This window comes from Centroberyx affinis, unplaced genomic scaffold (genome assembly GCF_046629955.1).
Source record: "Centroberyx affinis isolate AG114_WGS23_722 - 3 ecotype Tasmania unplaced genomic scaffold, CSIRO-AGI_Caff_v1 ptg004147l_1, whole genome shotgun sequence".
NCBI lineage: Eukaryota > Metazoa > Chordata > Actinopteri > Beryciformes > Berycidae > Centroberyx > Centroberyx affinis.
In genome coordinates this window covers 1-118629 of record NW_027281914.1, presented here as the reverse complement: position 1 = coordinate 118629, position 118629 = coordinate 1, and the positions used below count along the sequence as shown (strand labels likewise).

Here is a 118629-nt window from a genome sequence, read left to right as displayed (position 1 = left end):
TTCACTTCCATTCCTTGTATGGCTTAACACAATGTATTTCAGCAGGGCAGAATTCAACTCCAGAGGGAATCGTATCCCCATTTAGAAAAAATCCCAAGCATTGTGTGACGGTGCCTATACTACAGACTACAGTGGACAAATAGAGTCAGGTTGGCACAGACTATACACTGAGGGCTATACTAGACACACTTCTCTAAATTATCTTTAATAAAGCCTGTGCGCACAGTTCTTCTCACTCAGTAAGACAGTTTGACATGAAAGACCAACCACACGCTCCCTTGCCACACGTCCCAGCCAACCACAACCCTCAGTCAGGAAAACAAATAGGAATACCAGCATTACCGCGGTTTTCCAAATCCGGGTGGGGGAGAAAAGGCACGGGGAAGCCAAGGCCAACAGAGACATGAACTCAGAAACCACAATGTGAGGGAGAGAGAGAGAGAGAGACAGAGAGAAAGAGACAGAAACACAGAGGGAGAGAGAACAGGGCCAGGAACAACACAATATCAAAACAAAAGATACATGACTCCAAACTGGGTCTCAATCTTTTATTAGGTTCCAGAGAAAAATGTTACAGTTTATACATAAACAACTAATATCACTTGAAGGTGGAATTTCCATTTTGATATATTAGTAAAAACCAGTGATTAAAGAGAAAAAAAAGAGAGAGAGCAATAGCATTAAGCCATACTGGAGGTGATCTAACAGGCTAAACATTTTAGGATCTTTCTTGATGCCGGGATCTACACCTCCCATGAGCCATCACTCAGCTAGTGTTCCCAACATAGGGCAGTTTCATTGACACAGCATTAATACCGACATGGTGGTGAAATTGATTAAGCAAAAACAAAAGGGGGTAACATTTCATTTAGATAGTGTCTTATAAATGCGTCTATAGATTCTCAGCAAACCCAACGTGGCTGGTTAGATGCTTCATGTATCAACCTGATCTCCGTTGACATGTATGATAGGAGATGCAGAATATGGATGCTGATTTCACTAGCAAAATGAAGCGTTAACATTAAAAGAACAATGAACAAGAGTTCGTGCAACAGCCTGTTTTGGTCTCCCAGGTGTGTGCATACAGACTGATTACATCTTCACAATGACATACACAAGAGGGCAGAGTGGACGGTGGTGGTGGAAGGAGAGGGGGGAAAAAAAAGTGATACACCAGGGCCAGAACAGAGTGGTGTTTTGGAGAGACAGCATACAAACATAGACCATCGGACTGGGGTGGTTGCTTGTTTCATATTTGGACTTGATATTTGTATGGGGGAGGGAGGGGGGCAGATTAGCACACCATGTTTACCGCACCCTCTCTAAACAAGAGCTGGAGCCACACAAGGGTAGGGTTTGGGTGTGTGTGAGGATTAGTAACATTCCGTATCCTCTTTTACCGGTATCCAGGGCCTGGCTGAGTGTAGCCCTGACCGTAAGGGGGACGGTTGCGGGCATACGGGTTAGCGGCCCCAGGTGGAGGGGTGACAGTGCTGCCTGGAGGCGGGGTGTATCCCGGGCGGGGCTGGTACCCTGGGCCGGGCTGGGAGCCGGGGGGCAGCTGTAGTTGGCAGGCTGGGAGGCCTGGGAGGTATAGTTTTGGGGAGGGAAGGCTCCCGGAGGATACTGCTGAGCTCCCTGAGGGGGCTGCTGCTGTCCACCCTGGAAGCCCGGGGCAGGGGCCGGACCCGGGGCGGGAGCCTGGGAGGAGGGGGGCGGGTAGTTCTGGAACTGCTGCTGTTGCTGCTGTGGCTGTGGGCCGGGCTGGGGGGCTCCGGGCTGGGGGCTGTATCCTGCTGAGAGACACACAGGAAAGGAGGGAGTTTCTTTAATTCACTTTAGGAAAAAAGAGGCAGTTGAATTCACTACACAGCAACTAGTTTTTTTTTTTTACTGTGACCATTCTTTATTCTTACCAGGGTACTGCATACCGTACTGCTGCTGTGGGGGGGCAGCTGGTTGCTGAGGGGGGTATCCTCCTGGAGCCTGGTACTGCTGGTACACCTGACCTGAAGAGGCACATGGACATGCAGTGTCAGTACACAAACACTCAGAAATATACAGTATGTATACTGCAAGACACACATAGGCATACAGTATTAGCCAAAAAAAAATAAAAATAAATGAAGACTAGTCTAGCATCATTAATATGAGCCACTCTCCACACATATATAACATGCCTTCACATAAACAGGCACCTGTGGATCTGGACAGAAAAAGACACAAATGCCTCAATAAAAACAGCTGCAACCACTTTCATAAAACCATTTGTTCCTAAAAGCCCTGTGCCCAGACAGAACTCTTAATGGCACATTACAGTCAGAAGTAGAGCTCCAAAAAGAGCAGCACACAGGTGCCAGAGCAGACATGAACACACACACCCAAAGAAAAATTAAAAAAAAGCACTCGAGCGTGCAATCATTCTTACTCTGTCGTAGAGAGACATCAATGTGATAGATATGCACACAGACCCTCATAACCCAGGCAAACGTGCCTGAATCAGGGCAGAGAAGCTGTCCTCTGCACAAACAGGCCTGTCTGTCTGCAGACAGCAACTTCCTTCTGTGCTTTTATTAACTATGACTTCACCAGTCCACACTGCCTATGTGCAGATGTGGAGGATGGTCCCCATCATCCATACAACTACAACTACAAATGCCTCTGAAAATTAAGGGACCCTAGTCTGGAACATTAGACGAGCACGAGCCACATTTGATTTGCGTCAGCACTAATCAATACTCTATTGCCTGACAGCGACACCATTGTGGCTCTTTCTTGTGTTCCAAAAACATGGAAACGTTTTTTGCTTTTTTAAACTGGCTGACAAAGTTTTCCAATGGATCTCTGCATGTTCAGCAAACATGCAAAGACTTGGCAAACCAGTGTTTTGCCTTAACAAGGCCCGAATCTCACTTCCAAATCTCCTGCCTGGCATGTAAAGTGGGGTGACGATACATAAAAAGCACCAAGAGTAAAGGCATAATGAAAGAAGGCCGCACCGGGGTTCACTGGTTTTTCAACTGCCAGTAAAACCAGAGTGTTGATTTTCCACTCTTTGAGAGGGCTGATAATGTGGCGCTTTACAACTCCTGAGAGTTTGAGCAGGGCAAGGCTAAGGCCTGCAGGGAGACAATGACCTCCTGTCTAATTCTTCTGTACTAATGTCAGAAAGCCTCAATTCAACAAAGTTTGGTTGCCCCAGGCTCTAAAGATCAGCAATGACTACATATTGTTGAGAAAATACTTATTTTGCATCTACTGGTTCAAAGTCACACATACATTAGAACAACATAATTGCTAGATATGTACAGCAGCAAGCAGTGCGATACCATTTAATGTCATGATGGAAATGTATTTTGCATTTACACATAAAAACACCTATAGTCTCGGCAGCTAAGGCACAACACAGTCAGAACAAACAAAAAGATAACAGAAAATGACATGAAATTGTACTACTGGCAGACTAATGAACATTTGTTAGATTACAGTGGGAGAATGTCTGGGGGACAGAAGTCGCAGAAACACTTGACAATTGAATACTTAGCTACAAACCGTGTAGCTTCACTGTGCATTGATATAAGTAATGATGTGGCAACCATCTGTTAGCCCGCTGACAACAGCTCTAACATGAGCACCACGGTCTTCATTGTGTGAGAAGGCATGTGTGTGAAATTGGCTGCTTCTCCTGTTCTCCCCGGTCTGCTATCCATCATGTGTGTTATGTAAGAGTGATGGAAGGATGCACTGCTGTCAGACCTCACTGGCCTGGGGAGTTCATTTCACTCCAGTGCAGCCAAGACGCCGGCCATCAGCCTGCTCAGGGGGACAGAGAAATGACCGGGGGCTCTACGGAGACACACGCAGTCGGCACATTGCTTCAGGAGCAGAGAAAACCAAGTGGGGGAAAGCGATGTTCATTGGAACAAAGCTTTTGACTGTAATTCCGCTGACCTCTAAGGATGCCATGAGAAGGGAGTCACGAGAACATGGGCTTTGTTTTTGAAGAAACAAACATTTCACACCAAGTACACATCTGCCCATCTGATAAAGAGCCTCACGCAACTGAGCCCTTGCTGCACATGTACATTTGTTTACCGTTTGTTTCTTTCTTGCACAGACAACCTACTGCTAGGGTCCATCAGCATCGGATAGACAACAGGGAAAAAATCTTTACCATCTGCTTATGGATCTTGTTAGCAGCATTCTTGAGGCAAATAGTAACCTACGTTGGCATTAAAGTGAGCTTAAGGCTGCCTTTAAAAGGCCACACATGCTCATTTGGCGTCTAACCTCATGTATTTACTTACATAAATTCTCATGCATCGTCTGCTCTGCTATTTTGATTTGCCTAAAGCCTGGCATAGTGACTAACAGTCTCTGCATGCACAGAGGAGGGAAGGGTCGAGCAGGAGAGGGGGGGGGGCTGGGCACACAATGGGAACAACTCTCTGGGAGTAACGTGTCCTTGCAGATACAGCCGTGTGCCAACCATCTGCAGCCTTGGAAGTCAGGAAAGAAATGAGGGAGGGAGTGAGGAAGGAATGGATGAGGGGTAGATGAACTGTTTGCGGACTTCCAGAAGACTCTGCCACGTTGGGCTTGGATATATCTAACAACCTGCCACAAGATGGTGAAACAGTATCTAGCCAGAGCTGCCAACGTGCGTAGTAATGTGATACTTTATTGATCCCTGTGGGGAAATTCTTCTCTTTTTACCTGCCTCCCTCCACACGAGGGTCAGAGCGCAGATGCAGCTACAGAACAATGTCCTGCGGCTTGACCTGTACCCTGCAATTATAGGGTGGTCTGCCTACTCACCACCCCATGCTGCTGCTCACAGTCAGTACTGGATCTAGTGGAAGTGTGATACTATCATCTTGCACGCAACCATCAGAGAGGAAAAGGGCTATAATCTAGACACAGCAGGGGGAACTTGAAACTCTTCCCCCAACTATAATTCCATAAAAACATGTCCCTCCCCAGTTGAGGAAACATGGCTTGGCTCCTGACTTCTGCACCCCTGGAAGGCTTGGACAGACTGTCGGACCTCCGTGATGTTATCTCCTTGGCTACACCAGCACACCTGGTGAAGCCTGGAAAAGCAGTCAGAATCAAACATCAAAGCAGCGAGAGCAACAACTAACTCATGGGACAACGGAGTGCGATGTTTCCCATAGTCCTCATGTTATGGAAGAAAAAAAAATCACAGGGTGCTTTCTGCTGAGCTGGCTGGTTTTATGAGACATGGTGTGCTGCCGTCTAAACCCCTGTCTGAATACGTGACTAAGTCGTCCCCCTGGACCAACTAAACTCAAACTAAACCCTATGGACAGGGCCTGCAACCTTGACCAAGCCAAACCACAAACCGCCAGTTTGAGGAAGGCAGTCATACCACAGCCAATGTGTGCTGGTTTTCAGCGTTGCAGGCGTTGTTAGGAGTCAGCGAAGCGGCTGCAGGTTACAGCTCTCACAGGGTGAAACCAGAGAGCTCTCCTACGCTCAAGTGGCCTCCGCATCCAGCTGGGCCAAACCACAACCTAGAGTCGATCCAACCCATCCAAAGCAAGGTGGTAAACAACAGGGGTGCTTCACCTCTGTGGCTGCACCTGTCTGGGCATCTCTTCATAGGAAACAAGCCTGGGAATTCACTGATGTTAAAATGAGAAACTTGGATAGAGAGGATGGACATGCAAGACTAACATGGAAACCTATTTCTCCCCCTCCCTGAACTGGATTCCAGATCTGTACTGAGAAAGTGAAGTGAAATAAGTCTGTTTGTTTTCATTCCTTCTCCAATACAGTATGCCTGAACCCTCGTTCATTTATCTCTCTCGCCTGGCCGAGCAGAGACAAGCTCTTTTCCATGAGGCCTTGGGTTTAACATATCCGTGTTAGAGATAACACACAGGGGAGTGCCACGATAACGCCTCTCCTGATTAAGATGAATGTGTAAACAAGAGTATCCATGGATTTAGCAGTGTTGGTTAAGATTCCTCAGTGGTGAGACTCGGGGCTCATTTCTCATTCAATGAAACCTGTTGAGTTGCTGTAACAGCAGGATGTATCCGGCCTTTGCCAAGACGACGGAACAGTATTTGCATGCTAGTATATGCTGTAAATTGTAAATCTGTAAACTGCAAACATCTGCCAACATGCAAATCTGTTAACGAAGACAGTATATCTTTATTAATTCGTTGCATTATCCTCAATATGTTCTTTTAATTCTAATTTTGTATTATTTCCATTCCTCTTTATTTTCTCTATTCATATCAATATACTTTATTCATATAAATATACAATTTTTTTGTTTCATCTAATCTAATATAAAACTATGGTTCCCTTGGCTGGATGAAAATGAGACAATTACCTGTAGCCCAGTGTGAGGTGAGTAGCAGTCAAGTTGAACGTAATCAAAATGCCACACTATATAACAGCACACAGTAGATCTGGTGTATTCCTTGATCCTAGCCTACAGTCAGTCAAGCTCTAAATCACACATGAAAATGTAATTGTTTCAAGAGTGGGCAAACTCAGAAGTGACAGGAAATTATATCTCACAGTGGAAGGCGGACAGACTGAGCAAGTGTGGCAAACTATTAGATTCAATAAAAGAGAACTGACTGCATGTGGCTGCATGTGTTCCTAGAGCAAATGCTTCAGTCATAGTCATGAAGAAAAGGAGAGGGCGTCTGTATGTGTAAAAGAGAGGGGTGTGTGTCTGACCACAGTAAGACTGGATTCAACTCATGTGTGAACAATATAATAAAAATAGCATTTTGTAGTGTCTATGATTCCGGACAAATCTTCAGATGAAAAGAAAAGACATTAAATTATTTTGACACTGACTAACTCTTATAAAGTGTAGTCAAAATACGAGAGGGGAATAGTGGAGAAAAACAAGTCTGGGTGGTGGACTGTGACATCTATTGCAAGAATAAATACTACTGGGACAGAATGCTCCGAAGACATGCCAGATTCACCAATCAAAACATTCCAGCAATAAAAGCTACCATGGGATACATTTCCAGTCAGATAATGGCACCTACCTTAGTATTATTAGATCCGAACCAGAACTACTCTTTGGGAAAAGAAAGACCTTGAATCAGTGTTTTAAGGGCAAATTATTCCTACTTCATCGCTCAATAGGGGGTGAAATTTTAGTGAGGCGCGTTTGGTAGCAATTTTAGAAGTACACCCCGCAAACACCACCAACACTGTAAAAGAAAAAGTGCTAAACCACCCACACTGCTGGGTCTCCGACTCCCTGTGGTCATAAAGACATTATGCCATTGTACACACTTTCTTATATGGATACGATCCCTGCCTCAGCATGTGTGTGTGTGTGTGTGTGTGTGTGTGCCCCCCATCATGCTATGTTAAATGTGGCGTGTGCATATCTGGGCATACTTGAGGATAGCTGTGTGTGTATGTCTCACCATCCATGGCCGCTGGGGGTCCCTGCTGTACTCCTGCATAGGGAGCCTGTGGTTGGGGGGGCACTCCTGGCTGGGGGGCTGCAGACGAGGAGGAGGCAATGCTGTCGGGGGTTCCTGAGCGCTCCTCAGCTGCAACCCCGGGGGGAGCTACTCAGACGGCACAGATGGAGACAGATATGTAGATATGAAAAAAACAGCCTATTCTATTTTTTGCTGTTATCTTCCCTTATGAGGCAGATAATAGCAAAAACTACTAAGATCAAAGTCTGATTAATGATGGTTATAGAGGGTAGGGTACAGGGTAGCGTGCAGTACCTGGGGCCTGGTCCTCGCTCAGGCCGAAAGCGGAGATGACATTCTTGTTGACCTCATCCTGGTTCTTCAGTGGGTCGAAGGCTGACATGCTGGCTGCGCTGACCGGGGTGGCCTGCTTCACCGCGGGGTCTGCTGCCATCGCCTTGCCCTCACGTCCATCCACTGCTTCTGGAGAGAGGGAGACGAAAGGAGAGAGACAGAAATCTTTAAACAGAGGCAACCAGACAAACTAAAAACACAGAAATAAATGTAAGCAGAGAACAAGTGAGTGGCAACATGGCAGTGTATGCATTCAACAATTGGCTCTAAATTGAAGGAGAGTTCATTATAAACAGATCCATTATCAAACAATGAAACCACAGCATGTGTTACAGGGGATTTGAGAGACTATTCTTTACAAACTATGGGTATTTCAACGTGAACACCGCAAAAGCCTTGTAAAAGAACTTGATTAGACTCTTCCACTTGACTCTTGAAAAACAAATGCACCTGTTTGCCTCAGCCTGGTGCCAGATCCCCCACTAAACATCACTATGTGGGAAACTGACCTAATGATTCTGGCTGTGGGTATCTGGAATATGAACAAGTGTTATTTGTTAAGGAGACCGTGTAATCTCCATCAGGGGTCTTTAGAGACATAACAGAGGTTTATGATCTAACAAAATAAGATAAATCAAGTCAACTGGATTGTGTCTATGAGTGCCTCATTATCTAATGAAGCAGAACCTTTGCTGTGGATCAAGCAAGTATACCTGTGTCTATGTATATATGTATGATAGAGTCTAGTAAAATCTCAATTGCATATATGTGGGGTGTTTTTCCTCATACGGCAGTAAAATCAACTGTACTCATGTTGAACTAATTTGATGACCAGTTTTGAAAACCAGACAAACTCAAATAAGGAATGCAAGTTTGTGTGTGTGTGTGAGAGTGTTTACCACTATCTGGTGCTGTAGCAGCCAGTCCAGGCTCTGTGGGGGGCTCCAGGCTATCCAGGAGGCTGTTTACTTTGTTCCTGAGCTCAATGAGCTCCCTGCGCAGGTACTTCACCTGACTGGACTCCAAGGGCCGCGGCTGACCATTCACTGGAGATGACAGAGATGGAGAAAGACGAAGAAAGAGAAAGAGAAATGTGAAAGTGAGCAAATCATCCTTGTTATTTGTTGGGAGAATGCGGCTGAGCCAAGACAAACATTTCTCCATCTCCACACAGCAGCCTCCCCCTGTGCGTTTGACCTCGAGGAAGGTGATGGATAGAACTTGAGCCCGATCGCTTTAACAGAAGACGCAGATCCCCCAGTCCTTACATTTATTAATGTCTTTGTATGTTTCTGAATCTGAATCTTATTAATTGTGATTACTTCCCATTTGGGACGATAGAGCCTTGAACCTGAACCTCTGGCTGTCATAGAGCATGGTCTAGGACTGAGATAAAGAAGTGAGCTCCTTGATGCACTGAGCATTTCTGGGTCTGATTGCACAGAAAATGTCAATAGCCAGCAGGTCCCAAACCAGACCAGTAGGGACAGTGTGTAGGGTAGGGTTTGAGTCAGATTAACACTCACTAGTGCTCAGATCTCAGGTCACCCACCATAAATATGGCAAACAAACCAAGCAGCATTAGCTCATCATTAGGTGAGGCAAAAATAGTTCTCTGTGACATACTGTATATGGCAGTTGCATAATGTAAAACAAATAAACTAAAATCTGTATTATATGCACAGTGGCTACCTACTGTAGGGTATGACTAGAATTTCTGCAGCTCATTAAACTAGCAAAAGCTACTAGTTCTGAAAACTGAATATCTGTGTGTCATGAATGAGGGATCTGTCCCCATTATCACCATTATGTTTCTTCATGGTATAGTTAAAAAAAAGAAAGATTTAATGCTGTCAAGCACAGAATTCATTGCACCTATGATGCCGTGCATGGTATTGGTCAGTTGGTGCTCCTTCAGGTCGGACTGTGACTGCGCTGATAGAAACTGAATAGAGAGGCAAAATTTGAAACAGAGCACACATATGTTGAGGAGGTAACTTATTTGTAATCAGCTGTATGTTATATTTGCCTCACAAAACAAGTAATTATCAAATGGCAGTATATTAGTGAGCCAACGGTGCAGTAACCATTGAGGCAACGTTAGCCTGATCAGTTACAGTTAATAGAGTGAGACCTTAGTGACTGTCCAAAGATAAGATACTGAACTCGCTAAATGGAATGTTTATAAAAATGAAAAGAAAAACAACAACATCAAGTCCATCATTACATTGCCAAACTGTGGGAAACACTGGGGGAAATTCTTCACTATGTACCTACACGGTCCATAAAGTACGCTGGCTTGGCATTGTGACCCTATGTGGCCTGCACTGCCCAGAATGCACATGCATATTTCCCCACTAGAACTGCAGGACTCAGGAGTCAAGTTTGCACTACACAAGACTGAATGTACGAAAATCCCTCAGCATTCTAATTGTCCTGTTGTACATTCCTTACTAGATTCTGGGTTCTTCTCTGTGAGTGTAAGACACTGAGCAGAGACGCATGGGGGTTAAGAGGCACTGGACTGAGACATGGGCTTCCATGACAATCCAGCTATTCTCACTCGCTCTGAATCTCAACACACAACTGAGAATATCAGATCCACGTGAGGTCATGACACGTGCTGGTGTTCCAGCGCTCAGCCCTAATTGGCAAGGAGTAAAATGTCTAAAAAAAAAAAGATTCTTACTGCTCCCTGGCTAATAATAGCAGGGATGGTGGACGCAACAGTGGACTAATTGGGAACAGAGTACAGGAAACTACATCATGTTATCATTACAGATTCAAGTGTAGTATGTGTGTGTGTATGCATAGAAAACACTACTCCATAGCTGACATGAAGACCCACTGACAGACACAAGTTGATCCAAAGCATATGGGAACTAAGGTATTGCACTACAATTACGACTGTAAGAAGCTTCGTCATCTTACAACACAACTTTATGCTACGCATATAGTGCTACTGACACATGCAGCCTCCAACTTCAGGGACAGTCCCTCCTTAGGGACTGAAAGATAGTTTTCAATGTAATGCACCTGAAATCAGATGACTAAAGCACTACTGGGTGACTATGAGCATTGCCCTAGGACTTGGCTAGGCCGGCACATATTCAAAACAGAGAACAGGAACCAGTATAACTGGCACAAATGATGCATCTATCTATTTGCCTGTCACACCATTTGTCTGCTGAACCAGCAGTACAAGAGGCACATAAATTCCATCCCGTATTAGTAAGGAGGGAGTGGAGACAACTGTCAGTTGGACAGAGAGGAGCTAAGAGTTGTTGTGTGAGGCACTGCCCTCCAGTGATAGGATGCTGTAAATGAATTCTCATTCATAACAGTGGATGAGAAACCTGTTACCCTACAGTTTATCATGATTAAATTATTATATTGTTTTAAAAAAAACCCATTATATAGGCTAAAATGTTAGATTTCTCATAGCACAATTCACTAGCCAGGTTATGTGTGTCTATAAAGTGGCTTACAGGAAGGAAATGCTTGAATGTCTTACCAAACAAAGTGAGTTTGAGTATTCTACTGCACTGGATGGCGAAGGAGAGGTCAGAGCTGTCGAAGATAGTGATGAGGTCATCATCTACAAAAAGGGAGTAGAGAGAACAGATGATACACTGTATAGCATATTATCTATGCTAAAGGAGAATGTTTAGATAATGAGGACAGGAGCTTATTGTCTCTTATTGGGATTACATGGCTTGATACATCTAGTGAACACTAGTTTATGATAACCAAATCACTTTGCCTGAGAAAAACTTATCCTAAAAACTGACCCTCAAAACTTATCCTAAACACCAACACTTACCCTCAAAACCCTCCCAAAACTTATCCTATACACTGACCATCAAAACCTATCCTAAACACCAACACTTACCCACAAAACTTATCCTAAACACCGACACTTACCCACAAAACTTATCCTAAACACTGACACTTTTACCCACAAAACCTCCTGACGACACGAGATCTGCCTTGGTCCTTGACCCAGGTCCTGTGTCCTGACTCACCTTCATCCTTGTATTTGATGGTGACCTCGTCGTTGCTCTGCAGCTTGCCCCGGAAGACACGCTGCATCATCAGCACCAGCTCGTCATAGGTGATGTCCTCATTATGGATGGGGATGCGTCTGATGTCGTCGCCCAACTGGGCTTTGATGATCAGCTTCCCGCTCAGGTCCAGCTGGCCGTTCATGGTGCCGCCCAACCTCTTCTGCTCCCACCGCTTAACGGTATCAGGGGAAAAACAACTTTAAAAACAACAAACTAAGCAACATGCTTTATGCAGGACTGTTTGGCTCAGATTCCCTTCTCTCTTTCTCAATATAAATTAATGGCTATTTCAATTTCATTCCTGAAGTATGACAAAAGAGCACTGGTAGGTTTTGACTACCTTTGACTGTATTCTGATTACACAAGAAACCGCTTCCCTGCATGACTGCTTTGCACGGTAAACTTTAAACTTTATTTAAGCAGGCAAGTTGGCTAAAGCCCCATTTCCACTGGACAAGTAGGCCTACAACCTGGAGACGTCCAGTCATTCATAATAATTGCTAAGGAAGTCAGTAGAACTCCCTAAAAGTCTGCATGAGAGCCCTTACAGACTTGATGAATTTTGGCAAGGGACAGTCCTAACCCCTCCTGGACTTCACAGGAGTGTGCTGTTAAGTAGGGCTGGGCGATAATTCAATATTATCACTTATCGTCTTTCAGTGGAATCATATCGTGATGTTATGAAGATATTTTAATATCGTGACACACATTTCTGCTGTCTAAATTGATGATAACAAGCAAATTTTACTTAACAACTCTCATAAAATGAGGTATGGTAGGAATATTATTTGAATATTTCTGTTTTGTTTGACATCACACCTAACATTACCATTCGGTTCAATGAGATGAACATTAATTTGATTATTTAACGTGATTTTGCATACATGAACCATATTGTGATATATACTGATAGAGAAAAATCCTTATGATTATCTTGATATTGATTTCAACCATATCGCCCAGCCCTACGTTAAGTCCGCAAGTCAGCAAGTTAGGGGAAGTCAAGACTTTTGGATTCAGCAAAAATCCCCCCCTCCTCTAAGGTATACAACCAGGAACTGAACCGGGAGTGGTTATTCACCTTGGGGTGGTCAAATGCAGATTTTGAGTGATGTCATTAAGGGCTCCAAGTCAAAACGACTTGAAGAATCACATGATTTATAAATAAGGACACTATGGCAAAACAAGAGGAGCTTCAGATTTCACATTTTCTCCTTTATCAGATACAATGACAAAGAGGTCTTAAAAACACATGTTTCTCTTTCCCTGGTTCTCTGGTTGAAATTTCCCTGGTTATGTAGATGTATAGTATACTTTACTGTTTTTTTTTGTTTGTTTGTTTTTTCAGGCTATTTGTTTTTTAGGCTATTTGGATATAAAATTGGTCTTACATTTTATTTGAACTGGCATTAAAAAGATCTTAACAAGTTTGAATCTAAAACTTGTTAAGATCTTTTTCATGCCAGTTCAAATAAAATTCCAGAAACTTGTAGTCACCCTGTTTATGATTTGCACCTTTGTTTTGTCAGAAATAAAAAGGGATATTTTCAGTCATAATTGTCTTCATTCAGATTGCTCAAAATATTGTGATAATACTGAACATGAACCTAGCATTGTGAACTGAACCAAACCGTAAGCTGAATGTATCGTTACATCCCTAGTACTCTGCCTTGGCAAAAGAGTACAGTGGATGGTAATATCAGATCCTTTATACTTGCTTTGACTATTGCTTGATGTAAAAAAAAAATGGTGCAGGTTGCACAGTAGCCTGTTTTACCTTGGCATCTCATCATAGAGATTTAATGTGCTATTGAAATTTTGTTTTTATACTATGTATCATTTCATTTTAGAGTTTGCCTCAGCTTGTTTTTATGAATAGGCAACAGCCTAGGGGAAGTGGCTACAGTGGAGAAATGTCACACACCTGATAGCTGGTATGATAATAATGTGGCTGTTACAATAACAACCACATTCTGTTATGGTGAAATGACTGTCTGAGGTTTAATGCCTTGCTCAAGGGCACCCTGATAGTTATAAAGGGAGGAGAGAGTGCTTCCCATTCACTTCCACAAGACAGATTTTTACAGCCTGGTAAAAGGATGTGAAGTAGCAGCGTTTTGGGTCACAAGCTCAGTCTATAACCATGGGCCTATGGCCCCAAGGGTACTGGAGTGTTGCCCCATTGATCAACTTAATAGTCTATCACCTTTGTCACAAAAACAAAACAATCCAATCAAGGCTGATTCACTGTAAAGAAAAGTTGGAAACTACCCGTATGCTATGTTACAATGCCATAGTTTCACTCTGCTCCCAAAGTCTAAGGTTCAAATATCACCCTGTGAGGTGGCAAAGGCTATTCTGACATTACAGATCTCCTTACAGACTTTGACCCAAAACACCAACCCATTTGATAAGACAATGAAAGCTCCCACATGCGCTGAGTGGACCTTTGAAAACAATGTAATGTGATCAGTGAAGGGACAATGGGTGAAACTACCGGATTTAGGCCATTTGGTATGCAATTTGAAATCTGCATACGTTATAAATTGTGCATCTGTATATAGCCAAGTTAGCCTTAACAGTCTGTGTTAAAAAAAAAATGGTCTCGCTTGGTCTTTTTCAGTCACCAGATTATATTGTCCAAGATAGCACATCACCTTATCAGGTGATATGCTAGCTTGGACAATATAATCTGAGTTGTGAATCCAATTCCAGGCAAACTGTAACGTTACCAATCCTTGCCAGATGAATAATTGGCTGGATGCTAGGGATTGTGTGGCTATAATTTAGCTAACGTTTAGCAAAACAGCTAAACGAGGACAGAAACAAACTGATTTCTATCGCAAAGACGATTCCCCCACATAAGATAACTTACATCAGAATCAAAGGTTGATAATATCAAAGAAGTAACGTTAGAATCATAAATGAGTTTAAATGCAGAGTCATCCGTCAGTGGCGCATAAAATTGCAATCTTGCAATCTAGCGATCGCTAACGTTAGCTAGGCCGTTTCATCACTCTCCAGTGTCACTGATACGACTGTAAATGATGCATGCCAAATAAAGACAACGGCAATAATGTGATATCCAATTGTATACTGGGCCATGAGTTTGTGCTAAATAATCAACACAATTTCACTTTTTTGCCACAAGCCGGCAAAACGGTTTAACGTTACTGTGTTGAAGCTTTGATGGGCATTCAGAGGCTAGGTAAGCTAAAGCCTTATTAATTTTGTAATGTATCAAATTCACTCCCCTTGGGATTTCAATAAAAGAACAATAAAGACTTTTTACTTCCTAGAAATCATCTCCGACACCTGTTTGGGCGAGCTAGCGTTAGCTGCCTGCGTAGCGAACGTAACGTTAGCTAGCTAAGGCTAACTATTAATTAGCTAGCTACATAACAGTCAAGCAGCGATACCACAAAGACTGCTGCGTAGTTAAAAACAAATTACACTTTTGTGAGGTTCCAAACCTCAGAAAATCCTCTCACCTGAATCAGACGACTTGACCACGCTGTGTTTTACAGGTTTTCCCGACACCGTGAAACGCAAATCTGTTAGCTAGCTAGACCTGATTGCCAGCATCAGGAAGTGTCCCGACTGTCAACGTCAACCAGTACGTGGCATTCATCGTGCGCAGTCGCAGACCATTTGGCACGAATTACTAGTGTTTTATGATGCACTCATCTTTATATATCAAAAGATAAACTTCAAATTCAAACATCTGGAGAACGAATAATGTATCTTTATTCTGTTTTGCATTTCCACTTTTACAGTGATCTATGGCAGCTACTAAGCTGGCTTTGTGATGCTGCATGAGTAGACCAGATAGAAACATAAAACTAGAGGCAAGTGCTGTGATGATCACCTTTCTCTTTTATTAATGATGCAAAAAACCAAAACTGAGATATAATGAGAGGTAGACTTAAGGACAGAGGAGACAACATCAGCACACAGAAAAGGCAAACCTACTTCCTTTAATACATAGCTATTGCTAGGCAAAATCTATATGCTGGAACATAGCTCACGCCTTTAGTGTTGTACTTGTTTAAGTGTGAACTTGCTTCACTCCATCTGTTCAAATCATTGCAACATTTTTAGAGTGATGACAATACTGCTCTGCCAAGAGACAGATGGCAACCTGGAGTCAGTAATGAAGAGGGTGGATCTGCTCTGACTGCAGCTCTCTTTGTGCTGAGTGATTGCAGGTCATGTTTGTGGATATTGCTTTACTGTGCCACTCCCCTCACTGAGTGAACTGGACACTCAGCATCGGACTGACACTGTTTGAATTCAAATTCTTTACCAATTAGTCATATTGATCTAGCTTAAATCAATGATGGGGCAACAAAACTTAAAAATGATCCATGCTAGAAATGTAAATCTCCTTGCTCTAATTTACATCTGCTTATATGAGAACTCTGGCTTGCTACAGTATGATAACAAATGATGACTGAATAAATAACACATAAATACATTTTATCACCAATATATAAATGAACATAAAAACACAGTTTTGCCCAGTCACAACATTCCTCATTCCATTATTTCTTCTTCTTCTCCTGAGTGGCATTGAACCATGAGTCCAACAGCTTTTTGCTGTAGTATATCTGCCAGGCGTGCACCTGGACAGCTACCACCATCACCAGGTACATAACAGTCACAGCAGAGAAGCCAAAAATGAAGCGGTAGGCCTTGCCATGGCGGTAGAGCAGCTGGGCCACAGGGAACATCTCCATACTGCCATAGATGAGGGGTGCCACAGAGAAAAGCCCTGAGCTGATCATGGATATGACCAGGTAGCTGATGTTGTTCTTTGGAAGTGACACACTGCTGGAGAACAGGGGCAGGAAGCTGAGTAGGTAGGGGTACTCCCATTGGTATGGCGCCGATACTGTGTCATGTGACACCAGGTTGAAGTGGCTCACGGTCACCTGGGCAGCCACCAGCAGCCAGATCAGAAGGTGGACAAAGTTTAACTTCCGGACCTCTGACTTCAGAGAAGCACTGCAATCAAGGAGACATTGGAGATATAGATATATATTGGCTGATATAGCTATCTTATATTTTATGACCAATGAGAGCTCATAAATGAGAAACAGTTGGCTACTTGCCTCATCTGGTAATGCGAGGCCACCTTCTCTCTGTGTTTAAAGTCACTTCCATCTGTACCAGCAGCTCTGGGGCCTCCGCGAGACGTCATGTTCAGAGCAACCTACTAACACATAAACCAAACCCCATTCCAGCAACCAAACATGACAGACCAGTTCACATTTTTATTTCAGTCTCAGATGAACATAATGAGACGATGAAAGGTGCAGTAAAATGGGAGAGAGTAAATCATTGAGACTGAAACTGAAATATGACATAATATAATAAGCCAGAAGCCAAACCGTTTGCTAATTCCAGCACAATTAAAACCGAATGTAAATGCACCGGCTTGGCAGCAGGCTAACGCGTTAGCTGATGTCGCTGGCTAACCTACTGTACCTTTTACACAAGCAGCTATTGGCTAGCGTTGGTCTGATTATCAGCACTCTATTTATCCGTGGCACTGGAAAATAACACTATGGATAGTTTAGCTAATGACAATGCTTACCGTTTTGTATTTACGTGAATCTGGCCTCGGTGTTAAAACTGCACACACAAAAGGGATGAATGATGTCGGAAACAGCTTCGCGCATGCGCACGGCCTGAGCCTTCAGCCTAAACACCTCCCACCGCAGCATCAGCATCTGTCCTCACAGCAGCCAGCTAGCATTAGCCTCGCTATGGGTAGTTAACGAGGGTAGGGATTCCCACACCATTTTAAATCAAAGACCCCCCAAAAAAATATTGTGTCCCAAGAAACGCCATCTGAGAGGATTTTCTGCGGTTAGATATCAGTATTACATAGGTTAACTGTCTACATTCTCTCATTGCACTAATTTCAATAAGTGAAAGAAACTTTAGGACCCCTGGTCATCCCAGGAACCCCAATGTATTAGGTGATTTAGCTTCTGTTGTCTTTGCCCTGTTTTATTAGGGTTAGACCAGTGCTTAATTCGCGGTTTTGGACTACCTGCATTCCGGTACTTATTTGCGTGGACCCAGCACTTCTGGTGGCATTAAAGTTTTTTTTTGTCTGCCATGTAATAATCCCAATAGTTGACTCTTCTCTTCCTTTCCCCTGCCTTCCAAAAAACAAATTGGCTCATTTCCATATGAAGACAGGTGATTAGAAAGTAGCAACAAGCGCATAGTAATCACGTCACATGAGTGAGCTGCTCTGCAGAGTATATAGCCAGAGGGACCATATTTCTCACATTGCTTGTCCTATAGTCCTGAAACTTGATAAGCGACCACGATGGCTTTCCAGGCATTTATAATTTTTGACAAACAGTTATCGCCCTAGGGATGAGCTGTCAACATCAAACTTGGGATATAACATTCATGAAGTGAGGTACACCACCAACTGAGAAAAAGATAAAGTTATGGCCCAAACAATTAGTCCAGTCATCATGAAGCTAACATTTTAAATGTGGCATTTTAAATAAATAAAAAAGGATAAGAAGGGATTCTGATTCTGGTTGATCAAATATTGACAAAATATTATGGAATTTGGCACATACTATTCAGCATAGGGTTTCAAATTTGGTTGTGAGATGGCTTATTATTCAGATAGGGTAGGTACGCATGATAATTGCTACAACTAGGCTACAATATCATTACCATAAGCATTACTGTGCATTACAAGCCTATCTATATTAGAATACTGCAGTAAGCTACTACCAGCTGCAGGATGCTTTTATTAGGCCTGTTCACACTTCCTGATGGTACAGCCCCTAAATTGTAGCCTGCAGTGAATGTAACCACCCATTTCTCTCCCAATAAGTTTCTGTCAACATGCCAGCCTTGCTAGCAGAATTGATTTGTTTGTATAAGCCTAGAAAAGAGGTCAGCAACAATAAATGTTTTTTTTTTTTTTTAATTAAATCATTTTTATTTAGAAAAACAACACAGACAATAATAACAAATGTAAAACATCAAGACCTCGGTTCTTTGGTTACACTGAACATTTTAGCACCATGGTTAAAAGGGGAAAATATATTTATTTTCCTGTAAAAGTTTTCATACTGAAGTCCTCTTCACTACAAGATGTAGGTGATCATCAGTCAAAATAATAAATTATCGACACAAATATTGTTGTGAATTATGACATTCCAATAACATATTCCAATAATATTATTTGGGCTTCATTCTGTGGGAAATGTACTTTTTATTCCCTTAGTTGTCTTGAGATGAGTAGGTATTTCATATATTTGCGATACTAGAGGTGTGCTTGATTTAGCTTTTCAGACACACTGGAACCAGTCAGCCCAAAAGTGCAAACTTGGCAGCAAGCCATGCTAAATCAAGCACACCAAGTATACTAAGTATGTTCTGAAACTCTCAACATATTATCTCAGCTCTGAACAAATCAAACCAGTGGGACTAGATAACCACCAAGCTAAATGAAGAGTTTCATTCCAAAACAATTCACAATTTTTAAAAACGTGATATGTATTTATACAAAATGTTTACTGGAATAAAAGTAAAATTCAAAAATTAATAATGAACGATGTCATTAGCTAACACCAGACCTTTGCTTACAAAACAATAACAGGATATAATCTATTTTTAGATAATCACCAGTAAGCATTAAGTGACAATTTATTTCCAAAATGAACATACTGTATATATATTGTTTTGAAATGAAACTATTCAAATGCTAACAGTTATGAGATTATCTTATTCAAATCTTCAGACAGATCTGTTTGACTCGTCTTCGAACAGTGTGGAACGCTGCTGGCTGACTGTAAAATGTGTAATATATTTTACTAACAACAGTAGACATGTCCTACAAGTTCAGTTTGTTCGAGCGCCATGCTTTTAAACCAAAGCGGACATTACAACACCATTAACCCATCAAACTACACATTTGCCCATTGCCTCTGAGATAATCCCTTGCATCAGAGCTGGTGCCAGTATGCAACCATTACAACATAGAGTTTAGATGTTACATTCTTACTCTTTGAATCTCACTCATAGGAGCAATTGTCAATCAGCAACACAACTGCTCAGATAATTTTCCATGCATGTGAGTATTTAATTTCGATAATCTGATTTTTAAAGCAATATTTCCCATTTGGGAGCACATATAACTTTCATATGCATACCCTCTTGAGTTCATTAACAGTCAACCACCAATATTGGTTGCCTCTGGTATACATAGTGCCTTCAAATACTTGCTTTCATTTTGTAAATGTAAATTGATAGTCATTTAGGCTGTTCTCTTACTGGATTTTGAAAGATTAAGACATTCCTGTATCACCTTCTCTAAAACAAAGCCACACTTCTTGAGCAAGCTGAAAGACTACAAGCTCCAGCCTCGCATACAACCTCATCATTCTCATGGCATCAAACTTTTACAATTTTATTGTATTTCTTACAATAAAAGTTTAGACATGGTGCACTTTGAGTTCTGAAATTGCAGTAAACAATGCCTATGTAATGGCAGTATTAACACAAAGCTGGCAGCTTATTTGACACCTTTTTAATTTCTTGTTGACCATCCATTGGGGAGCCAGCATCGATCCACTGAAAATAAATACCAACAATATCTACTCGACCAAGAATGATAATCTAAGCCTCCTCCCAAACTCAGTCATGTGCAAGCTAGACAACCAGAAATGCTCTTGTACTTCTAAAACATGTACAAACTACAGCAATGCAAACCCTTTTTTCAGTGGCCCATGTTGTAATTCTCAAGGTACTTTTACCTGTTTGCAATTATCAATAAAGAGAGTTGGACAAAAAATTTATTCATATCAAGATATGCATACTAAAAATATAAATGTCCTACCAAAATGAAATATATCTTTACGTTTTCTATTTCACATTCTTTGCCACATGGGGCAGCTGCCAGTTTTGCTAAGAACATAATACAGGGGCAGGGAGAAAACATGACACTGTGACAAAAGTGTTACTAGAATTATACCACACGTTTTATCTTCCCTTGCATAGACTTTCTGATTTTGTGTGTACCTAATTACAAATTGAACTCTTTTGAGCCATTTTCTGCCAAATGACAATCCATATGTAAGGTCTTCTTTGAATGTCAAGTTTTATAGATTCTTTTATATCTTCAGAGCTGTAAATACAGAAATCCTTGTATTCCCAAATACATGGCTATAAAAGCTGCTGCATATACAGACACACTCATACTTCAGATTTTCTTGGGGACAATCCATCTTGTCCTCTCATCTCTGCTGACCAGATCAAGAGATTGTTGATGTTACATTGAAAAAGACATATCACTTGAAGGTATTTTATAATCATGGTTTACATTACAAATCAATATGCACCCACTAATTCTCACTGAAACCTCTCTCTCCCTGCAGTTTGCGGTTTTACATTGGATACAACAAGTACCCAGAGAAGGAGGAGTGGACATACTGGCCAGCATAAAGTCCTGTGGCCTGATCTGATGGCAGCTGGATATACACAGTATCCCCAGGCTGTAGAGGTAATACTGCGCTCCCCGATGCTTGATCTAGGAAACCCTTCTTGTATTCGTCATATGTGTACATTACTGGCTCATTGTTCCTCATCAAAGACACCCACACATTGGCCCCCTTGCAGTGAATGTGGTACGCAAAGTAATAAATGCCGGGCATGTCACAGGTGAACACACCTGTCTGGGGGTTGTAGTTTTGGCGACCGTTGTACAGGAGCTTATCAAAGACCACCGGAGTGCCCACAGGTGGAAATGGAGTCGTCACTACAGCTGTGAATGCTGGCATTTCCAACCCACTGGCACCCATTACCTCTGCCCCATTGCCTCCATACTTGCCCTTCTTGCCATAACCACCAGCCTTAACACCATCTAATCCAGGACCCATCTCAGGGAGGACTCCAGCCATGTCGGGGGGCAGTGCGGGTGCTCCAGCTGGGCCAGGAGGTCCAGGGGGGCCAGGCTGACCTGGTTGTCCAGGTGGTCCTGCTGGGCCTTCCTTCCCTGGGGGTCCTAAGGGGCCAGTAAGACCTGGACTCCCCTCACCTGCAATGCCTGGAAGACCAGGTGAGCCACTATCTCCTTTTGGCCCAGGAGGACCAGGAGGCCCAAATGGTCCTGCTGCACCATCCAGACCTGGAATTCCTTTAGGACCTTGAGGCCCCACTTCACCGGGTAATCCACCTTGTCCCTTTGGCCCGGGAAGTCCTGGAGGACCAGGGGGACCTGGTAGACCTTTGTGCCCGCCCTCTCCTTTAGCGCCACCAGGTCCTGGTGGACCTCTTGGCCCTGGCTCTCCACCCTCTCCAGGCAGACCATCCTTACCAGGAAGCCCAGGAGGACCAGGCTCACCCTGGGCTCCATCAAGCCCCTTTGGCCCTCCCTCTCCACACTCTCCTTTTGGACCAGGAGCACCAACACCCCCAGGAGGTCCCATAGGGCCTAGGGGACCTGGTGGGCCATTTGGGCCAGGGGGTCCAAGCATACCAGGCAGTCCTCCATGGCCCTTATCTCCCTTTGGTCCTGGGGCTCCAGGTGGACCACCCATACCCTTATCACCCTTTGGTCCTGGGAATCCTGGTTTACCAAATCCAGGCAGTCCTGGCTTCCCTGGCAAACCCGGGGGCCCTGGATGACCTTTGCCACCTGGCATGCCTGGCTGTCCTGGCAAGCCATTTTGACCTGGTTTTCCGTGGCCAGGTAGACCTGGTGGGCCAGGCTCTCCTCCTTCACCCGGTGGCCCAGCTGGTCCTTGCTCTCCAGGGGGACCAGGCATCCCTGATGGTCCTTGTGGTCCTGGCATCCCATTCAGCCCTGGTTTTCCAATGCCAGGCAACCCTCCTGGGCCAGGAGGTCCTGGGGGTCCTGGGAGCCCTTTGTGACCAGGCTGTCCTGGCTGTCCCATTCCTTTGTCTCCTTTGGGTCCTGGTAACCCTGGTAGCCCTGGAAGGCCTTTGTGCCCTGGCTCTCCTCTGGGCCCTGGCTGGCCTGGTAGTCCCTGTCCTCCTGGTTTACCGATTCCTGGCAGCCCAGGTGGTCCCGGGGGACCCTGAGGCCCCGGCTGTCCGATCGGCCCCTCTCCACCACTAGGGCCCATTTCTCCCTGTGGTCCTGGCTCACCGTTTCCTCCTGGCTTGCCTGGCAATCCCGGCAAACCTGGTTTGCCCACACCAGGCAATCCTGGTGAACCTGGAGGGCCTGGTCGTCCCACTGGTCCTGGCTGTCCATTCCCTGGAGGTCCTGGAGGTCCTGGAGGTCCCTCTGGTCCAGCCGGCCCAGCCGGGCCTGGCTCCCCCTGGGGAATTCCCTCAGCACCACTGGGGATAGTCTGACCTGTGAGGAATGGGATAAATATTCAACCAGAAATGCATGAAAATATATAACGAAATTTTGGTTGCAAAGGTGCTATTTTGATTGAATCTTAAGATGACTTAGATAATACACCTAGTATAGTAAACTTTGAACGTTTAAAAAGAAGCAGAATTATTTTTTTTTACATAATATAAGATAATAGGATCATAAGTTTGTAAATTAGCAAATTTGTAAATTTGTAAATCTGACATTTAGTTACTGGCTTCCTTGGCATAAGTAGTTATGATATGGCAATTATGATTGGAATTTTCTACTGCACTATATACACTGAATGTATAAAATATTAGGGACGTCTTCCTGATATTGAGTTGTCCCTTTTGCAAAATCCACATCTCAGTTGTCTCAAAGCTTAAAAATCCTTCTTTAATTCATCTGCTTCTCTTTATCTACATCTCCTCCTTTGTAATTTGTATAGATTTAATAAGGAAAATCAGTATGGGATAATGGCTTTTACCTGGATTCACCTCATCACTATTTCATGAAAAGAGTAAAGAGTTGTACATACAGTGTAAATGGTGCATCAAACATTTAGTAGGCTCTGATGAGTCCAAGTGGAACTCTTTGAGGTTAAAGAACATTTTCTATAGGACAAGCTAGTCAGCAAATTAAATGAACAATTTGATCAGTTTAGATGATGTGGTTACACACGTCAATTCACAAACCATAGCACTATGTCAGCCACCATCTATAAGAAAGTACCATGAAACCCTACATCCTGTATTTAGAAAAACCAATGTGGCATATAGAGAAAGAACCGTTTTGTTGCAGCTGTCCTTTGATGTGAGATCCAAATGTCTCAGAACCAAGCAGGTTCTGTAGAGAACCATTTCTGAAGACCAGCAAAAAGTTTGGTTTTAAAGCTAAACATGGCACTGACTTGTGTATATATGCCTTAAAAGGAAATATATAGAGGTCAAAACTCATCAGTTCTTATGTGTTTTATTGATGCTTCCAAAGCTTTTGATCGTGTTAATCATAGAAAATTGTTTGTTAAATTCAGTCAAAGAGGGGTGCCCAAATACATTGTGAGAATTCTGGCTTACTGATATGCCCACCGGACTATGCAAGTAAAATGGGGCAATAGTGTCTCAGCCCCATTTGGGGTTAGCAATGGTGTCAGACAAGGGGGAATTTTGTCCCCAGTTCTTTTTAATCTATATATTGATGATCTGTCCAAGCAATTGAAAGCCTGTAATACTGGGTGCATGATTGGTAATACTTTAGTGAACCATATTATGTATGCAGATGATCTTGTGGTATTTAGTCCATGTAGCGCTGGTCTTCAGCAGCTCCTTACTATATGTACTGTGTATGGTGTGGAACATGATATCAAATACAATGCCAGTAAGAGTGTTGTCTTGATCTGTAGAACCAAAGAGGACAAATGTCTAAAATTTCCTGACTTCAAATTGTCTGATAATAATCTTGGGGTCTGTAATAATGTAAAATATCTTGGACATTTTATTACAGAACAAATGACAGATGATGATGATATATATAGGCAATACCGCAGGATGTATGCACAAGCAAACATTCTCTCACGCAAGTTCAGTATGTGTACAGATGGAGTGAAGGTGTCTCTGTTTAGAGCATATTGTACACCACTTTATACTGCACACTTGTGGTCAAACTACAAAAAAGCAAGCTTACAGAGACTTCAAGTAGTTTATAATGATGCCATGAGAATATTACTTAAAAAGACCTAGATGGTGCAGGAGTCAATACTTTCCAAGCTGTGTCATGAAATGTCATGTATAAATTTCTGCCGGCTTAATGACTCTGTAAATGAAATCATCTTGGCTTTATCAAACATAAGGTTTAGTACTATATGCTACCAATCCCAGCTGTGGAGACATTGGTACAGTTGTCTCTTTGTAAGACATTAATATATATTTTAAACCATGATCTTTTATTGATCATTGTATGTAATTAATTGTATGTTATGTCCTGTTTTTTTTTTGTTTTTTTTATCTGGACCCTGAGTGTGAAATAAAGTTTGAATGAATGAATGAATGAATGAAGAGATTTTTCAGAGACTGATTCTTGTTAATTTGTTATAACCATGTTATTTTTGTTCCATGTCAAGAGAGAATCTGATTCCTTTTTACCTCTGTAAAATATTCTTTCCAGAACCCACAAATAGGGCTGTCACGACCTCAGCCAGCACCTCTGCCAGAACCACCTGCTGACCTGCTGATCTCCACTGTGTGTGTGTGTGTGTCTCCCTCTCTCTCCCTCTCTCTCCCTTTCCCTGTTTCCTGCCTGTGACCAAGTGCTACTCATTCCCTAATCAGCCACTCCCTATATAAGTCTGTGGTTTTGCACTTTGCCTTTATCAGATTGTTCTAGTGGTTTCCCTAGTCTGTCTGCCTGTTAATTTGTTGTCCTGGTTTTATGACAGTTCTTGACCTTGTTTCTCTGCCTGTCGTTTTGGTACCTTTGCCTGAGTATTGCCTTTTCTGGTTTTGACCTCCTGCCTGTTTTGTACTAGGAGACTGCCTGCTGATTAAATCACCATTGAACTGTATTCCTGCCTCTACCTCCATGTCTGCGTTTGTGTCCTTTATCTTTTTGCAGGTCATGCCACATTTGTTTAAAATCTAAATGCTATTCAGTGACCTATTTCTTTAACAGATTTTTTCTTATGGATCCATGTCTCTTATATTTCATTTCCCACTGGCTAATCACCCTGTTTTTACTGGGTCTCCCTAACAGCAAGATACTTAGATGGAAGATGCAGACTAAAGTATGAAAAGAAGTATAGGCCAATCAAACACACTTTAATCTAAATCTTGACTAACACATTATTGATTTCTTGTAAATCGTTGTATGTATGGCTGTGAGACAGTGTGTCTGAAGGTTGGGTTAATTTAATCCATCCAGTGATTGTTGGTGAATGTCCGCTGAGCAGGTTGATTTTCTCACCTTTGTCCTGTCTGCCGTTATAGCCGCCGCCTTTACGAGCGTTCTCCTTGCCCATGTGCACGGGCATCTGGGGCAGCTCCTTCCTGTAGTGGGGGTACTGCATGTAGGGCACCTCTTTTCCCAGGTACTGTTGCTGGGGGAAGCCCTCTTTGCCCATGCCCATGTGTTGTTGGAGGTGCTGCATAGGCTGGTGATGCTGAGGGTGCTGCTTGTGTCCGTAGTACGCCCCACCGTGAACATGAGTAAGCACTCCAAGCTGTAGCAGCGTCAGGAGGAGGGGGGCAGGGAGGGGAGGCATGACCATGGCCTGCAGGGGGGGCAGAAAGGGCAATTAATCAGTCTAGAGCTGTAACTGGATTTAGAGCCTGGAAGTAGGTGAAAATTCAGTGTATGAACAGTCAGCCATTTCTTGAAGTGTAGTCGAGTATCTAAGTTTACAAACACAATTGCACAGGGACAACAGCAGGAGGCCGCTAACCCAAAGCAAACATTGACCATGGTCTGTCTCCATCTGCTGGAGATACATTGGACCTGCATAGCACAGGCCCTTCTGGCACCATTTGTTCCACTTACAGAGTACGGTATCACTGTGGTTAGTGTGATAAAAGAAATAAAAGTTTTACCTACGTAATGTTGGCAAACAAAACTCGAAAGTTTGGCTCCTATTTTGCTTCTCAACTGTTCAGCTTTGCAAATTCCAAAGAGAGTAGAATGAGAAAAGCAGTGATGCAGGAAATGGGGTGGCATATATCCCACTGACAATTGAAAGAGTGGAATTGGCAGGGACATTAGTGTTTCTGCCAATGTTAACTGTGAATAAGCCAATTATTCTGAGAATCCCACCATAAATATTATCACACACTGGAAATAAATCATGTTTTTTTCCTGAATTATTGGCATTACATAAATAATATCATTTGCAAAATTGCCATAGAAGGTACTATCAGGCTCATTAGTAGTGTTGCCTTTGTTTTAGAGCCTCCATGCCATTTATTCTGAGAGCATTCTGACTTCACTATTATTCCTTTTCACCCCCCTATAAAAACTATGGAAGAGGTTTTCAGTAAGCTTAAAAACACCCAATACACAATTAAACTGGCAAAAAATGTTAGGGTCCACAGTGTGATAAATATTCAATATTGGAATAGGCAGGACTGAAAAATATCTTTCAATTTCAGTTAGTTCTTTAGCTCTAAATAATGACAGATTGAACTATGCATACCGTCCTTGACTGTTTATTCTTTAACCAATTACTCATATTCAAGTTAAATTTATATTGGAAAATGGAATATCACATGGCCCTTAGACACTTGCTCAATGGCATTTTTTAGACTGCTAAAATGGACTATATTCCTCAAAGATCACTACAAAACAACATTCAGAATCTGATTATCAAAAGCTCTTTTTCTGGATTATTGCAATAACCTCTCAGCAGTCCAGTCAGTGGATCCTACTATCAAAAGAACAGGAAAATACCAGACTGACATCCTCAGAAAGAAAAATGCAACCAACTCAACTCTCCTCAGAATTGATTAGACAATATTTTGTCTCTGGGAAAGTGATTTGAAATGAGAGTCTTGCATGCAAAGTTAGCCTGGTCTCTTTTTTTCCTCCTCTCTCCCAAACGAGAAAATGAATCACCTGTGTTGGCCTGTTAACCAGACCTTTGATTTAAATTTAAGTTGTGAGGACACTCCATCAGACCTGTGATGCTTTTTGGCTTTCAATCTGGTGCTCTGCAATACTTTATTCTAAATCCCATACCAATAGCATGACTACAAAGCTGATTTGTATGAAATCCAAATATGCTGTCTCAGCAACAGATAATGCACTCAATTTCTTGATGTACAAATGTACTCAATTACTATATAATTGAGAATAGCTTGGTGCAGTTAATTTGACACATTGTTGATGGATCTGTTCTCTTTAGATTTTGTCTCTCTGGATGATAACACCTCCCTCTAAATTAAACATTCTACTGGCTCTGTAGTTTCATCAGTCATTTTGTTATTTTGTTAGTAATTTGCACATGTGTAAAATCCAATATGTCTGACTCACTGTTCTTCTATGTTGCCCCTTTGTATTAATCCTACTTGGCTGCATGTGATGATATATTTATCCCAAGCTGAAGCCTGTCTGGCATGAATAACACATTGTCCAAGCTGAGGTGAATGAGAATGTGTGAGTCAGCCTGGCCAGATCAAACTCCTGCACAGACTGCTTTTGGCCACAAGAGGGAGCCACATTAAAAATCACCAAGTTGATACTTTTAAATTTCCATCGCTGTCCATACAGTATGCTGGGCTGAAGCTGCTCCTGGCTGCTGACAAGTTACTTTCATTGCAAGCAGATACCACTTCTCTTTTAATCTGAACATTAAAAATATTACCAGTTTTCATGATCTTTGATGCATTTCAGGCCAATGGACAAAGATATTTTCTGTGATGCTTTTGGGGCACCTGACTAAAGATACTGAAATATCACTTTATCAATATTGAGTTCTTACATCTGAATAATCAACAACACATAAACAACACGGACTGACATATTCATAGCTTTTATGAACATGGTGAAGACATGAACACGATTGGCATTTATAGCTTGTATGATCAGTATGTGTGACAAGAGAATGAGAACGCTTGTATGAACATGCATTCATTGCCTGCCACTCAAAACTTATTTTACAAGTATGTGAAGTATTTCTGTCACCTCCTAGCTAACTCACTGCTGTGCCAGGTACTAGCACCACACTCCTACTGGTATTAATAGACCATTCTTGTCCTCCGTCAACTACTGCTGACAGCCGAATACATGAAATGCCCAGACAAACTGCCTCTGAATTAGACTAAACAGATTCTTACCCAACCAAATGTAAGAATTTGGTTGGATAAGAAATACGTTCAATGAATTTATTGGAGAGTTCTTTTTAGTTACTCCTTTCCAGTATTTTTATTGATATCCTAAGATACTAAGTACTGTAAATGGTGATATTTAACTAACTCTGACCAGCCAGACTCACAAGACAAAAATCCTCATTGATGATGTGAGAAGTCGGTGGAGCCAGGAATCCTGTGAGGAAGAGAAGAAGACGAGACGGGGAAGGCACTTTGAAGTGTGTAGACGCAGTGCAGGTGCCTGTCAGAAGCGCTGGCTATGCGCAGACCTTCACTAAACCACAGACCAGGAGCTGTCCTCCCAGCGTGCCACTGCTGTGGAACAATCCTAATGTCTTTTTCTTCCTTTCGGCCAGGACACAGAAGTCTGGTCCAACAAGCACAGTTCTGAGCAAACAGAGTTGCGGTCCAGCTGTGCGGTCCAGACCGCCTCCTAGTCTTACACCCATTATTGAAAGCCCAAAGCGTTCTCCTCTAAATGGTCAGTAACGGAGCGAGATGAGGGGGTTTTCTTTGGCTCCCTGGCCCAAGACTGAGGCTCTCCGCTGCACTCCTGAGGTCTGGTTCTGTTATTCAATCATTCTTTACAACAGCCCTTTCCATCTCAAGCCCATCCCAGCCCCGCTCATCCCCTGCCACAGCCCCTGTCACACAACTAACCACTGTCCCAGGCCTGTTCCATCACAGCCGACTCATTTCTAGTGTGTGCCGCATCCATTATTCTAACCCGGACCCAAAGCCACATCGTCCGCGTCCACTCCATCATCAGTTCTAAGGATCTTTGTTGCCCTTTGACCTTTTCTCAGTCGCCTGGTGATTTTAACACAGCCATACCACTCTCTCCCCCCGTGAGAGCTGGCCTTTGAAGGAGGCCCATCTTGTTTCCACGGCGACAGAAGCCAGACATGCCAAAGAGTCCGGAGGAATGCCGCTGACTTTTCCCAACAAGAGTCTGGACTATATATGGAAGCTGCATTCTGTTCCCAATATCCTTGTCAACAATATGAATATAGCTGTGGGGTCTACAGACGAAGCACTGAGCTGGAGGGAATGGCCAAGTATAAAGCTGGGGTCAGTCTTATCTCTGACTGTAAACTGTGACACTCCTACCTTGAGCATTAAGACTTTCACTTTCTCTGTCTGAGGCCTGTTAACATTCCCAGGGTGTGGAGGACTAGACTAATACTAGAGACTAATACTAGACTGTGGCTGATGAGAGAAAGACAAAGGGAGGACTGCATACTACACTGGTAAAAGAAAGAGTATCTGACCCTTTTCGTACTCATCAAAAGATGGAAAGACATTGAGATATTTTGGCAAGAGAGCGTCTGAGGATGTTGCAAGGATGGAAGAAGACGGAGTAGACAGTGAGACAAAGTCTAACCAAGAGAAAATGGGCAAATGGTTCATAGGCTCCATACTTGTTAGCATCAGGGTCATCAGGATAGTTTTCACTCAGAACTGAGCTTTCACTGTATATATATATATATATAGTACAAATGAAAGAGGTTTAGGAGGAGGGAGACAGAACAGTTCAGGAGAGAAAGAGGTGCCTATAGGTCCTGAGAGATTTGGCAGGGTTCATATAACATTCAGACACACTTTTGCACCAAATAGCGTCTCACAGAGTACACAAATTCAACAAAAGCTTTTTAAGAGCCTGGAAGTGTTTTGAGGTTTTGTGGAGTAGGTGCAAACTTTCACCCACCATCTAATGGCATGCCATACACAGTCGCTCCTCTCTCTCCACCAAATAACAGAGGAGCTATTTATGAATTATCAAAGAATACAGCTAAATGATTTTGAATGCAATATCAACTCCAGCATTATAACTCATCTCTGCCATATTTGAAAGGATGGCAATAAAAGATCAATATTATGTATGAAATTTGATTTTATTTGCAAAATTATCAAAATACAATTTATGCATAAATGTATGTGAATGTGGCTAATTGTGGGGCGTTTTGCATCTGTAAAGGAGTGGAAAGAAAATGTCAAAAAAAAAATAATTATATATATATATATTCTTCCAAAGCATCCTTGAAATGTAATATATTTACTAAGCTCAAGCTATAATAATTTCAGATATTTATTCGAAAACAGAAATGTTAACTGATTTATTTATTAGCTATGTAACAGGTATAATAGTTGACATTTCTGCTATTTTGGGCCTGTACTCCACATGGAGGCCTAGAATAAATTTTTTTTTTTTTGCAAAAAGAAATTTCATAAATATTACACACATAATTTATTTAAACGTCATTAAATGTCATTTAATAATGACATTGGAAGAACACTGTATAAATCCACTCTTGACTCAGACACTGCTTTAAAACAAATAGGAAAAACACATTCCCTACAGTCCTCACAGTGTTTTCCTCCTGAAGACATGACATCATGTGGTGCAGGTGATATGTTTTGGACAAACCATTTCAAATTTAGAGGTTTTTCAATGGGTAACGTAATTGACAATGTTAACAATATTTGCAAATATTGCAATATTTTTCAAATGTTTTTAAATTAAAATATATGTGGGATGTATCCCCTGTTCCAACAAGAAAAGAACCCAGGGTAGCTGAGTGTGGGTGGTGTGTGAATGTGCACGTGTGTGTGTTTGTCTGTGTGTGTGTGTGTGTGTGTATAGGTGTTTGAGAGGAGAGGAAATACCCTGACAGAACATGTGGCTGCAGAAGGACCATACAACAAGCTTCTGTTCAGTGTCAGACAACAACACCATAACGTTGTCATGGTGACAGCGGAGGGATGGAAACACTCCATGCTCTTACCCAGTGACTTTTCTCCAACACATTATTCTATATAAGTGTTGCCTCCCTTGTGACTTATTCATACAGTAGGGTCAGTTTCAGACCCTGACATAAACATTAGCCAGCAATTTCCATATTATAGCCTGTTATTGGAGAAAAGCACAAGAATGAAGGTTGCAATTATAACAAATTGATGTTAAAGAAGTCTATACCCTTTAATTTTGTCTTCAAGTGCTAGTGTCCACATGCATATACATGCACACAAGCATGAAGTCAGATATGAACATGCAGCCCAGCGTGACAGTTTTGTGGTCATGTTGGCGTGAGCAGTGTGATGTGAGCTGTTTCTCACGCACTTCTGATTTACTGTTTGATTTTTCACACACTGGTGCAAAAGTGCTTGGCTCTCCATCATCACTTTCTGACAAGCAGTCATTTGTTACAGCGTCTAAATGGGAACAACAACAACGCTCTACATTTTCATACCATTTAGATGTCACCAACATGCCACTCACTTCCCACACTTTCCATACTAGCCTGCTTAGAGCGTCTATACTGAGGTAGGGGAAAGATTGACGTGCAGGCGCACACACACACACACACACACACACACACAAGCATATAGACATAAGCAGAAACACAAAGACGATACACTGCACAATGCACACATACTGGAGAATATTCATTTATTCTTTTTCACACTCTCCACATCCCGTCACCTTCAATGAGTTCTGTCACTCAAATTACTGACCCAACACGCTACCTTAACCATTGGACAACGGGGTGGGGGGGGTGGGGGCTTGACCACAGGTGGGGGCTTGACCACAGATGTGTGCGGTTTTGGACCCTTCCTCAACATCTGCTGCCAGAATCATGTGCGGTTGGTCACACACCACTGAGCTTTCAGCATGGCCTGCCTAGCCTAGACAGTCTCAAAAATAAGCAAACCTTCTCAAAGCAGTCTACGTTGTGTGTGTGTGTGTGTGTGCGTGTGTGTGTGTGTTTCCTCCGACTACTTCCAGATGTCCATCTTTTCTGACATTTTACATAAACGAAGCACAGTAAAATTGTCCATCAGGTGTGTGATGTATGACACTCGTGGGTATCGTATGTCTGTAAGCTGTTGTTTCTGCTGAGTCAAGCTTCATGCAGCGGAAGGTGTAATGTTTGGCTGCTGTAGTTTCTACAAGCTGTGATCTCCACAATCTCATTAAAACCACAGCAGCTAGTACAGCGCTGAACAAATGTGTGCAGAACAGATGGCTATCAAAACTACATCCAAATTAACTCCAGCTTTCTTATCACTTCTCCTGATTTGACATTACTTGCTGGAAGGAAGGAAGGAATGAAGAAAAATAACAACAGGGATTTCCATTAGGCAGCTGCAAGCTTAATGGAGGAATGCATTTCTAAAATATTAAGGCAACTCCAAAAAAATGACCATCTTAACAAGTCAGTTAGTCTCATTTTCAGCTTAAAATCGTTTCTGTGTAAAGTGAAAAGCTGCCACTGGAATGAGATTCTCCCACTTATTTTCAATGCAGTTTCACTTGTTATAGGAATTTTCTGGAAACAAGGCTGAATAAGGTGGATTACTGCCAGCCGACTCAAGAAAGTTCTTGAAGCAATTTGATTTGTATTGTGAAATTATCTCACCAAATTAGCAAATTCTTTCACTTGTTTTAAGAGAATTAGGGTTTTAAGAATCTCTACTAGATTAAATGACAAGGTAAAATGTATTTTTTGCTGTGTTCCATATCATGCTTATTGTACACTGTAAGCACTATTGTGTTTCATTAGGCGTAATATTTAGGTTGTAATATTGCGCTAATCCAAACTTTAGGGTTGCATCAGTTACAGGAGTCAAAGTTGGATTAGGAGAGAGGAATGGTTTAATTTTTGGGCTACTTCTGTAAGATAGGCTGAAATATTGTTATTTTTGGAGAGAGGAGGAGACCGGCTTACTGTCATGTCAGCTTTGCAATAACACTATTACTGTATGTTATATGGAATTAAAGCCAAAAACGAGGCCAAACATTGTAAATGATAACCCTAAATCCATCAATGTAATTGTATACCTCACCAACCAACAATGTGGCATAGAAAAAAGAGGAGATACACAAAATGATGGAGAGTGGGTGGGTGGCTGATGTCTCACTTACAGAAATACACCTGTGTCCGGTGTCCTGGATTTATATATTTTCTGCACACACACACACACATAAAAACACATGCAAACTAATACACACATACACACTGATGGAGGAATGTGAGGTCAGCTGAGCGGAGAGCCAAATACACAGCTGAGCAGTGTAAAGCCTTCCCCTCTAAAGCATTTTTTCCTATCTCTCCACCCATGCATTAGATGGAGCTGGAAATAATAGCTGTATGTACAGCACCACCATGCCTCCAGACACATCTGTCTATTCTCCCTCCACTGTCAGATGCAGACATTTCTCTTCTGGCCGTCTCCCCTTCTTCCTCTCTCTCTCTCGCTCTCTCTCTCTCTCTCTCTCTCTCTCTCTCTCACTCTCTCTCTCTCTCTCCCTCCGTGTGAACAGAGCATTGTCTGTTTTCTGCACCCTCTGCCTCCCTTCTCCTCCTCCCTCTCTCTGCCCCTTTCCTCCCTTTGGAAACTTCCTCACTCAGTGACCTGAAGCCACTCAGTGACCCTGCAGACTGAGGTGGGGGCTAGAGGGCGAGACAGTGTGTGTGAAAGGTAAACCACCTTGCTGCCAGACTCGTGAACAGACAGACAGTGGTGATATATTCAAGAAGGAAGGTGTTGATCACAGACTGAACAAAGCTTTGAGATAGCGGTGGATCAGCAAAGTTGGCGTCTGAGTGTGCCTGTGTGTGTGCGTATGTATGTGTATTTGTGTGTATGTGAGGGGTATCAGCATTTAAAACCTAAAACATTCAGTCATTCAGCCAAATTAGATGTGTTGGGGACTTAGAAACATGCAGCCAGACCAAAAGCTGATGTTCCAGTCCCACTGAGCATGTTTAGCAAAACCACTCCGCCTTCCTCCATGCGCTGCAACCATTCACAAATTTATACTTAACCCCGGCAATCCCCTTGCACTCCCTCTTGGTGACTGCGCTGGTGTTGTGGTTTCTCAATGAAAGGAAAAAAATAAACATTTGCAGCTCCGAGGCTCCCTAAACGCAGCTTTTATCACAAAGCACACCCCATAAAATTAACACCTCTTCAAGTCACGCTACAAAGCTCTCATTCAAACAAACCCTGTACACAAACCATAGGAATACAGCTACTCTGAACACACACACACATACACACACACACACACACAGCCACAGCTGTGCAGCTAAACGGCCAAACTGTTTACAGATTCTTTCCCTCTTTTTTCCCTGCTATCATTCTTGCTTCTTCATAGGTTCCTTTTGTCCTTTTGTCCTATGCATTCCTGAAGTTTGCTGAAGAATGTATACAGAGGAGTATGCACACACACACACACAAATACAAGCACACACACACACACACAGAGTCTGTTTGAAACTTTACCTCTTGTGCCCACTTGGAGGAGCACAGAAGGACAAGCTATATTTGAGGTTCTCGTCCTCTGTAGCACTCTGACACACTAACCTGCTTAGAGGTGAACACAGCGGCCTTATGCTGATTTCATATCACAATGCCATGCCAAAGGAAAAGGAAAAAGGGAGGGAGAGAGAGAGAGAGAGAGAGAGAGAGAGAGAGAGAGAGACTTCTAGTGTAGAAATAAGTAGGGAGGAATTTCTAATCAGCGGAGTTGTGGAAAATCTGTCTTGTCTGAAAGAAATGATCGAGAGGGACGAGGCATGCTGGCTGCAAACTCTTTAGAACCTCATTAACAGCTCTTAATTGCACACTGTATAAGGTGTAGACTTCCAGGAAGATCACACAATAGAGCAGACTAATGAACAAAACTGCATTTCAATAATCAAGAGAGAAGAGAAAGAGATCTGATCTCCATCCTAACACAAGACTGATAAGGTCAGCCAGTTTTTGACGTCCAAGAAAACAATTTCCCATTAAATTTCCCTTCTCCTAGTCACATAAACTAAGAACGGAGTTCTATATAAAATGCATCTACCGTAAATGTAAAGCAGAACAGTAAGGATGGCTGACAATAACTCAAACCAAACTGTCTAACAAAGTGGTGTGTTTACTCTGATTGTAACACTAATCAGATTTTTGCAAAGCATCACCTATAACCTCATAGTAATAGATGCAATAGATATAATCTTATCATTGCTGGGCCTCCGCTGTGACACTGCATCCTTCTCTTCGTACATTCAACCTAAATACACCCGGTCACAAAAATTTCTTCCCATGGCAAGTATATCACTTAAGTATCAGTGTGATTGACAAGGCACCAAACCAATGAATTACTCCAGAGAAAGAACTTTATCAAGCAGAATGAGCCGCCATAAGTCCAGAGAGAAAGAGCTGCTCAGACCCAGCAATGGTGTTTGCTCTGCAGTCTCTTCTCACCAAACTGCTGCTCTTGCCCCCATCACACATCTGACAGTTTGGCTTCAGCTTTGCACACACACACACACACAAACACACACACACATTTGAATGCATATTTGCCTTCAGCACAGGTAGTCTCTCACAGATGTACGTATTTCAGTTCCCTGCTGTCTGTATCAGCAGTCTGGGGAATGCCACCTCTCCAGCCGGGGAAATGTCCTAGCTGCTGCCTGCATGGTGCTGGGAAATGATGCCAACTCTGAGGCTCATGAGATCCACAACAACTCATCTCTAATCACTAGCATACAATTCTTGTCCTTCACAAAACAGTTGTTTTGGACTGAAACTGTCATGAATGATACAATAAAGTTTTATTGCACCGTTAACATTCACCTGCCAGCAAGAATTTTCTTTCAACTTCAATTTCTATTCAAATCTTTAATTAAGGCTATAGTATTGGATAAGTCATGTTAAAATGAATCATGCTGTTTCCAAAACTCAAGGACTAAATCCAGAAAGGATGTGCAAAAAGTTAAAGACGTTTTGGATATTGCAGGGAGCCATTCTATGATCAACAATTTGTCTAAGTACAATGTATCTCAGTTGACTTCACTATGCATTTCTGGCAAAATACAGCTATGATGAAAACCAAGACTAAGATTGTTCTTTAAAGGATGTAGGTATGGGAAGAGAGCAAAACTAAACAGCATCTTAAACTCACAGAATACACAAACAATTAGCGATAAAGAATAAAACAACTTTCCATGTTGTCAAAAAATCCACAGATATACATGCCAATATGAACCACATAAACACATAAACCACTATTAGAGATTAAAAATGCACATCACACACAATCATTTCTCCCGCACAGGATACAGTGAGAATGCCATTCTAATGCTGTGCTTTACTGAGAACAGGAGAGTGGATCGGGGCTTACCTTTGTGAGTGGCCGTTTATGGGGGAATAATCACTGCAGACAGACAGACAGAATGGTGGGTAGACAGACAACCAGACAGAGAGAACCCTGGGATATGTGCTCTGAACAGACGCACGCCGTATGGACCCAGCTTATATCTGGTAGAGGGTGGAGCCACTGGGGTGGGTGGGGGGAGAGAGAGAGAGAGAGAGAGAGAGGTAAAGTATATGGGTGAGGCCTTGACTGAAAGTAAATGAAAGCTCCCAAAAAGTTATGCCATATCATAGTGGCAAAACTTGCTCACGTCTCCCAACTGCGCATCCATACTGCATGATAACAATAAACAGGAGTTTTTTTTCCCTTTAAAGCTTTATTAATTCTATGATCTACTGGCCATTGTGTGTTGCTGTATACACTAAATGTGAGTCATTCACCATTCTTGTGTGTGAGCCCAGACACACTGGGGCTGATGCAGTGCTGGCTGTTCAAAGCCACCTGTCCTGGCTCACACTACTGCTGAGTAAGGCCTTTACAGCAGACCAGCACACACACCCACACACACACACACACACACACACACACACACACACACACGCATGCACAAATACCCATACACGCACACAAAGACCATAATTAAACATTTATACAGCATACAGACTGCATAACAGTATTTACTCCATGTTAACTATACAGCATAGTACCCATTTTGTAAATATGTATGTGTAGAACATGATCATTCCAGCAAACTAAATTCCACACATTCTGAAACATAAACAGTGACATCTTTTGTCACATTTTTTGGTTTCAATCATGGGCTGATCATGCTCTCTCACTGCAAAACAGAATAATGGGTAATTTTAATAATTTTGCCTCATGGATGGAACATTTGTCTAAATGCAGAAGGGACAGCAACATCCTAGCTTTCGCAGCTGTCAGGACAAAAGTTTGGAACATTTAGTCAGCATGAAGTCAGTACAGTGAAAAAGCCTTGTGATGAGGGAGATTTCAGTCACAGCCACAGACTAAAAATAATCTTCTCAGAGGTTCCTTTGTTGGTCTTTGACGACAGAGATCTTCCAGGGCAGTTTTGACACCTGTCTACAACAACCGCCACCCTGCCTGAGTAACTCTGAGCTGTCCGGCCACAATCTAGCATGACCCATCCATACCTCTGCTACGACTGTGTGTCTTCTTGGTCTAAGCCTCTCTGTGTGTCTGTGAGAGTGTGCTGTCCCTCCTTTCCGTTGCGTGAAACTGCTGTGTTCTTTGCTCTCATGGTTCTAGATACAGCACAGAGACCAGCAGTGTGTCCTAGTCGTGGGTGGCAGATTGTGTGTGCGTGTGTGTGTGTGTGCGTGCGTGTGTGTGTGTGTGTACGTGCTGTGCTGAGGTGGCACAGTGGTGTGAAAGGGTGGATGTCCTGTCCCATCTCCAACAGCCAAGTGTCAGCTAAGTCAGATTACTGGTCCTGGCCAGGTTTGGTCAATGAGGACTGTCAGTCTTTTGTAATGATGTGATGATGTTCTCAGAGATCTCAAGCATATTTTCTTAGCGTTGAGAGTTTAATTAAATATCATGGAGAAACACATCTGCTTCATGTTGTATTGTACTTATCTGTGTGATAATGATTTAAAAACACAGTCATTCATTAATGTAGTGTAAATTTTATCAGTTCTAAACCATCATTCTGTTGGCTTCATTGCTATGATGTTAGCTATATGTAATATAACCTACAATAGTAAGTTCATATAATATGATGCAGTTTTGATCGTTAAGTTGAAGAGCATGCAATTGTTCATGCCACCACCATCATCCACCCGCCCATTCAAACACAACAATCACACTCACACACACGCACACACACACACACACACACACACGCACACACACACATGCACACACTTTGAGTTGCGGTGTGAAAGGTACACGTTAGCCAGGGGGTAATGAGTTAGTGTGTTTGCCCTTGTGCTTCAATTCTCTTCCTGTTCCATTAATGAAGCCTCAATAGGCCTCACAAGCCCCTCCCACCATCAGGCTGGCACCTGTTGCATGCTGCTACATGTGAATGTAGTGTGCAGATTCAGTCCCATGTTCAAATCTCGTCGACTCATCGCATCTCAGCATTCATTCTTGCAGCAGAGAGCAAGATGAAAGACTTCAAAGAAAAAGAAAGAATAGTTACTCCTGAGAATGTTGTGATGACTGATGGGTCTGGTGAGGTCAGTGATGGCTCATTGGGATTTGGCTTCCGATTCCCAGTGATATCCACACTCTGGCTGAACAGAAGACAACGTGTATACTAACAGTGACCAGTATATGATCAGAGACATATGCTGCCTCCGGCTCCATTAATAATCTCTCCTCAGTTTGGACATCTTTGTTTGAGAAATAGTCAAACAATAGCTTGGATCAATGATGCTTTGGCTGGGGTTGGAAGAATATACAGAAACAAGAGGGAGAAGAAAAGAGAGATGCAGATGTGTGAGTGTGTATGTGTATCGCTGAATTAGGCTTGTTTTTTTTTCCATTTACTTTCAGAATTGAATAAAAATAAATTAGAGAAGACAGATGAAGTCAGATGAAGACAGATGTTCTATAACACTTCACATGTAGTGCTCATACAGGACGTGTTGCTGCAGAGAATTTGACATCTTAGTCAAGACAAGAGGGAAGGACATTGTGCCTTATACTGTGACTTTTTATTCCGGTACGGAGTAGAGGGGCAATGGGGGAGGTTTCAGCACCTTATTATCACATTAGAGAGCTGGAGCTGTACAGTATGTCTCCCACATGGCCACAGCCTGGGGATTAGAAGCATGTGTGAGCCCTAATGAGAACCAGGCAGACACACAGTACTCTTCTCTGCTCTATGTGAATGAAACATACAGGCACGGTTCAGTCGCTGGGACCGTGTGAAGGGCTCGGCCACGGGGTTCCTCACCTCCCACTCGGTCGCATACAGTGAGCACGAGTGACCCAGAATCCAAAACACACAGACGCATACACACATACATGCATACTGTGCCCACATGAATGCACAGAGGCGTGTACATACCCAAACACCGAATTGCACACACACACTTTTGGGATACATGAGAGTGGCTTTTTCCCACCAGCCAGCGAGCCTCTTCGGTGTCCTGAGAAAGTTTACGATGCGTATTATGTGCGACGTTGTCCAGAGCCCCTGATGAGAGTCACACTAGGTGTTTGTGTTTTTGCCTAAGTTTTCCCCTGGAGCACCATTTAGAGGCCGAACAAAAACACCCATTGGACCATACTATAAATACTGCTTATTAACTGTCCCGAACAAGTAGATGGCAGACGGAATGGCATTCGGACAGAACACACAGTATGTATGTGAGTGTGTGCGAGTGTGTGTTGTTCTTAATAAACTGTTCATAATAGATGTATTTGTAAGCTAGAGAGCAATCTGTGTCCAGTATGCAATTTGTCAATGTCTCTTGCTCTTGGTCGCCCACTTTCATGGACCATTTTCTGTGACCTCCACTCTTCAAATTGTGTATGTGCATGTGCTTTGTGTATGTATGCATGTGATATGTGTGTATGTCTGAGAGAGAGAGAGAGGCAGACAGGATCCCACCAACTCATTGACTCTGCTTAGGGCAGCATGGCAACTGTAGATGCATTTTGAAATGTTTGCACATCTGTGAGTTTACATTTTACAGTCATAAAGCAGAGACAATCTGCCCGTCTCCACAGTAACTCAGTGTTAAGAATCTGTTTTTAATAGTTTCAGAGTTGCTATCCCTTAGTCCTGTCACATTTTCAGATGAGTTTATGGCATCTGGCTTTGTAAGGCTTCCACATTCCTCTCTCCTTCCCTGTTCACCATGCGGCAACCTGAGAATTTGCAGTGCAAACAGAGGAGTCAACATCGGAAAGTGTCCCTGTCACGTCGCCCGTAGGGACAGAAGGGCACTTAGAGCGCTGTGGAATTCAAGTCCTGCCACAAAACACCCAGAAAGTACCAGCGATCTGCTCCTAAAATTGAACTCCCATTTCTGTAGCATGTCACCAACATGGGACTGACAGGCTGCATTACCTACCTCTCCAGCCATGAAACCAGTGAAAACATACTTTCACCTCCAAAGAGAGCACTCCCATGCTGCACGCTGATCTACAGTCTGACAAGTATTGATGGCCCTCTGGACAGATTCTGAGGCAACTTCACACTAGTCCAACGTTTACTTCTTCATGATGTCACCTTTAGAGTCAACTGTTGGTACATTCTCTTCATGGACAATAGCTAAGTTATGACTGACCCACTACAAAGTATTTCAACAAGAGTGTGCTCAGCTTCTTTCTTTTCAGACTTTTACTATTTTGACCTTTTACCCCAGCGGCCAGAACAGTGAACCTTGACCTTTCTTCTCTGACCCTTCCAGCGAGGTCACACTGAACTAGCCCTATACAGGTCCAATGGAGGGCAGTAAAACAGGGAAACTATGTCATGAATAGTCTATAGGTATACTACACAACTCATGTTTGCATGAACAGTGGCACAACAGTGATTTAGTTAATGTTAGCATCAGCTAAATGCCAGTTATTACAATAAGACACACCCTGGAACACAATGGCCCTCATTTATCAATCTAACATAGAAACCAGCGCAGATCCGAGCGCAGAAATCATCTTACGACAGGGTTCACGTGTGATTCATGAAACGTTCGTATCTCGTCAATTACAGCGTAAGAATGATTGGGTGTTGATAAATGTGGCGACTGAAAACAATCGTCATTTAAATATCACGCCCCTAAATATTCTCGGTTTAGAGGCCTCGCCCCCAGAGTTTACGACATGGAGATGCGTAATACGTCCAAGAAGAGAAACTTCTCCGACCTCGAAATAGAAACTCTAACATCCCAAGTCCAATTGACCCAATTAGTTCTATTTGGCAGCCTGAAAAGTGAAGGAAGTCAAAGGAAGTCGTAAAAATGCAGTATGGAAAGAAATCACTGCTGCGGTCAACAGCGACAATCGAACTCCAGCTGAGGTTTGAATATTTAATTTATACATCCGTGATATGTATAACCTATATATATAAAATAGTAGCCTAATATAAAGCTTGTATCGCAATTCTTTACATTTAGGTGAGGAAAAAATGGTCAGACCTCAAACAAGTAGGCTATCTCAAAATGAAAGAGAAATTAATCTTACACCAGAAAACTGTTAACCCCGTTAATTGCAAACAATATGAAAATAGCTATTTATGTTAGGGATGGGCTATATGACACATAGTCAATGTAGGCCTTTACAAAGTAGAATAATTTGCCATAGGCTACATATATTTAAGTGATGAATATGTGGCTGCATATGCTTAGATGCCAGTCAGAATATATGGTCTAATAACAATTCTCCGACTCAGCCAGATTTACTATGCTGCACCGCAAGTCCACGCTGACTCGAAAACTTGCGTACACGAGTTGAGACTTGACGTGAGATTTGATCGTAGCCTCCGCTCACGTCCAAATTGATAAATGCCGAGCTTTGCGTGGAAATGACCGTACGCCCAGTTTTCTGTTGTACGTTCGTTTTGTAAATGAGGGCCAGTCAGCATTGAAAGACATATCAATTGTTAATCTCATTGTCATATTCACAGATGGGTTATTTCCTGGAGAGTAATGGTTGTTTTCTCTCTACTAGTTGATAGCTCCTTAAATCATCCATAAAACTATGCATTCAGGCAACAAAATGAATAATCCTGACTGGGCTAGCTAGTTGGCTGGCTAGCAGATTTAGGTCTATGGCTATCTAAAGGTTTTCTGCCCCTTTCACGTTTGGTTCTGATGACCGTACCATTTGTAACTGTTGCAATTATATTGCTTATATAATTTATATAATTTGTCTACTTTTTCTAAGACTAATGTCATAATTGAGAGTGAATTTAAGTTGCATTTGTTATTTATACATAATTTCATTTAGTACAAGTAATAGTACTTTTATTTTGAAGTCTCAGCTCAAAGTTATGTACAAGTCTCGTTGGGCTGCTCTCGCGTGAGTAAGACTCTTAAGCAGCAAGCAAGCGAGGACATCATATATGCGCCGGTGAAAAGTTTTATGCTGGTCAAAATAGACTTTAATTTTATGTGAACGGTTATAAGGAAGACTCGAAGACTATTCCCTTTTTGCAGCATGCAGCCAACGAGGTATTTTGTTTTGTTTGTCTGTATTACTTTGGTAATATGTTATTCCACATGCTGTGCATGCTATTGTTTTATGTTACGCTAACATGGGCTCTATATTTTCTTGTCAATACTGTGTGTTTAGTTTTCACGGTGGATTTGGAGAGAAGCCTTCAAATAAACCAGTAGCAAGAAAGCCACTTGTGTCTGCCTGTGCTTCGAGGGAATTACACCATTGCACCCTTCATCCCACACCTGCTACACTGAGGGTGGGTACAGTCTCCCTGTTCCCCGCCCTCTACCACAGGACCAGCGATAAATCACTGAATTTAAGAGTCCCCTGTGTCACTTCATAAGTGCCACTCTCACCACCACCAAGGGCAGAGCTTTGTTATTCTGTTTTTTATAAAAACAACCTCGCCGCTCGCTCCGTGGGGCTCCCAGGACTTCAACACCCACCTCCATCTCTCATTGACTCCACCCCATGAAACAGATGCACACAGTTGGGGTAAGGAGTGACGTGTTTTGATTGGGTCAAAATCCCATAACCTTACTTTATCGCAAAAATGTGAAATTAATGAGCCATCTGTCACATGTGTACAGTATGTGTACACGCTACAGAATGCGGGTTAAGTGCGGCACAAAGTCCTTGATCACACAGTTCGGCGAATTCCCTCTCAAAGTGGAACTAGATGTGTAATGTTGCCCTGACTGGAGGCTCCCACGACTCCGGAACCACCATCACCAGTCATTATGACCCCAAACACGGGCTCCACTTAGTCTACCCTGGGAATTAGGCTTATGGCACAATCCACATCACAAAAACCCTCTTGCCTGAAATCATGCGTCCATCCTACTGTACATGTATCCGTGCCTCCACTTGGGTAGCGGGTTTATTTAGCTTTGGGAGTTTGCTGTGAATGTACAGGCGGTGCACGCACTCCCCCACTCACAGCTGGCCCATACACAGACCAGTCTTCACACAGCAGTGTCGCAGTAAAGCCCCCATCATGCACGTACATAAGCGTACACATGCACAAAACACATGCGCAGCAGTCTCTCTCCCCTTCCGTCTCTTCGTCCCACACACCGAAACACACATACGCACCCTGCCCCGGCCCAGAATCCTTTGCCTCGATCAACAAGCTGTAACATTCCAGTCTCTCACCCGGGGCTGTCCAGCGATGACATCACTGCACAGAGAGAGACGGGCACAGGGTTTACAAGGTTTGAGGTGGCTTGGTGGGGCGAGCCTGGTTCAGAAGGCTCTCTCTCTCCCATGGGCCCGCATGAAAACAGCAGTTTATCTTTTATATTATCATCAAAAGCAAACAGGATGAATCAACTTTGTGAGCGATTTACTCTTACAAGGAATGTGCCTTTGTCTGCGAGACATGGGAGCGTGAGTGTGTGAGTGTAGTAATCTGTACACAAAGTGTGTGTGCATGTGAATGTGCCTGTGTTATTGTGGGACATTTTTATGGGAATGTAAAGTCACACTTACTAGATAATCCAAAACTCCCTACACTCACACTATGTACAAAACCCCCTATACACCCCCATCACACTATGGTACTACTGCCTCCTTCTTGCCTCTCCATCCACTACTTGGAAAACAGAGGGAATCATATAAGTGATATACTGTGAGACATGTCAGAGGGAGGCAGACAGTCTATAGATCCCTGTCAGATTTGATTTACTGGTCAGATTGTAGGTACATGGGAGAAACAAAGTGATAGGTAGACAGAGGGTAGGGAGGCACAAGATGATATCAGACACAAACAGAGAGGTAGACAGCTTTCTCAGGCCTCAATAACAGCAATGGAAGTTTTCTCCCTGAAGCAAACAATATCACTCTTCTTTTCCTCTCCTCTGTTAAATATCACCAATTTGTGATGTTCGGTCCATTCCAAGAGTTATTTTGTGATGCAGCATTGTAATTTACTTTTTTGTTGTAGCCACTTTTCCTCAACCTGCCTTGCCTAGTTCTACTTCAGTTAGTGATTTCTTTCTGAGAATGACTTTCGACAACCTCCAGAAAAGTGAAATGAACATTTGCTTTCCCCTATGGCCAGAAATTTTAAAAAGGTAGCTTGTCCCACTAAATTTGGAAATTTTTGGGTGCTATTTGGGGCATATCCTCTTGTTCAAAACTGTTTTTCCTAAAGTACAATGAAGCTAATTTGGGTTTTTAAGTTCAAACAAGGAAATTTTAATTCACTAAGTCACCTTCCCACTCACTGGCAACTGAGATGAACAGATGAGCACATAGAACATGAAGCACAGTAAAATGATTCATCTTAGCTCTTAGATCAGAGTCGCTGTTTGAAATGCTACTGTTTTTTTTCCTGAGTGAAATAAAGATAACGTTGCTCACCTGACTTTTGATATCAGAAACTTACAGTACATTAAATCACATTCAGTGTGGAAATATGGCTTTATTATTGCATTCACTAAGGATTCTGTCATTTTACTCACACCAAGAAGTCAATCAGCCATGGTCGGTACACACACACACACACACACACACACACACACTGACTTCACAAGTCCCTTTTTTATGTTTGCCTTAGTGTGATTAATAGTTTTCATAACCTTGTGCCAATTCTTGCATTTTGATGTGAGGCGAGAATTGATTTCAACTCTGTGTGTCTCATTTGACACTTTGCTTTATGAAGTGTTTGGATGAGTACATTTCTCCCTAAAGTGAATGAGGAGACTCTGTGACTGAAGAAATAAGTGTCTGACACTTGTTCACTAAGGCCTCTCTTGATGTATTTATGAAGTTTTCAGCAATTATCACTCTCACTTGTCACTCATGTCACTGACTTCAGGTCACCTAGAGTTTGATATTACGTAATTACAGTGATGAGTACTTTTGTCCAGAAGAGGAGGAGGAGGTCGGGGTGAGCGCACGCTAACAGCGCACATAGCAAACGCAGGATATGACCTCACACATGTGTCACTGAAGCTAGATGCGGAAAGGTCAGAGGTTAGATGGCAATCTTGACTCAGATGGTGCGCACACATGTACACCCATACACATGCACACCCATACACATGCACACAAGGGTCACGTTACCCTAACCTTAACCACTGACCCAAAAATCAGCTTTTTACCAATTGGGGACACGGCTTTTGTCCCCAATTGCACATGCTGTCCCCAATCAACTGGTCTTCAGTCTGGTTTGTGTCCCTGAAAGTGACTTAAGTCATACCCACACATACATACACACACACACACACACACACACACACACACACACACACACACACACACACACACACACACACACACACACACACACACTCACTCAGAAGTTGGTCCTAAGATACAGTCACTTCCTAATATACTGTCTCTCCTCTCCTCCCTCTTGCTTTTTTATGTTCTTCCATTCCCTAAATCATTCTCTTACTAAAAAACATTGCTGTACTCCCCTCTAGGTGAAAGGGTAAGGTAGTGGGCCATAAACATGGCCGCTTGCTGAAAGGCATTGTGGGTAGGGGATTCTGCAATGAGGTGTTAGTATGTGTGGAATGCTCATAGGACTCAGTGTTGATCTGGGACAAACAGAAAGCATGCTGGGATACAGCATATGGGGCCAAGACAGCTCCGGCTTCAACAGCTTACCATATCTCCAGTGTAGGAACCAGCAGTCACAGTGTTTGTAAGGGAGCGGGCACTGCCCTAGAAAAGCAAAACAAAACATTCCTCGGTGCATTGAAGGGAAGGGAGCTGCCACAATAACTTGTGTGTGTCTGAAGCAACATCAATCTTACCGACTACTAATGCATGATGAAAATGCATTCCGTTTTCCACATCCCATGAATATTTACACAAGCATTGAATGGATTAACAAATGACTTAATCTGGACGAGTCAGAAAGAGCGCCACATACTGACAATACAATGCAATTGCAGACAAATTAGGTGAATTTACAGTCAGTCTCACTTCATTTAAAACTAGAAGTCATGCATTTCATACCCCACCTTCCAACCCAACCCACCCACCATGGCTTCTGTCAGCTGCTCAGCTTACACAAAAGCACTATTTAATATGTCTACCTTGCGGCTGAAAGCACATTGAAATAATCTGTATAATGACTGTAAATTTTGGCACTCTTGCTAGCCATGTCAGGAGAGAACAGTTAATGTACAGTCCACAGTCCCAAATGGCCCATATATTAGGCAGCCCTCTGTATTACCCTGTGTTATTCCACCCTACACACACTGTCGCCATCATTAAATATCAAACTAAGGACTGTGACATGGCAGGCAAGCATGCCAGATATAATATACTTGAAAGAAATGCAGTACGAAGATTTATGTTCAAACTGAGACTTGGAACAAAGGTTTTTGTATTCATTTGCATGCATCCATAATACGTTCAAGTCACGCTAATTTATTTGTGTAAATCTTGACAGAATTCTATGGACTCAGACTTTAGATCATCTGTTATTTAGGACAGAGCTCAGTACTTGCAAATTTCACAGTTCAGGGTTAGTGAAGATTTATTTTATTTTATTTTGGGTAAAAACATAAATGGGACAACTTGCCTCATCATCACATACTCCCAGAGGCCCTTCTCTTCTGGTAAAGAGGTGATTTTCCTTTGCTTTGCTGAGACAAGATCATCATCAGACACCATCAGGACTGAATCCTGTGTGAATGAAAGATGAAAACAACCATTGGTGGCTTCCAAGTAGCTGGGTTACTTGGGCTCAAGCAGTAGCCATGGATTGGTCCCACTAAATCAAGTCTGTGACTGGTTGGTCCCAGATGAAAAAATAACTTGTGATATCTTGTTCATAAAAGTTACTTGAACGTCTCTGGCTCCCTTGATCAGCTGCATTCATATTTTACATACAAATCCATACAAATCCTATTCTTAAAAAAGTGCACATGTCTAAAAAAAAAATCATAAAAATATAACAATTATATAAAACACTGTGTACATATCTGCAAAATTGGCGAGTTTTCATTCATTTTCAGATGTGTCCATCAGAATTGCTTTGAGAAGGAACAAAAGAAAGTTACAAAGTAATTTCATTTTCTTTAGAATTCTAGAATGTGACTGGTCATCACCAAAGCAATGGATTATATTTAGTAATGATGCTCTAATAGACTGAACCCCCATGCAGGTCAAATACAGAACAATAATAATAGTATTTCAATTCATGGGTGGGGCACTGACTGGAGTTCAAACACCCATGATGAAGATACAATATTTTGTGACATAATCCTATTTCTTGAGTGTTTCAGTGTTTGATAAACCCTTTACTTCCTGCACACACAGCCAAAAAGCCCCTGAATCCTCATCTCCTCTCCTTCCCAAACATCATCTGTTAAGTGCATGTCAGGACATTTCCTGCATGAGATCATTTTGTTTTAGACTTATTGAGATCTTTGTCAGGAGCTCGGTACTGTAACCCAAGAACACATTGAACAAAATATGATTTGGATAAACGTACGGCAGCCCGAACATGCCATTGTCTATGCCAAGAACTCACTCTCAAGTGCTGTAAACAGTTGGAGCTGTGTTCTTCTCAGCTGGCTAAAGTGCTAACTCTCCGCCCCAGCCAAAACCACATCTATGGTCCGACTCTGTCTCTCACTAGGAAATATCAACAGAGAAACCACTACATTCACAGAGGCAGCCGCAGGATTGCCCCAGTTAGAGGAACACATGATAACTACTACTATCTTTACCACAGAAAGGATCCATTATCACGGTGGCAGGATTACACTGGACCACAGTAGGCCTAATGTATATTCTAGATAGATTTTTTCATCTTGGAGAAACCCAATGAGAGCAGATGGTTGCAGCTAGATACAGACTGACTCTACTTTCTAAACACTTATAATCATCTTGGTTAAGTGTTTATTCATCAGAAGCAGGATTAGACATAAATTGCGGAAATACATACACGACACCTGACTTCCTAGTCTGAGTATTTGAATGTGTTTATGTCTGTACTGTATGTATACAGTGACAGAATGTGTGTAAACTGGCGTATATACAGTATATGTGTGTGTCTGTGTGTGTATGCATGTGAATGTACGAACCCACCCAAGATCCACCCACTCACAGACACACACACACACACATATATACTGATGAGTGATACAAACCCATTTCTCCCAGCCTTTGCCTCCTAAAGTATTCTATTGCATTTAGATGACATGGGACCTCGGTCCTGCAGTCTGCTTGGATCTGACTTGTTTGGAGTGGGGAGCGCTGCCTCGGTGGCAGTAAATTAACTAATTTAGGAAAAATCCCAAAGTGGGCACTCTCCTCTCCAAACAGTCTGGTCTACATCCCAGTGGCACTGAGAGGCTTTTTGTATCCGCTGGTCTGTCTGTCTGGTATGGGAATGACTACCAGGGGCGCTCCGCTCATAATAATACTGAACATACAGTACGTTGGCAGCAAGCTTTATGTGAAGAAGAAACATAGTGAGGAGACCCCTGACATTACTCAAAGCCAGACTAAAGGAAGGCTACACTCACTGGTATGTGGGGCCTCTATGGGACAAATCTCCAATGGAGAAAAAAAATCTTTAAAGTAGACATGGCCTGGTAACTTTTATGCGTTTTATGGTTCACTCCTAATGAATGTGTAAAGTATCTAATAACGTTAGCACTTGCTGCTTGGTTAGGGTTATTAGGGTTATGTTTTGATTTGTAACAACAGTCAGAAATACACAACAAACAATTGGTGAGGTTGGTTGGTTAATGAACCATATTACTCCATGACTTGATGATTCTTGTTTTGAGTCTCATCCACAGTTTTCCTTGTAGCTCAGTATGTCAGATGTTGCCATTCTACTGTGACTTTTCCTTCCTCCACCCACAGGCAGCTCTATTTAAAGGCCAACTGTATTTTTTCCTGCTAAATTCCCTGTAAGGTATCTCTGTTCTGGTCCACAGGTGTGGCAACTTTGATACATGAGTGTTAAGACTTCTGGGGAAGAGTTTGCTTATAGCAAATATTTCACAGATTTCCAGCTTTTACTATTGGCTGCATAGCTTCCTATAGCTCTACATGTGTGACAAGGTCCATCCCTGACACACCCAGCACGTAGATTCTTAAGAGAAACATATGGAGCAATACTGCAACATAGTCTAATTATGGATCATATACCACTATACCAGAAAACCTGCTAACTTGCCCCCACAGCTTAAGTCCCTCTTCTCTATCTAACACCAATGTATTATTGGACTACTTGGGAGACCATGCAATAAAACTTCACAATGTGTAACCGGACCTCCGTGATCGGGAAACACACATTCTCAGTACATGTGCAAACGTAAGAGTGCATGCACGCACACACGCACATACATACACACATGCACAATGATGTTCCACATGCTAGGAAGTTGAGTCTGGCCAAAAGGACCTCCTAGAATTTGACCTTTGACCCCAGTACAGATATTGATGCTTATTTGCTCTGCCCTGGGAGCTCAAACAACCCTAAAATACGCTTCTCTTCCCCCTATTAAATTGTTACTGTAACAAACTATACCAGGGCAAGAATATTAGCTGTGTTTGTGTTTGAATGAAATATGGCTCTGCAGTGTCAATGAAAAATTAATTTTCCCTTCCATGATGTCTTGTGTTCTTTTCCTGACAAAAAGCTGGTTAAATGGGCAAAAGTGATGGTATTTCACCAGAATATCTAAGGAGAATGAAGTCAGCAGATTTCAGATCAAGATACAAAGAGAAAGAGCTAATAAAGGTCATCTCTAGCATTCGATGTGTCTGAATTGAGATTGAGACATAATTACTCCCCACAAAGACACAACCCCAAACCTCCATATTTCACTTTAAACGCCTGGGCTGTTTGCCAGAGAGATGAAACCTTTTATGGAATATTTGGTTAATGAATGCATTGGGTCTGCAGAGTTTACATGGGGCGTTCATGCAGAATGGAAAAGAAAATACACAGCACCTGGACAAGGAATGTGTCCGTGGATCCAAGAGTGGATCCAGGGCAGTCAGATAGGGCAAACCCTCGCCCAGTCCTAGTCTCAAGCCCAAGTATCTCAGCCACAAGACCAGACCTGAGCCAAGGCATTGCCTCACAGTCAGCTAGATAGCAACCCTCACAGCTAAATCAAGCCTAAACTGCAGCTCCACTCCCAGTCTCAGAAGCTCCAAACCCAACTTCTGACCCAGAACCAAACCAGAACCACCACTTGTGAAACATTTACATTTAAAGAGTTCATAAACTCACTGATTTCAGCCATTTTCAGCTGATTTTCTGCCCCTAGAACCGTATCATGCTACACACTATATAGAATCCATGTAACCATGTTTACAGCTCAGAAAACATAATTTAGTGCTGATCTGCTCTTTGCTCTACTGTATAACCAATATGCATATAACAAAAATGTACTATTGCTATTTGATCAAGATATGCACGGTAATTAACATTTTTTTGATTGCTACCCTTTAACATCACCCAACCCTAAAATACAAAATTGTACAGGCACACAGATAAAGAGAGACAGACAGAGAGACAGGAGGCTCAGACACACACATACACACACACACACACACACGTACACAATTGGCAAGATGACAAATGCATATAAAGTGTACATACACTCCATGTAATTCCATGTAATGAGTAAAAGAGTGACATTTTCACATTAGTAATTGGCAGGGGGCACATATACAGCGGATGAGCAAAGTTATGTGTGTGTATGTATGCATGCATGCGTGCATGGGTGTGTATGTGTGTGATGTGGCATCACTGACACAGTGAAGGAGCAAACAGAGAAGAGTAACATTCCTCTCCCAATCAGAGCAAACACTCTCCCAGAGAAGAGGTCAGAGGTCAAACAGGACATGCCCACCCCGAGCATGACTAACATTATAGATGGAACTGTTACTTGTCCTCCAATCTGCTCCTTTGGAAACCTTCTGTATGTCTTCTGTATGTTTTTATCTGCTGGTAAAGTTAATGGTAGAAACTGCTGAAGGTTGAACACAAATACTGGTTATACACAGAGGACAGAGGCTACTGCAGAATGTTAAATATAAGGAACAAAGTGTGAAAAGGACCACCAGGTTGTTTTTTTTCATTCTCCACATCCATGTCATTTAATCTTATATTGTGGCTTAAAATTGAGAAGATATGAGTTACAGACTAGTGTGTGTCCTCTGGTGACTCCTACAACACCCATGTAATGACTGTGGTATTCCTCTGCTGAAAGGGACCAGTGTGTGTAAGTTATGTGTCATCAAATACTGTGTGTAGGGAACCTCGACGATCAAACAGTCTGTCTAGAGAGCTAAGCTGACAATAAATATTGGAGGACGATCAAAGATCAGAGAAGCAATGAGATAAAGAGACAGAGAGAGAGAGAGAGAGAGAGAGAGAGAGAGAGAGAGGAAAGAGCATCTATTGATTCAGTAACAACTAAATTCCACATAAACCCACAAGATTGCTTCTTTCAACAAATGTTTCAACCTTTTGCACAGTAGGATTCATCTCATCTGGCAAGTAACTATTAGTAATCACTATTGGAAATGAGTGCATGAATGTGCGTACCTGCGTTTGTATGTGTGTGGCCTGGAAGACCTGCGGGAGATGGTCCAATCTCTCTTCACCTTCACCTACTGCCTCTTAACTGTATATTGTTGATGGTTAACTGACACATTCATTGAACGTACACTCTTATACAAAATAAACCAGAGTAAAATATGCATGTCGAGCTCACACATAAATACATAAACATCTCGATTTATGTAGATATACTGTATGTCGAGCAAATGTCCCTCACTGCCAGAGAGACAGAGATTAGTGAATGATGAGAGAATAGAAGAAGTGGAAAAGAAAAATGAAGATTTAGCCCTGGTCTGACACTAATCTAAAGTGGAATAAATGTGTGTGCCATTCATGTGAACAGTAACAAAGATTTTCTCTTAGTGTGAGTGTCTCTCCAGTCTTACACCTACGGAACCTGGCAGCAAGATAAATGGCTGTGCTGCTACTATGATCTAGAATTCTAAAGTAAGAAATGATGCTCTTGAATCTTAACATGTTTGTATTCATCTACATCATCTCTCATTCTGTAATTTCTCCTTTTGTGTGTGTGTGTGTGTGTGTGTGTGTGTGTGTGTGTGTGTGTGTGTGTGTGCATGTGCATGTGAATGGGCTCTTTGTCCAGCTGTTTATCTCTGTGTGTTCCCCACTGAATGTGGGATCCTAGTTGAGGCAAAATGACACCCCTCATTTACAGTCACCCCTAATTTGGAGAATCTGCTGCTGATTATTCAGTCCCCAGATAAAAAGAGCTTGTTTCCCAAGGTTCCATCTACAACTACAGCAAACGCTCCAAGATAACAGACAACCGTCTGTGCGATGTGTCTGATTACTGCTGTTGGTATGTCCTCCATAAAGTGATTGTGTGTCTCTATGTATGTATGAGTGTGGGTGTCTAACATCCCAGTGGAGGGTGCTGTGGTGTGAACAGACACTGTGGTTAACGGTCATACGGCGGTGGACCACCGGCCACGATCTCCCACAAGGCCATGGGTGGTTCACTGATCCTGACTCATCAAGGCACAGATGTTTATTTATGGAACAAAAAATATACGGAACAAATCGGTAGCTGGCTAACCCCATGTCCTGCCACATCCCCTAAAACCACTCACAACCACAGAAACCCCCTGGATATTTCAACCATACTGTTCTACTCCAAACCCTCCGCTCTCTTTCTGTGATGATGGATGGAGGATGACACACACACACACACACATACACGCATACATACCTTGCATGCACTCATATATACACAGAGACACATGCACACAAACAAAAGTACATGCATGGAAAACGCTCACTGATTCAATCGTTCATTCAAATACGCACACAGGATCTGTTGTCTGAATATCCAAAGCTACATCGATTATTAGTTGAAACATGTATGTCCTACACTGCAACAGAATATCATCCTGGAGGTCTACATGCTCTTCCTGGTCACATTAGGGAGGATAAGGAAGAGCCCCAAGAAAATAACTGAATGTCCAAATAAACACAAAGGTCTACTTGCTATTTCTATTTGATTTTAAGGCATTTTACCTCCATCCTGTGTGCAACCTATGTGCTGAGCACAAGTGCTTCCCAGTGAGCATGCCTGCCAAACCCCCCCCCACACACACACACACACCAAGGCCATGCCGCGTCTCTCAGCAGCATCCTTAAAGAGGTTGTGCTTGGCAGAGCCGGAGTATGTGCAGCTAGCTGGTCTGGGGGGTTCGATCGTCACCGTGGCTTGATTCTGACCATTGAAATGAAACATTAAGTATGACATCACCAGACAGAACCTATAGTGGCTCCTGTCTTAAAATGGACAAGCAGCTCAAACTGAGACAGCTTATCTGTTTGTCTTCCCCTCCATCCTTCAGTCTCACTCCGGATCATTTTGCACATATTTGGGAACACACTTCGGGTAAGAAAGCTGGAAGCTAGTGTAATGTTTTTCAATCCGTGAGGGGGGGAGAGTGATTTACACAGTCCAGAGAAAAGGAAAACAAGTGACTGATTTCCACTTGTCTGTAAGCTATACTGACTCCTGGTGGAGAGATTATTTAGTACACCAATTTAACTCCATGGGATACAACATATGACCTGTAACATTGCCAAGAATTAAAAGAAAAACAGAAAATATCCATATGACACAGTAGAGAAAAGGTAACCTCAGTGAGTCATGTTGTCAAATACAGCAAAGCTTTGAGGCAGCTTATTAGGATTCATCATGATGGTGCAGTGAAAAGCAGTGAGAGTCCTGCTTTCAGAGCACGCTCGGGTTGGAGTGACCCTGGACACTCCTGACCCTCTGGTCACTGTCAGGACCTTGGCTGAATTCTTCAAAGTCCAATCTCCCCTTTGCAGCTCAGTGCGTCGGAATACCAATCAGCTTTCCCCGGTGCCTGTTGACCTTCCAGCGCTGACTGGTCAAGAACAGCTCTGTGTCTGAGACTTCAAACGTTTGCAGGAAATTCCACTCATTTCTCATTCCACAATGAGATATGTGTATCATTTATAACCTTGTACCATCTGCACTTCAGTTTATGTCCTAGGTTATGTTTGGCAAATCGTGTCCATTTCCATGTACAGTACAGACCTGAAGACGAGCCGTGTCTGAACACTATCATCTGTCCTTGAATCATCGATGTGTATTATTTATATTTGCTCCATGACTAATTAACAACACTGCTTGTATTCTGCTTGTGGCCCGGTGACTAGATGGTCTGGACACAATCAAAGAGCCATTTACCTCCACAGAGACCTCATCAAAGAAAAGACAGACAGTTCAAACTCAGAGCTGAGAGTGTGTGCTGATGAAAGACGCTCTCTCTGTAGCATGAGTGGAGGTGTAAACTTGGGGTTCCATCACGGTTGTCCGTTTGAAGTATGAGGGAAGCCTGGTTCTACCTGCTGGTTCCTGTATTGGTTCCTGTGTTGGTTCTTGTCTAGACTTTGAGCAGCAGGGACAGCTTTCTTTCTCTCTCACTGTCTATTTGCCCAAATGGCTGCGCCAAACCCTCAATTTGTCTGGCTGAGGAAATGTCAGGAGAGACCCATTGACACTCAACTATCTGTCACCAGCAAATCCACACTCAACTCTGTAACCACACATGAAATAAAAGTTTTGCATAGAAGGAAAACTTCCACTGGCATATTTTATATAGCACAGCTGTGGCAAGCAAGGGTATGTTTAAGCCAAAGTCAAACAAACTGGTGTTGGTTATTGTGCATAAAGAGTAGCACTCACTTCTGGTACAACTGTACCTGAACTAAATATGCTTATGTGACTGATATAAACGCATCACTACTTGGTATAACTCATGATGTGAGACACTGAGAGATGTTTCAGATTGATATTACAGCTGTCCTTGAGTCAAGTGCTGCCAAACAGAAAGTTCACTGCAGGACTTCAAAAATGGCCAGCTGTTGCCAACTTGTCATAGCTCTCTGTGTCCACTGAGTGGCACACTCTGGTTTTAGCACTGCTTGGGTCTTAGCTACCTTGCTCACAAAACATCCAACTTTCCAGCAGGGGCCCTCACTGTAACAGTATATCACAGGCTTTGTGATGACAGTTGGTTAAGGTTAAAACTATAAAAAAAAAAAAACTATTTTCTGATAACTCTTTTGCCAGCATAACTGAATTATATGGTTGAGAAATGCATACTGTAACTCCTTAGTGTTGCATGTCACTAAAACAAGAAGCTACTGTTGTGTATATTAATTGTGTGTACAGTATCTGTATGCTGATTCTTAGGATATTAAGTCTTTGATACAAGACTTTTATCTCAAATAAGGTTTTTAAACTTTCACACAAAGATGATGTCTTTGTATTGGGAAAAACTCATGCCCATGTAAATATTATATTCATGAAGTGTAAAGAAGATGGAACATGTCTGAAGTATCATATTATCTATTTGGACTTTTAGGGGACTTCTGTGAGGAGTCTGTAAGGACGTACTGATAAGCCTGCTGCCGTGAATACATTATTGGAATTCCCCTTGTGCAAATATGTCAGAGAAAAATATAGATACAGAAAGAAAAACAGAAAGAATGAAGGGAGGGGGATTTGACAGTGGACAGCTCCAATATGAGTAACTATCTGGCTGCCTCACCAGACATTACACTTACACCCTAGTGGACAACATCTGCCTGCACTCTGCTCACACACACGCACGCACGCACGCACACACACACACACACACACACACACACAAACAAGAGAGTGAAGGAAAGCAGGATTGACCAGGTAGCAGCTGCTGATACAAGCGCTAAATCCAGAGTATGAGAGCACTACTCAAACTCTACAGAGGATTTTACATCAGGTTCTGTTCATTTGAAATGGCTGTTCATGGTATAAAACAAGCTGACCAGATGCCAGAGAGTCACTGGTTTGTTATCAAGCATTGGCATGGGTGTATCCCAGTTTGAGCTGCCAACTGGGTGGATGCTGGTCTTCTATCTAAGATGTCGAACAAACTGTGCCTTTAAGCAAGGCAGTTAACCTGAACCTGTGTCTCAGATTAATGAATGATACATCTAATATCTGTAGGGGGCAGAAAGTATTATATGCTATTTTTTAGCAGTCTATGCTGTGCTGTGCTGTGTTGCTATTTTGAGTTTTGGATCTTTCTAGTAATCTAGTAATCTCCCTACTGTGTAGGCTGATCCTAAATTTATATTGTTTTATGTTTTGCTTGCCTTTGATATTACTGTAAGTGTCTTTGAGTGTCCATAGCCTATGTTGTTATCTTAGAATACAAATATACAACCTTTGGTTAATTAATCAGTTAAAACTAAAAGTTGTTACATTATTAGTTATTATTATTATGTACACATTATGCATTATTCATTAATCATTCTTTTTAATGAATCACAGCTTTTTCTTAGAAGTCTGTGAAGCCAGAGTTGCAGAGTGGTTGCTGTAACTGGAGAAATATGGTGGAGAAATTACATGGAAACATTAACGCTAGAAATTTCAAATTCAAAAATTTCAAAAATTTCAATTGTTCTGGCTTTCTATGTTCTTTTCAAATGAAGCCAGTCAGACGCCATACAAGACTTCCAACACGCACATTTAGGTTATCTTCTTGCCGTGAGATGAATTTGCTTGTAGGTCTCGTTGTACAGATGAGGTGAATGAATGTTCGAATATTCAAGATCAAAGTAATCCAGCGCACACCAGGATTGTTCAAATCGACTTTTTTAGTTTAATTCATATAAAATATTGTTCGCCCCAATATTTTATATGCATTAAACTAAAAAAGTCGATTTGAACAATCCTGGTGTGCGCTGGATTACTTTGATCTTGAATGTTGTACTGTTCCTGCTCTAGCTGCACCCTGGATGAGTAGCACGGCTGTGCACAGGGCACCCATAGATTCTCATACTACCAATGTTTGAATATGTTATGTAAATGTGTATATCTATGGCGACCTTACCTCAAGTTCAAATCAAAGTAGCTTAACATAGGTTAAAGAAAATTATTCACACGAGTTCAAAGTAGGATCCTACGGAAGCCGAGAACGGCCGTGCTTGCAATTATTTTTTTTAATGCCGTTATGTCGAGATCACGAGTTAATTATCTTGTTATCTCGAGATAACAAAGCTCGTTATCTCGAGAAAACAAAAGTCGATTTCTCGAGATAACGAAATAATTTATCACGAGAAAACGACTTTTGTTTTCTCGAGATCACGGGATAATATGGAGAACTCGAAAGAGTGTCTGGTTCATTTGATCACACCTGATTTCAGCCTTCAAGATCACTGTCATGACTGTCGGGGAGGATTCATAACTGAACAGGAAGCATAAATGTGTAGTTTTGTTTGCTGCAGTTACATTTCCAGCTTAAAAATCAGTTGCTACAGTTGTCAAAATGCCCTATGCATGCTGGCATGGCACTCCTGCTCTCTGATAAACATTATAAGTAATAGAAGGAAACAACATTTTGTTTTCTCGTGATAACGGGTTGATTATCTCGTTATCTCGAGATAACAAAGCTCGTTTTCTCGAGATAACGAGATAATTAACTCGTGATCTCGAGATAACGGCATTAAAAAAAATAATTGTAAGCAAGGCCGTTCTCGGCTTCCGTAAGGATCAAAACAACAAACAGTCATAAAGATAATCAACAAACTTAGGAGCGTGCGGTTGAAAAACTGTTTCTCTGCGGCGTCTCTTTCCTTTGTCGCACACCTGGTTCAATTAACCTCTTGCCGCACGTATGCTACGTCATTGGCTGGTATCAGTCTCAGCCAGTCAACTACAGCCAAAATATGCTCATTAAATAAAATGAAATATAAAATAAATTACAGAGATCTCTATGTTGTCTAGATAACGTACACTAAGTCTCAGAATTTTATCTTGAAAACTGAATATTTGACACCACTTTGAAATCTGCCTTTGCATGGATGGACAGATCTTATCATGGGTGCTGCAGAATAAACATGCGTTCTTTGTTGTTACTTTCGTTGTTACTACATCTGGCTGGCCCCGTCCATGACTGCCTGCAGTCCTAGTTTATTTTTACTATAGGCCTACAGTGTAAACGGTTAATAAATTATAAAAGGACGCTTGGCCCTAAAGGTTGTGAACAAGGCAACGTGTCGGTCAACAGGAATTAAAGCGAGACTAATATACCATAGCATTAGAAGCTGCCATGTAGACAATGAGAGAGTGTCCAGGGTCCTGTGGTTCCTCTGAGCCTCCCAACTGAAGCTCCTCTGGTTCCTCTGACCCTCCCTACTGAAGGTCCTGTGGTTCCTCTGAGCCTCCCTGCTGAAGGTCCTGTGGTTCCTCTGAGCCTACCAGCTGAAGCTCCTCTAGTTCCTCTGATGCTCCCTACTGAAGCTCATGTGGTTCCTCTGACGGTTCCTACTGAAGCTCCTCTGGTTCCTCTGAGCCTCCCAACTGAAGCTCCTCTGGTTCCTCTGACGCTCCCTACTGAAGCTCCTCTGGTTCGTCTGAGCCTCCCTACTGAAGCTCCTCTGGTTCCTCAGAGCCTCCCTACTGAAACTCCTGTGGTTCCTCTGACCCTCCCTACTGAAGCTCCTATGGTTCTTCTGACACTCCCTACTGAGGCTCCTCTGGTTTTTCTGAGCCTCCCTACTGAAGCTCCTGTGGTTCCTCTGAGCCTCCCTACTGAAATTCCTGTGGTTCCTCTGAGCCTGCCTACTGAAGGTCCTGTGGTTCCTCTGAGCCTCGCTACTGAAGCTCCCCTGGTTCCTCTGACCCTCCCTACTGAAGCTCCTGTGGTTCCTCTGAGCCTCCGTACTGAAGCTCCCCTGGTTCCTCTGAGCCTCCCTACTGAAGCTCCTGTGGTTCCTCTGAGCCTTCCTACTGAAGGTCCTGTGGTTCCTCTGACGCTCCCTACTGAAGCTCCTCCAGTTCCTCTGAGCCTCCCAACTGAAGCTCCCCTGGTTCCTCTGACCCTCCCTACTGAAGGTCCCGTGGTTCCTCTGAGCCTCCCAACTGAAGCTCCTCTGGTTCCTCTGACCCTCCCTACTGAAGCTCCTCTGGTTCCTCTGACCCTCCCTACTGAAGCTCCTCTGGTTCCTCTGACCCTCCCTACTGAAGCTCCTCTGGTTCCTCCGAGCCTCTCTACTGAAGCTCCTGTGGTTCTTCTGAGCCTCCCTACTGAAGCTCCTCCGGTTCCTCTGACCCTCCCTAATGCCATTACTGCAGTCCAGGAAGGCTTGAGCAGCAGCCTGGTTGGCACTGAGGAGAAGCAGGAGGTGCAACAATCCTCTGACACCACATCAGGTGGGAGTTCTTCATCAGGTCCGTTTACACTGTAGCTAATACTTCCACCAAGATGAACTGAGGTATAGACTTTGCTCTTTTACTTTTCAGAGGTAAAAAAGACCAAGAAGAAGAGAGTCCGACATTTCTTCCGCCAGCTGTTTAAAACAGTCTGTAGCTGCTGCTGCGCAGCCGAGGAAACAGATAAGGACTGAAATTCCCTCTGAAAAAAATAAATTCAGTCCTGCATTGCAATCAGTCCATGTCAGTCTTTTTTTTCATTTATTATGAATTGCTGCAATGCAAAATGAAGAAATTATCATACAGGAATTGCATTTTGTTATCATGTGAAGACCATGTAACTCCAACTTTGCTGATTTTCATGTTGTAACTTCAGTTGAAGGATTACATGCTGCTCTATGAGTTGAATAAATTATATGGCTCTTGGCGCTTAAGAAAGACTTTCAAAACCCTTTGGAAATTAGAAAAATGCATGATGGTGAAGCTATAAAACAAGCCTGTTTTTGTCTTAGTTCCTAAAAAGTTTATATTTTGGACATACGTTTTCACATGACAAGCAATATTTTAAATGCATTATTTGAATTCAGTAAATTCCAGGTTTGCAGAGGTTTAACAAGACTGAAGAACATTTAAGGATACAGAAAGCATCGTCGTTGTCTCCACCACAACTGTTACTGCAGAGACTGAGCCCAGTAGTTGTTTGGCTGTTTTTAGTTGGACTTGCAGTCAGTAAGGCCATAACAGCCGGTTTGTGAACATGTCCAAAGCTGTCAAATATCAGGAGCATTATCTTACTAATATAACCTAGGTCAAGGTAATTTTATCTAAGAAGGCTGTGTCAAATGGATGGTCTGTCTCAAAAATGAGCACAAGCCATTCCAACACACACACACACATGCACACACACACACACACACATGCACACACACACACACACACACACACACGCACACACACACACACATTCCCTGACCCATCCATCCAGCATAAAACTCTGAATCATCAGACGCATTACTCACAGGCTAAAGGCTAAAACACTGTTTGTTGCCACAGGTTACTATTGGTTACTCTGACAGTTGCATCACATCTAAGCTGTCCTGTTCCTCCCTCTTTGCCAAGGCACGGGTGTATTTTTGAACAATAATAAGTGTAAGATATTTGTTAAGTCTCTTTACATTAATGTACGGCTGGCTATTCTGAGTTGTTCAGCAGCTGAAGCCTTGACCCATGATGTGTACCACCCAGTCATTACATTACATAATAAGCCATTAGCCTATCAACCTCTTTGTGTACAGTCTCATTTTAAAGTGCCAATAACTCAGTATTCTGCCTTCTTCTTCTTGAGCTAGTAGCCTAGATTCTCTTGCTCTAGGGGGGAAAAGGGGAATCCTCTTGATCAGGTGCCAGATTTGGATGTACAGACAGAGGCTCACTGGAGAAATGACAAAATACTAGGGTAGAGGAATAATATTGGGCGGGTACGTATTCCCCTGCTGGTCTTGGCGTCAGTCTCCGTCAGCCCATTGTGTTCTTTATACTGTATTAGTAAGTGGTTCTCAAACTGATACCCACAGGAGTCCTTGTGGGGGTTCCAGTGGTTGTCCAGCAAAATGAGGTTTATGTTGTTATGTCATTCACTAGAAGTTAGCACAATGAGAAAATGCATACAAATGACTATTTTGATCACAGGGTTCCCTCTCCCCACTGTTATGTCCCCATTTACAGCAGAGAGAGAGAGAGAACAAAAAATCTTCCTAGCTGGGGGTTCCTGGGACAAAATCTTCATCAAATGTCTGTAGTTTAAAGTGTATTGGAGTCCTTGACAAGCCCAGTTTTAAAATACAATTTGGCTGAGAGGAGAGTCTCGCTGTGTGAACGCTTGGTAATCCAGGATCATTTCTATCAGACCACTTGGGGGACTCGGGGATTCCAGTTGCAGAGTGGGAGGAGGAGCGGAAGTGGAGGAAGTCGTTCCACAGATTGGATGTGTGTGTATGTGTGTGAGTGTGTGTAGCAGCGGCTACAGTTGCCTCGATAGTGAGAGCGGAGCTAACCACGGGATTGTTAAACGACTAGGGAGAGGCAAAAAAGACAATCACAGAAGGAAACCACACACAAACTACTATAGGTCTCGAGAGGAGTCGACGCTGACTTTATTTCTTGATACAGGTTGAAGCGGTGCAGCCGGCCCCGAAGCGAGCATTATGCATTCAGACTGCAGACTGCTATGGGCAGAGCGGTAATGGTGGGCAGGGGACCGACAGGGGCCGGGGTTCTCGTCCTGTCGATTCTCATCATTCTCACCACGGGAAGCAGTCGAGCGCAGAAAGGTTGGTGCCACTCAGCAGCCGTGACACTTCCCCACAACCGGAGCCGCTTGTTTACCGTGGTGACGCACGGCCACGGTCGCTAAAGTGTTAAGTTCTTGAGTTTGGGGATTACGCACGGTGCATTGTTATTGTGCGCCAAAGTTAAACAAGCCTACCTTACATGGCTGTGTAGCCCTGATACGTGCCGTTCATCTTTCAGAATTGGTTCACACTGTTCGCTGCCGCCCACCATGGTGTGTTTTGGTGGAAGAAGGCTTTGGTAATCACAGGCGAACCGGTTCTAAAAGTTGAACTATTGTATTGAATTATTTGCTGCTTGGTTGGTCACTTGTTTACCGAATTAACCACTGTCTCTTAATGATTTGTTAAAGGTCTTAAGTCACGTTGTATGAGGTATGTACGTTTGCAGATAAGCAAGGCAACATTAAATTGCCAGACTTTTGAATGGAGTTTGGCGTACCGTTCTCTCGATAAGACAACAGCACGTTTTGGGGCTAATGTGACTCTGTTGCTCGTTCCAGTTATCCCAAAACGGAAATTATCGTAAAAATAATTCTATACTTTCTGTGATCTTGATAAGTTTGACAAGTGACCGTTTTCGTTACATCATATTGAACCCAAAGACATATTTTAGAAGTTTTAATAACGAATTAGGCAACCTCAGGTTGTCAAAGAGAATTGGGGGTGGGGGTTGCAGTAGGGGGCATGACTGTAAACACGTGGACACGGTTTGTGATAATCCCAAATTTCAAGTGAATTTTATTTCACATAAAAAGTAAAACGTGCAACATTTTCACTTTCACCCTCAGTAAGTCTGAAGATATGGTGATAGGATGAATTTCTAATCAGTCAATACTCCATTTGGTTTGTTGCTACAGAAACTGTACTTTTTCAGGTTTGACTTTTGAAAGGAAATATCAGCTGCTGCTGAATGCCATGCAGTTGTTCAGTAACAGTTGTGAGTCAGGGAGAGGGAAGCAGCTTTGTTTTTGTCCAGTTCATCTGGATAACATCCATGGAGAGGCTGTTATGTAACACCAGACCGACCAATGATCCACTTAGCACCATGAAGCATGACTGTTCAGTGTTATCTCTGTGGCTGGGTCCAGAGCACCACTAGACAATTTCTCTGCTTTCATACAGTTTACCACTTATACAAATCATAAAATCACATTTTCAGAGACATTTGAATTACATATACTGATTGCCAGTGTAAGGGCTCTCTAAGTCACATGGTTAAATTATAAACAAGTAAAGTCATTGGGATTGGATTTGTTTTGTAGGTCCTCACTCTAAATTAGCTAAATCAACAAAATCCTCACTTTGGGCTTAACCCTTTCAAACATCAATCAGCATGTCTTACTGGGCATAGAGGTTGTGTCTATCGGTATCAATACACACACACACACCACACATACATCTCTGTGTAATGGCTGTGAAGGCATCCTTTTATCAAAGCCTAACCCTCAGTTGTGTGTTTATTTATGTGTGCATTGTCCTCCAGGTGATGGCTGTGGCCCCAGTGTGCTTGGCCCCAGCAGTGGGACTCTGTCCTCTCTGGGATACCCGGGCACGTACCCCAACCACACAGTGTGTGAGTGGGAGATCAGTGTGCCCCAGGGCAGCAGGATCCACTTCCGCTTCGCTGAGCTGGACATAGAGGACAGCAACTGCCAGGTCAACTACCTCCGCCTCTACAATGGCATCGGACCTCAGCGGAGCGAGATCGGTGAGAGAGACATATAGGATGCGGATGGGACCCAAAATGAAAATTCAGTTATTAAATCACTTATTCATTTAGTTATTATAATTCATGTGTCCTGGAGTGACAAGCAGTCTTCTGCTTAGGGTGCACACTCCAATGAGGAAAATATAGGCGATAATGAAAGAAATATTGGACGTTTGGACCCACAGTAAGATTGTTTGGCTACGAAACGCTTAGATTAATGCTGCATGAGCTGTTTGGAGAAATTTTATATTCAGTTGTTTTTCTTTTAGTTGTAAAATATGGCCCCATTAACTTCATTAGTGTGGGAGAAGGCAAAGGGCTAAGTAAGTAGTAAGGCTTTATTTATATATCGTCTTTTAAAACAGGAGTTACAAAGTGCTTCACAGAGACAAAAGAGCAAAGACAGAATAATAGCAAAACAACAGAGACAAAGGAGTAGGCTAATACATACAGAATAAAACAAAACAACAATGGCAGTGGCTAAGTCAGTGTGTGTTTGGTGGTCCTACGAACTTAGATGTTTCAACTGATATGGGGATGAATAGATAATGACTGAATTTTCATTTTGGGGTGAACTATTCCTTTAAATACCTTCGGTTTAAAGCTAGACTCAGGGATCCAGTGTCTTACTAGCAACTGGGGAATGTTTGCTTCCTTAAAAATGGGGCTGTGAGCATCTGTTGACGCCACTTAAATTTATGAAGAAATTTGCACAAGCAGTTTATTTATGATAGACGAGTGTTGTCATGCTCGTTTTGGCTGTGACACCCTATCCCAGAGTATATTTTGAAGCATGAGAGGCTCACGGAGACCAATTTTGTATAAACACCCAAAGACATGTAGGCTCTTGTGATGTATAGCCTAGTTAGTCACAGATATCCAATAACCATCAGACGAGGCTACTCTCTGCAGTATTTTCTTACGTAATGCATCCTTTACCGTAAATCTCTATGTGCTATATATTAAACTAAATTAAATGGAGTTATGTAACTAAGCAGAACCTCTTCCCCCTGTGTCTCCTGTGTCTTGTCCTGTGACTCTGGCTCCTTACGCTGTGGAACAGTGAAGTACTGCGGTTTGGGTCTGAAGGTGAAAGAGCCCATAGAGTCCACTGGGAACCAGGTGACCGTCCAGTTCATGAGTGGGACCCACCACACTGGACGTGGGTTCTACATGTCCTACTCCACCACAGAACACACAGGTACCAGGCTCAGGTCTCACTATTCTGTCTGTGTTTGGGTGTCATCGCCCTGCTGCTGCTCGTACGTCCGGGCCCTCGGGGGCCAGTCATGCTCGCTATCGCACACTGGATTGATATTTTGTTGAAGTCATCTCAAGGTCAAGCTCGGTTATATTTCTGTTTTGGCCCTGGGTGTGGGGGTTGCCGTGACGACTGTGTCTATGTGTGTGTGTGTGTGTGAAAAGCATCGATCCAGCCAAAGTCTCATGTGAGTCTCATTATAGCTGCTTCAGTCCACACCACCTCCTTAGTTTTAACTGTACTGAACTAACGGTATTGTCCTGGCTTGATTTGTATCACAGGTCAGGCTGTGTGTTGGGTTTGTCCAAGTCTTGGTGGTGACTTATCGTTGTTGCCGTGTGAAAACCTTGCATCTCCAAAATGTTTCAGGAACTAAAAGAAAAAGGCTTGTTTTTAGCTTGACGACCATGCATGTTTTGAGTTAATCTAATTGGTTGTGAAAAGGTTTCATAAACCCAAGGGTTGTAGAACTTTCTCCACCCATAGAGGAGGATGTAATCCTTCAATTAAAGTTAAACGTGAAAATTAGAAGATTTAGAAGACTTTCAGCTGACAGTGACGTTATATTTCTCTGTCTCCGCCCTGTGCTCATATTCAGTAATGGAGATTCAGTAAGTGAGAGTTAGTTGAAGTCTGTGTGTGTGTTTGTGCTTATGTTTGATATGGTATTGTGAGTAGTTCTGTCCATGAGTGGGTATTATGGATGAACGGGCAGAAAATGATGAACATCTCCCCTTTCCTCCATTATACTGTAACCTAGTGTCTGCAGTGCCTAAAAAGAAAGAATAAACATTAGAGAGTTTAGTGGAGGACCAGGTCTGTAGTTTAGTGTCTGTGGTCCTAGAGGCCAAATGGAAAGAGGGGGAGCATTTACGACGTGGTGTTTGCTTACCATTGAGTGTGTGTGCTTAAACACACATACACACACAAACACACAGGACAGATAAGGAGGTGCTCTGCTGCGAGTGGTACATCCTGAACGGCCAAATGTCTGGAATTCCGACAGCAGTGCACAGGGTCATCATGCTAGTGGGTATCATAGACTGAAATCATATCCAGACTGTGTGTGTTGCAGATAAATGAGACAACAGACAGCTGAGGCGTAAGAACCACAGGATGTGTATGTGGCTGTTCAGAAGCTTTCTTGCTCCCTGTTCACCAATGAACGTCCCTGTGTCTGGGTTTTGTCAGATTGTGCTCTAAAGCCCCGTGATGAATAACTCACAGAGGGGCGTGTGTGTGTGCGTACATGCGTCGGTGTGTCTATGTGTGACATGTGAACACAGCTCCAAATATGCTGATTGGCGTTGTGGTTTGTCGATATGACAGGGCCTCTGTGGAGTGCGGTAAGCGAAGGAATACCAGACAGAATGAAGAGGGATAAGACATGCAGGGTGGGAGAGGAGCGATGGTACGATGATAGAGGAGAACGACGATAGATATTTCGGGAAGTGAGAGGAGAGTCAGAGACAGCAGAATGCTAGATGAGACTGGGAAAGGCAGGCAAGAGGAAGAGATCGAAATTGAGAGAAATGGAGTGATAATGTTCTAATGTGGTAATGTGGTTTTATAAACCACCTCCTGTGAGAAGCTGCCATCCCTTCTCTGATAAGATATCATATTACTGAACAAGACAAGTGATTTAAATCATTTAATGTTTCCTCATGTGAGAAAAGAGTTGCAAGCATCTAGTATCGGTTTGTAGATCGTAATAATAAATGGATATCAAGGATTTCCTCCCATACAGTAGTTCTAAACTTCCCTTCATTGTTGTTCGTTGGTAAGTACTGCGACTACTGTGATTGTTGTTTTGGGCTGTTAGGCTTTGTCATGCGGGAGTCTTTTCAGTGGCTTAGGTTAAATGTGTTATTTAAGCCAGACAAAGAAGAAGGCAGGAACATGTCTGTACAAGAAAGCAATATTCTGTCTAAGTGGCCATCTCAGTTTGATTGAATCACAAGGCAAACATAACAAGGCAATCAATGGGATCATCTGTGTGTTTTTTCCCCCGCTAGGATATAGAAGTGTGTGTGTGTGTGTGCGTGTGTTTTTTCTTGTCTTGTATTTGAGCATGCAGATGAGCGTGGGTTGACAGTTTGCACAGCTAAGTAAATCAATGCCATCGCCATGGCGACTTGCGGTCGCTGGGGGTATTCGTCAGTTTGACTCACTGGTTGACTCGCCGACTGAATGGGTTTTCTGATAATGTGGTCAAGACTCACCAAGAATGACCACCACCACAGATTTTCCATAGAATTTCCAGCAGCCCACATCATCCTGTTGTCCATATACGGTGTGCCTCATCACCAAAGCACTCATCTCATTAGAAAGCACCAACCCCCCCGCCCACATTGTCTGTGCGGGGAGACTCTGATGTGTGGGAGACTGTGTGGGAGACTGTGTGGGGAGTTACTTTCCTATCAGGCCACTTGTAAAATTACAGTGTGGCAATATGTTCCGGCCAATCTTGATGACACACTTTACCATGGTGGTCAGTTTTTCTGAACATACACTGCTGTTCATTGTTATGAATGATAATCTGGAAAGGCAGATGGGTGTTGTCTACGAACAAATCACAAAGATAAATGGCCAAAGAAAAACAGAAAGAGAGACAGTGAGGGAGAGGAGAGGTGCAAAGAAAACAGCGCTAACATGATCTTTGTTTGCCTTTGCAGATCTCATCACCTGCCTAGACAAAGGAACTGATTTCACAGAGGCAGAGTTCAGGTAAATAGTTTGTGCAGTGTGTGAGTAGTTGTGTAGCGGACTGAGCAGCACGACATTTAATGCATCTCTCTCTTTTCTAGCAAATACTGTCCAGCGGGCTGCTTGACATCTTTCGAGGAGATTTCTGGAACCATACCCAATGGCTATAGAGAAGTGAGTACATATGAGTGTGTGTGGGAGTGCATGCATGCGTTGGTGTGTGCATGGTTCATATGTCTGCTTGTGGTAGTCATTGTCTTGAGCCTCAAATTCCCAGGTGAATCATGGTGCTGAATACACCTCCTCCTTTTTGCTCATCAAACCCACTTTCACCCCACAGGAACCGTCTGTCCATCAGTATTTACTTGTGTTTTTATGGCCTTGCCCAGGTATCTATGTGTTTTTTCCCCTTCCTTTACCGTGCTGCAAGTCTGAGTATCTGTCCATCTTATTCAGCGTGGGCCTCTGTCTCTCTTCGCTCTCCCTCAATCTCATTAAGCTCTGTGTAAACAGGGCCTCTCTCCATGGTATGCGAGTCCCGGACTGATGACCTCACAGCGCCCCCACTGCGCGTGAGGTCATGGGCGCCGAGTCTCTGGCTGATGACCTCATGCTCAGAACTCGGAGTCTAGGGAGGGAGGGAGGGGTGGGTGTGGGGTGGCTGTTGGGAGGAGGGGTGGGGTGGGGTGGGGTGGGGGGGGGGGGTTTCGGGGGAGAGGTGCCCCATAGGAACAGAGGAGGGGCAGGGTCAGGAGGTGTGGGGGAGGTGAGATAATTGTTTGGCCGAAAAAATAGTCCTCTAATCCAGTCCAGCTGCAAGAGGGTGCTGAGCAGAGCTGTGTGGAGCATGCGTGTGTGAGTGTGTTTGAGAGAGGGAGACAGAAAGCTAGTGAGTGTGACTGAGAAGAAAACCTTTGCTTGTGCATGCCTGTGTGTTTTTGCATGCGTGTGTGTGTGTATGCCACACATTCATGCTAGTATGTTTGGGTGTGAGAGTGTCTGTCCATGATGGAATTAGTTATGAAATTCCAAAAACAACAAACATCTCCACCTTGTTCCTCACCAGACTATAATCTGATGGTGACTGTAGAAGAATGATACAGTTTGTACGCATTAGCCAATATCACACAGGGGTCAGTGTACCGCACCCAGACCCTGCAGCTCGCTTTGTCCTTTTTTATTCTGTCTCAGTCAGGCTTTTCTTACTCTGATCCCTTGTAGTGGTTTATATATTCCCACATCCCACTTATCATATGTCTGTATGTGTGTGTATGTGTGTGTGTGCATGCATGCAGATGTGTGTGTGAGTGTGGTTTCCTGTGTTAGAGGCAGGGTGCGGTGGTTTGGAGCTGTGCTTTATGTTTGTGTTAGTGGTTTGGTATGGTGCTCGTTCGGATGTGGTGTGTGTTTTTGGGAAGTTTAAGAGTCACCGGGGTAAGCGTTGATTGCTTGTGGCAGCTTTGACTGCCGTGCATGTGTGGGAATACATGCATGTGTGTATGTATGCTTGTCACTGCATGGGTCGCCAAAGGTTTCCCACAATCTTGTCAGCTGTGAATCCCAGTGTGGGCCTTTTCCAGTAAAACCAATCCCACTTCCCTCAACCAGCTGTTCATGGGAAGGAGCTAGCGGCCGGAATGGAACCAGGCTTTGTCCATTTCTCAGTGATAGGGCAGCAGGGTTTGGATTGGAATGCAGCCCACAGTGAATCATTACCGATGCCACTCAGTATTCTCCCTGCAGGGAGGTGACATCATGCTGACTCATCGGCCTTTATCTGCCACAGTCTGAAGGTTAAGAGCTCGCTGTCTGTGATCACACTGTGAAATGGTCCTGCCCGCTCGCTCTGTCTTGCATATCTGGCCTAGAAACAGTCCCAGTTTTGTGTTAAACAAAGCATCTGTAAACCTATCTCTAATTAACGGAGTAGAGAAGTGCATAACCCTGTTGTCGTCTCTCTCCGCCTTCCCTTTCCTCCTCCAGTCGTCTCCTCTGTGTATGGCTGCCATCCATGCGGGTGTGGTGTCCAACGCCGTGGGAGGCAGGATCAGTGTGGTCAGCAGCAAGGGCATCCCACACTATGAGGGCACGCTGGCTAACAATGTCACTTCCACTGGGTAAGAGCCTCAGGCACTAACCTTAGTTAGCCTTCCACGCTCTGTTCTCCCTTCACTTTGGATCACTCTTTCCTTTTTGTTTTAGTCCTTCTGTTTCATCCTCCTCTGTGTTTGATGGTTTTAGTATGTAGGTTTAAGCCGCTAATCCCTCCTGTGCTTCCCTTCTCTCCTCAGAGGAACTTTGTCAAACAGCCTCTTCACTTTCAAGACCAATGGTGAGACTTGACTTAAGTGTTATTCGAGCTGAAATAGCTTTCCTGGGGAAAGTCCTGTAATTGTAAATATTGCCAAAGGCATCTGTAATTTTCATGAAGTACAAAACTTACAGGGTTTTTCGGCAAACTCTGATGTCATCTGATACAATGACAAAAACCTGACACTCATGTACCAGACCCATAAACCAATTCTGCAAAGGCCCACGCACATATGCTGCTTTTCACTTGCATCATTGCAGAGATGTAGAGTGAGAGGGGGGTGAGGCTAAGAGGAGGAGCGTCCAGGGATCCATTTCCACACAACATTCAGAAGAGAGAAGAGATAACATTGTTTTGAATACAGTGTTTCCTTTTGCAAGAGATTTGTGGGGTAGAGCCATAGGGTAGAGCATTTTGTGGGTTTTTTTTTTTCTTTTGTGTTTTATGTTTAGACAAAAATGAGGTATAGTCTGAAATAGTGTGTAAACAGTTCAGAAAAAGCTATTACCACCCATGTGCTACGAGACAAATATGTCGACATAGAAATATTTGCTAATTAGTGCATTAATTATCTTAATTAATGACCTCATTAGTATAACTGTTTATGTTTAATATATCATGGTGATTATGGCGGGACATTAGGCAGCTCAAGCGCCTCTTGTTTTTTAAGGATGGTAATAGTTTGATGTTAATGGCCTCTCTGTGCTCGCAGGTTGCTATGGAACACTGGGGTTAGAGTCTGGTGGCGTCGCAGATGCTCAGCTCTCTGCTTCCTCTGTGTGGGAGTGGAACAACATCATTGGTCAGCACAGTGTGTGGGCGCCGTCTGGGGCACGCCTTAAAAAGGCGGGGCTGCCCTGGGCATCAGCTCAGGGCGACCAGCAGCAATGGCTGCAGGTAGACCTGAAGAGGGAGAAGAGAATCACAGGTACACAGCTACACACACACACACACACACACACATGCAGTACATACAAAAACACACATACACACGCATTGGTATTATTATCTGCTCAGAGTCAAAAGCTTGGACACACCTGAATTAATGTACTATGTTTTTCATTATCTTAAAGCCATTTTGATCTAAAGGCTTATGCTTAAATGCTTGAAATTTGTTTATTAGACCAATATAAATAGTCAAGTTGATCCTATATATGAATTTCTTTCCAAAGACAGTTTTGATTTGTTTAACACTTTTTTTTGGCCACTGCATAATTCCGTTTGTGTTATTTCATAGTTTTGATGTCTTTTCTATTATTCTAAATTGTAGAAAACAGTAAAAATAAGAAAATTTGGTGTGTCCAAACTTTTGACTGGTAGTGTACATTTATTCACTAATCACTATCTTTATCTAAATAATAATAATTATACTATCTTTATCTAAATAATAATAATACTAAGACTTTCCTTTTTTTAAGGACCGGCAAAATGTCACCCTCAAGTTTTACTATACTTATGAGAAATGTTTGAGTTTACAATGAATGTCAACTGTACATCATCTTCCTTCTCTGCTGTCCATCCCTCCAGGCATCACCACCACAGGTTCTACTGTGAGAGAGTACCAGTTCTATGTGTCAGCATATCGGGTCTTCTACAGTAACGATGGGCAGCAGTGGTTTACTTACCGGGAAGTGGATTCTACACAAGACAAGGTGATACAAGCATCCGAATCAATATCCCCTGCTTACTCAACAATTACGTCATTCGCTTTCATGTGCTTTTTTCTTTCAAATTAGTGCAAATGGACAAAAATGTCACTTTAGAGGACTGGGGGGACTGATTCTTGGATTGTTTCCATAGTAACTGGTATTGACGAAGGGATGTTTATGGCAGGAAATGGGAGCAGTCAGATGGCGGTGGTTTGAGTTAAGTGCTGTGGTGGACAAGCCAGGACACTTGGGCATTAATAATGAATGGATATGGATTTAGTGGCTGGGTTGTTAGGCTGGAGCTGCCGCCTACAAGCTGCTCTCTACTGGGATTATTACAGTCTGTTGTGTGGAGGAAAGTAGTTATTAGCTTGCCTGGCTGAAAAATAATCAGCTTATGTCTCATAGTGCATTTGTTCACAGTCTGAAACAGGAATTGCTCTGGTGAATACAATGTTTTTTTCTGCTGGTTTTCTCTTCCCGAACTACTACAACTGGCCTACACTAGCTTCTGTGTTTTGGCAAATATAAACCGAGTTTGTTCCCATTTCATGGTAGATTTTCCAAGGCAACACCAACTACCTACATGAGGTGAGGAATAACTTCATCCCTCCGATCGAGGCCCGGTTTGTGAGGATAAATCCGACCCGATGGCACCACAGAATCACTCTCAAGTTGGAGCTGCTCGGCTGCCAGGTTTATCATACAGGTAAGCAAACGTGGATCAGCAGCTAATCTCACAATAAGGCAATCTTGAGTTCCTGCTCTATTCGGCATTTTCTATTCTTTATTAGGATTTGAGATGTGATTTTTTTTTTTCTCCACACTTCTTGTCATGTCTGACAGCGAGGCCGCGGATATTCCAGCCGCCTCGCCCCCCCCGGCCTCCCCCACCTCCTGTGGTCCCGTACACCCCACCTCAGTATGGCCGAACCACACACACCCCAGACATCAGGAACACCACTATGCCTCCCCACACCAGCAAAGGTGAGTCAGTGTTTTATCATGAGAATGCACGTTTACATTTTGTTCTATGGTTCTTTTTTGTTACTGAGTGTTTACTGTGGTGTTTTTGCTCTTAGATGTGGCTCTGGCAGCAGTGCTGGTTCCAGTGTTGGTCATGGCTCTGACCGCTCTCATCCTGACTGTGGTCTGTGCCTGGCACTGGAGGAACAGGTATGTTCTTTGTCTCCTATCATGATTAAACTCCCTTGTGAAGGCTTCAGTTTTGCCCTTAATGGCTGTTATTTCCTCTCTATAGGAAGAAGAGCTCTGAGGGAACATATGACCTGCCTCACTGGGATCGCACAGGTATGTTACGCCGGGTTCAGACCGCAAGCGTAAGCGCCGCGAAGCGGAGCCAGTTTCCTTTCGGCGCCCATGTTAACCGATTTGACCGTTCAGACCGGGCGCGCCGTGGAGCTCCACGACCGGCTCACGATCTGGAGCACCAGTTTCGGCGTCTGGTCTATTTTCTCCGCGAGCCGCGGCGCGCATTTCACAGGAAAACACCATAGAAAACACTATAGATGGTCATATCTCCATTATATCACCACAGAATCACAAATATATTAAATGATCAACTTACCAGGGTCTTCACTGTTGTTGTTGATGAATCCATCTGCACTGATGCAAGTTTTAAATGCAACACATTGTAGGATGATGATCTATCTGGTTTTGAATTATCACTTGTCTTTTGAAAATTGCGTCTGTTATTGAGTTACCACAAAAGTAAACAAGGATACATGTTTAAGTTTGTTTATTTATAGGCTACTTAATTTATATATGTAATTATTTAAAGAGATAGAGAGAGGGGGAGAGAGAGATATCTAGGTCCCCTAGGCTTTCCTAATTATTGCCTGATCACAAGTCACGACTCTTGCTGAGAAAACAAACAAATAAACGTGACAGCTTTGATATGAGGGAGTTTGTGAAGAAAGGGGGAAATTAAGAAGATGGAAAATATAAAGTTCATCCCTGATGTGGAAAAGTACAGTGAGCTGTCAGCAGTGTTTCTACGAGGACAGCAGTGAACAGATGAAGCTTTGGTGGCTGTTGGAACACAATGTCAGCAGCTACAGTCTGTGTCCATGGGGTTTTCTCCTCCTTTAGAGCAGAATCGCTTGGTGACCGGCGCGGAGAAATGCGCGTCTGGTGTGAACAGCCAGGCTCCTGCTCGCGCGAGAATTGACGCTTCGCGGCGCTTCGCGGCGCTTACGCTTGCGGTCTGAACCCGGCGTTAGAGTTCTGCAGGACATGTTGCCCTAGGATAAGCTGATGGGTCTGTAGGTTTTTAGTGAGAGTTTGTTGGTGTCACTGTTTGCATCTCACTGTGCGTCTGCTGTAGACTGGTGGAAGAGCATGAAGCAGCTGCTGCCATCCAAAATGGTGGAGACGGAGGATTCAGTTCGGTACAGCAGCAGTGAGGTGGGCCGGCTAAGAGGGAGAGGTACTACACCCAGACTACATGCTGAACCTGCAGGTAGACCATGAAATATTACAGTAAACCAACGTTCACACTGCGACCAGCTTGTTGGTGGGTCGCTCTATTCTGACAGATTGTGGGTGGTGCGAGAGGCTCTGATTATATCTATGTAGTGGTGTCATGCAGCTCCAAAGTTTTTAACAGTCAATGGTGTTTATTGCTTATCATAATGTTACATTGTTCTACACGCAAATCTGATTGGCTGTTGATGACGGACAACCGCAAAAAGTTCTCAGCTGACAAGCTTGTTGACAGTCCACACATCGACAGTCCAATTGCTTAACATCTTGAATTTGTTGCAACTAATTGGGACACAAAATTGATGAGCCCCTAGTGAACGTTCATTGCAAATAGGGAGACGCTTTTTGGGCAAACTAGACAGCTTTTAGACTCAAGCAACAAACATGATTAAGGCCTGGGTGTGTGAGAAGTGTCACACACATCTATCAAACCCCGATTTGTGCATACGCAACACTCATAAATTGTTGATCATGTTGCTCACAGTGTGAACACAAGGTAATCCATTAATTGCAAGTTGCCCTTGGGTAAGTATTCTCACGCTCTCCGTCTCTCTGTCTAAAGAGTACGCCCAGCCCCTGGTGAGCGGTGTGGTGACATCACTAGGTGCAAGGTCAACCTTCAAACCAGAGGAGGTGTCCGACCCGGGATACACGGATCCTGACCTGTACGACGCCCCTATCTCACCAGACATATACCACGCATACGCAGAACCCCTGCCTGCCTCTGGAGCTGAATACGCCACACCCATTGTGATTGACATGGCTTGCCACCTATCGGGGGGCTCCTCCATGAACCAGCCAACCACAGTACCTAGTTTCATGGGCAGCGGGCCCGCCTCCCTGCTCACACGGACAGAAAACGGCCAGTCAGGGAGGTCGGCGTACGATACACCCAAGAGTGCCACTGGACAGGCCACGCCCACTGAGGAGCTAACCTATCAGGTGCCTCAGAGTAGCACTCAGAAGCCAACAGGACAGGGCTGAAGAGCAGAGAGTTTGGTGCACATGGCTTTAATCCGTCCCTCACTACCCACACAACCCAAAGGACAAAGATAGAGGGTTGATGAATGAGGAGGAGGTGTGTGTGACCCCCCTGACCCCGGGCTCGAGTCTTGAAAGAACACTACCTTAGCTTTAGTTTCATCCGGAGATGTCTGTATGCCTACCTGTTTCTGCATGGCCACAATGTGCTTGTGTAGTGCCATAACAGTCCTATCACTGAAACCACAGAGATGAATGTGTACGTGTCAGATGTGAGAGATGAAGATGGAGGGGATGCATGGAGGAAAGGAAAGAGCTGACTACTATTTGATAAGAAAGACTTGGTCCCCTTTCTGTGATAAGTAGTTTTTGTGTTTTGTCAAACTGTGATTGCCATTTATTCATCGTTTCTGTTCCGTACTGAACTGGGTCCATCTGAAGCTTAAATGATGAATTACATACTCATCAAATTTGAGGGTTGTCTAACTGAAGAATTAATTGCATAATTACTCCTACACCCCATGTAAATGTTTGCGTCACAGAGGGGTCCCTCATGAAGGTCAAAAAATTCTTCCTTGTCGAGACAAACTCTCAAATCTTCAATGGTACTTTTTGTTTTTTCTCCGTTTAAAAATATGACTTAAAATTTTGTAGATTTCTAGTAATTCCATCACTGCAAACCTGTGTTAAAATAACTTCTCGAATGATTTACTGATATTTATTTTTTGTTTGACATCCTGCTGATAAGGAGAGACTCGCATTAAAAAAAAAATGCTAATCTGCCCACCACTAGCCTCATTGATTACAAATCAAAGAATTATGGTTGCACTGTTGTAATGGTTACACTGTCGTTGACACCTTACTTTGTGTCACACTTGTTGGTGACAACTTTAACATGCCATTGTGATTGCTTGATCTGATTAACACACTGCCAGATTCTTAGATGTGTACATATATTGACTTGAAGAGGCAGAATCCAAAGGGTCAATTTAAAGGAACTGCCCAAAGTAGAAAATGTGTTTTCTATTATGGAAGAGAAGACCAAATGTTGCCTTTTCTGTTTTTATGCAATGTTAATTCACATCCAACTTTCACAATTTGTGCCAGTGGAGCAAGAGTCTAGCCAAATTCACATTGAGTCAGTCTTATTGTAGGAAAAAAAGCACCCCAGTATTTTAAGAGCTAGTTAGTTGGTCAAGTGACCTAGAAAATAAAGTACAGAGAAAAGAGCTACTTGGGTAAATCTATTACAAGTGATAAGTTCACAGAAACACTTCTCTGGTGTTAGAGTTGCCTGTGTGTTTGTATGGTTGTCCTTAACTTTTTGAGTTCTTCTGTGTGCCATGGTGATTGTCTTGTGTGGAAATGTGTGTTTTATCTGTCCTAATGCATCCGAGTGTGACTTGTGTCCGTATAACTCCTTACCTTTGTATCTGTGTGCATCAACATCTGTATCTGTGTGTTAAGCCGTTTCTGTATTGCAGTCCTGTGTACTGAATGTTTTTGACTAGTCATAATATGGCTTATAGTTGTAGGACATGTTCATTCACTGTCTAAAGCACCAATGGTAATCAAATAGGCCACAGTAGACTGTATTCCTCTCCGATCCACCTGTGGTACTGACTTGACCAAAGACTTGGTGGCAGGAGTGCAGATGGAGGAGTAAAGTAGAAGAAGCTGCTCTATACCTTTTACAGAATAACCACCTCACCTAGGGGATTGTTGAGTTGTTCACAGAGCGATGTCACCAGTCTCATGCTTTGATTATGCTCTAGATAAAAGGCAATTTAGATGCAGGACTTTGGTGCTCTCTAGTCACTGTAGTGGGGTTGTGTCTATGTGACTCTCACTGTCTGTATATAGAGAAATAAAGAGTTTCTAAAAAGAAATGGCTTTATTACAATCTTGGACTGACAACATATCTACATCAAGCTTCACAGTAGGCCCATAATAGATACATAATAGAACAAATGATTGCTTTTGCAGTTTAAAATGCCTTATCTTAAGACACACACACGATCCTCTATTCTAACACCAGAGAAGTGTTATCTTGCCGCACATACTGTAGATGTAGCACACCAACACTTAAACATACACTTTAGTATTTCCCCTGCAGGATCCTGTCACTGTATAAACAATCATGTTATAAATACAGTAGTTTTACATGATAGCAATTTTTCATGACCAAGAATGAGTACTTAACTGTGTGTACTTGCCAATACAGAGTACTGACCCAAATCTTGAATAATTAAATTATTTTGTCCATACTTACAAATTGAAAAAGATTTCAGCTGCATCCTCTGTTCCCTTTTGGTAGAGGTAAACATCATTCCACAATCATCTAACATTGTGTGTCCTTAGTATCACAGAGTTCTTCAAGTGGCATTACACTTTTTTACATTAGTGTCACTTCTGAACATTCGTGGTCCCATATGAGACAGTCAACCAAAATTGGCTTCACTGGGTATCCTTAGTGCCGCTTCAATTTTGAAACCCTTGTCCCAAAAGTCATACCTTTATTAAACTTGCAGAATTAGAGGGTTACATTCCTAATAACATTTTATTCTGCATTCTGTTACACTTTTCAAAAGGTAGTTCTGTAAAGTAAATACAAATGCCTGTGGTGACTGGATTCCAGCGATAGTAATGTATACTGTTCATGAACTCATCAAATTATGTGTATTAAAAAAATGAAAATGTTCTACCAAAAACTAAAAATTAGGTGGAAGCCTGTGCAGCCCAAATAAATGACACACAATAAACACTAGCACTGCCATCACACGGTCAGATGTACAAAAGTAAAAATCTGACAGAAGTACCCCCCCCCCACACACACACACACACCTTGTAAAATATATCGACTGCATAAGTCTGGTTGAGTTTGAAATGCCTGCAAGGAAATTATCTTTCAGAAATGGGTGTACATCAGAGCACCATCACAACAAAAGCAGTCACACACCACTTAAGTGGCTCATTTAGTTGATATGTAAATAGAAAGTAATTCTCCAGATGTACAGCTGAATTCCTCATTGTTTTTCACACATTCTCCTCTGTCATTTGTTATTGTGCCAGATTTACAGATATTCTTTTTATTAACCATTCTTCATATCCCTCATTTACTCACATCTTCTTGTCATTTAGGATTTGCTTCTTCTTTAGAACCATTCTCACTTACTCAGCTGCTTGTCTTTGTTTTAACTCTTTCACTCCTGGGCGTCCCTGTGAGCTTCTTCCCCTTCACTCCTCCATGTTCTTTCCATTCTTACCAAACTTCCACCACATGACTGTGAGGATGACAGCGATGAGTAGGATCAGGCCGCTGGTCACTAGGTAAGCGATGGGCAGGAAGCGGTTCTGACCTCCGAACCAGGTCACCGTCGTCAGCACCACTTCCTTTCTGCCTCGGAAGTACTGCACAGGGAAGTCTGGGAGGGCAAAGGTCAAGGCTGAATATAGATACTCCAAAAAAATAAAGAGGACGCAAATATAGCCGACCCAAGTAATCACCTTATTTATAGCTCTAATAGAGTCTAACAGTTCTTCATCGCAGATAAAACTGAGGAAACAAATGCTGTTTTCTCATTCCCTTCTCTTGATACTACTTCAACCCACGCAACACACACCCTGGCTAGTTAAACCAGTTGAAGGATACTGTAGGAGATCTCGATGCTGTAGTTCCCCACCGGCAGACCGGCAGCAAAGGGCACATTGGCACGGTTCAGAACCCCATACAGCTTCTTGAAATTGGGAAAGGCCGCCTCCCTCATCCATATAATCAGGTCCTCGTTGATGAATCCATTGTTTTCGGCGTTCTGAGGATCCAGCTCATACACAGGCTTCTGCCAGTACAGTGGCTTTGCTGTGCCTGTGGAGTCAGCGTTCAAAAAACCTTTTTTCACACCACTTAACCCCAATATGCAATCAGAAGCCAAATGCATTCAATATTCCTGAAGAGCTACAGTGCCAAGAAATCATTAAAACACGTGCTTAGCTGCGTTTGTTCAAAGATGCATCCCCATTTACCTTCAAACACTTGTGGCAGCGTCAAGTTCCCCGTCTTTGGGTTGCGGAACTTGATGTTTTTGTCAGTATACCAGGTGATGCCCCTCCTGAATAGAGGGACCTGCCTTGAGGAGCCGCCGGAGCCATGATATACCAGAGTGAAGGAGTCTGGGAGAACACAAATAAGTTAACAGCACAGTGAGAGGGGGTGTTCAGAGGAATGCGGAGGATGGATGTGATGAGTGGTAATGTGATTCACCATTGAAGATACTGTTGGCTACAGCACCACAGGGGGCGATGGGGAGTCCGTTCTGGTCCCTTGAAAACGGCTCACAGTATGAACTTGGGTTCTAGACAGAGAGCAAGGACAGTGGAGAGACAGAGTGATGATTTAACAGACAGGACAACGGCTAGACAACAGTTTCTCTTGGAATGCTTGAGAGAAAAATATGAAGCAGAGATTACCTCAAGGTTTCGCTTCCTGCCGACCATCTGTCCATCATCTCTGGAGTCCATGTATCTGCGGAGGTTCTGGTGGAAGTTTTGGAGGCCGTAATAGAAAAAGACATCTCCCTGGGACAAGAACAGAAAACACATCATCAGTCTAGCTAGGCTGAAGTCTGTCCTTGACTCACTTGATGCTTTTCAGGCAAGCATGAACACACATGAAACGTAACTCCAGGTTATGCTCGTCAAGCCTAGAGGTAATTTACCTTGAATGCTTTTTCAATGGGAAAGACCACAGTGCAATTGCAGGACTGTAACGCCTTGCTGGCGTTTTGCCGCTTTTCAAAGCATTTATTACATGTCCCGGCCTCTGTGTAGTCCAGCTGGGAAGACAGGAGAGAGGGAGAGAAACAACACATGAAACGAAGAAACTCCTGTTCTGACCACTGTGCCTGTATGTCTCATTCAAAACATACCCTTGATCTTTCCTCTCCATGTCACTCCCTTTTATTGCACCTCTCCCGCTCTCTGCTTATCTTATCAGAGAGCAAGAATCTCTAAGCTTTTTTGCACTACAATGCGTCTTAGTGTACATTATATAGAAATGGAATACATTTTGTTAAAGACATTTTTGACCCTCTAACTGAATGACAGACCAAATACTACTACCAAAGTCAACACACACACACACAAGTGCACTTTCCTCTCTCACTCACACACACACACACACACGCGCCGAGTTTGTGTGTTTAACAGCGTCTGATGTCTATTTCTAGAAGCCAGAGCTACTCATAAGCAAGTGCACTTCTCAGAAACACGCTCACCCACCTTCAGTTCCTGTGTGCTCTGCACGGTGAGGAGCAGCCACACTCCCAGCAGCATACACAGCAGAGCCAAACAGTAGAAGAAGGGCAGCACAGTGTTAGCTGTTAGCATGGGAGACCAGGCAGGTAGCCTCTGCTGTTTGAAGGCTGAGTTGTCTGGCCTGCGAGCCAGAGGCCCAGAGTTGGCCTTCGCTTTGCCCATGAGAGGGAACTATAGCTGGGGACAGGAGAGGGACTTGGGTGGGGATGGACAGCCGGAGATCCAAAAGGGTGGACAACAGGCCGCTCCTCTCTCTTCTCTTCCTGTTCTTTATTTCAACAACGTTATCTCTCTGTACTCACACTCACTACTCTGCCTGCCAAGAGAGTTTCCCAGCAGGCCTTGCAGGGCGGGGAGACCTTTGGGACGGACCGCTGGCTGTTACTCATTAACCACAGTTCTTTGCTTTACTTCCTCATTCTGTCCCTTCTGCTATTTCTTTTTGTTTTGTTTCGTTGTTTCTTCTTTATTGTTTCCCTCCACAAGACACACACACGTAGGGTTCCGTTTATTCAGATGATCAGTGATGACTTAAAATAGCATAGAAAAGTATTTTATATCTTTATAAAAACTTGCCGTGGGACAGATATCCGTCGGTTCCGGCCTCTTCTTTGCTGCTTTAGAATGCCGTTTCACAGGATGTTATTATAAATGGGACTTCCTAGTGGGCGAGTAAACTCATGACCTCACATTCTCAGTGGGAGGGACTTCCCTGGGTCAGAGTAAACAAACAGAGGGATGCTGGTTTCATTCAGAGTCCGTTTATTCAATCCATCACACTGGGACATCGTGTTGGAATACAAGAGTGAACAAACAACATCACACATTTGACATGGTCTCTGAAAATAGTAAAAGCACAACACAAGTTTCACACTGAGACAAAGGGAAAACAAACAGGATGGTGCACACAGGCCAGAGGTCCCTCAGCATGTCATGAAGAACGTATCAGTATGATGCTTTAAGCACTGAGTCATTGTGTGGAATATCAACACCAGCAAGGTCTACAAGGTGCATTTAAAACAGGCCGATTTTGACTTTGCCTTCTCTGCAGCCATTCATGATACCAGTATCCAGCAGCTTCAGGAAGTCCACTTTGACCTGAAAAAGACACACACAGGCTGCTTTACACAGAAATGTTTCATAACTAGACAAAGCACAAAAAAAACATCACCAAACAAAGCACAAAAATCTCAACAAATGTCAACTTTTATTATGCACTGCCAAAGTGATCCTAAAGTCGAACTTATAAAAATACATGCAAACTGTCCCTCTCTGTTCTGCCCAGCAGGGGGCAGCAGCTCACCTCAGGAACATCCACCATCCTTCTGAGCTTCTGGTCCCTCCAGTTCCAGTCCAGGACCAGGTAGCGCAACGCCTGCACGTTCAAACCCTCTAGGAGAGATGAGAGTTTCCACAGAATGAGAGGGGATTCAGAGGCATTTGGACGTACATGGTGGGACTGTCATGTCCACACTCACCTTTCTCAATGAGAGCAGAGAGCCTGCCAGGTGTCCCCACTCCGATGTGGGTGATGCCCTTCTGCAGCAGCTTCACCTGTTCCTCTACCTGCACAGACAAAGACAGACACACAAAGAAAACTGTTTGTTTTGCTCCAACAGGTCATTGTACGCAATCCACACACAGCATATGCATCATAATGAGTATCATGTCTTCTACCTTGATGTGTTTTGCAAAGAGCTTCAATACTTTGGCTTCACCCTTGAAGGTTGTCAGCTGCCTGGGGATGACACAAAACAAGTAAACACTCATGTTAAAGCTAATTAAAAAGTTGCAAACAGCAATAAACATCATTGACCTGTTACTTACTTGATGAGCTCGATGGTTCGGAGGGCAGAGCTACAGATGATGAGCAGAACCACAGAACTCTTCTCAGTGTGCTGCTTTTGGATCTTCGCCCATTTGGGACAAACTAAGCATAACAGGGAGAAAGATGACAGAGAACGGAGACTCACTTTGTGTCTTAAAAGAAGTAAACAGTCAAGACAAACTTTACCCAATAAGATTAGAACACCACTCACTCTCTTTCAGATAGGAGGACAGGCTGTGCGTTAAGTCGTTGCTGCTCAGGAAACAGGAGTCTAGAAGACACAGGAGGACAGACAGAGACCTGGTGAGTCGACAAATCACTGGGTAGCAATTAAGCTTCCAGGTTAAAGGGGAGATGGCCTGACTCACCCTGCAATTTGAGCTCTTCCAGCTCAATAACAGAGCGCTTGTCTGAGAAGTATTGTGCGACCAGGTTCTGCAGGTCCGCCGGACAGCCTGGTTTCGGTTCAGAGGAGGCCAAGACGTCTGTAATCGTCTTCTTCTGGAAAACAAAATACATTCAAGTAATACACACCGACAAAGACCAGTGATTAACAGTGCACTGAACTATTGAACATTTAACTGTTGTTCCTCTTTGCACCAGCAGGTGTCCCTACAGTGTGCTCATGCTCACCTTCCTCCTTTTTTTGGGTTTTGTTGACTTGTCATCTTCATTCGGTTTCTTCTCCTCCTGAGCAACTAAACACTCTTTCTGTGAAAACAATAAATTATAAGCACGATTTAGGCTGAAGACTTACATAAGACCCATTTACATCAGTGGTTTGAATAAATTATTATTTGAATACACTGAATTCATTCATCAGAGGTAAAAAGAAGAGTTTGGTATATATGAAATTAGTCATGGAGGCGAAATCTGTTCAGTCCTAGTTGTACTATGTATATATATATATATATATACACTCATCTAGAAATAAGGTGACTATTTAAAAACAAAAACACACTAAAGCCCAAAAGCTGATGCAAGGCTAGCGTCACATTGTTATTTTTCAAGATTGATCACTCATGTCACAGCATTATGGGTCGTTTTTTTGCTCTACTACTACTCACTTCAACTTTGAAGTCTACTCAATCAAATTTGGAAAACAGTATAACATTCTGACATTTTCAGTATTATAGGGTTAGAAAAAATACCTTGTGTACTGCAACAACCTACTGATGAGCAGGTACTACACAGAGGGTATAAGATTATAATACCTGTTCACTCTTTTTCCTCTTCTTGGCCTTGGCTGGCTTTTCTGTTACACTCTTCCTCTTCTTCCCTGTTTTTGTCTGTGTGTTGGGTTTCTCTGTCGGCTCTTTTTCTTCTGGTATCTCCTCCTCTGCCTCAGACACATCTGAAAAAAAGAGGGAGAGATTTCCTCATTACAATGTTGGAGTGAGGGGTTAACTTGCAACCGAGAGCTGTACAAGGTCTGTAAGATGAACAGACGCTCAGGGTGAAAAGCTAGTCAAAGCTGGCACGACATACCAGAGCCAAGAACACACTTCAGACTAGCTTACATGGAGTCTTGCTATATTAAAAGGCATGTAAACTTGCTCACCCCTAGCCAAAGTTCCATCTGAGAAACAGACAAAAACTCTTCATGGATAACAAGGTTATGGAGTCACAAAATCCATTTCCTCAGTTAGGCCCCTGAGCCGATGCTTTGGCATTAGCACATCATAATGTCTCAGGCTGGTTGGGCTATTCATCAGGCAAAGTGTACTTCAGTGCACATTACTGTCGCTATAGAGACCAAGTAGGAATACTCAAATGTTACCTTGGATACCAACAATGTAGCAGATCAAACCAAGCATCTGGTTATCTTTAGCCTCCCTATTGCTACTTCTTTTCACTTCCATACCTCTCATCTCATGCTGTGAGGTCATGCACAGACCTCCTGGCAAGAGGGCAAATGAGGATGCTTGCTCATAAATACCTTAGCTTTAATTAAAACAGACAAATGCCAGAGTCTGAACTCGGCTATAAATCTGCAGGTCTCGTAACACTGTCCTTACTCAATATGCAATGGAAAATTGCCTGCTATTAAAGTTCCATTGGGGTACACTGCAAAGAATAGACAGGCAGAGAATGCCTCTCTGTATTATTCAGCAGCCAAAGCTAAAATGAGTCATGTGAGAGCCCAGCAAGAACAATACAGTACATGTCGGTCTGTGACCAGGGCTGTTGAGAACAGCATGTCGCCAGGCTTTCACCTAGCCTAAGTCAAGGTGTTTGATCGGTTAATGAGTCCATGAACTCAGGAGATACCTGTCAAGTTAAACTGCACCAACCTGCTTCATCTGTAGCTACAGACCTACTTGTACTTTCTGTTATTATTTAGCTGCTTCCATGCCATGGCAGGGACATTATTCTCTCCTTTATACCCTAAACACTCCTGTATGAAGCTGTGTAAGGCCTATTACTTACCGCCTATTTAACTGAAGAAGGGTATTTGTAGCAACACATCTAGCAAACCACCAAATCATTTCAAAGTAGGGCTTAGAGCTAATGCTGACAGGCACTTAAAGATTAAGGCATTTTTTGGTGGCTGCACACTTGAATGCTTGATCTTTATGTGGAATTGGCAGTTATAGAAGCACTACAGGAGTATACTTGGTGAGGGCTTACATGTGTGTGTTGTGCAGTGATGTTTTTAGCCATAGTCCATTCCCCCTGGGTCTCCCCGGATGCTTTAGTCTATTCATTGTCGAAGTGTCTGGCATTGCTGACAGTTATGTGCATGAAGCTGACGCAGAGCTCAATGTAACACCGTGAAAATGGTGCCGAAACACGTCTCTGACCTGCCAGAGTGGGTTGCTGCCCATGGTCATGAGCACTCCCAACTTGATCGCATCACAAGTCACACCAGGCTTTCCTCTTTGAGCCACAGCAACTCCGCCCACCCCTGCATCGCTCTAGCCCCTTGCATTGTCCTCTTATCTCCCATCTCGCCATCTCTCCATCCAATCTTTGTTATTACACCCTCCCCCATCGCTTTCCTTCTCTATCACTCTTTCTTGGGTCCATTATGGCCAGAGGGGCAGATAAAAGGAGGAGAAGGATGAAGGGAGCAGGGAGCAAGTACAGGCAATCACAGTCATCTTTTTCTCTCTGGCAGGTCTTTGTTTTCCATCTTTCCATAGCCACACCCCTTCTGTACTTCTTTTACTCCTTCACTCTATCTGTCCCTCCCAAACCTTTATCCTTCTTTACAGTCATCTGTCAGGGCAAGCATCCTCTCTACAGACCACCCCCACCATTGATGGACCAAGCCAACCATCTCCACACCCTCTCTCTTTTTGGTACACATATCCGTTTCTTACTCTCTCTCATCCTGGACTGTTGTAAGGAAAGTGAGGACACACAGGTGCCAAAGAGAAAGGAAGAGAGAAGAGAGGGAAGAAAGAAGACTGATTAGAGGACTCTATCAAGAGGTGCCAAGAGAGGATTAGAGAGAAGAAGGGCTTCATGCAAAGACACTGGAGAGAAAGACACAGACAATTATCAAATCCAGGCCTCACTGTGCTCATCCGCCCACCTGTCTTGCAGGAGGTAAGGTCTATCTCTCTGGTGGTATTTTTATCTGCTGCTTAGCTTCAGTTGTGTTAAGTTGTGTTTGTGTTTAATAGTGTAGGGTGCTTTGGGATGTCTAGCATGATTTGTATTTTCTGGCATATTAATGATGATTGATCAGTATCTTGTGTATGCACCTGTGACAAAGTGTGAAAAGGATAAACATTTTAACAAAGAATCAAATACTTTGCTGCAAGTGCCCATTAATGGTACCTGGATGACCTGATTTAGTCATGGGTTCATGAACAGCAAGGGGAAATCTCTAGCTCAGAATAAATCTTACAATTAAAATATTTTAACTTTCTACACTGATATGACTTGTTGCAACCACAATTTATGTGCTTGACTGACACAAGGGTGAAATCATCCTGCATTATTGTTCTGTGTTAATTGAGCATGAAAATACTGTTAATTTCTGCTCTGCAATAGCCTATATGTTCTGAACTTAACCATAAGGCCTAAAATGAGTAAAGGGTGGCGTGGGGGCAGCCAGATTGACAGTGGGCCTTAAACCCCAATCCTAATCTCTTTAACACCATAAAGACCACCCTTGCAAACCTGTCAAGGAGCGAGAGCTGCCGAACACCACGCTGTGTGTTTCTATGCGAGTTGAGTTGCTGATTCAGCACATATTTGACTCTAGGATTATGTGGGGATGGACTATCGTGATACTTAATAAACCATGGGGTGCATCCATCCACTCGTTAGAATGCAAGCGTATATCTTTGAGTGAATACGTGTGTACAATGTAGGGTCACAGGGGGTGTTAAGTGTCAGTGGGGGTAGTGGTTTTCCCCTGTGGGACAGTACAGGGATCACATTTCCCTCTAGAATGACTGTGGAGGGGATTCTATGAAAAGACCCCTCTTAATAAAACACACAAATGCTAGGCTAGTACCAAACCACTGAGAACAGAGAAGAGACTAGTCATCAAAATCTTTGTTATCAACTGTAAATAGTGCCATCACGTTTTCGTTTAAAAACACTTGCAACTTTGGGGCAAGACATCTATGCTGCTAGTTAAAGGAGCATTGCACCCAATCAACCCAAGCCTGAATTACCTTTTCCTTCCAAATTTATAATCAGTCTGCCTGCATTGTACCGTGTGATGTTTGGACAGTAAAAATAACCTTAAGTGATGTGTATCACACCAAGGTTATTCTTCACAAGCAAGAGCCATTCTGGGACCAGAGACTGACAAAACAGACATGGGGTTTATCTAATGAGACTCATTCTGTCTGAGAAACATACTGTAGCATTATAGGCAGATCAAAGTCAGCTTTTTTCCAGGAAAGTTCCTCTTTTTGCAAATGCAAGATAGATGCTACAGCTGCAATGGGCCATTTAGATGTTAGGGGTCAAAGGCTGAGAATTAGCTGTGGTTTCCTCCATCCCTGTACATGGTGTGAGAACATAGCAGTTATTAGGGGAGCTCTAAATTGACACTGGGGGTCTTAGCACCATTGTTGGGACTACAACAGGCCAACATATCATAGCATTGGGTTACACAGCCTATTTTAGTAGTCCAATGAGAGGGCGAGCAAAGATCTATACAGTATATCACAGTACTTTCCTGCATGATACTGTATCCATAGGCTGATGCCAAATGCAATGCTTACAGCATCATTTAAATGAATAATTTTGAATATTTACTAATCACATTAATATGTAGTTAAATTGTTGATATAATTACAATATTTTCAGGGACATTGGCAATTCTTGCTCCCAGGACAGAGAGAGGAAGAACAATAGCTGAATGTGTGAGTAAAGAACAGAATTAAGAAACACCTGATAAAGGAATGGAAGTTGCAGGAAAGATGATTAGAGGCCAACTCAATGCATGTATAATAGAGCTGGAGGGTATAACACAGTAAACAAGTAGGGAGAAAACCAATCTAGGGCTCAAAAGCTGGGGAGTGTTGCCTGCAGAGTGTAGAAATGCACCCATGAGAAGCTGAATACCCTGAGTGTTTCTTAACCCTTGACCCTGATACCCTTCAGGCCACGGTCACTCCAGATGGCGGAGACTGGAGAAGGAAGCTCTGTGTGTTCAGATGAATATAGGTCAATGAGTTTTCAGCTCAGATAACCGGAGATCAATGGAAGCAAATGGCTGTGGAGATGGCTCAGATGAGGAGAAATGGGGCAGCCCGGTCGCCTTTAATGGATGATCAATAGAGGTGACTGGTTTTAATGGATGGTCGATGGCGCTGACTGGTTGTAAGGAGGATCAATCGACTGGTTTCAGGAAAGGGCTGATTCGGCTCCAGACAAATAACAATCTGATGGCTGACTGGTTATGAGGGGTTAGGGTGACATGTGCATGCTCACCTATATTGGCACAATTCTTAGACACCTGCTTAAAAATGTCTCTCCCTATGCCCCTCCTTCGCAGTTTTGTGGTGATTATCCCATGGGAGCAGATAGGCCTAAGTGGCCTCAGTAAAGCTCTTAATCACCACCACAGTTTACTCTATTAGTCTGATTAAAGATACCACTCCCACCTGTACAGAAGGATAAGACAAACCAATTACACCTTACAACCTCCTAAAACCTGTGTAGGACGCGTCCGATTACACTTTCAATACAGGCACAGCTAGGAGGCCGACTGCCCGGTCTTGCATGAAGCAGATACTGTGTGCTGCTTTTGTTTATGGTCATGTCACGATTTAGGTGTTTCTGTAAAAGCAATATAATACTTTCTATGAAATCAATTCGCTGGTGGTTTCGAGGATCGATAACTCATCTCAAGACAAGTACCAATTGCCTGATCTGGGGGGGTAGTAGTTATTGGTCTTGGAGGCCTGCAGTTTCCTCTCTAAAGCTACTATTGAGCATGTGTTATTGTTAAATCAATGGGGACTTTAGGCTACACGCACAAAGTTAACAAGCAGGCTATAGTGGAATGAGTCATTGGAAGACAGCCAGAATAGATTACCAGTGTCTGGTAACAAATTCAGTCAGCTTGCAACATTTTGCTCTTCAGCTCATTCAGCCTGTTGTCCTAACGTTTCAACCTTGCCGTCACTTTGTTGTTGTCCTGCTGGGTGTCGGGAAACAAAGCCTGGGCCTTGTTCTACATAGATCTTTTAGGCTGGCTAATCGAAGGAGAAATAAAGATAAGATATAAAAAATAAAGAAGTCCAAAGAGGCTCCACATTGTCCTGGCAGATTTATAAGCTTGTCTGTGGAGTGGTAGGGCTAGACATTGTGTCTGGCCAGCTTCGTGGTACCAGGGAGTGATACAAACCCTCTTAGATGGAATTCCAATGTCTGTTAATTGGCTGTCTGTACATTTCTTAGGGCTTGTTAGGCTACAGACTTGATGTTGTTAGTCTTTCAGGCTCAGAGCTGTCACACAAGAGGGTGCAGGGGCAGAAAGTCACCAGCAGGAGGAGCAATGGAAGCACAGTGAGGCAATGGAAGCACAGTGAGGCCAACAATGTTATCCACTTAAAGTTAATATAACCCCACTTTACTTTTAGAATAATTGGACTTGGACTTTTGCTAAAGCTACTCATTTTTCACACTCACATGGATAGCAAACACACACACACACACACATGCAGTTCTTGCTCCAAAACAATAAGTACAGAAAAGAATCAAACTTAAGAAATATGGCTTATCATGGATAAAAACAGTTAAAATGTTCCTAACCAGTCTGTGGTGTTTAAGTATCATCTTCACTAGGAACTGGTGTTATATTCAGCTGTAGGCTATGGATTGTGGATGCTGCACAATGAGGCTAAGCCAGGCAGCTCTACAAGACCTCAAGTTTTCTAAAGTAAAACCAAGGTTAACGTCCACTCAGACAAGGACGCAGTGCCTGGCCCCCTTTTCATAAACGTGTTACATAACTATCACATCTTAGTCAAATAGTTAGGAAAGACCTTGTACTTGCCTCTGTGTGTGTGTGTGTGTGTGTGTGCGCGCGCATTGTCATTTCTCAGCTGGTTCTCTTCTCTTTTATAGTTAAGCAATGCAGAGCGGCTGGGTTTATTGAATGATCTATGATCTGACCTCTGACGTCATGGCTGTGCCATACGAGGTCCATGTGTCTGTTGGGAGAATTTTCTCAGTGTAGCTGTTCATTGTATGAGGGCTTGTGACGAGTCAAGGCCCTCTAACCCCTCTTTCTGCGTTTTATTTGAAAAGATAATACTGTACTGGACCCGGGTCAGTCAGTATCCACAAATAATTCTTAGGGTTTGTTTTAACCCGATTGATAGGTAGAGGTTACTGGATCAGAACAATTCAGCTAGTCTCAGATACGTGGTCAATCACAGAAAAAGTTAAGAGAAATTGACTTTCAATTGTCTATCAGTGACTGCCTTAACTTTCTGGCCCTCATTTTATTGTTTTGTGTGGTATAACCCACCCATGTGGCTACGACAAACCAAACCAAACCAAAGTATTTGCAAAAACTATTTGGACCAGGTCTGTAGTGTATTCTGTAGGCTAAGGGTTCTTAAGATTTTACAGCCTACAACCCAAATGAGAAAATCCTTCTCTCACCTTGGCATGCCCTTGACAGCATATTGCAACTCTTTCCATTTGGGTACCCACAAGTAGGCCCCAACTGATTTGTGCTGCCAACCTTTAGCTTCAGAAACTAGGCTTTTGACTCCACTTCCATCTGTTCTTTCTTTCTTTTAACTTAACATGGCAGCAACTCTCCGCTCTTTACCTACAGACATAATCCTATATTATTCCCTTCTCCCTCCCTATATAGATCTTCCAGTGGCAGCTATCATGAGGATGATATTTGTAACACTGTGCTCTCGTCTTTCGCTCTCTATCAATCACCACTGCAGGACTCTGATGCAATACAAGAGGCATCTAGGATCTGATATCGGAGTGAGGATGGGGGTCAAACATGTGTTAGTGTGAAATGGGCGCATATGCACACACACACACACACACACACACACAAAATCATCGAGAAGTGCTAGAATTTCACATGTCTTCCCTATCCAAAGAGCGACCTTCTGTCAAGGAAGCTTTACTGGAGCAGACAAATCTCCAGAAGAGGACACACATCTTACATCAGAACTAAAAAACGTGTATCAGATTTCATTACATCACCGACCGCCAAATGGTCTCTGTTTTGCTTTCCACACCTATATTTCAAGCCACAATCGTTTGATTAATAGACCTGAATTACTAGGATGTGGGAAAGACCACCACCAAATGAATTAATCTATACAAGCCATAACCATTTAGGAGTATGCTTAAAAAAGCAACACACAACATGGTAGGTCTAATTTAATCCATTCAGTTATCATAAATAACACTTACATATTAAACTTACTTCCATAAAATGCTTTTAACATACATCAATGATATCAGAATGAAAGCACAGTAAAGTACTGCATTACCTCATACTGTTAGAAAACAGCTTGGCTCACCCTCGCCATTCTATTAAAGTTCTATAACCAACACAAGCATAATCTAGACTTCAAAGACGACTTCATGACTGACAGCTCTGTGGTGGCTTACTATTAACTGATGGCAATGAAGTGTGGTTTTCATTCACACATCTACAAAGTAGGAAAGGATTCAATCACAAGTTGAGCCAGAGGTTCAGATCATAAATTCCTAGAAACGTTCAAAGGAATTTATATCATCAGAAATGGTTTGTAGTCTTTCATCAACCCCAACCCGAGCGCTCGGTAGTCTTAAAAGACTTGAGCAGTGTGAGCAACACAGAGGGCAGGAACACTGTAGCATCTGGCACTTTAACTTATCAATGGCAATGAAAGGGGAGAGGAAGCCAGGCTCAAATATTTAACACTTTCTGTCAGGCGGTTCAAACAAAACACCTTCGACTGGCAAAAGAAGGGAGAGACGCTTCAGGTAGAAAATTAGGATGTTTAGAAATTCTTCCTTGCTAAATGTGAGAAATTCACAGATGCAAAACAGTTCATAGCCTTGGTCCTCTGAAATATTTTGAGAGAACTCTTTATAGTTGCTTACTCCTCTGGTAACGCGATCCCCATTCTATATGTATGTTTCAAATCCTATAACTGACTTAATAATTATGTAATTGGTATCCAATATGATGACAAACTTATCTTTCATTTGAGCCATTTCCAATGATTGAAGAATCATGATAACACTGAATTAAGACCCCAAGTTTTAAAATCAAATCATTAAGACTGTGCTGATTTCCCACTGGTCCCTGAGATGGCAGAGGTCTACTCCAAACTACATGCTCAGAAATGTCAATAGTCTAACACTTCAGATGGACCACGGGGTTTAACTTATTTCATTTCATTGCTGTACTTCCCCGTCAGGGACAGTGATATGAAGATGACAGCAAAGACGGTTGACAGTAACTTCATTATCCAATGTTCTCGGGCTTTTTAGTCTTAAACGTATAAAGTATTTAGCATTATGTGCAGCCTAACCATATTATGTTGCTATCACGTAGAATGGTGGCATTATTGTACACAAAATGAAATTGCTGGGTGTTCAAGATCTCCCCCGCTCTCTTGCTAGCTTGGTAACTGTATAATGTCTCCTTTACAACGCACTTACCAACCATGGCTGAAGTGCTGCGCTCCTGCCAACACATAAAGCAGCCATAAAGACTGTGATTTAAGGAGTGCTGTGCTGTGCCAACTTGACCCTGGCACCGGTGGCCACGGTGGGCTCCAGAGCACAGACTGAGCCAGCCTCCCATGACAGGTGGATATAAAGTGGATTTGAGCTGCCCATGGGGAATGGGTGGCTAGAGACAGACTGGATAAGGTACAGACAGGCCCACTCAGCACTTTATTAATGGTTTCATACACAGGTGATAAACCTCAACATGGTTTATTGCTGCTTACATAGCCGGGTTGAGAATGTCAGGGAATAGGTGACCATTCATCGGTCTCAGCCCATGACCATATTCACCTAACTGTTAAGATGCCACCTGTGTGCGTGTGCACCAGATTTTGGGTTGGGATGGAGTGGAGGGAGCGAGGGGGATTGTTATTTTTTCTAAGTGTTAATGGTTTATTCCCAGGGCAGCCGGTGCCCTTCCGAGTAGATGGGGGCAGGCAGGCGGGATGCAGGCATGCAGCCCTGGGTGGTGTTCAGATAAATAAACAGAGGCGGCCAACCACATGTGCAGCTGCCAGCCTGCCTGCCAGCGGACAGTCCTCAGTGGGGTAACCCTGGCAACTATTATTGAGGCCAACACTGGCTCGGAGCCAGAACTGAAGTTAAGGGGTATTTGCACATGCCTGGCACTGTGTGGGTGCGTGTGTGCTTGGACATCAGTATGCATGTGCCTGTCTAGACATTATGTGCGCACACGACAGAAAGAAAGAGAATCTGACTTGTGTGTGTGTGTGTGTGAACTGCGAGGTGTTCAGACTTCATCAGCATCAGTCATCTGGAGGCCGAGGGCAAGGAAACAGCAGCACGTGTCTTGGGTAGACTGCTTGCATTAACAGCACCATCAATGGATGGGTTGAGGAAAAAATATACACACTCTGGTCCAAGGGAAACAGACCCCAGGCCACCACAGAAAATGTGCCAAAGATCACCAAGTCACATCAACTTTGCTGCATGGCTTGATCTTGTCTGACTTAATCCGCCCCAACCTTAGGCTACACATATTCTAGTTGACTGATAAAGGTTGTCTAAGCAGTAAAAAATCTCAACCATTTTCTTTCTTTGATATAAATAAATCAAATAAAATCTTAGCATTGACTCTGGGCCTCTGAATGAATAGAGAAAACAATTTTAGGGCAAGCCATAGAGTGTATTGTATTGTGCTGCACACGTTGGACAGGAGCGGTCCTGTATGTAATGGGGATTCAGCTTTGTGATTATGATTCCTCAGTAAGTCCAGCCAGCTTGAAAGAGACCTAATGAAAGCTCCTCTGCACTCGTGTTAAGAGCTTCATCATTCCTTCCATTGCTGTAAACTAGTGGAGTGAAGGAACAGGGAGGGAGCCAAGACAGCTCCATCTGTCTTAGTGATTGATACCGAGAGGATAACAACTCAGCAGGAGGGAGGTCGAGGATGTCACTCACTCTCTAGCACTCTCTTTCTCTCCAGACAGAAGCAAGGAGAAAAATGCTGCTATGCAGAAACAATGCATTATGTAAGCTAACACTCTCACAAGGAATCGATATCTGAAGGCTGTCATTGGCTACATTCCAAGACGGGCTAAAGGGTGTGTTTCTGTTTTGCCTTTTTCTTACACAATGTTTGTCCCTGATGTACCACTGTTCGTCTTGTTTAGAGAGACTCAAGGTTGCTCTCAGGCCTTGATGACAACAAGCAGCTGTTGACTGCTTCAGTGTGTATGTGTGCTTGTGTCTGTACGCAATAGAGAGAGAGAGAGAGAGAGAGAGACAGAGAGTTAGAGAGAGAGAGAGAGAGAGAGAGAGAGAGAGAGAGAGAGAGAGAGAGAGAGAGAGAGAGAGAGAGAGAGAGAGAGAGAGAGAGAGAGTCTCTGCCCCCCCTTTCTCTGTTTCCACAAAATGGAAAACATAAGGGCCTATGGTTACTATGGAGCCCCTCTGGGGTCACATGGTAGAAAAAAACTTGATGTGTAAACTGTGCGAACGGATTTGTAAAAAAAAAAGCTGTGAAACTCCAAAAACACAAAGCTAAATCAATTGAACTAATTTCACTATCATTAAATCTGCCGTTAAATCTAGGTAACATTGAACTTGGTCGATGTGGTCACCTCGGTCCATGCAAGGTAAGTCCATTCGCTGAAGAACAGAAGAGTGCATGTAACCTTGCACACGGATTTGTAAACTGTGCGAAAGGATTGTGAAACCGTTTACAAATCCGTTCGCACAGTTTACAAATCCGTTTGCACGGATTGTGAATCCGAGGGCATGGTTTTGAAATCCATGCGCACAGTTTACAAATCCGTTCGCACGGATTTACACATCAAGTTTTTTTTTCCCATGTGACCCCAGAGGGGCTCCGTAGGTTACTTATCTGAAGAAGCTTGATGAACAACTTGGGGATAAAAGTCCTCCCGTGCAACTGCAAGTGCTTTGACGAGAGAAGGAGAGTAAGAGAACAAAGAGATGACATCATGTTTCACTACAAACTTGCTCGCTTTTTCCCTCTAAATATGGGATGAGAAAACCAAGTCAGAGAACCCTGGCTGGCAAGCACTGTTTAGCCGAGGTGATTTGAACTAATAACACACACACACACAATAAACACCACCGGCCACACACACACACACACGCATCTAGTCCTCATATGGTCAGTAATCAAGGCCCCACTTGCTGGCGCCCTTCCGTCCTCTTGTCTGCCAAGCTGACACTGATCGCTGTAAATGTGCTAAGAGAGAGACTATGAGATGACATAAGCCTAACACAAAGCAAATGTTAATGGCAGGCATAGGCCTATCTATTTCAGTAACACTAACTGTTATGACAAGAGGCCTTCTGAGTTTGGATTAGCCCATAAACTCTTATGATATCATAGGCATCAGCCAGTCACTTATCAAACCTACACAATAGCCACTTGTATGGTGATAACAACGCCTGACCTTGTTAAACCTCACTTTCAACCGGTGCCCACATTTCACTTTGTCCCTGCAGCTCTCACCTCTCTCACCACTTTTTTATTCTCCCGTTCCTCCTATGTGGCCTTGAAAGATATGCATTCCCATGGTAACAGCAGCAAAATGGCTTCCTGGAGTCGAGGTGATCGAAAGAGACACAACTCAGAGCAACTCGTCCAGCCCCTGAAACTGTCTGACCAGAGGGACAGCAGCAGGCAAGACAGGAAAGAGAAGCAGGAGGGCAGAAGCATGGGAAAAGACCTGTCCCGGGATGACTTGCTGTTCCTACTTGGTATGCTGGAGGGAGAGCTCCAGGTGAGTAACAAGACATGTAGCCTGCAGAATCTACCTCACGTGCTTCTGAATTGCCAGTCTCATATGCCCTAAGTCTTTTAAACTGTGCAAAATGTGAATGTGACCGTGGCTACAGCTACCTCGAGACAGTCAGTCATACTCAAGCCATAACATGCTGAAGGTAACACCCTTGTTCTACTGCAATGTTCATCACACCAGGCCAGAGATGAGGTAATCACAGTGTTGAAAGCAGAGAAGACAGATTCAGCTCTACTGGAGGCCCAGTATGGTTTTGGAGGACCAGGGGAGGTGCTCCGTGCCCTGCAGAGAGACTCGCTCCAGGCCCAGCGGGACCAGCTGCAGGATGTCTATGAAAAACCAATGGCTGCGGTACTGGAAACAGTAACAAGAACACTCTCAGATGTTTAAAGAGATACCTTAGTCCAGAATCATCACACTGAATGCGTAATCTCTGATGAAAGCACATTCATTTCTAATAAGAGAATCCGTTACTGCTGCAGATTAATTACATTGCAATACAGGTGTTGCATGCATTAGATCTATTCTACTTATGCAATGATTATGCATCTGCAAACTAAAATTAATGTTGTTTTGCCCTGTTCTGTTTTTTTTTGTAATGAAAATACTACAATAATAGAACAATAGTCTAATCATTCATTTCACTAGGTTTGTGTGGGATCTTTGCATAGAACTCTAGATCCTGTTTGCAGCAACATAAATGTATTACAGATTAAGTGTGATCCTGGCATTAGACTTTGTTTTACAGTAATTAAGAGTTTCAACTCCCACATTCACACATATAGACCTGGTGCCCCTTCCATGTACAAGTCAAGGTACACTGACATCTTTCTCTTCACGGCTCCTGTTCCTTCCCTTGCCCCTTAGCTGGATCGCTTGGTGGAGGCACAGAGGCAGTCAGCCAGACAGATGCTGGAGCAGCTGGTGGAGGTGGAGCGCTCCCACAGCGGCGCCCTCTGTAGGCTGGAGGAGCAGGAGAGGAACCACAGGGCCTTCATCCAGAAGAGTGACGACCTCACCACTCTACTGGAGCAGGACCGAGAGAGGTCGGTGGACCAAACCCTAGGGGCCCCCAAAGAATGCCTGAGCAAAGTCAAAGACCAAATAATAGTAGGCTTGTTAATAGTTCAGATTTTCCCACCAAATTAGCAGCGCTGTGTTGACGGGATAATTTTACAAATATCCATCCATGCCATTCAGAATCCCCCCTGGTGGAAGGGAGATGAGGATTTAGAGCTAGCGTAAAAAGAGGCAGAGGGATTAAAGTATTTCAGCACACTGGCGGAAGCCAGATCTGTGCTCTGTGATGTACACTTGTGCAGGCTTAGATTCTTTTAGTCTATGTTAGTCTGTAATGCTCTTCATGGCTGAGTGAGAGAGCAGAGGCGCTGCCGGCCACTGTATTTCTACTAGACAGTGCCTGTGACCTCAAGCCTGTATTTAGAGCTACTCCACTCAGACACAGACCATTACATCCTGGGCTTGGTTAGGCCTTGTGGCCGGCCTGGCTCTGTTCACTCTCCCTTGTAAACACATAAACATGCACTCACATGCAATTATATGCACAGTCTAAATTGGCACCCTCACTCAATCTCCTGCCCAACTCAACAATACCGCACAGCAATGGCTGAAGCCTTAATCTAAAGTAAGTAAATGGGCTGGGGGGTTGGGAGGTGAGTAGTAAGATTCCAGTCCCAAATAACTGACATTCAGATGTGGCATATGCTCATAGCTAGGCCTAATGTGAAGGTGGTCACTGGTTCTGTAAGCTATTTGAGGCCCATAACAGCGCTGTTGTGTTGAGGTCTCTGGTTGTCTCGGCTCATGTACCACCAGAGTCCACTCTGTAATCTAGTTGTGTAGAGACCAGACCCACACTCGGCTCGCAGCCTTGAGGGGAGACTACTTGTCTGCCTTGCTGTGCCAAGGTCCAAACGCTTTACTGATCCGCCGCAAACACACACTCAATTAAAGAGCAAAAATAGCCATGCCAGTAGAGTGATTTACTTTACTAGAATTTTGACTATTCACATACAATGTGGAAACCCTAAACATGCTCACACAAAGGCTTTGTGGTTCATCTCGGCCTAATGATGATTAATACATGAGTAGACAGCATGTCTGTGGTGTGGTGTGAACCCTGTGTTGCTCATACATTCCTGACTGCTAGAACACAGAGGGTTTTCATCCCCCAGCCTGCCCTCCTCTATGCAGCCCATTAGGAACATGTGTCTTAAAAACATATTGCACTAGAACTTATGCTGCCTATGCTGGCTGAGATTGTCTATGACTATGATGCAATGTCAGGTAAGACTGTTGTATGAATCAACAGTAATAGTCTTTTGTTATTTCGTTATTCATAGGCCTAAGCCTATCCATGGCATTCATCTCTACCTGAGGGCTATAACTCTCCTCTCTCCCTATTTTGGTTGTTTGCCTCTTTCCTCTCAACCCAATAAATGACCTAATCATGCAGGTGATAAAACACACGCACATGCACACACACACACACACACACACCATCTATCACCATTGGGATATTTTCTTCCCTGTGTTTATATTTGTTATCAGGCACACTTGAAAAATTGTTTATATTCCCTTTCTTTGCCTTCCCAACTGCACTCCAGCTTCTTTGAGCTTGGCACAAATAGAGGGTTTGAGCAGAGTCAACGCTTGCATTTATCCACAGGGTAAACAACACAAGGCGCATGGCACTACGCCTGTCACATCCCTTTCATCTCCCTCTCTATCCTCTATCTATTTCGTCCCTCTTCCATCTCGCTCCGCAGTAGCCTAAATATTTAACAGAAAAAAATTCCACCCCTACTCAGGATCCTCTTCAGCTCTTTCTCAATCTTCCTCCCCCTTCCTTTTCAAAGTATATGTTCTGAGCCAAGTGAGCCACTCAGCCCGGCCTAATACCAGCGCCTCCATCTCCCTTTCATTTCACTGAAAAAGTAGCTGCGATTGTGCCGTGTGCAGACCAGATGATCTGTTTTAACTGTGAACTATACGGTAAATTCCAGTCATGGCGTGTAGAAAGATAATCACTATGTGCCATAGTATGATCCCCGTTGCGTGTCAAAGGATGATTACATCTGCGCATCATAATGCAACAATCTGGTTGTTCCAACCTCAGCTATCAGAACATGCTTGAGGCCCGTGTGTGTTTCCTATGGTCTGTCACTGGGCTGACAGGTTCTCAGCGTTAACCACGCACACATGTTCGCCACACACAAAGCATCCATGCTCTCATCTGTCCACTTGAGTTCTGAATCACTAACACTTCCCGAACTCTACCCTACACCCGCAAACCACTTTTAAGCTCTTTCATGTTTTCACTCCCCAAACGATGTGGCCTACTCTTCATCAATATATCATCAATAAGTGCTAGAGATGCAGGGAAGGAATGCAGAGTTTAGACAGACGAAGAGCAGAGGAGAAGAGGAGCAAAAATAGTGAATGAGAAAAAGCTCTCTGGCTTGGTTAAACAAGGCGGAGGAAATGTTTTGTAGGCTCTGCCCAAAGGAAAAGGACAAAGTAAACTTGGCCGTGCCACAGCGGAAACCCACAGCTGTTCTGTCCATCCCACACACTCAAACACATCCACCATCCGCCTGCTCAGCCAGTAATGTGTCAGGAGGAGATGTGCATAAATTACCATAGGAGTCTGGCAGTGCATCACTTGACAGAGCAGAACCACTGTTCTGATCTCAAACTGTCAAGCCCATTCATTTGCTGTCCTGGGAGGTCGGGTTAAAGTCACTCCTTCAATTTCATTAAACTTGCTGATAAAGGAAGAGAAAAAAACAGGATAGTCTGCCTGAGCGAACGGCTTTTCTCTTTGCGTCTTCAGTAAGCCTTTTCGATGACCTTATACAGCAGTGCTTAGTCCAACTGGTGGATCTATTGCAGGCAAAAAAAACACTCAATCTCTCTAAATTATACCTCTGGAAGACTGTGAGAGCTATGAGAACAGAGAAGAGAGTGCTCACATAACAGGCTTATTACATATCGGCCATGTTTGAGGGCTTTCCTGGAAATGCCTTTGAGGGATTCAATCATGTATGTAATTGAGGACAAGCAATGAAGCTGCCAGCCCCTCCTATAAGGGAAACAGGACCTCATGAACTCTGGTTTGGGAGTTGGTCAGTGGATAGGAATTGCTTGGAATGAGGAGGATTGCTCTCTCACATTCCACAACTTGAGAGAAATAGCCCATCTTACTGAACCCCTTCCTTACAAAAAGAGTCTCTAGTGCAGAACAATCAGGCATGTTGGTTTACTAACCATACAGGCACTTTCTACAGCAATGTATTGGGGCCTACAGCTGATAACTGATTTGCCAGTGTAGGTAATGTGTCACAATTTGCCAGTCAGGGTAATGCATGGCACAAGTGACACACTCTTCCTCCATTGGCAGGAGAGTTAGTCGTGTGTTGACCAATACACTTGCCAACAGTCATGTCTATAAATAGAAAAGTTTCCAGTGTGTCTTTGAGCTGTTTTGCAAATACTCGTCTGATGACGAAATGTCACAGGGGAAATATTTCACCTTTAATTGGGGAGGGTTTTGCCTGCGAAAAAAAAAAAAGACAGAAAGAGGTACATTTCCCCCTGAAAGCAAGAACGAGCAGCCACAATGTGCATAACTGCTCCTGGTGGGGAATGCATGCTACAATCAGACCTGTGTGTTTGTGTTTATATTCCTCCCGCAGCACTCTGCCATTAAACTGCTAGTACTATGATCTGGCAAGCTAAAAGGTGAAGGCCCATTTCTTTTTCCATTATCATTTTTGTCATTCTTATCATGACAGATGAGACTAGTAGTGAGAACGATGAGAGTATCATCTGTCATCCCTCCCTGCTTCCACTGAGCACCTAGATTTGATTAGAGTAATCCATCAGGGAGGCTGAAGGAACTGTCGAATCCAAGAAAAAGATGCAAGTTGCAACTGCAAAAAACATAGGAGGCTCTGCTTAAGGCAAAGAGGTAGGATGAAAAACAATGGGAGATGGAGAGAGAGAGAGAGAGAGAGAGAGAGAGAGCAAGAAAGAAAGAGAGAGAGAAAGCAAGAAAGAAAGAGAGAGGGACATATGGATGTAATTGTGGGCCGATGAGCTGATGATGTCATCTCACAGTCAGGTTATCAGGCCCCAGGCACAGCAGCTACAACATGAAACATGTCTCTCTTCTTAAACTATACAAGAACACCACATATACACAACATGATACATTATGCATGCTTTTTATGCATTCTCCTATCTAGAAGAGCTACAGTTTCTAGGACATGCCAGGCTAGGCCTGGTACTTACGTAGCCTGGTTACATTACTAACATGTTTGCTCAGGCTAATCCTGCAAATTGAAACTGTTAGCCTCACTAGTTTGGATTGTGATTGAAGGTTTAGCTCTCCCTCACACACACCCTCTGTCCTTCCCATTAGCCTCTCTGGCATGGCTGCACAATGACCTCATCTGGAATGGGCTAAACTCCAGTAAAACACACACACACACACACACACACACACACACGAGACTGTACAGTCCCATATAAGGGCTTGCTGATGATGTAATGGGCGCCATGGGCTGCCAGTGGGGCTCAGTGTGCAGAGCACTTCTCATAATGTTTGGTTTTCCGGATGGAATGTCCACATTGCTGGGAACGCCGGGAGAGAGAGAGAGGTGAAAGAGCAGAGAGAATTTATTCTCTGAGGATTTAAGGACAGAGGCCAACAGCACAGGTAGGAACAACCAAAAGACTTGTGAACAGCAGAAAAATACAGATGTGCATTTAGAAGCGCGTGTGGCTTAGAAAAACTTTGCTTTGTAACTGCAAGATGAGCCATTACAGACAGACCATCTGTTGAGCAATTCTGCATGGATTTCATTGTGTTTTATAATGCCTTGTTGATACCAAATAACCAAAGTGCACTTAAAGGTACCTAAATTATATATTTCAAAAAAGTTAAAAGTAAAGAGCGCAACTGGGATAAAAGTCTCATTGGGTCAAATGGTTAAGTTGAAAAACCTATTGGCATTATTTTATTTAAATTAGGCATATTTAAATATATTTATCTTCTAAAAGAAGGCTATTCATTTTAAACAATATTCAGAGCACAAAATGACACATCTGAAACAATCTGGAGGTTAAGTGCAGTAGCCTACTAATTTATGCGCTGTACTATAAATTTCCAATGCAATTTATCAAAACAATCCATTTAGAACATTAGAACTTTATGCATGGAGCTTGGTAGAAACAAGACAAAGCCCTATAAAATTATGATACATACATGAATTATAATTCCAAAATGCCCTGTGTTGTCTACTTTGCATTCCAAATGCCTTTAAATTGACTACATAAAGATGGAAATTCAAACATTTGCATACGATAAAAAAAAAAAGTATGTTTTGTTAATTTGTTAATTTAGCATCCAAAAGGTAGTACGGTAACTTTGGATGTCTAAGGTTATACTATACATATATTATAGCCGACTAGGCTGTTTTATCTGAAAGCAAACATTTACCAAATGTCACTTTGGTCGAACCTTTTCACTTAGAAGGATGTTTCCATATAAAATGAATAGTCTCACATTAAAAAATTAGCTGCCCCAGGATTCTTATTCACTACTCCCCCTCCTCCTCGACTCAAACCAGCCTGCATCTGTGCAGTTTGTAGTGCTCTAGATTTTCAGAATAAATGCAAGTAGACATAAGTGATGCTAACACAGATACCTGGGGCATCCAATATTAGTGGTTAACAGTCCATGAACTCATATGGAGAGATGCATTCTAAATAGTGAAAATGCTCTGGTGAGACATCATTTTTAAGTCTATGTATGCACGTATGTGTGCATGTGCATTAAAAAAAATATATATATTATTAGATATTTATAATATTATAAGATATATATTGTACAAATGAATAGAGATTTGAACAGACATTTTAAGATGCAGTATATATAATAAGAAAATCAGGCTAATAAAAATCAACCAAATCAGCTTTTACAAATAGTTACAGGGCTATAGAGAAACAATTTTTCCTGCCCATGATTAAGCATGGAACTGTTACAACTCTATATTTTAAAGCCCTCTCTGCTGGTACTGACACTGTAAAATGTCCTACGGCTAGTTTTCTGGTCACAAACAGACAGACAGCACAAAGTTATTCCAGACAACAGAAAACACATGCCGTAAAACATGAACACGAAATGTATGTACTGAATTTAATTGTATGCCGGTATGCATCTGGAGAAACGCGAGGAGTGACAGCACTTGGTAAATGCAGCCAGTCTGTAATTACTTATGGAACAGGGGGAATTCCTGCCTCTCCAAGCTAGAAATGGGGTAGAGTTAGAGGGGCACAGAGGGAGGGTGATGGGGTGCAGCCTGGAGGGTACTCAAGGGTAGAGGAACTTCTTAATTAACAAACACTCCCTGCCAAGGGACCATCTGTCGTGCCAGTCAAAACATCCTACAGAACGCATGCTGCGGGGAGAGGGCTGAAGAGAAAACACACACACGTATCTACATGGCACGTAATAGGGTTTACAGACATACACAAATGTAGACAGAGACGTGTACATGTGCACGGATACAGAAACATAGGGAAAGTGTTCCTAGTTTCTGCACAGGTCAATAGAGTAGGCAGGAAATTATGTCATTGCCATAGTCTTTCCTGTTTGAGAGAAAGCCACATTTTACAGCAGCATAATGAAAGAAACTTGTATACTGGAAATAAACAGCTTAGGAAATTATTTGTGTTTTACTGTTGTGGTGGTGGGGAGGTCTAAATGGCAAAAGGTTGCCTTAATGTCTGATATAGAGTCAATTACACAATAAACTAGACCACAACATTATCTTTGACATAAACATAATTTGCTTATCTCTACAGACTCAAGTTCCTGATTGTAAAGGAGAAAGAATACCAGGAGAGAAAGGAGAAGGAAAGTGAAAGCGAAGTCTCAGATCTGAAAGAGGAGCTGACTAAGCTGAAGGCTTTTGCGCTGCTGGTTGTGAACGAGCAGCAGTGTCTGAGTGAGCAGCTGGAGGAACAGAGCAGACGTGTCCAAGAACTGACCACCATCACTGACCACGCCAAGCAGGAGCTCAGTGCCGCGTACACCAAGGCAAAGGAAGAGGAGCTCAAAGCCCTGCATCTGGAGGCGGAGCTACACAACCAGGTTTCCATTTTTTGCCAAACCCGAGAGGCAATGACAGCTAAACTAGCTGATGAGGATGCTCAGAACCAACAGCTCCGACAGCGACTGGTGGCCCTCAGCCATCAGTTAGATGAGCTGGAGGGGACGAGGGGCGTCCTGAGGAAGGCAGAGGAGGAGCTCCGGGAGCTGAGGGACAGGGTGAGGCGTGTGGAGGAGGGGGGTGAGAGAGGAACGGGGACCCTGAGCTTGCTGCCAGAGGTGGAGGTACTGAGGAGAAGGGTGGTGGAAATGGAGGGGAAGGACGAGGAGCTAATCCGCATGGGGGACCAGTGCCGAGATCTGGACCGCAGGTTAGGTAGAGAGACCAGCCAGTGCCGCAGCCTGAAGGTTGAGGTGGATAAGCTCAATGGCAGAATCAGTGAATTGGACAGACTAGAGGAGGCTTTAGGCAAGAGCAGGCAGGAGTGTAGTACTCTGAAAGGCAGCTTGGAGAGAGAGAAGGGCGTCAGCAAGATGCTGTCTGGTGAGCTGGACACACTGAAGGTCAGGGTGAGAGAGCTGGAGGCCGTTGAAAGCCAACTGCAGAAGAGTGAAGTGGCAATGAGACAAGACCTAGCAAAACTCAGAACACTGACTGTGGCTCTGGTGGAGGACAGAAAAACCATGGCTGAGAGGCTCCGACAGGCTGAGGAAAAACTCAGCAAGAAGGAGGGCACACAAAATGAGCAGAACACTTTGGCAACTATGACAGAAAGATTGAGAGAGGAGAGGCAGCAGGCATTGAGGTCTAAGGCAGATTTAGAGGAAAGGATTAAGGGCATAGCAAGGGAAAAGGATGAGCTCCAAGCCAGACTAAAAACAGAGGAGGAGACGAATGGGGATCTACAGAGTAAAGTAACCATCATGAAGAAAAGGTTACAGGCCTTGGAAACCAGGAAAGAAAAAGAGGAAAAAAAGGAAAGAGAGATGCATATCCACCACTCTTTGCCAAACAGCACTAACCATCACTGCCAAGCAGAGGACAACAAAGTCAAAGAACTAAGTCAGGAAGTGGATAGGTTGAGAAGCAGACTCCTGGAGAAAGAGGTGGTGAAAGGGGAGCTGATGAAGGCGGAGGAGGACTTTGAGTCGCTGGAAAGGAGGTTCAGGGATGAACAGGAAAGGTCCCAGATTCTAACAGAGGAGCTAGAGGGGGCCAAGAGGGAGCTGTCCAGGTACCAGCAGGCAGAGAAGCAGGAGGTCAACCAGGAACACGTCCTCCTCTGCCGTCTCCAGCAGGAGCAGGTCAAGTCCAGACTCTTGGGCAGGGAAGTGGAGGCCCTGAAGGAGAAGCTCCAGATGCTGATGGGGACTGACGAGTCCATCTCCAGGGTTCAAATGGACCACTCCACCCTGCAGAGGAAACTGACGCAGCAGGAGGCCAGGAACAGAGACCTGGCCAGAGAGATGGATGGACTGACTAGTGAGCTGGAGAGGTACAGACGATTCAGTAAGAGTCTAAGACCTGGTGTAAATGGTCGGCGCTTTTCAGACCTTCACCAGTCCACCAAAGAGGTACAAACAGAGCCAGCAGACAGACAGCCTCCTGACTACAACCAAGCTCCTTTATTGTACAATGGGAAACTAAATGAAGAAAGTGATGAGGAAGACCCAAACCAGAATGAAGACCAAGTCATAAACAGAAGCAGCTCAACTCTAGTCAACAACCTCAACAGCTTGAACCATGCTAATAATAATGTGAGCCAATACAGCAGCCATTCAGCCAATGGCATAGATATGCACCAACCAGTTAATGGAGAGGTGATGATGCTAACACACACACCGGGGCAGCCCGTGCACATCAAAGTAACACCAGACCATGGACTCAACACAGCCACACTAGAGATCAGCAGCCCCACTGCAGACACTGCAACTTCCTACACCAGCACAGCTGTCATCCCAACCAGCGGAGCTGCGCCCAAACAGAGAATTACTATCATCCAGAACTCAGCCCTGTCTGCAGTAAAGACTAAGAGTGCCCCTTCCAGCCCTGACAGAGCACTCTCCCCACTCACCATAACGCCCATGAGTTGGGTGGTAAGTCCTAATTCATCACGCTCTGTGACACCTGACCACAACAACTCCCCCATCCAGATTGTAACAGTCAGTACCTGTTCTCCAGAGCCCACAGAGGTTGCAGGTCAGGCTGTCTTCCGGAAGACTCCAGAGCGTCAAAACAGTTGGCATCTCCAGAGGTCCAACAGCACCACCACAAATCCCAGCATCATCACCACAGAGGATAATAAGATCCATATCCACCTAGGGAGCCCCTACATCCAACCTCTGAATGGTATAGCCCACAGCACTCCGCAGCCTGGGCCATACTATCTTCGGCAAGAACAAAGGACTCAAGTACTGAGCAATGGCTGTCATGTCAAAGGTGGTGGCAAGATTACCAGTAGCATCACTATAACCCCTGCTACCTCCCCAGCCTCACACCCCTCAAATATAACAGTAAGTGGCCTTTATGATTAGGTGATCCAACACATCCATATTCAACCTCATTCCTTGATTATTCTACCTAAAACAACCAACCATTAACCTACTGGCCTACTACTAAACTAGTGACAGCTCACAATTTCTGTATCTTGCAAAAAACAACAATCAAAGAATAAATGTTTTTGGTATTTATTCTATAAGAGCCTCTGTAGCCTACCTGATCTAGATGGTGTGGATTATAGACTTACTCACTGACTTACACAACCCCTTGTGCAGTGTATGCCATGCTTGCCTAATGGCTGTATGCAAGGTATGTGAGAATTCCTCAGACTACAGTCAACCAAATGTGTGATTGTGTGCATTTCATAATTTTCTGTTGTATCCATTTTTTCTAGTCATTAAAAGTGATTATGCTGTTTTCATTCATTGACCACAATTTCAAGGTTCTGAGAAGGGTTTGTTTTAGAGGTGCACCGATACAGATATTGGGTAGCAGACCAATTCAAATGCAAAATACTCTTGGCATCAGTAAAGAGCATAATACCAAAAACCAAGTACACACAGAATACTATGGTATAATGCTGAAATTATGTATATATATATTTTTTATTAAATAGGATTATTGGGATTAATTAGGATTATTTCCATTTCATTAAACATCTACAAAATCCTAAAAATGCAAGAGTCATTAGGCTTCCCACAAAATAAAATAGCTGGCTAAAATGTTCAATATTTATAAAGAAATACTCATCTTGGTATTCTTTATAAGTTATTAGGTACTCATACTTGGTCAGAAATAATGGTAGACTATCAGTACACCTCTAGTTTGTTTGATATGTAACTGCATATCTAATAGTATGGGCCTATATACTGAAACCACAGAAAAAACAGCCTATTTAAAAAGCACCTGAACGAGCCAGAAGTGATGTGCATTTGTGGGGAAAAGATTTCAAGTATCTATGTCCCATAGCTATGACTACGCAACTACGACTTTGGTTTGCACTTAAGTATTTCTGAATAAATTTGATTCAGTGCATGCATGCATAGTATATTGACTTGTTGATTCCTAAAATATGAACTGAATGAAGTCAGTGTTGTCAAATGGGACAGGAAGTTGATCACTAATGTAAAACAGTCAGTTATTGAAACTTAAAGTTGGCCTATTGCCTACCTTGCTTCCTTATTAAATCACACAATTAGAGAGATCTGCCATATGATTAGCTAGTGTTAACTAGTTTGGTCGTGTGTGTCAAGTACATTTTCCAGGTCTGTCTAAAACTCTGCTTTAGTAGCCTAGGATAGACCTTTTGCTTGACAACAAATAAACTGACTTCATGATTTGAGATCATTTTAAGCTCTTCATTACTAACGGCAAAGTAAAATCTAGTATGAAAAGAATATGAATGGAGTTGCATAATATAACTGTCTTCATCACCTCTTTTAACACATTCTTTACATTTATACAGTTGATACAGCACAATGACACATTTAAGGGACAACCATAATTATGCAACATATCTCAATAAACCACATATTAATTATTGTGTGTGAAGCAGTCCCTGGAGCAAAATATTAGCGCCACCAAATTATCTGCTGGTGCCACAAAACTAATCAGCCACCAGTGGCAAAAAGTTAGTCTGAAGCACTCAGTAGATTCACATATTTTCACTAATTTGTGATTCAATTCCTTATTATTTTCTTAGTAGATAGATAAAAATGGCAGAACCCTGATTTGATTTGATTCCCTGGGGCCAAGTCCACAGTGCAACACACACAGCATTTACAAGCATCTTTTAAAATAATTTGGTTGATTGGCAGATATTTGGGTGGCTCAGGTAATGACACCAAACCAGGAGGCATCTTTATGGATCTGGTATGTTAAAAAAAAAAAATGCACATACTGAAGATTGGATAAAAAAAAAAGTAAATTCTAACGTGTTTGATGAGCGTAGTTAGATTCATAGGCTGACGTCACCTTTCATCTATCTCAACCACCCAAAAACTCCCTGCAACTGTGTGTGTGTGTGTGTGTGTGTGTGAAGCCTCATTCAATGATGCACTGGAAAACTCAGCTGACATCAAAAGCTCTATGTTGGGTACAAGCAGTGAGAGGAGCTTATTGAAAGAGGTCTAATCTTGATCCCGTCTGGTAGCCCTGAGTTGTCATTTTTCCTTTCATAACAAAACCAGGTGTGCCTAATGGTAGCCGGGTCATTGTGGTTCTATGGTGAATGACTATGTTAATTATTCTATAAAATGCATTACATTATTTAAATCCTCTGTTATTTTGACTACATATTATTTGCCAAAATTATACTTACTGGCACCTAATACATTTGGCAGCTACTGTAATCAATTAATGATGAAATAATTTGTCCTCTTTGCATAATGCCGTTAACACATTTCCCCCTCATTCACTCATCTGCTGTCAAAACAAGTGATCTGAGTAACTCCTTTATCAGCTACCCACTCACCAACACTACAGATAAATCCCATGTTTTTAACCATGCCGCTTATCATTTACCACACTGTGGTTACTGGACACAGAAAATATAGCAAAAGGAAGATGAATCTGCCCGTCGGGCTCAGACATGGCTGAATTTTAAATTTGCCACAGAAGTAAATATTAACAGTTAGTGCCTAACTAACCAGCCATCCAAGAGGGCATAACTCACAGCATGTTATTTGATGTGATAAATCAGGAGTGCTGTTACAAGTGCAACACTGTCACAAAATGACTCAAATGTCATCAACTATCAAATATGCACCTTTAATGGTAGATTTATTCATTTACCATTTCCCCACATTTACTGTCACGATTAGATTGATTTGATCAATAATTTATGAAAACAATTAAGTGCACTGAGAAAGTTGAAATTAAACAATATCCCTTTCTGTCATTGGGGAAAGACAGCGGACACTCGGTCCTTGGCGGAGGTGAGATCCAGATGAGGGCTGCTGCCTCCAAGCCCTCCAGCTTTTTGACTCCTGTCAAAAAGCTGATGAGAGGCACAGTGTCCTCATCAGTCCCTGGCTGAAAGGAACAAAAATTCACAGCAGGCTATTATACAGCTAATTATACTATATTTATTCTGACAACTTTGTTTACAACCTCAACACTAGCAGCTAGTGTGAACTATCATAATCAAAGCAAGCTAGCTAGTCACTAACCTCTTTCATAAATTACCACAAGCAGGCTTACAAGCTTGCAGGCCCATATAGCTGTAAATCCATTTTCAAGAATTAGGCCTAAATGCTTAATCTGAATACACTATTAGTGCTTCAATAGTAATTAATAACATATGAGCCATATTGGTGAAATAAATATTATCTACTTTCATTTGTAGTTGTTTGAAATCTGGCTATCTCCACCACCAGGCACTTAATTGTCCAGTGTTACAGAGTTGAAAGTGAGGTTACGCAGCAGCAATGCATTATGGGGCACCTTAGTGTGTCATACTAAAAAATTCTTGCTAATATAGCATATGTCTGAGTACTTCTCATGTACACAACATCAACATACTATGCAGCTGAAATGGTACATGGTTTCCAATACACCCACAGACGCCTCCGCTGCACAAGCCACACCGAGAGGAATCATGGGACATGGCTGGCACATGCTCGTATAGACATAAGATAACACATCAACTTTTTCCAATATAACAGGCCAACACAGCAATTGAGGTTATATAGTATGACAAGAGCAAAGCAATCATCATTAGCACATTAGTTCACAATTCACAGAAATGCTAATTCAGCATGGTAAAAACCCAGATTCACACTTTCTTACAGCCCATTATACTCTATCTAGTTAGTAAAGCTTGAGGCCGTGTCTCATCTGGATAAGAAACTAGCGGACGGTATGAGGGGCCATTAAATAGCATCCTATGGTGGGAGAAGCTGGCAGAGAGCCGTCCTAGCAGACAGATGATGACAAACATGGAGGAACATTTACCGCCCTGACATCACCGGTTGGCAAGGTGGAGACCAGATGAGGCATTTGATGACAGCTTGGGCAGATTATAGTGTGACAGAGGCCTCATGGGAATCTCTGTCATTAGAAAGAGCATTTAGCCACAAGACACATCACCATAAAAGTCTTACTGCTCTCATGAATCCTCTCTTCATTTTCAATACTTCAAAGTCAATCCCATGGCAAATCTAACAGACTTCAGTTCTCCTTTTCTGTCTCGTCAGTTTCCAGTCACCCTTTCTACCTTTTCTGTCGAGCATTTCTCTTACACAGAAATGGAAGTAAGAATAGGATGTTAGTCAGTGTAAAGAGGCCAACCTATTAAAAAAGATTGCCACACACCTCTCTCCATGCAAAAAGAATGGGTTTATATGGGTACCATGATGAAGGCATAAGCCGACCCATATTGGAATAAACCCATATTATTTTTGCATGGGAGAGAATTTTGTTTTGCCTTGTCATTATTCCAATCATCAGCACCTTGTTGCTTCTCCTTTTTACTAAGAGGCCAACCTAAACAACACATAAATATGTGTCCATACATTCATTAGGTTTGTGTGTGTTTGTGTGTGTGCTCCCCCATCCCATATTCCATATTCCATTTTCACGAGTGCAATACTACTAAATCTTCACACAAACAATAGGGGGTTAATTAAAAAGTAATTCTGCAGCAGCAAATTTTCAATGAACACAGCCTAATAGGTAGTCATGTCTCTGTTTCCTCCAATCAGATTCCTCTGGGGTCGCCCCAGAAGCCTGGTCCAACAAGGATTCCCAAGCCTAAAGGATACAGCGTTCACAGAAGGACCAACAGAGCTCTGAATACCGGACAGAATAATGGAAAGCCTCCCACAGTGCATGCAGGGAAAAACACTGGTCTGAGAACACCCTTAAACAGGCCTAAGGCTACAACAACAACATGCTAGGCACAACCTGTGGTCACAAAAAGCTATTTTTAAGTGTCCACAGTAGGTATAATATCAGCATAATCCTACTACCAAAGAGCTCACCAAGCACAGAGCAATGATCATTTGAATAAACTGTATATCTGTCAGAATTTGTAAGGCGCAGTCAGACAACTAACTCAGAGGATGCCAAAAATGAAGTGATTCTGGTAAAAATGTTGTCAAAGATTTTTTCACGCCAAACTCAATTCAAAAATCCTGTCAATTTAATGTTGCTGTTGCTTATCGATAAGGTTAACACCTCGTTGAACATGATTTAGGAGATTTTACAACTTGTTAGTGCCCACTGGTAACGTCTGTACACAAGTGATCCACCAAGCAGGAGCTTATTTAAATAAAATTGTAATTTTGAGAATTGGTTCACACTGCACGCTACTCGCGAATCCAGCTGCCTCGCAAGGTAACGCCACCACTCCCACACATACATCCATGCTCCCACAGCGCAATTTGGTCGAGGATGATTACGGGAATGACAGTTATAAAAGTTGCAATGTTGTTGAAAAAGTGTTGATTGGTGTATAAATGCGTCCTACCCATTCGTAATTAGGTTCTACCAGAATGTATTTTTGCTGTTAAACATGGCAATATTAAATTGCAAGATTTGTAATGGCCTTTGGCGTGACCGTCTCTCCATGAAAGGACAGCACGTATCGGGACTAAATGTGTATCCAAGCCAAATAAATTCGTTTGATTTGAATCCCTGTTGAAAATGAACGTGACTTCATTCTTGTCAGCAACGCAACACAACACACTACCAGAATGACTTTCAACGCTCTGCTGTCCGACACAATCAAGTCAGTAATTTTTAAAAGTACAGGACTGCCCTCTATTGGTATGCATAATGCATGGAGCTAAGCAGGGAGTAGCCGCAGGCAGCGTCCTCTACAAATCAACTATGAGAATGGAAGCATGCCTAGCAGAATGAATACAGAAAGTTGTGTGGAAAATACTTGGGAGCTAGATTCAAAGCAAGGCACAAAGCATGGCAGGCAAAGCCTGTTAAACTTCAAGTACCACAATTCCTCTCTGGGATCCCCACCTCTCCCCCACGTGTTTACATGTATGCAGTGTGAACAAACCGTGCATTTAAGACTACACCAGCCGAAGTTACACTACCCAAGCTTAGCAAATTAGAGGTAAACTATAGAAAAACGTCTGTTGTGTATCAAACTTGTCAGCCATGGCGACTACAGTAATTGCCAACCAAATTAGCAACTGACTCGGTAACTAACGTTAGCTTACAGTTAGCTACAGTTAGCTAAGGCTAAGCAACAAACAGCAAGAATCTCTTGCGACAGCGGCAAGCTAACGTTAAGAGTTAGTTTTCCATCTTTAGTCAAAGACGATACACCTAAACCTCCCAGTACATTACAGATTAAGGTAACGGAGTTGAGCAAGATACCTGAATTACCTTCGTTTTTCCACCACTCATCACCCAAATCGTCTCCCATGTTTCTCTACCAGAAGTCTATCCAATCCAAAACTGCCGCTGAGAGAGCCTGCTGGGGGTGTGTTCACAAGCAGCAAGTTTAACATGTCAACTAGAAACCACATAAAGCCTGAAACAGGACACTTGTTTCTCCTCACATCGTTTTGTGAACACCAATGATGAGGTATGGTATATTCAAGACACAATTCTGTAATTATGCGTGCTGAAGGGACTTTCAGCTCTTAAAATGAAACCCTAAAATTGTGATGGGTAACCCCGCCTACCAATGATCAAGGCATTGCCTGACGGAGTATAAATGCCCTTATACATGAAAGAGCGTGTATTAGCTTACCATTAGCCTATTGATGCTGTTGTTTCATGTGGTGAGTTTCCTCTCATTTTTAAACTGAGCAGAAAGGAAAATGATGTAGGCTACTGTCCATTTTGTCATTCACTCATAAGAGACTAGACAAAATGGGTATGTGATTTGGTTCATATTAGGTAACAGTTACAGAATGAAAAGGGTGTATGAATATCGTAGATGTATGATGTGTAAGAGTAAGTAGGTGGTCTTGAACTGTGTTTGACTTAAATTAATCTAACACTCAGATATTGTGGCAGTATATTTAATTCATCACATCCTCTGGCAGATAGAAGTGGGGGCGGTGTTATGTGGGTGTAGAATTGGGAGGAGATGGGATGTGTAGACTGAGACGGATAAGTTAAGAAGTGAGGTGTAACTTATGTCTAGATGGAGGTGTGGAAGGGAGGAGTTGTGGTGAGGCCTCTACTCCCACACCTAAGTTATTTGTAGGCTACAACTTCATTAATCACTGTTTTTGAAGGTGTCAGCCAGCAGATGGGAACAATAGCAAATATATCCACCTGCCCAGAGCCTCTTTAGACTTGGGATGGCTGCCTGGCCAGATTAACATATCTCTTTGTCTCCTTATCTAATATATTGGGGTGTATAGGGGTTATACAAATTCAGCCTGAGGCCCAAATGAAAGTGTAATCTGACACCCTGGGACACAAGCTCATTAAAACATATTAAACTTTAGCCTACTACTCTTGTTATGTGGGGACCAGACCAGTGCCTGGTGCTTAACTAGGGCCACAGCGCCCCCAATAAATTTCACAGAGATAATGTTATAATTACAGAATGTCTGTGTTGCCGGGGCTCTAGTCTCTTCTTATGAATTGTGTCAAATAATGTCCCTTGATATCGGTTGGAGTGGGATGACTGCCCAAGTGAAAGCATAGAGTCTGGCTCTGACTTATCCATATATATTCTTACCATCTTTTATGCTGTTCTCCAATCTTTCTCTTCGTGTTCAAATGGCAAGTGAGATCACACTAAACTGGGCTTATGGAGTCATAGCAATTATTTCCTCAACTTGCTAAGTAACATCTAGAGTGTTGCACAGATGATAGGCCACTTTATTGTCGACAGGCTACCTGGTGAATAATGACCATCTATTTTTAATCTGAAGTAAAGCCACATGGTTTTCACTCCTGTAGCTACTAAGCCTAGTTGGCCTTGGATTTTCTGAACATAATGCTGGTTATTGGAGGCAAGTTTTAGGAGAAAACAAATTGTGTTAGAGCCCAGTGCTTTTTTATGCTGTAGCCAATTGGTGCAAGTTCCACAGCTTCCTTTTTCGCCTTTTAAAGTTCCTTTGAAATGGCCTTATTCATGTTGTGTTATACTTATTGTCTGTGGCGGCATTCAGCCATTGAATCTGTAGTCTCAGAATGGCCGAGCTATAAACTTGACTAGGCTTACATAACTTTAGTTTCTGCATGCATGCATACAGCACTCCCTCTCCTACACATACACACATACACACACACAGCATGCCTCACCATACCATATAAAAAGTACTTTACTCAGGGAAGGAAAAAAGCAATAAAGGCACATCATTTGTGGTGGTGTATCATCCGAAAAAAAATTGTTACTTTTGTTCTTTCTATCTGACATTTAATTATGTGCCAAATAAAAAAAATAGCTTTACATGTTATATTTGGATTATACACCTCAAATTTTGACCTTTTTACAAATGACAGATGCAATTATGCGAGTGTAAAACCTCATTATTTATCACAATCATCAGGTGATGTTTCCGTGGAGGGAGAGAACAGCAGCCTACTGTTCCCCTGAGTGTGTTTCTATATAGTGTACATTACAGAACACTCATATAAACCTTCTTTAGCTTCCACTGTCATTATGGTAGGGCTGGGTGATCTCATTATCCAGCACACAGAGAAGAAGGGAAAGTGAAAAGAAAGGAGGAGGAGGACGTGATTGGAATGGTGCCCTCTTTTCTGCAGCTGTAGCGGAGAGGAGGGAAGGAGGGACAGGTCCTCTGGGAGTAATTGCATGCTTTTTTGTGTTTCTGTCGGAATAACACATTTCTGGCTGGTAGAGGCTGTGAGACGTTTGATTAAAGCTTTGCCACAAAGAGAGAGAACAGGCTGATTACTGAGGAAATTATACAGGGTCAAAATGGTTATGCTGTATAACCCTCAAAATGAAGGAAGAAAGAAAGAAACAAATCAAGAAAGAGAGAAAGGAAGGATAAAGTCAACACATTGTGCTGAGGTCTGCCAACATCCAGGCAGGACAATGGGCTCTAAATGGCAGCTTCATATGTAATTAACCATCACTCCTGGAAAAGACCGGCCTCTTCCTCATCTGTCATTGTTGTCTATCGTTTGGCTGCATTTCCTCCAGGAGTAATATTCCTCTGTAGCAATCCTGTTCTCTGCACCTCTGGGAAACTTGTAAATCTGCTTTTTTTCTGAACTAATCAACCAACTACTTTGTAAAAGAGTAATTGCATGTTTCCATTTTAAAAATAGGCTAATTTGTACATGAGGGTTCACAGTCGTCTCATGTGCCAAAAAAGTCTTGAGCATAACATTTCATTGCAGAAATGTAAAGATAAGAAATGACACCTGCGGGCTATTTTCAAGAGGTAATAATGACAGATTGTGATGGTTTGCATTTGCTGATGTGGAATGAGTGCTAAAAGATATAGCCATTTATTTTCTTTGAGTATCTTTTAGTTGCTTTCACATACAATGCCAATGTTTCTTTTATTTTTTTACCCTTAACCTTGGACTAGCTATAACATCATCTAACATTTTTTCCAAACATGAATTTATAAGGATACATTGAGCATAGTATAGTATAGTATAGTATAGTATAGTATAGTATAGTATAGTAATCTGCACATAAGGATGAGAATTTTTTTTTTGAGAAAAAAACATTTGGGTTTGAGAAGAGTAATAGCAACACAGGGAAAACTGAAAGGTGTAGTGTAGTGAAACTGAAAGGAGGTGTAGCGACACACCAGATACTGTAGCTCTGGAAAGTTGTAAGAAACGCTGAGAAAGAATGAAAGAGAAGATGAAAGTCTTTGTGATTAACGCCGGGCAGCTGTCTCTTTGGGCCTCTGTGATTGCACACTGTGGTGCATCGGTGTTAATGTGTTTATTTTGTTGTAAGCAGCTGTTCCTCCACTTTCTCTTTTTAATGATCACAAGGAGATGTGTTATTTTTGGATGCCATCCTCCTCTCTGATGCTGAGAATTTTTTTTCTGCTGAAGATGGAGAAAGACAGAGGGAGGATGAAGCAAGTGAGAACGGACAAAGATTAGATCAGTAACGTTCAGTGCTAATTACTAAGCGTCCACAAAGGCATTTATTTCCTATCTATTCTCTTGTTGTGTGTTTCCACTGTCATGAAACTAGCCACTCTCTTCTTTACCTAAGATCTGTCCGGTGCCTCTTTTGTATTTCTCATTACAGAACGTCCATATGCTCACACTGAAACACTTTGCTGACATTGTAATAACATCATCCACTGCGGTCGAATAAGGGAAAATAGAATTCACTTTTTGTTCTTTTGTTTGTTGGTTGCTCCGACTGTAGCTATGGGATTATCTGCCTTGCTCTTCCCAAACCAGCTAATAGACTAAACATATTTCAGGGATTGATTTATACTAATATACTTTAATTGGATCCTCATACTTCTATCTATATGAGGATCCAGTTAATGATACAGTAATTGCCCACCTATCTCTGATTCATAAATCAATGGAAAGCGCTAATTGAAAAAATGAACAAATCCTGCCATTGATGGATGATAATGTGCATCAATATACCTTTAATAACCTTGATTTTAGTGTTGCAGGTTAACCACACTGCAAAGTAAACAACCAGAGAGTGCACCAGTCTTTTTTTTTTTTTTTACTTTACATAACCTTGTCTTACTACTTCATTAGTAGACGAAAACGATAGGAGCAATCCAAGGAGAATAAAGTATTTACTTTCAACACAACAGCTCCCTCAAATGTAATAAGAGCATGAAAACAAGTTGGTTCAAAGGAAGATGAAATAAAATACCCTAACTGTCATGTCGGTGTGCCAGGGGTAGAACAGGGGGGTCAGCAAGGCAGGCAAAGGTTCGACAGCTATGTGAGGAAGTGCAAATAAACAGGGAGTGACCTTGAGCTTTCCAAAACTTCACCACACATAACTTCCTATGTCTCTGAATTACAACTGTATTCATGAGCATCTGGCTGGGCCTGACCTGCATGGAGCCGAGCTGCATTCTAAACACTTGGCAGATATTAATTTGTTGCCGTTGCTTTTTGTCTTTTTTGGTTTTCTGACAGGTTTTTTAATGTTTGTGTGTGTGTGCGTGTGCGGATGTGTGGTGTTGTCAAAGAGAGAGTGGGTGATTGCATATTGATTTATTTACTGTATTTGTGCCAGAAATATTATACTGACATGTATTTTCAAAGTATACTACACGTACTATATGTGTATGTATTTTTGAGCATATACAGTATTTGCATATACTGTA

General features: G+C 42.8%; 7 protein-coding genes across 10 annotated transcripts; 2 read left to right on the top strand and 5 right to left on the bottom strand.

Moving 5' to 3' along the window:
* Positions 1–522: 522 nt before the first annotated feature.
* Positions 523–15476, bottom strand: tfg (trafficking from ER to golgi regulator). The gene is given in 9 exon segments (XM_071542656.1): positions 523–1563; positions 1566–1796; positions 1917–2009; positions 7437–7583; positions 7752–7919; positions 8690–8836; positions 11305–11388; positions 11816–12029; positions 15349–15476. Coding segments are annotated over 8 exon segments (1221 nt in total). The 5' UTR covers positions 12000–12029; positions 15349–15476; the 3' UTR covers positions 523–1396.
* A 552-nt stretch (positions 15477–16028) lies between these two features.
* jagn1a (jagunal homolog 1a) lies at positions 16029–17060 on the bottom strand. Its single transcript, XM_071542657.1, has 2 exons — positions 16972–17060; positions 16029–16864 (listed from the first exon to the last, which is right to left on the bottom strand). The coding sequence occupies exons 1-2, from the start codon at positions 17058–17060 to the stop codon at positions 16402–16404; spliced, it is 552 nt and encodes a 183-aa protein (XP_071398758.1). The 3' UTR covers positions 16029–16401.
* Positions 17061–18860: 1800 nt separating this feature from the next.
* col8a1a (collagen, type VIII, alpha 1a) lies at positions 18861–37320 on the bottom strand. Its single transcript, XM_071542655.1, has 3 exons — positions 37266–37320; positions 26190–26496; positions 18861–23225 (listed from the first exon to the last, which is right to left on the bottom strand). The coding sequence occupies exons 2-3, from the start codon at positions 26491–26493 to the stop codon at positions 21289–21291; spliced, it is 2241 nt and encodes a 746-aa protein (XP_071398756.1). The 5' UTR covers positions 26494–26496; positions 37266–37320; the 3' UTR covers positions 18861–21288.
* Positions 37321–62697: 25377 nt separating this feature from the next.
* On the top strand, positions 62698–78032 carry dcbld2 (discoidin, CUB and LCCL domain containing 2). Of its 2 annotated transcripts, none has more exons than XM_071542653.1 (15): positions 62698–63021; positions 64526–64750; positions 65814–65951; positions 68687–68738; positions 68819–68891; positions 70701–70834; positions 71009–71049; positions 71741–71956; positions 72556–72680; positions 73236–73386; positions 73524–73664; positions 73760–73853; positions 73939–73988; positions 75025–75159; positions 75745–78032. In XM_071542653.1, exons 1-15 carry the CDS (start codon positions 62919–62921, stop codon positions 76164–76166), a joined length of 2100 nt encoding a protein of 699 aa, XP_071398754.1. In that variant the 5' UTR covers positions 62698–62918; the 3' UTR covers positions 76167–78032. The 2 variants fall into 2 exon arrangements, with proteins under 2 accessions (XP_071398754.1, XP_071398755.1); XM_071542654.1 differs by having other exon boundaries at positions 73760–73857; positions 73946–73988.
* A 27-nt stretch (positions 78033–78059) lies between these two features.
* Positions 78060–82097, bottom strand: tmem30c (transmembrane protein 30C). Of its 2 annotated transcripts, XM_071542649.1 has the most exons (7): positions 81441–82097; positions 80879–80995; positions 80631–80738; positions 80425–80515; positions 80187–80333; positions 79816–80028; positions 78060–79588 (listed from the first exon to the last, which is right to left on the bottom strand). In XM_071542649.1, exons 1-7 carry the CDS (start codon positions 81636–81638, stop codon positions 79401–79403), a joined length of 1062 nt encoding a protein of 353 aa, XP_071398750.1. In that variant the 5' UTR covers positions 81639–82097; the 3' UTR covers positions 78060–79400. The 2 variants fall into 2 exon arrangements, with proteins under 2 accessions (XP_071398750.1, XP_071398751.1); XM_071542650.1 differs by lacking the exon at positions 80879–80995.
* Positions 82098–82233: 136 nt separating this feature from the next.
* Positions 82234–113816, bottom strand: cmss1 (cms1 ribosomal small subunit homolog). 2 transcript variants are annotated; one of them, XM_071542652.1, is made up of 10 exons: positions 113738–113816; positions 84519–84658; positions 83938–84015; positions 83673–83805; positions 83516–83575; positions 83304–83406; positions 83154–83214; positions 82955–83042; positions 82780–82868; positions 82234–82574 (listed from the first exon to the last, which is right to left on the bottom strand). In XM_071542652.1, exons 1-10 carry the CDS (start codon positions 113775–113777, stop codon positions 82491–82493), a joined length of 876 nt encoding a protein of 291 aa, XP_071398753.1. In that variant the 5' UTR covers positions 113778–113816; the 3' UTR covers positions 82234–82490. The 2 variants fall into 2 exon arrangements, with proteins under 2 accessions (XP_071398753.1, XP_071398752.1); XM_071542651.1 differs by having other exon boundaries at positions 113729–113804.
* LOC139663878 (filamin A-interacting protein 1-like) lies at positions 96540–112287 on the top strand. Its single transcript, XM_071542648.1, has 5 exons — positions 96540–96731; positions 96930–97100; positions 97617–97795; positions 104643–107403; positions 112093–112287. The coding sequence occupies exons 1-5, from the start codon at positions 96540–96542 to the stop codon at positions 112285–112287; spliced, it is 3498 nt and encodes a 1165-aa protein (XP_071398749.1).
* Positions 113817–118629: the final 4813 nt, after the last annotated feature.

Coding starts and splice junctions, on each gene's coding strand:
- jagn1a (XM_071542657.1), bottom strand. CDS start 17,060: ATGACGTCTCGCGGAGGCCCCAGAGCTGCTGGTACAGATGGAAGTGAC. Junction 16,865..16,971: donor GCCTCGCATTACCAGATGAG/GCAAGTAGCCAA, acceptor CCTTGATTGCAG/TGCTTCTCTGAAGTCAGAGG.
- col8a1a (XM_071542655.1), bottom strand. CDS start 26,493: ATGGTCATGCCTCCCCTCCCTGCCCCCCTCCTCCTGACGCTGCTACAG. Junction 23,226..26,189: donor TAACGGCAGACAGGACAAAG/GTGAGAAAATCA, acceptor CATTCCTCACAG/GTCAGACTATCCCCAGTGGT.
- dcbld2 (XM_071542653.1), top strand. CDS start 62,919: ATGGGCAGAGCGGTAATGGTGGGCAGGGGACCGACAGGGGCCGGGGTT. Junction 68,892..70,700: donor TACCCAATGGCTATAGAGAA/GTGAGTACATAT, acceptor TTCCTCCTCCAG/TCGTCTCCTCTGTGTATGGC. Junction 71,957..72,555: donor GAGGGAGAAGAGAATCACAG/GTACACAGCTAC, acceptor CCATCCCTCCAG/GCATCACCACCACAGGTTCT.
- tmem30c (XM_071542649.1), bottom strand. CDS start 81,638: ATGGGCAAAGCGAAGGCCAACTCTGGGCCTCTGGCTCGCAGGCCAGAC. Junction 80,996..81,440: donor AGAGCACACAGGAACTGAAG/GTGGGTGAGCGT, acceptor CTGTCTTCCCAG/CTGGACTACACAGAGGCCGG. Junction 80,739..80,878: donor CCATTGAAAAAGCATTCAAG/GTAAATTACCTC, acceptor TTCTTGTCCCAG/GGAGATGTCTTTTTCTATTA.
- LOC139663878 (XM_071542648.1), top strand. CDS start 96,540: ATGGCTTCCTGGAGTCGAGGTGATCGAAAGAGACACAACTCAGAGCAA. Junction 96,732..96,929: donor TGCTGGAGGGAGAGCTCCAG/GTGAGTAACAAG, acceptor TCATCACACCAG/GCCAGAGATGAGGTAATCAC. Junction 97,101..97,616: donor ATGAAAAACCAATGGCTGCG/GTACTGGAAACA, acceptor CTTGCCCCTTAG/CTGGATCGCTTGGTGGAGGC.
- cmss1 (XM_071542651.1), bottom strand. CDS start 113,777: ATGGGAGACGATTTGGGTGATGAGTGGTGGAAAAACGAAGGTAATTCA. Junction 83,043..83,153: donor TCTTTGCAAAACACATCAAG/GTAGAAGACATG, acceptor TTGTCTGTGCAG/GTAGAGGAACAGGTGAAGCT. Junction 82,869..82,954: donor CTCTGCTCTCATTGAGAAAG/GTGAGTGTGGAC, acceptor CATCTCTCCTAG/AGGGTTTGAACGTGCAGGCG.